Consider the following 144,179-nt stretch of genomic DNA (forward strand, 5'->3'; position numbering starts at 1 on the left):
TGCCCCCTTGTAAAACGCACACCCAACCCATCTGTGACTTTACAAGGGATTTTCATCTTTTCACAGGGTGGATTTGCAAACTGTGATGGACTGCATCAGGAGTGTAGGTGCAAAGGTAGGCTGGTTAGAAGAGGCCTTCCTTGGTCCTCCAACACAGCAGCCCAGCTTCCAACGTCACTTAAAGACCCTTAAATATCAACTTTCACTGCTCCCACCAACTGCCCATGCCACCTCATACCACCTCACATTCCCCCATGCCACCACATTCCCCATGCCAACTCAGTGCCCCATGTATCTTCCACAGCCACTCACCCAGTATGCATTCTGTTCCATTCTCAGGAGCCATGCAATAGCAATGAGAATTGTTTTAAATCATTATAAACCATTAAGAGCACAATCTAACCAAAAATAAACAGAGTCCATTCTAGGCTTAGAGGGTCATCCCTGGTGCTAACAACCCCACTACCCAATGGCACTCTGTTCTGTTTTGGGCCCCAGCGAAGAATGCCCTCCGAGGCCGCACTTAGCATCATTTTCTGCACTGAGGAGGCGCCCCGATCTTTTGACCCCCTGACATGATGCCCTGAACCCCCCACAATGCTCCAACTCACCTGTAAGGGGGTCCTCAAGCCCCCCCCCCCCCCCACTACCACACCCCACCTCACACGGGCAGTGCACCCCCGGGTCCGATCCCCGGCATAGATAAAACACCAGCTTGGCACCTGACCTGCCAGTCTGGCACCCTGGCTGTGCCCCTGCCATCCTGACAGTGTCACCTGGTCACCCTGGCACTGCCAAGCTGGCACCAGGGTGGCATTGTCAGGATGCCCAAGTGGTACTGCCAGGGTGCCAGGCTGGAAGTGCCAAGGTGCCCAGATGGCATCAGGAGTGCCAGGGTGCCACACTACCCAGAAACATCCACCCGGGGACCTGCAATCGCCTGGGAGGCTCCCCCTCCAGTGTTGTTTCACCTGTCCTGTTTGTGGGGACCAGTGCTGAACAGTGCCTGGCTGGGGTCTCCTTGGCGAAGCCGGTAGATCCCGGGATTCGGTTCCATCTGGCATCGGCAGGGTTAAGTGAGTTTTTATACTCACTTAACTCTCCAAGTCTGGGTGCGGGATCCAAATTGCAACATCTTGCGAGATCTCGTTCGATCTCATGAGGTGTAACGACAATCGGGAATCCCGGGAGAGGCCTCTCCTGGGGTCTACCAGCCGCAGCATGTCCAGATTCCGGCTGGACGCAGCCGGTAAATCACGTTCTAAGCCTCTGACAATCTGAAAAACTCTGAATTCAAACATGCTATCATTGATACTGGACCAAAATACCCAAGGAAAAATACAAGTTGTAATCCTTTAAATGTCTATTAGATTTGTAAACAAAAAGGAAAACCATCATAGACATATTCTGTTATTATAACCTTGTAAAAGTTTCAGTAACTATTGGTTCCCAGTAAGACAACCTGCTGAGTTAAGGCTTTTGAACCCCAGGCAAACATTCAGAAAGGAACAAATGTTATAACAATGCTTCCAGCTCCACTACAGAACATATATCAATTTCCAGACAAAGAGCTTGTCAATCAATGGAGGGGAAGCAGGTTTTAGAAGCAGGTTTTTAAAAAAAAAAACAGATATTCCAGCTCAGTTAAATTAAAGCACAAACAAATGACAGCAGAGGACACTTTTAAAAACTTTTTTTGATACATTATTTGATTTGATTTATTATTGTCACAGGTATTAGTATACGGTGAAATATTGTATCTTGCATGCTATTGTCATGTGAGAGTACCTTTAAGAACTAGGTGTTTATCAAACAGTTGTACGAGGATGTATCTTTAAGAAATGGGTGTTTATCAAATGGCTGCAGTGATGTCAGAGTGTAGGTGGAGCTGGGCTGGCTGTCTTTCACTTTTGTTTTTGAGCAGGCAGCTACATAGTGTTTTAGTTTCACTTTCAGAGCTGGATAGCTGCAGGCAAAGCAAGCAGCTGTATAAGGAAGTCTCTCTGCAATCCAAAGCCTGTCTCCAGATCATTTGAGGATTTTAAAGTAATACCTGTTTCTGTAGAGAATTTAAACCTGCTGTCTTTCTGTAAAATGGGTCTTCTGTCTTATGGATGTTGTTAAGAAAGTTATGAAGTTATGAAGGGTTACTTTAATTTTGTATCTGTGGGGATTATTGGTGTTGATAGTTATTAAAATGTTTACTGTGGGTTTATAAAGTGTTAACTAGATTCATAAATAAACATAGTTTTGCTTTAAAAGTACTTTAGATCTCTGTTGCATCAGGGAGCGGGCATCAGGCAATGGCCTGAGGCTGTTGACACGTGGCGCAGCGTACTCTACAAGTACGCCGCGTTAAAGGGGGCAGAGCATCGCGAAAGCAGCACCGCCCCCAATTCGGTTGGGAAGTGTGATTCTCCAGCCGTTTGCCGAACGTGATTTCGGTATTGGCAACAGAGAATCCAGCCCTCTGTCACTCAAATGCAGAATCTCGCCCACTGTTTTAAAACTGACTTTATTTAACAATTGCTTGTCAATGTTTATCATTCAATTCCTGTTGCTATCTTTTAGATTTTAAAAACATTCTCATTAGATACAATAGTGAAATAAACAGTTTGTGCAGGCAATCTCCACATTGCTTCTTACCCCAATAACATAACCAATGGGATTATTGTCTGGAGTGCACTGATCACATCTGTGATGGTGCAATTCTAAGGAAAATAATCCCTCTTTTTAATAGTAGCATTGATTTGATCAGTTTCCCAGAGAGACCAACATTGAAAATATAAAATATAAAATATCCTTATCATTCTAAAAAGGGGAGGACTTGGCAACAGCTCATTAATGGGAGACAGGATGCCTCTTCTCATATCCCACTCCTTTTTTCATACCTTATTATTTCCTTCTAAACTTTTCGGAATCCTTACATTTTAAGTTTCTTGGTAGTACAGAAGTTTAATGCTGTTGAAAAGAGCGGCGTGTTCTTGAAGCTTTCTATCAGGACAATGACAAATTTCAAATCATTACAATTTATACGACAGGAGATGCTGGTTAGTTATCAAGTTGACTCTGATTGGCTTACGGTGTTGCCATATAGAAAGCAACTGGGGAACTGTAGGCTCCACCAGCACCTGGGTCATTTTTTAAAATGTGCAAATCTTGAATATATTCCTTTAGTTTGCAGAGAACGGGTCCTTGTGTATGAATGTGTAAGAAGGCAACTTGTATGTTAAAGAAGAAAAATGGTATGTTGGCCTTCATAGCAAGAAGATTCATGTACAGGAGCAGGGATTTCTTGCTGCAATTATACAGGGCCTTGGTGAGGCCAAACCTGAAATATTGTGTGCAGTTTTGGTCTTCTTATCTGTGGATGGATGTTCTTGCTATAGAGGGAGTGCAGAGGTTTACCACACTAATTCTTGGGATAGCAGGACTGATGTATGAGAAGAGATTGAGTCAGTTCGGATTGTATTCCCTGGAGTTCATAAGGATGAGGGGGAATCTCATTGAAACCTATAAAACTGTAACAGGACTAGACAGGATAAATGCAAGAAGTATGTTCCCGATGGTGGGGCTATCCAGAACCAGGGGTAAAAATCTCAGGATAGGGGGTAGACCATTTAGGACTGATATGAGGAGAAATTTCTTCACCCCAGAAGGTCGGCTTGTGGAATTTGCTGACACAGAAAGCAGTCAAGGCCAAAACACTATGTGTTATAAGCGGTTAGATATAGCACTTGGGGCAAAAGGGGGTCAAAGGATATGGGGCGAAGGCAAGATCAGGCTATTAAGTTCGATGATCAGCTCTGATCATAACGAATGGCGGAGCAGACTTGAAGAGCCAAATGGCCTCCTCCTGCCCCTATTTTGTATGTTTCTATGTATGCCACTTCTAGCAAGTGTAAATTAGCCACATTGCCATTGCGAGCTCTACTGATTATCTTAAATTCATTGTTAGTGTAACATTTAATACACTCGGGGTTGTACGGTAAGTGATCCCCAATCGTGGAATTACATCTAGCAGTAGACATGTTGCTTTGGTTTTGCAAGCACAGGCAAGTTGAGTATAGTCTGTACTCTGCTTATTATGAACAACCAAAGGAACATGGGCTGGATTTACTGTTGTGTGTCCTGCTTGCTCCTGCTGCCCACGAGGACGGAGAATTTGGCACTCAGCCAAATCTCCATTCACTGCAGCGGGAACAGAATCTTGCTGGTGTGAAGGAACAGAGGCCTGGATTCTCCGAGCACACCCCCCCCCCCCCCCCCCCCCCCCACCGCCACAATCGTGCTTGGCCCTCGGGTGGAGAATGGGGCGCCAGACCCGCAATCGGGTCCAACGGCGGGACGCAATTCTCTGCCGACCGGAGAATTGCCGCCAGCCGTGCGCACGCAGTCGACGTGGCGCCGGTTGGGGGGGCCGTTGAAAGAGGCCCCCGCAGCGATTCTCTGCGGTCGGCCGGCCGAGTTCCCTCCGGCATGGTTTCTGTATGATTTCACTGGGCGGCTGCGGTGGCCATCCTGATTGGGGGGGGGGGGGGGGGGGGCAGGGGGATCAGACTCTGGGGGGGGGGGGGGGGGGGCGCTTCCACGATGACCAGGCCCGCGATTGGGGGCTACCGGGGGGGCCTATCTTCTTCCTTGCCGCTGTGTGGCTCCGCCATATTGCAAGGGGATCGCCGTGAAAACGGCCACCGCGCACATGAACTGCGGGGCCCTGTATCGGCAGCAGGCGCTGCGCGCGCACACACCAGGACCCTGCTAGCCCCCTTAACATCGGAGAATCACTCCGGACTTTTTCAAAAAAGTCTGGAGTGATTCGCGCCCGTTTTCCGGCGGGCGTGGGGATACAGCCCCATTTTCGGAGAATCTCGGCCAGAGAATCAAAGTCACTGTTTGATTTGATCAACCAATCGGAACATGCGGCCTTCGTACCTGGCATGCACCAGCACTGAAATTTATGCACAATGTTTCTCAATGGTGTTGCCACATGAATGGTATTTCCAACTAAGCGGATTCTGCTCTCAATCGAAAAAGACGTTCTGCACACCACCTGCACCCTGCACGTTGCCCTCCAAGAAATACACAATTCTGACTTGGAATTAAATTGTTGTTCCTTTACTGTTGCTGGATCAAACACCCTTCCTAACAGAACTGTGGGTGTACCTACAACAGAGAATTGCAACTTTTCAAGAAGGCAGTTCACCTTCATATTTTCAAGGGCATTTAGCAATGGGCAACACATTGTGCCCTTAACAGCGATGGTCACATCCCACGAAAGACCAAAAAAACCTACATTCCCCTTACCAAAGTAAAATATAGATGAAACTGAGCAGAACAAAATATTATTTTTCAACAATCTAATCTAATCTTAAAAGAAAGCCTTGGTATAGACTTAGTTCTTCATGCTAATCAGTACCTTAATTTCCTAAATTGTGCATAAGAGGATGAAACTATTGAATACATTTCATGAAAAAGAATGGAGCTGTCTGGTTTTAGTATTGGTGTGATGGTAAGTTATACTATTTACTATTTGTCTGCACTTTATGATTGCATATATGCAAGGTAATAAAACCATTCTATCCTCAGCATGCCATAGATGGAGGTGATCGTCGCATGTTTCTCAATCACATCCTGGTGCTACAGTTTGGGCTTCTAATTAAAGACAATCTTGGAATGAACATTTTGTGTGAGCAATCTCCATGTGACATTTTATCCCAATAATATTTCATGCGTAGTCACAGAACTATTTGTTAAACAACATCACAAATGGAAAATAACTCCTGGGCGCGATCTGCCAGTCATGTCATGCCCCCGTTTGCCCCGGTAGATGGTAGGAGAGGCCTCTTCCGAGATCTACCTGGCTCGCCACACCTTGCAAGATCTAATGGAATCACGCGAGATGACGTGATCTGGATCTTGCCCATTCTGGGCAGGATCAGTATTTGTCAATTCTGCAGATTAGAGTGAGTAGCTCACTCTAATAATCAGCTCTCCTCATCTACCCGAGACATTGGGATCTAACCTCTTTGCCTCGGAAACCTTAGGCGAATGTCGTTTAGTACTGGTCCCCACAAACTGGGACCAGGCGAACAGCACTTGGGAAGTTTCTCAGGGGATTGGAGGCCTCCAGGTAGCTGACCAACGGGCAGCATGGCACCCTGGCACTGTTGGTTTTCTATTTTCAGAAATTCCTCCAAGTCCTGCCTCAAATTCCCACGATTGGGAAAATTCCACCCCTTGCTTTTTCAAATAGTACTATGGAGCCACTTAGCCATGATCAGAGCAATCAAAGGGACTTTATAATTCCCATCCAAAAGCACTTATTTTTATAGAAAATACAGTTATTTTAAAATCTGTCAAAGGAGGTTTCCTCTCAGTGCAGTCTGGTTAGCTTTTTAAGAGTGTGTCTCAGCATTTGTCTATCTGGCTGATAGAAGATAGGATCACTTATAATAAGAGCACATTCAAGATTTAAAGAAAAAAACATGCTCTGGTATCTGTGGTGAATCAGACTAACTGGGTCCAGGACTCCAGAGAAGTATTTTGCACTCTTTCATGAAACGTGAGCGTCGCTGGCAAGGCCAGCATTTGTTGTTTATCCCTAATTGCCCTTGAGCAGTTGGTGCCTTCTTGAACATCTGCAGTCTATGTGGTGTTGGTCCACCCACAGTGCAATTAGGAAGGGGGTTCCAGTGACAACAAAGGAATGGTGATATAGTTCCAAGTCAGAACGCTGAGTGATTTGGAAGGGAATTTACAGATGGTGGTGTTCCTCTCCAGCTGGCTACCCTTGTCCTTTGAGGTGGTAGAGGTTGGGAGGTACTGTGGAAGGAGGCTTTTATTGTTTGTAGATGGTGCAGACAATGTGTTGTGGTGGAGAGAGTGAATGTTTAAGGTGGTGGATGGGGTACAGAACTTTTAGCGGCACACTGGAGCATTGGCCTCAAATCCCCAATTAATTGAGGACCAATCTCCAGGATACTGCAACCATCGGGTCGTTAAAACACGATTTTTAAAATTCGAACATTTTTCTTCACCCGATATAAAAATGTAGGAAAGAATAGGGATTTCCAGGTTACATTTGGTGACCCACTCCTGACCGGTGCCAGTTACACTGAACCGGGGAGGGGGCGGGGTCTCAGAGACAGAGAGTTACTGATTGGTCAAATGGGGAGGAAATGAGGGAAACGGAAGCGATTGTTTAACCTGTGCGCTGTGAAGATGGCGACTCTGATTGAGGATGTTCTGGCCGAAGCCGAGCGCTCCGGGCCCGGAGGCCTGCGCTCTATCCACGTGGAAAAGCCACTGGAGCTGCAGTTCGATCTGGGCAACCTAACAGGCGCTGGACAGCAACCCCCTAAAGCCCGGCTCTTTCCGGCAGGATCCCGAGGAGTTCCTGCGCTCAGTGGCCCGGGACAACACGCAGCTGCTGGTCAACGCCATCTGGCAGCTGCCGAGTGAGCGGCAGAACGAGGCCATCGTGGCCAAACTCCCCCAGCCCACCACACGCATCCCCCGAGAGAAAGCACTGCCCAAACCCCGGCCGCCCACCCGCTGGGAAGAATTCGCCAAACTCAAGGGGATCCAGAAGAAAAAGAAGAGCAACTTGGCCTGGGACAAGGAGAAGAAAGAATGGCGGCGCCGCTGGGGCTACAAGAGGGCCAACGATGAGACCAAAGATTGGGTAATTGAAGTGCCCGAGACTGCAGATCCCAACGAGGATCAATTTGCCAAACGGGTAAAAGCCAAAAAAGAAAGGGTGGCGAAGAATGAGCTGAGCAGGCTGCACAATATCGCCCGAGCTCAGAAGAGTAAAGTGCCCGGCGTGGGACTCGCCCCCACCGGTCAGCCAAGCAAAGTCGACTTAAGCAAAGCTATCCATGTGGCTAAGGCAGCCACGGCTTCAGTTGGCAAATTTCAGGATAAGTTGCCCAAAGAAAAGGAACAGAGGAATGCTGGCAAGAAGAGGAAGTTCCAGCCCCTGATTGGAGATTTTTCAGCTGAGAGGCAGAAACAACTGGAGCTTTTAAAAATAATGTCCAACAAGAAGCCAAAACTGGACCTCACCAGAGCTGTAAATAGGCAACTTCGTGAAGATGAACAGGAGGAGGCAGCGAAGCGAAAGAAAATGCATCCAAAAGGCAGGAAAGGAGGAAAAGGTCACAATCAAAATCGAAGGAAAGGCCAGGGTCGGAAACCGACCACGAAACAACGAGGAAACAGAAAATGAGCTACATAAAACTATTATTTAAATATTGTACTCTTGACTTCAAATAACTTTTTATAGTTTTGAGAGTGAAATATCTAGTCTTTTGAAATATGGCATTTTCATGAACTTAAACTATTTTGTATTTCCTGTGGTATGTGTATCTGTATAATTATACAAGTGAAAGATTATACTTGTGCAAAAGACTTTTGTACCCACAACCAATCTTTTGTGTGGCTCAAGACTTGATGCTGTAATCCTACATTCAGTTGGCTACTACCAAATGGACTATATTGAAATGATTTACCTTGTGGGACACTGTTACAGTAACAAATAACTCCACAGGATTGTTTTAAATCAGGAGCTTGTAAAATAAGAGAGCAAGATCACTCTCCATAGCAACTCTGTTTTCATAAGGCGTAGCCGTTTATCCTCAGGGTAGCTATGTATGTTGTATAAAAATGGTGGTAATTTTTTTAAATATTCACAGCTCTGAAGATAAACGGTTTGAGTGTACAGCAGTGCATCTACAGTCCACAACCAGAGTGAGGTTAGTTAGAGCTGAGCCGCAGCTGACAACTCGCCCCAAGTATTTTGAGTTTACTTCCCTGGAAATCCTAAGATACTGATCAGCAATGCTATCTCGGACAAATAGAAAGGATGAACTTGTATTTCTATAATGTGTCATTATATCTTCAGGACATCACAGCAAATATATTATTGAATCAAGAAATTGACTTCACCGCCAGCAATGCCTGTAATTAGTCTGCTGTGCAATCATTAATAACTGACCATAATTCAACTCATCTCCCACTTTTTTAACATCTTCTACTCTGTTCTTTGGATTTTCACCCATATTTCTTCATCTTATTGACCAAGCCACAACCATACCTCATTTGGAGTTTGCGGTTTTATTTTATGTACATTGTCTATGTAGCTGAATGTGAAACAAACAGTTGTGATGTCCTAAAAATATTTTAAAATAGCTTCTGTTCAGTTTTCAATTCAATTATTCATGAATTTTGTATCTTTGTAAGTCACCAAAGGATACTTGTATAAAATACAGTAAAACATTCTAACTTGAAACAGGTTTTATTTTATTTTATTTATAAGTTACATCAGTGGGAAATTAAAAGCTGTGTTTGGGTAATGTGAAGTGATGAAGTACCAGCATGCTGTTTCAAAAGTAACAGTGTCTGGAGGGATATAGAGTCGTCTACCCAGGAACAATAGAAAACGTAAAGTTTTTCTCTTCTCCCCCCCCCCCCGCCCAAAAGATACTTTACAGAGAAAATAAAGAGCGTTGGGAGAGGGACAGGTTGAAAAGTTGCGTTTGAGATGTTAACGGCAATGAAGTCAATGGTTAACGCTGCTGCCTCACAGCTCCAGGGACCCGGGTTCAATTCCGACCTCGGGTGACTGTTTGGAATTTGGCCGTTCCCCCTGTGTCTGGGTGCTCCAGTTTCCTCCCAAAGTCCAAAAATGTGCAGGTTAGGAGGATTGACCATGCAAAATTGCCCCCTAGGGTCCAAAAGGTTAGCTGGTGTTCACGGGCGTAGGATGGAGGCATGGGCTTAAGTTCAGTACTCTTTCCAAGGGCTGGTGCAGACTCTGGCCATATGGCCTCCTTCTGCACATGTAGATTCTATGAACTAGAGGCAGGAGATTAGAGTCATAGTCTGGGACAGCACGGTAGCACAGTGGGAAGCACTGTTGCTTAACAGCTCCAGGGTCCACGGTTTGATTCCAGGCTTGGGTCACTGTCTTGCGTGGAGTCTGCATGTTCTCCCCATGTCTGAGTGATTTTTCTCCGGGTGCTCCCGTTTCCTCCCACAAGTCCCGAAAGACGTGCGGTTAGGTAATTTGGACATTCTGAATTCTCCCTCTGTGTACCCGGACAAGCGGAATGTGGCGGCTAGGTGCTTTTCACAGTAACTCCATTTTAGTGTTCATATAAGCCTACTTGTGACAAAAGATTTTTTTAAAGACACAGGAAGAGGCCATTTGATCCATCAAGTGCTCTGTAGAGCAGTTGAGGTAGCCACCCCCATTCAACCCGAGTGGCATCTGAGATCAGATTAGAAAGTGAATTGCAAATAGTAGGACTGAGACAGCTAGTTGTGGATGATTTGAAGATGTGGACAATGGTCCAGGGTTTGGAGTCACTTGTGACGGTATTTGTTGACTTTGAGGAAAGCAACCCACAAAGCTCAGGTGAACTCTGGCATGGATTTTCCCTTAATTTGAATCTGACATCAGGTCAAAGCTACCACGAGGTGTCCAGCCGCATTGCCGTTATCAAGCACACCATGCACCCACTCAGATTGACGAATTCTCACAAAGCAACAAACCAAGAAGTTAAAAGCAGTGATTATCCTTCATTTTGTAACATCTTGCGAGAGTGCTACCCACTGTGCTACCGTGCTAGAGAACATTGATATTACTTTTGAACCAGATGTTAGTTAACTGGGAGCAAAAGGAATCACTCTATACTCTACTTGTGCTCTGTCTAGTAGTACCATTGTCATGATTATTTCCCTCACTTCAGTTTATAATTCTGTATCCAATAACACATGGTGCACCCCAATTTCTACCTATAATTAATTTTATAATTCACTGATATTCAGCCTGAAACTAATAAGATTCCCACTGTACTGGGTGCATTTAGGCAGGATTGATATCATTTTTCACAGGCCATGACTGTCTCCCTATCTTCTGCACTTGGGGTGGCACAGTGGCTATAACTGCTTCCTCACAGCCCCCAGGGACCTGGGTTCCACCTCCTCTAACCTAAGGGGTTGAGTGAATATCAGGAAAGCTCTTCCTTTCTTTTTCTTGTTTTATCTAGAGGGGATGGCAGGGAAGGCAGTGTAATGTTCCTCCTGCAGAATGTTTGAGATGAGGGACGCCGTCAGTGTCCCTGCTGATTTCATCTGTGGGCAGTGCACCCATCTCCCGCTCCTCAGAAACCGAGTTAGGGAACTGGAGTTGGAAGAACTTCGGATCATTCTTGAGGCAGAGGTGGTCATAGATAGAAGCTTCAGGGATGTAGTTACTACGAAGAATGAAGATAGATGGGTGACTGTGAGAGGGGCTGGGAGGAAGCAGTCAGTACAGGGATCCCCTGTGGTTGTTTCCCTTAGTAACAAGTATACCGCTTAGGATACTGGGGGGGGGGGGGGGACTTACCAGGGGTAAGCCATGGGGTACAGGTCTGGCACAGAGTCTGTCCCTGTTGCTCAGAAGGGAAGGGGGGAGAGGAGTAGAGCTTTAGTCATTGGAGACTCCATAGTTTGGGGGATAGGAGATTCTGTGGGAACGAGAGAGACTCGCGGTTGGTGTGTTGCCTCCCAGGTGCCAGGGTCCGTGATGTCTCGGATTGTGTTTTCGGGATCCTTAAGGGGGAAGGGGAGCAGCCGCAAGTCGTGGTCCACATAGGCACCAACGACATAGGTAAGAAAAGAGATAGGGATGTAAGGCAGGAATTCAGGGAGCTAGGGTGGAAACTTAGAGCTAGAATAAACAGAGTTATTATCTCTGGGTTGTTACCCGTGCCAGGTGCTAGCGAGACGAGGAATAGGGAGAGAGACCAGTTGAACACATGGCTACAGGGATGGTGCAGGAGGGAGGGTTTCAGATACCTGGATAATTGGGGCTCATTCTGGGGTAGGTGGGACCTCTGCAAACGGGATGGTCTACACCTGGACTAGAGGGGTACCAATATCCTGGGGGGGGAAATTTGCTAATGCTCTTCGGGAGGGTTTAAACTTATTCAGCAGGGGGTTGGGAACCTGAACTGTAGCTCCAGTATATAGGAGGTTGAGAGTAGTGAGGTCATAAGTAAGGTTTCAAGGTTGCAGGAGTGTACCGGCGGGCAGGAAGGTGGTTTAAAGTGTGTCTACTTCAATGCCAGGAGCATCCGGAATAAGGTGGGTGAACTTGCAGCATGGGTTGGTACCTGGGACTTCGATGTTATGGCCATTTCGGAGACATGGATAGAGCAGGGACAGGAATGGTTGTTGCAGGTTCCGGGGTTTAGATATTTCAGTAAGCTCAGGGAAGGTGGTAAAAGAGGGGGACAGGTGCCATTGTTAGTCAAGGGCAGTATTACGGTGGCAGAAAGGACGGTTGATGAGGACTCGTCTACTGAGGTAGTATGGGCTGAGGTTAGAAACAGGAAAGGAGAGGTCACCCTGTTGGGAGTTTTCTATAGGCCTCTGAAAATTTCCAGAGATGTAGAGGAAAGGATTGCAAAGATGATTCTGGATAGGAGCGAAAGTAACAGGGCAGCACGGTAGCATAGTGGTTAGCATAAATGCTTCACAGCTCCAGGGTCCCAGGTTCAGTTCCCGGCTGGGTCACTGTCTGTGCGGAGTCTGCACGTCCTCCCCGTGTGTGCGTGGGTTTCCTCCGGGTGCTCCGGTTTCCTCCCACAGTCCAAAGATGTGCGGGTTAGGTGGATTGGCCATGCTAAATTGCCCGTAGTGTCCTAAAAAGTAAGGTTAAGGGGGAGTTGTTGGGTTACGGGTATAGGGTGGATATGTGGGTCTGAGTAGGGTGATCATTGCTCGGCACAACATCGAGGGCCGAAGGGCCTGTTCTGTGCTGTACTGTTCTATGTTCTAATTGTTATGGGGAACTTTAACTTTCCAAATATCGACTGGAAACGCTATAGATCGAGTACTTTAGATGGGTCCGTTTTTGTCCAATGTTGCAGGAAGTTTTCCTGACACAGTATGTTGATAGGCCAACAAGAGGCGTGGCCACATTGGATTTGGTACTGGGTAATGAACCAGGACAGGTGCTAGATTTGGAGGTAGGTGAGCACTTTGGTGATAGTGACCACAATTCAGTTACGTTTACTATAGGTATATACCGCAGGGGAAGAGTTATAGCTGGGGGAAAGGCAATTATGATGCGATGAGGAAAGACTTAGGATGCATAGGTTGGGGAAGGAAACTGCAGGGGATGGGCACAATTGAAATGTGGAGCTTGTTCAAGGAACAGCTACTGCGTGTCCTTGATAAGTATGTACCTGTCAGGCAGGGAGGAAGTGGACAAGCGATGGAACCGTGGTTTACTAAAGTAGTTGAATCACTTGTCAAGAGGAAGCAGGAGGCTTATGTAAAGATGAGACGTGAAGGTTCAGTTAGGGCGCTCGAGAGTTTCAAATTAAACTAGGAAGGACCTAAAGAGAGAGATAAGAAGAGCCAGGAGGGGACATGAGAAGTCTTTGGCAGGTAGGATCAAGGATAACCCTAAAGCTTTCCATAGGTATGTGAGGAATAAAAGAATGATTAGGGTAAGAGTAGGGCCAGTCAAGGACAGTAGTGGGAAGTTGTGCATGGAGTCTGAGGAGATAGGAAAGGTGCTAAATGAATATTTTTCGTCAGTATTCACGCAGGAAAAAGACAATGTTGTCGAGAATATTGAGTTACAGGCTACTAGACTAGAAGGGCTTGAGGTTCATAAGGAGGAGGTGTTAGCAATTCTGGAAAGTGTGAAAATAGATAAGTTTGCTGGGCCGGATGGGATTTATCCTAGGATTCTCTGGGAAGCTAGGGAGGAGATTGCTGAGCCTTTGGCTTTGATCTTTATGTTGTCATTGTCTGCAGGAATAGTGCCAGAAGACTGGAGGATAGCAAATGTTGTCCCCTTGTTCAAGAAGGGGAGTAGAGATAACTCCGGTAACTATAGACCAGTGAGCCGTACTTCTGTTGTGGGCAAAGTCTTGGAAAGGTTTATAAGAGATAGGATGTATAATCATCTGGCAAGGAATAATTTGATTACGGATAGTCAGCACGGTTTTGTGAAGGGTAGGTCATGCGTCACAAACCTTATTAAGTTCTTTGAGAAGGTGACCAAACAGGTGGACAAGGGTTGTATTTCAAATACACTTAATATAGGTAAAAAGCTGTTTAAAGCATAAATATTAATTCCCAGTTTTAAAATGAAAGAAACATACAATTTCCAAACTCAGTCATGAGTTTGCAAAACACAGAAGTCTGATAAAAACATTACATTTTTTCCAAGGACAAGGGTTGAATCCATGGCAACGAGGAACGAATTGCATGATTCTCACGCCATTTCAGATTAGAGTAAATCACATCCCACGATTATAATAGCTGAAACATTTTAGACTGTGTTGCCTTGTTTTTAATAAATGGACAGTTTATTAAAACATATATAAAATATATATATATATTTGATTCCAACATTAAAAGACAGTTTGAATTATATTTTTGGAATTATGCCTCGCATACTATGATGAGATAACATAAGGTCTCCATTGTTGCAGACAAGCAACAATTGGAAGTAATGTTACATCGTGAAGATGGACGGCTTGTTATCAAATCAAATTTGTTTGAGTCTAACCCAAACCAATTAGGATTATATTGGGGTGTGATCGGATCGCTTAAGACAGATATGAAATAGTATATCCATGGATGATTTGGCCACCATTTTAGACAGAAAGAAAGGAAAGGAAAGAAGAGAGGCAGAAAGGAAGAAGAAAGAAGGAGAGAAAGATAGAAAGGAACAGCAGAGAGGTGGAGAGAGAGAGAGAGAGAAAGACAGAGAGCCAGAGCGAGAGACAGAAAGAGCCATAAAGTAAAGGAAGAATTAGAAAAGAGTTCTGTATTCATATTTCATTTTCATACATTGACTTCAGACTTTGACTTTTAAAGTTGTGTTCAGGCTACTGTCTCAGAAGATAATTCTTGTGATTCTTTGAAGAAAATCAAATTGTCTACAAACTACCTTTTAAATGATTTTCAAGTTGTAACCAATGAACTCCAAATAAAACAATTCTTATTTGCACCTGACAAGTTTTTAACTTGATTTTCTACTGAGTTTCAGCAATGCTCAAGAACAACCGGTAACCCTGAATTGAATTGAATAAAAACTTCAAACTCCAAGATCCTTCAAGGGTAAAGCAGTTGAAATGAAAATCGCTTATTGTCATATGTAGGCTTCAAATGAAGTTACTGTGAAAAGCCCCTAGTTGCCACATTCCAGCGCCTGTTCGGGGAGACTGGTACAGGAATTGAACTGTGCTGCTGGCCTGCCTTGGTCTGCTTTCAAAGCCAGCAATTTAGCCTTGTGCTAAACCAACCCCTTGTGCTAAACCAGCCCCTGATGTGGTGTATATGGATTTCAGTAAAGCATTTGATAAGGTTCCCCACGGCAGGCTTTTGCAGAAAACATGGAGGCATGGGATTCAAGGTGATTTAGCAGTTTGGATCAGAAATTGGCTCACTGTAAGAAGACAGAGGGTGGCGGTTCATGGGAAATGTTCAGCCTGGAGTTCAGTTACTAGTGGTGTACCACAAGGATCTGTTTTGGGGCCACTGCTGTTTTTCATTTTTATAAATGACCTGGAGGAGGGCGCAGAAGGATGGGTGAGTAAATTTGCAGATGACAGTAAAATCGGTGGAGTTGTGGACAGTGCGGAAGGATGTTGCAGGTTACAGAGGGACATAGATAAGCTGCAGAGCTGGGCTGAGAGGTGGCAAATGGAGTTTAATGCAGAAAAGTGTGAGGTGATTCATTTTGAAAGGAGTAACAGGAAGACAGAGTACTGGGCTAATGGTAAGATTCTTGGTAGTGTGGATGAGCAGAGATCTCGGTATCCATGTTGTCATGTGAGAGTACCTTTAAGAAATGGATGTTTAAGCAATGTACCTTTGAGAAATGGAGCAGCTCATATTACTGAAGTGATGTCAGAGGGGGGAGCTGAGCTGAGATTACTTCTGCTTTTTCTGCTTTTAGTTTCAATTTGAGAAAGCAGCTGAAAAGTGCCTGGCTGGTTTGCTGTGAGCTGTTTTGAAAGGAGAAAGCCAGTTTTGAAGAAAAGAGCTTGGGTGTGTCTGTGTTTGCAGTAAGCTGGATCTGCGGTGATCTCTGCCATGAAAGACTGTCTCTGAATCATTTGGGTGATTTAAACACATAATAGTAATGTCTTTAACCTGATGTGTTTCTGTTTAAAGGTGTTAAGTCTTTTGGAGGTTTGAAGGAACATTTTGAGGGATTATTTAGTGTTCTATTATTTTTGGGGTTATCTTTGAAGGGGTGTTAAGGGATCCAATGTTTATTTAAGAAGGTTAAGTTGAATTCATGGAATAAACATTGTTTTGTGTTTAAAAACCCACGTGTCCATAATTGTAGTACCACACCTGGAGAACAAGCCGTGTGCTTCAAACGCAACAATACGTTAAAGGGAGTGGCTGATTGAACTCCAAGATACATTTTGGGATTCTGAAAACGCCGCTCCCATAACAACGTACATAGACCACTGAAAGTTGCCACCCAGTGTTAGCTTTTATTGGTAGAGGGATTGAGTTTCGCAGCCATGAGGTCATGTTGCAGCTGCACAAAACTCTGGTGTGGCCGCAATTTGAGTATTGCGTGCAGTTCTGGGAAGGATGTGGAAGCATTGGAAAGGGTGCAGAGGAGATTTACCAGGATGTTGCCTGGTATGTAGGGAAGATCTTATGAGGAAAGGTTGAGGGACTTAAGGCTGTTTTCGTTAGAGAGAAGAAGGTTAAGAGGTGACTTAATTGAGGCATACAAAATGATCAGAGGATTAGATAGGGTGGACACTGAGAGTCTTTTTCCTCGGATGGTGATGGCTAGCACGAGAGGACATAGCTTTAAATTGAGGGGAGATAGATATAGGACAGATGTCAGAGGTAGGTTCTTTACTCAGAGAGTAGTAAAGGCGTGGAATGCCCTGCCTGCAACAGTAGTGGACTCGCCAACATTAAGGGCATTTAAATGGTCATTGGATAAACATATGGATGATGATGGAATAGGGTAGATGGGCTTTAGATTGGTTTCACAGATCGGCGCAACATCGAAGACCGAAGGGCCTGTACTGCGCTGTAATGTTCTCTGTTCTATGGAATCCCTACAGTGCAGAGGGAGGCCATTCATCCCATCGAGTCCGCACCAACCCTCAAAGAGCACCCCACCTGAGCCCAGTCCCCTGCCGATTCCAACACCAGACTACGGTCCAGTGCTGGCGGCGATATTGATGTTTGCACCCCATGCGGTGGATCCATGCAGAACCACCATTTGCATGGATTTTAATATCATTACCGGCTTGACAACTTCATGTTCCACCCTTCTGTGATGCTCCGCCCCTTTTTGGTGGAAGTCCCACGGGTGCAAGTTAGTGCAAGTATTAACAAGCAGAGCCTGGGTGCCATCGATGCGGACGGGGAGCGGGAGGCTTAATAAACTCTGGGGGAAAAAATATTCCAGCTTGCTGAGGTGGCTGACCCAGGGCGTGGGCAGTAATGGGGAACAACTTGGTGCCAAGTCTGTGGACTCAGGATGTCTCCCTCGGGATCGGGGTGGTGTGCCTAAGACCGGCATTGCTGCAGTAAGTGTTTTAAATGCTCCCCTTTGGTGTGGTTTACAGGCTCCTGGCTGCTCACACTGCTGAATGTTCACTATGTCTTGTGAATGCCCCTCTGGACAACCTCATAGCCAGCTTTTTCATCAAGGGGCTGGGCGTGGCCAAGCTCTATCAGAGCCCACCAGCCATTGGCCCTCCTCAGAAGTACTGCCCCACTGCAGAGGCAGCAGGGGATCAGCAGGGCTCTCCCCAACCAGAGGACACCTGCCCCATGGCCTTTGGAACCCTCCTTTGTTCTCTGCCCCACTCGGGTCTCCTGGTGAGGCTGGCAGCACTGACTGCCCCTGCCATCACCTTCCAGGTGCTGTTCAGGAGGGCAGGCTTGATCCTGCAGCCCAGCCTGGGGAAGAGGTGGCATGGAGCAATGGGTCCATCTCGAACTCCCCAGGGGGGTGCCATGGCAGGTCTTCTCTGAGCCAGAACATAAACACGGCTCTAGCTGTCAAGTTCTTTGGTGCTAACTCAGGTCCCAGCAATTACAACGTCCGCTGGGCCGCGAATTCCTCTCAACTCGCACCGGCAGAGTGCTGGTCCCTTTGTACATCTTGAGTCACTGACCAAACAGCACTCCCAAGGGAAGCACGAATTGCACACTGTTTGGTCCTGATGGGAACACAGCCTCCCAAAAGGAGAATTCCAGCCCTGCTCCTTTGACTTGCCATTCGTTTATTCTTACACCTCAGCAAGAGAGGCCTTTTATGTTTTTGAATGTTAATGGTACTGTATAAATGCCTGTGGTTGCCTGTCCAACCATGACCAACCTTGCCTTGCAGAATCAATCAAGAGTTGTGAAAGAAAAAAATCGCAAATCATGTAGCCTGTCAGTGACGGAACACGGAAACTGGCTGGATAGTGAATTGGTAACTCTGCCCTGCATACTGTATTTGTGCCAAGATCGGGTATCAGATTACTGAGTCTGCCACAGGCCTTTGCCTCAAGATCCAATTGTGCAGTGTCTTAGTTGTCATATTGGAACTAATTTAACCCAAGGAATGCTACTTACCTCACCCCAAAGAAGACAGCCAAAGAAGATGATGCTAGAAATATTCAGCAGGTCAGCAGCATCTGTGAATAGAGAAACATTTATGTTTCAGGAAAATTACCTTTCATTGAACTGGAAAAAGAGGCTTCCAGTGACCGGGATGTATTGGGCGGATGCTCAGAAGGGGAATGTCGATGGGTGGGGGGGGGGTTGAAGGATGGCTATAGATTGCGCATGGTGACAACGAAAACAAGGGCACCTCAAACATCCATCTTGGAGGACCCCCACGCAAAGGGAAGCCCCAGAGCGCAGGAGCACTACGCACGGCAAACACAATGACGGTGGCCATCTTGGTTGGCCCCTGGACAAAGGGAAAACCCAGAGCACAGGGGCACTGGGCATGGTAAAAACATCTTGGATGGTCCCCAGACAAAGGGAAACCCTGAGTGCAGGGCTGCGTCCATGAGGTGTAGGTGGATACGTTACCAGCAACCAGAATGGGGATGTCTCAACCTCCACGTTCTGGGAGGCACTGAAGGCGGTGGCAAGAGGGGAAATTATTGCATACAAAGATAGGACAGAAAGGGCAGCCAGGCCGCAGCTGGTCAACTCGTACTGGAAGTGGATCGCTGGTACTACTCCACCCCAACCGTTGAACAACTGGTGATGATAGAGTAGCAACCCTGGTGGAACTCACGGAGAGGTTCCAGTTCCCAAGAGATACATTCAGGTCTAAAACCTCCTCCGTAAGGAAACAATGACGAACGCCCAGATACCAGGACACTCGTTAGTAGAAGAACTATTTGACGTGGGTGATCTAGGCAAGGGAAACTGTGCAGACCTGTACAGGAGATTGTTGAAGGAGGTAGGCTTCCCCATGGATGAGACAAGGAAAAAATGGGAGGAGGAGCTAGGCATAGAGCTAGGGGGAGGATTCTGGATCAAAGCTCTGCACTGAGCGAACTTCACCTCCATGTGCGCAGGGCTGAACATAACTCAGTTGAAGGTGGTGCACAGAGCACACCTAACCAGAACCGGAATGAGTGGGTGATTTGGATGATAAATGTGAACGGTGCCAGGGAGGCCTGGCCAACCATGACCACATGCTCTGAGCTTGCCCCACACTTCTCGGAAACTGAACGACCTTTTTTGAGGCAATGTCCAGGGTTGCAGGAGTGAGGGTGGAGCCATGCCCAAAAGTGGCGGTCTTCGGGATTTTAGACCAGCCAGAACTCTTCATGGAGGAGGGCCGACACCCTAGCCTCCTTGATCGCCTGCCGGAGAATCTTGTTCGGTTGGCGATCAGCAGCACCACCCAAAGTTGCAGACTGGTTGTCCGACCTGGCGGAATTTCTCAGGCTGGGCAAAATAAAATTTGCCATCCGGGGAAACCATTCACCAATTTGTTCTAAAATCTGTTGGTAGACTAGCAACCAGGAGGGTGAGGGGTGGGGGGAGACACAAATGAGCTCTGAGACAAAGAGGAAAAGGAAAGAGGAGGAGAGAGGGAAAGGAGAATGGAGGGTGAAGGCATTCAAAGGGAACGAGAGGGACAAGGGACAAAGCTGCAGGGGATTTGTCCGAGGGGAAGCTGAAGCCCAAACCAAACTGTAAATAGACACTTGTAAATACATGCTCTGGCCATACTGGGGATTGTAACATATATACGCCAACTAAGGGGTGTCACGGCCACATTGGGAGGGAAGACAATTGCTTGTGAAAATGTGTGCTGATTTTTATGTGTCTTTCTTATTTTTCATTTGTTGTTGCATGTTTTTTTTGGTAATATGTAACCTATGAACTATAAGATGTGAAAACCCAATAAAAACATTTTTTTTTTAATGGAAAAATAGATCAAGCAGATTTTAAGTAAAGATAGAGGTAGGGGAAGTGTGTGGGGCAGAGAGAGTGCGTGGGGTGGCCGGAAGGGGTGGGGGGGGGGGGGGGGGGGAGGGGGGGGGGGGGGGGGCATGGAAAGAAATATTTGCATTCATAGTGCTTTTTATGACCACAAAAAGTGTCAAAGTATTTGCCAGCCAATAAAGTACTGGTGAAAAGTTGTCAAGCTGCAGCGTTAACTCAGTTTCTCTCTCCACAGATTCTGAGTGAAGTACAACTAAGTTGTTGTTTCATTTGAAAATGAAATGAAATGAAATGAAAATCGCTTATTGTCACGAGTAGGCTTCAATGAAGTTACTGTGAAAAGCCCCTAGTCGCCACATTCCGGCGCCTGTCCGGGGAGGCTGGTACGGGAAATTTGAAAGTAGCGTTTGGGTCCTGGATAAGTGGGCACGAAGGAGGTAAGAGAGCAGGCGTTGCATCTCCTACACGTGCAGAGGATAGGGGAGGGGATGTTGGGGGTGATTATGGAGGGGAGAAGATATGTTTGCTGATGCCATCACTCTGGAGGTTGTAGAAACAAAGGAGGATGATCAGTTGAATTTGGAAGCTAGTGGGAAGGAAGATAAGAACAAGGGGAATCCTAACATTCTGGGTAAGGAGTGATAGAAACACAGAAAATAGGATAGGCATGTTTGAGGACCCTGCTGACCATAGAGGAGAGGAATCCTCGGTTGCGGAAACAGGAAGACAAATGCGAAACACTAATATGGCAGGTAGGCAGTATTGTTCGATCAGAACAGCAACAGATACATAGAAATTGAGGAAATGGAATAGAGTCCTTACAGGAAGGACGTGTAGCCAAGATAATTGTGGAAGTGACCTTACAGTGGGTATTAATCGCTAGCCTATTTCAAGAAATGAAGAAAGAAAAGGATTTGGAAGGGAGGTGAGGAATCCAAGATGGACCATGTTAAGGCGAGTGAAAGGCAGAATTTGGAAGTAAATTTGTTGAAATGTTTCAGTTCATGGCCAAGAGCAGGATGCGATGGCAAGACTGTCATAAATGTACCAGCAAAAGAGGTAAGGAAAGGAATCTAAGAATTACTGGAACAAAATATGTTCCGCGCACCAAATGAAAAAAGCAGACATAGTTAGGAACGATACCGAACACTTGGGGGTCGGTCACCAGCCAAATAAAAGCAGGTTTGTGACCACATAGTTGAGCAGATAAGGCCTGAGCAGACAAAGAACAAGTGCTAACTTGGGAATTTGGTGCAGAGGGGGCTGGAGGTGTGCTGTCTTTTATATCTTTTTTTAACCTCTAGTAGTTGGTGAGTGTTCACAGGAATTAATTCAGTGAGCAGATAGGTGATTGATTGGTAAGTTTTAAGATTTTATCCCTCTAAACAAGCCAGTCCTGGGGAGATTGCATTAAATTTATACTTTAGCTAGTTAAACAACTTAATATAACTACAGATAATGGTTGAGTGATTTTTAAACTTGAAACTTAATAGTCAATAAAACACAATCAAGATGACAAGGACCATATGACCCAGACTCTTGGGAGGAAATTTCCACAGATTAATGATCCTTTGAGAGAGATAAGCAAATCCTCATTTCAGTCTTATGTGAGAGACTCCTGATTTTTAAACTGTGTTTCCTAGATTCAATGTGGGAAACATCATAACAAGGGTTGTTATGACCCCAGTTGGTGTTGTAACTGGATGGGAAGATCCCAGAATGGAACCCGATCTCAAAACACCGTGGGGCGATTCTCCGCACTCACGACGGTGCGGAGAATAGCGGGGGTCGTAAATTTTTACAGCCACGCTAGTCTGACGCCCTCCTGCTATTCTTCCCCCCCCCCCCCCCCCCCCCCCCCCCCACGCCCGCCTCCCGACATGAATTGCTGCCCGCCGTTTTTTTTACGGCGAGCAGCGATTCTCAGCTGGCCGATTGGGCCAAAGTCCAAGCCCTTTACGACCGTTTTTAGGAATGTCAAACACACCTGGTCTGACCGTTCGGAAAAACGGCCGTAAAGTTGGGATCTTGGGAACCATTGCACCGATTGGCACGGCAGTACCACGGCCGCCAATGGGCCCGCGATCGGTGGGCACCGATCACGGGCAGCGGGTACTTACCCCGCGCACTCTTTGTCCTTCCGCCGCCCCGCTGTATCCATTCGCGGGGCGGCTGAGGGGAATCCCGGCCCGCGCATGCGCGGGTTTCACGCAAATGCGCGATGACGTCATCCGCGCATGCGCGGGTTGGAGTCTTCCAATCCGCGCATGCGCGGCTGACGTCATGTGACACGTCAGCCGTCGCAAACTCTGGCAAGCGAGCTTAACGAAATTCGTTAAGCCCGCGATGCCGGAGTTCACGGCCGCGGCATGCTAGCCCCGACCGGGGACCAGAATCGGTTCCCGGTCGGGGGGGGCGGAGGCTGGCGTCAAACCCGCCCGTTTTTGACGCCAGCCTCACGATTTCTCCAGGTTTCGGAGAATCACACCCCGTAACTTTACATTTTTTTAGAAAACACGGAGGAACAGAATCAAAGGACTGCTAATTTTTAACCATTAAAAAATGTATTAAACATGAAAAGTTTGATTGACAAAGATACATGGATTACAAAGTATACCTTAAGCTACAAAGGTCTCTGTAACACAAAGTCCCTTTAAACACACAGACTGGCTGTTGCAAAACACATACTCATACACTGCTCTGAACCCAAGTGAATGTCCAGGAATTTTTTCTCCAAATCCCTCCCTCCAGATGATTGCCACGTGAGAGCTTCCAAACTCAACGCCCACAAAAACATGCTTTAAAATCTTCTTTCACAACAATGCTTTCAATCAGCGGTTTGCAGTCATAATACAGTCCAGGTTTTCCAAATTACTCTTTCAAACACAGCTTCCACGCCACTTTTAACAAAGCATCTAGGTTTTGCAACTCCTCTTCAGGATTTTATTTGTCTTGATTGTTATACAATACTTTAACTATCAATTCCCAGACTTTATTAAAATGGTAACACTTGATTTACCTCTGAAGTCTGCTTTCCCACATTGAATCTGGTTACTGCAGCTGTCTCTTTTACTCACAACACTTTGCTTTTCCCTTGAATTCTCCTGAACATTACCTTGCTCTCTGTTCTCTTAACTTCAGTCTTCCTAAGAAATTCGTTCTGTCCCAATTGCCTAGTTATCTGCATATATCTGGTTTGTTGGGGAGACTGCCTCTTTTCAGCTCACTTGTCGTATTCAGCTTGTCTTTTCCTGACGGAATTGAGAGATGTCTACTCCCCAGTGTGCTATCTCCAACTGCAAACAAATTCATCTAAAACTAAATTACTAAAACTAAAAAACTAAAACGTAATTAGCCCCCTACTCTACTCCCTGTACACACACGACTGCGTGGCAAAACTTGGTTCCAACTCCATCTACAAGTTTGCTGACGATACGACCATAGTGGGCCGGATCTCGAATAACGACGAGTCCGAATACAGGAGGAATACAGGAGAATACAGGATAGAGAACCTAGTGGAGTGGTGTAACGACAACAATCTCTCCCTCAATGCCAGCAAAACTAAAGAGCTGGTCATCGACTTCAGGAAGCAAAGTACTGTACACACCCCTGTCAGCATCAATGGAGCCGAGGTGGAGATGGTTAGCAGTTTCAAATTCCTAGGGGTGCACATCACCAAAAATCTATCCTGGTCCACTCACGTCGACGCTATCACCAAGAAAGCACAATAACGCCTATACTTCCTCAGGAAACTAAGGAAATTCGGCATGTCCACATTAACCCTTACCAACTTTTACAGATGCACTATAGAAAGCATCCTCTCGGGCTGCATCACAGCCTGGTATGGCAACTGCTCAGCCCAAGACCGCAAGGAACTTCAGAGAGTCGTGAATACCGCCCAGTCCATCACACAAACCTGCCTCCCATCCATTGATTCCATCTACACCTCCCTCTGCCGGGGGAAAGCGGGCAGCTTAATCAAGGATCCCTCCCACCCGGCTTACTCACTTTTCCAACTTCTTCCATCGGGCAGGAGATTCAGAAGTCTGAGAACACGCACGAAGAGACTCAAAAACAGTTTCTTCCCGACTGTCACCAGACTCCTAAATGACCCTCTTATTGACTGACCTCATTAACACTACACCCTGTATGCTTCAACCGATGCCAATGCTTATGTAGCTACATTGTATATCTTGTGTTGTATTATATTATATTATGTATATTGTGTTATATTATGTATTCTCATGTATTTTCTTGAATTTTGTTTAATTCCCTTTTCTTCCATTTCCTGAATGATCTGTTGAGCTGCTTGCAGAAAAATACTTTTCACTGTACCTCGGTACACGTGACAATAAACAAATCCAATCCAAAAAAACCTTTCTACCTTAAAAGGGCCTCCTTTTAATGACCATATGCTTCTGCAAACGTATTTACTTTTCATGGCGTAACCCTCTATAAGTACAATAGAAGCACAGTTGGAATTGAAACCAACCCCGATACGTACAAACACCTTTGAGCTGCATGAGTCTAACTAAAGGTTTATCCTTCCTTTCACAGAAACATTAAATTAAACCCACATGGATTAGGGTGGCACGGTAGCACAGTGGTTAGCACTATTGCTTCACAGCGCCAGGGACCTGGGTTTGATTCCTGGCTTGGGTCACTCTTTGTGCGGAGTCTGCACGTTCTCCCCGTGTGTGCGTTGTTTTCCTCAGGGTGCTCCGGTTTCCTCCCACAATACAAAGATGTGCAGGTTAGGTAGATTGGCCACTCTAAATTGCCCTTAATGTCCAAAATAGTTAGGAGGGGTCAGAGGGATATGGTTGAGGTGTGGGCTTAAGGAGGGTGCTCTTTCCAAGGGCCAGTCCAGACTCGATGGGGCGAATGGCCTCCTGCACTGTAAATTCTATGATTCTATGAAACTACACCTTATTGCTAATGTTTACCAATACATAAACTACCTTTATTTTCTAACAGGGGAAACCATCCTCTCCAAATCCAGCCTGTCAAGTATGTTTCAAAACATCACCTCTCATTTGATTAAACTCAAGTGTTTAGATACAACCTGTTCAACCTTTTCTCATAAGCTGACTCCAGGAATCAGTTGTGAGGAGCTCCTCTGAACTGCTACTAATGTAATTATATTCTTTCTTAAATAAGGAGATTAAAAGTATGTATGATAATCCAGATGCAATCTTATTAAGTCCCTGTAGAGCTGTAGCAATATTTAATGTTAAGACTTGATTTCCCTAGCAATAACTACCAAAATTCCATTTGCCTTCTAATCACTTGCTGTGCCTGCATACTAACCTATTTTGTGATTCATTTGCCAAGGGACCAAACCATAGAGTTCTGCAATTTCTCCCATTTAAATAATATGCTGTTTTTTTTTATTCTTCTTGCCAAAGTAGACAAGTTCACATTTTCCAACATTGGCCAAATTTTTCCTCACTCAATTAACCTTTTATCTATATCCCTTTGCAGATTCCTTATGTCCTCCTAACAACTTACTTTCCTACCTATGTTTGTATAATCAGCAAATTTAGCCACCATATACTTGGTCCCTTTTCAATCAGGCCATTGATATAGATAGTAAATAATTGAGGTCACATCACTGTTGCCTGAGGCACTCTACTAGTTATTGCTTGCCAACCCAAAAATTACTCATTTATTTATTCTCTTCTTCCTATTAGACAACCAATCCTTTATCCATGTCAATATGTTACCCCTACACCACGAGCTCTTATTTTGTCTAGTAACCTTTGACGTGACACCTTTTCAAATGACTTTTGGAAATCATGTCTATAGTTTGCCCTTTATTCACCTTGCCTGTTAACACTTCAAAGAACTCTAATAAATTAGTCAAACATGATTTCTCTTTCACAAACCTATGTTGACTCTGCCTGATTGTGTTATGGCTTTTTAAATGTCCTTAATAGATTTGAGCATTTTCCTGTGACACATGTTCGGCTCACGGCATATAGTTTCCTATTCTCTGTCTCCCTCCTTTCTTGATTAGAAGTGTTGCATTTGCAATTTTCCGATCTTTTGGATCTTTTCAAAGTCAAGGGTATTTTGGAAGATCACAACCAATGCATCTAATATCTCTGCAGCTATTTTTGAGATCCAAGGATGCAGGCCATCGGGTGCAGGAGACATGTCAGCTTTTATTTCTAATGGAGGAGACTCAGCCCTTTCAATTGGCCAACAGTTTTGAGGTTCTTGCAGCTCGTATGGACGAGGGCAGGGACTGTGGGGGCGGATGAGCATACTGACCACGGCACTGGAGTGCAGGGAGCTAATAAAGTGGGGGTGTAGAACGGATTGTAGGTGTAGTGGGGGACAGTATAATTAGCAGAATAGATACTGTTCTCGATAGCCAAAAGTGTGAGTCCTGAAGGCTGTGTTGCCTCTGAGCTTCAGAGGAACTTGGAGAGACTGGGAAAGATTCCAATATTTGTGGTCCACATGGATGCCAATGACATAGGCAGGACTAGGAAAGAGGTTCTGATGAGGGAGTATGAGCATCTAGGGGCTAAATTGAAAAGCAGAACTACCAAAGGTAACAATCTCTGGATTTCAAAATGTATGCAGAATGGAAAAGGAGCCCCGATAATAAAGGATAGCATAAGGCCACTGGGAAAGGATTTTGGCTCAGAAAACCAGGAAGTATAATCAGTATGGTGGAAATTATGAATAGCACGTGCCAGAAAACATGGGTGGAAGGAGTTTATAGGCCCGCTAACAGTAATTTCACTATTTGACACAGCATTAAACAAGTTTTAAATTTATTTGTGGGATATGGGCATCACTGGCTAGGCCAACATTTCTTGCCCATCCCTAATTAGCATTGAGAAGGTGATGATAAACTGCCTTCTTGAACCGCTGCAGTCCATGTGGAGTAGTTACACCCACAGTACTGTTAAGGTGGGACTTCCAGAATTGTAACCCAGTTACTGTGAGGGATCAGTGATATATTTCCAAATCAGAAGGTGCATGGCTTGGAGGGGAATCTGCAGGTGGTGGTATTCCCATGCATTTGCTGCCCTTCTCCTTCTAGATGATAGTAGTTGTGGGTCTGGAAAGTGCTGTCTAAGCAGCTGTGGTGAATTTCTGCAGTGCATCTTGGCAGATGGTACATGGTGGCACAGTGGTTAGCACTGCTGCCTCACAGTGTCAGGGACTTGGGTTCAAATCCAGCCTTGGGTGACTGTCTGTGTGGAGTTCGCACTTCCTCCTTGTGCCTGCGTGGGTTTCGCTCGGTGCTCTGGTTTCCTCCCACAGTCCAAAGAGGTGCATGTTAAATGGATTGGCAGGCTAAGTGGATTGGCCTTGCTAAATTACCCTTTAGTGCCCAAAGGTTAGGTGGGATTATGGGCTTACAGGGATAGGGTGGGGAGTGAGCCTAGGTAGGATGTTCTTTCAGACTGTTGGTGCAGACACGATGGGCCAAAAGTCTTCCTTCTGCACTGCAGGGATTCTAGGGCAGCTACTTTCACTCACCTCAGGAGTTTAGCTCTTTTGTCCATGTTTGAACCAAGGCCATGAGGTCAGGAGCTAAGTGGCTCTGGCAGAACCAAAACTGAGCATCAGTGAGCATGTGATTGCGAAGCAAGTGCCACCTGATAGTGCTGTTGATGGCCCCTTCCATCACATTACAGATGGTTGAAAATATACTGAATGGCAGTAATTGGCCGGGTTAGGTTTGTCCTGCGATTTGTGTACAGGACATACCTGTGCAGTTTTCCATGTTGCCGGGTAGATGCCGGTATTGTAGCTGTACTGGAACAGCTTGGCTGGGGGCGCAGCAAGTTCTGGAGCACAAGTCTTCAGTACTACTGCCGGAATATTGTCAAGTCCCTTAACCTTTGTAGTATTCAGGCCATTCAGCTGTTTTTTGATAGCATGTGGAGTGAACCAAATTGATATCTGTGATGCTGGGAACCTCTAGAGGAGGCTGAGATGGATCATCCACTCAGCACTTCTGGCTGAAGATTGTTGTAAATGCTCCAGCCTTCTCTTTTTCACTGATGTGCTAGGCTCCTCCATGATTGAGTCTTTTCCTCCAGTGAGTTGTGTAATTGTCTACCACTGGATGTGACAAGTAATTACTGGAGCTTGTAACAAAGGCAATACAATAGTTGCATGTGACTTTAATTTTCATATGGACTGGACCAACCAAATTTTCAAAAGTGATCTGAAACATCAGTTTGTAGAATGCTTTCATAATAGTTGCCTAGAGCGATATGTTGTGGAAACAATGAGGGATAAACCTATCTTATTTTTTTTTTTTTTTTTTTAAATGATTTACTGTTTCAAAGTTTATTTTTAGTCCACACATTGAAACTATCGAAGCAAATTCAAACAGAGGTTTCAAAATTATCCAAAATTATCCAGGTTCTTTGTAACTCCAATTCAATAATGTGCAGTGCATACATAGGAGAGAGCATAGAACATAACAGCGCAGTACAAGCCCTTCGGCCCACGATGTTGCACCGTCCTGTGAAACCCTTCTAAAGTCCCTCTACACTATTCCCTTATCGTCCATATGCCTATCCAATGACCATTTGAATGCCCTTAGTTTTTTTTTAAAATAATTTTTATTGAAAGAGTTTTTCCATACAAACATTTACCCCTACTAATTTTTTTAATTATTTACAACACAATCCCTCTAGGCAAATATCCCTCCCTCGCCCGCCCTCTCGCGCGCACCAGTCCTCCCCCCCCCCCCCCCCCCCCCCCCAAGCAACAACTTAACAAACAAGGCAGCCTACAGTTTCAGACATGAGCAGCGAGCAGACTTGCCTGCGTTACAGTCGTGCATGTCCCCCCACGACCCTTGCTGCCCCCCCCCTCCCCCCCCTCCCCTCCCCCCCCTCCCCCCCCCCCCCCCGGGTTGCTGCTGCCACGACCCCGAACGTCTATCTCTGATCCAAAAAGTCAAGGAAAGGTTGCCACCGCCTGGAGAATGATAAACCTATCTTAGATCCAGCATTGTGCAAAGAGGCAGGGTTAATTAGTACTGTCATAGTAAAAGATCCATTGAGGAATAGTGATCATTTCATATTAAGTTTGAAAACAACATACTCCAATCACAAACAAACACATTTTTGAACAAATTTTTTTTTAAACAAAGCCAATAAAAAGAGAGTGAAGGGAGAGCTGCTGAGGTTAATTTTGTGAAATAGATAAGATATGTGTTGGGGAGGCGGTGGCGTAGTGGTTTTGCTACTGGACTAGTAATCCAGAGATTCAGGGTAATGCTCTGGGTCTTGGGTTCGAACACCACCATGGCAGATGGCGGAATTTGAATTCAGTAAAACATCTGGAATTAAAAGTCTAATGATGACCAATGAAACCACTGTTGATTGTCCTAAAAACCCATCAGGTTCTCTAATGCTCTTCAGGGAAGGAAATCTGCCATCCTTATATGCTCTGGGCTACATGTGACTCCAGGCACTGAGCTCAAGGGCCATTAAGAATGGGCAACAAATGCTGGTCCAGCCAGCGACACCCACATCCCAGGAACAAATAAAATGAATAAATATATAAATAAACAGCGGGAAAAAAATTAAAGAAACTGTTCAACAAAAATGAGTTAATTTGAAAGAGTAAACCTCAGTGAGAAAGATCCATCTGTGGCTTATTAAGGAATGTATTGCATTAAAAAAAGAGACTTATAATGTTGCAAAGGATAGTTGTAAGACTGAGCATTGGGAGTGTCTTAGAAACCAGAAAAGAGTCACCAAATCGCTGATAAGAGAAAAAGTAGAATATGAGAATAGAAAAGCAGGTTGTAAGAGCTTTTACAAGTATATATAAAGGAAGACAGTAGCTAAAGTTAACATTGATCCCTTAGAAGCAGAGACAGGAGAAAGTACCGTGTGGAATGAGGAAATGGCAAAGACATTGAACAAATATTTTGCACCTGTCTTCACTGTAGGAGACACAAATTACATTCCAGAAATAAAGGGTAACCTAAAAGTTGTAAGAGTGAGTAAATGAATGTAATGAATATCAGCAAAGGATAAGCACTGGAGAAACTCAAGAGATTCAAACTTGACAAATCCCCAGAACCAGCTGACTTATATTCGAGAGTTCTAAAAGAGATAGCTGCAGAGATGGTGGATGCACAGACTACAATTTTTCAAAATTCCTTAGATTCTGAAGCCGTCTCAGCAGATTGGAAGTTAGCAAATGTCACACTGCTGTTGAAGAAAGGAGGGAGAGAGAAAATAGAAATCTGCAGGCCAGTTAGCCTGACGTCAGTCATCAGGAAAGGTCTGGAATCTATTAAGAAAATCTTAACAGTGTGATTAGAAAATCATGGTATGATTAGAACAAGGCGGCATTGTTCAATGAAAGGGAAATCCTGTTTCACAAATTTATTAGATTTTTTTGTGGATGTAACTAGTAACATAGATAAAAGGGAACCAGTAGATGTAGTATACTTGGATTTCCAAAACATAAAGTGCTGCACAAAAGATTGATACACAGGATAAGGGCTCATGAATGGGAGCGATATATTCAGTAAGACTGACACAGATCAGAATCCAAAACTTCTGGTGAGACTGAAACAGGTTGAAACTATAAAAAAGTACACAGAACTATCAGAGCTCAGATGAAGATAATGATCCCAGAAATGCAGTACAAGCAGGCTGAAGAATCTAGATCAAAAAGCTGAGAATAGGCTGTTTCTGTATTTGAAGATAACATTGATGGGTCTGTGCCATCCAGACTGCCATAAGCAGAGTTAATGAGGTTCTGCAAACATGTACCAATTCTGAAAGTTGTGCCCATGAAACTCAGGTTGGTTGTGCCCTGCTGTCTGCTGAGGATCAGGTAAATCTTAGAAAAAGAGGACTGAAAATCTTTGTGAGGAAGACAGAGTTTTGAAGGATTGTGTGACTGAGAATGATGGCCTATATGCTGAAAGGGGGCAAGTTGTGAAATCTGTCTTAGTATCAACCATGTGTACTTATAGTTGAGAACCAACCACAATTCTCCCGTTAATGCATGTTTATCTTATGTTGAGTCTATGTTGTAGAGTCTAGGTAGTACCCAAGATAGTATTTTGTATTTGTTTTGTTTGATTCTTGTTTAGTAACAGTTATTTTGTTTAAAGCATGGAATCTTGGCTTTCAGATTTCTTTTTATTGATCTCGGCTGAGGTCATATATAGTTTAAAAGGAAAATTTTTGAAGGGCTGCAGGGAAAGAGCAAATAATTGGAAAACTCTCAAGCGCTGGCACAGGCCAGATGGGCAGAGTGGCCTTCTTCTGTGCGGGCAGGTTCTGTATTTTTGTTTTGTGCCGACAGCTGGCTATCAGTAAGTGCTGCTGAGATTTTTTAAATACTAGAGCAAAGCTGAGCATATGTTTAGTTAGTGCTGAGGGTGTTCTTCCCCCTATCCCATAGTTCTTCACTGTCGGCTGTCTCAAAGTCATGGCCGGTCGGGAGAGAATTGTTCACTTGTTGAAGCAGCTGCAACAGGCATCGTAAGTGGCCAAGACCAAAGCAATTACTTTGAATGGAACGAATCGATCTCTCCGGTAGTCTTATCGCCGCTGCTAATACTGCTGCGTTGTTGGCCGATCGGTGCCCTTTGTAAATCTGTGTTGCTGAGATCAGCAGACACAGTGCCTGTACTAACACTCAATCCAGAATGGCCGCACCATGTACAGCTGCTGCCGAGATGTCAGTCCTCAAGGACACCGGCTTTTCAATCTTGTTCTATAATTTCGCTCATTTGTACCTGTCGCCCCCGCGCCTGCAGCGTCAATGCAGCAATCCCTAATAGGGAAGCCACACAACTGGCTCCATGGAATTCCCGCAGTGCAGAAGGAGGCCATTCGGCCCATCAGGTCTGTACCGACCCTCTGGAAAAGCACTCTCCCAACCCCTAGCCCCCCCTAAATCCCGGTAACCCCAGCTAACTACACATCTTTGGACACTGAGGGGCACTGTGCCGCTCTCAACACTCAATTTGGGCCTTATATGCAAGAATTTACCAGTGCCGTGGACCCACAGCGTGTGTACTGCATATGTATTATTTAGATATAAAGATAGACAGTAGATTATTTTACCAGAAGATTAAACAACTGTTTTAAATCTTTAATTGGTAACTTCTTTCATTCGTACCATTGGTGAAAAGTCATGATCAGCTCTTTGGAGGGATGTTTTTTTTAATTTGATCATGGGATGTGAGCATTGCTGGGTATGCCAGCATGTATTACCTGTCCCTAATTGCCCATAAGAAAGTGATGGTCAGCTGCCTTCTTGAACTGCTGCAGTCCATGTGGTGTAGGTATATCCACAGTGCTGCTAGCAAGAAAGTTCCAGGATTTTGACCCAGTGATGGTGAAGGATAGGCGATATAGTTCCAACTCAGGATGGTGACTTGGAGGGGAACTGAGAGGTAGATGGTGGTCTCCCCATTCATCTACTGCACTTGTCCTTCTAGGTTGTTGAGGTCTCAGATTTGAAAGGTGCTGTCAAAGGAACCTTGGTGAGTTGCTGCAGTGCATCTTGTAGATGGTATGCATTGAATGCTGGTGGTTGAGGGTGCCAATCGAGCAGGTTGCCATGTCCTCGATGGTGTTGAACTTATTGAGTGTTGTTGGAACTACACCCAACCAGGCAAAAAATATCACACTCCTAACTTGTGCCTTATAGATGGTGGTCAGGCTTTGGGGAGTCAGGAAGTGAGTTACTAGCCACAGAATTCCCAGCCTATAAACTTTGCATGTACTACAGTATTTATATCACTGGTCCACTTCAGTTTTTGGTCAATGGTTGGTAGTGCGGAGAATTCCGCACCTTTGGGGAGACCCGACGCTGGAGTTGTTGGCACCACTCCCCTACGCCGGGACCCCCGCCCCGCTGGGTAGGGGAGAATCCCGCCCCAGGTTTTTTTTCATGCCAGCATGGACTCTCAGTATCTGAGGAGTCACTAATGATACTGAACACTGGGCAATCATCGGCGAATACCCCCCCCCCCTTCTGACCTTGTCATGTGCCAGAAATATCAAATGAGGCCAGATGAGTTGAAAAAAGGTGTAGTCCTACTTCTGGGAGTATACTATGGATCACCAAAATGTCAGAGGAAGAGACTAAAGCAAATATGTAGGCAAATTGCTGAGAAGTACAGAAATGATGGAGCAGTAATGGTAGGTTGTTTCAACAACCTTAATATGAGCTGAGATAAAATCATTGTCAAAGACCTAGAGGATGCAAAAGTTTTAAAATGGATTCAGGAAAAACATTTCCAATACAGACAATCCCAACAAGAAAGAAGGGACAGTTCTGGATTTAGTTTTAGGAAATGAAGCTGGGCAAATGGAAGAGAATTTTGTGGCTGTGAGCATAAACAACGATAGCCTAAGAGGGAACAATCAAGCTAATTTTGCCAAGCTGAGATGTGGGGCTGGATTCTCCGATTCTCAGGCTATGTCCTGAGGCCAGTGTGGGAACGGTGGCCTTTTACAACTGAAAATTCTGTGCAAAATGGCCACCGATCCTCCGTTTGGTGGGGGGGGCTAGCAGGAAGGCAGCGTAGAGCACACGGTTCGAGCTGGCGATACGGCCCAGAGAAATGATAGGTCCATGGCCACGCATGCGCACGGCGGCGGCCTGCAGCGGCCGCACCGTACAACATGGCGGTGGCCGCGCGTGGTCCCAGCCTGCAAAATAGTGCCCTCACTTTGGTCGGCCCGCAAGCCCGGACCGCCCCCAACAGTGCCCCCAGCCCCTACCAAAGTCCCCCCTTCCCGCGGATCGGCCTTCCCCCGACTGACGGGGCTGGACTAAGTCTGCAGTCGCCATGCCGAGTTCCCGACCGGTAAGACTATGAGAGGCCCACGACATCGGGAATTCGGCCAGTTGGGGGCGGAGCATTGGGGGTGGGTCTCAGGCAACGTCCTGAGCCGTCGTTACGGCGTGCGGTGCACTCCTAGAGTAAGCAGCTTTGGAGGAGGCAGAGCATCGCAAAATCGGCACCGCCCCAAATTTCATTGGAAATGAGTATTCTCCAACCGATTTCAACATCAGCAACCGGAGAATCCAAGGTTTAGCAAGCATGTACTAGAAACAGCTACTTGAAGGTAAATTCGTGTCAGAGGATTGGGAGGGAGGAAATGGCGGAGGCTGCAACATTTTTACCAATGTCCCCCAGCTTCAGAAATGGTGCTGGATCACTTTTAACATTGTTTAAAAAAGGGAGGAAGGGATAAACAGAATAATTCAGAGTCAATCAGCCTAACTTTGATGGTAAGCAAATTACTGGAAAACTATCTGAGGATCAGGTGGAAAGCTATGGATTAGCCAAGGACACTTAGTATAGATTTCTTAAGGGAAGGTTAATCTCACTCACATGGTTGTAGTTTTTGTGGAGGTAACTAGGAAGGTCAATGAGGGTTATTGACCTCTCTGCTAAGGAAACTAGATTCTTCCACCCTACCCTATCAAGGCCTCACATAATTTTATACGGAATCACTACAGTACCGAAGGAAGCCATGCAGCGCATTGTCTTTGCCCCGGCTCTTCAAATGAGCACTGTGACTTTGTGCCATTCTCCTGCCTTTTTCCCATAGCCTAGTACATCGTTTCTACTGAAATAAATCATCTAATGCTCTCTTGAATGTCTTGATTGAACATCACGCATCCTTGTGATCTGGAGGCGAGTGTGGTACTGTTGTGCCACAAGCATATCCAAAGAGAACGTCAGAAGCGAGTCAAAACTGCAATCATCTGATCCGTAATCAGACACATTATCCATTTCACCACTGATGCCTTAATCAAGTCTCCCCTCAGCCTCCTCTTCTAAGAAAACAACTCCAGCCTATACAATCCCACAATTGGCAAAATTCTTCAATCCTGGCAATATGCTTGTCAATCAATTCTTGCAGCCCCAACAGCGCCAGAAGAGAATAGTGTGTGTTGCTGGGACTGGAAGGAGGCCCACAAAAATTGCCATGGATGATGGATAAGATGAATCTCGGCTTTGTCAAACTGTATAGAATGTTTCTGCAGTATAGTAACTAGCACTAACTGGCCAGACTGTATCCTATGAGAGTGTGAGTGTGTGGGGATAAGAACTGATGTTCCTGTGAAGTAAGGCAGGGCTTCTAACCAGCCCACCTAGGCACTCGCAATTCTTCAATGTTGTCTTGGGACTCGGAAAAGCCAAACTCTGCCCGTCATGTCTCCAGAATATGGAAATATGAAGGGAATGGGCAGAAGGGGACAGGCATGGGTTTCCAAAGTCGAAAAATGAGACCGCTTTCATTTCATGAGCCCCACATGAAAATCCAGCCTAAAATCATTGGTCCTCACACAGTATATCAAATGTTTAACAGTATTTGACATATGCAAATGCCAAATGTTGGTAGAAGGATAATTATTAACTGCAGCAATTTTTGTGATTGATTATTTGTGCTAAGTAGAGAAAAGTAATATGATTTAAATATCTTTTGTTGTTTGCAGATGTCGTTGTCCTGCTCACTCTCACACTTACTCACAAGGTAATACTCTATTCTGAGAACATTATTAATTGTTAACCATAGAATATAACTTGATAGGAAATAATCTAGTTAAAATATATTTCAGCAATCAAGTAGAAAAGTAAAGAGCAGGCAGGTGCTGAAGGATCCACTCATGAATTCAAGAAAATAACATTGTGTAAATGGCTGTGCGCTGTGAATGACAGGATCATATTTAGCAAAGTAAATAGTTATATGTATCTGGTTAAATTGAAAGAGGAATTTGTTGTTTTAACTCCTGCAAAGTTTGGGAAATGTAAGCCTTTTTGCTATCCCATGTTTTTCTGTGTGGTAGAATGTGAAACTGGCTGATAGGCCACAACGGTGTGAACATCATAATTTCCAAACAGAAAATTAGATTTAGACATCAGATTTTGTAAGCTTTGAAGGAAACAGTTTTTTTCCTACATTTTTTAACGCATTAATGCTGGTTTAGCACAGTGGGCTAAGACAGCAGGCTTGTAATGCAGAACAAGACCAGCAACGCGGGTTCAATTCCCGTTCCGGCCTCCCCAAACAGGCACCGGAATGTGGTGACTAGGGGCTTTTCACAGTAACTTCATTGAAGCCTACTTGTGACCATAAGCGATTATTATTATTATTATTATCCCTGCTGTTCAAAATTAGGAATTTGATTTTTTTTTTAGGTAGTAAAGCTTAATTTATGTTTAAGTGCCTACACCTTTGAAATCGGATTCAAGAGCTGGTCTGTATCTAATTTGAAAATTTTGCCATGTATTTAGCAGGCATATGATATCACAGGGATTTAAAATTGGTTAATCTCTCCAAAATAGCTGATTGTTGTTGAACATCAGTGAGAAACATCAACTTTGTTGTACCTTTATCTGCACATCTGACCAGTTAGTGCTAATTACGATACAGAAGAAACATTCAATAGAGTCTGACCAGTTAGTGCTAGTTACTATACAGTAGGAACATTCTATACAGTCTGACCAGTTAGTGCCATTTACTGTGCTGTAGAAACATTATATACAGTCTGACCTGTTAGTGCTAGTTACTGTGCTGTAGAAACATTCTATACAGTCTGACCAGTTAGTGCTAGTTACTGTGCTGTAGAAACATTCTATGCTGTCTGACCTGTTAGTGCTACAGTCACCGTAAATTGGTTGAAATGTAGAAGTTCCCATTTTTCTACAGTGCGGTGATTGGAAGCTATGAATGCATTTCAGTATTGATGTTTATGTGTTCCAGCTCCAGGAAATGTTACAAGCAGGACAACAGACTATGCTTTTGAGGTACAAATATTTCACTTAATAAGTCGTGGCCTTTTATAACTTAATAATTTCATCAAAATAATGTGGGAAAATTCTAAACATTATTCACAGTTGTTTTCCCTCTGCAAAGCTGACAATCTCTGTGTATGTTGGTTCTGTTTCAGATGGCCTGTTCAAATATTCGATACGGAGAAGGGGTGACAGATGAAGTTGGTATGGTAAGAGGTTGACCTCTGAAATAGCATACATTGAAAGCACAAAAACTGGACATTCAGCCTAACCAGTCCATGTTGGTGTTTATGCTCCACTCTCGTCTCCTTCCACCTTTCCTCATCAAAATCTCTTTGTTGCTTTAAATAATTAACTGACTAGTTTCCCCTTAAACACATTGGTACTACTCGCTTCAACCACTCCCTGTGGTAGCATGTTCCACATTCTTGCCAATCTTTGGTAAAAACGTTTCTTTTGAATTCCCTATTGGATTTCTTGGTGATGATCTTATAATGCTGACCTCTGGATATGCTTTTCTGTGGAAGAGTAACATCCTCACTACATCCACTCTTTTAAACCTTTCATAGTTTTAAATGCACAATGGTTAACACTGCTACCTCACAGCTCCAGGGACCCGGGTTCAATTCTGGCCTCAGGTGACTGTTTCTGTTTGTGTGGAGTTTGCACTTTCTCCCCGGGTCTGTGTGGGTTCCTCTGGATGCTCCGATTTCCTCCCACAGTTCAAAGATGTGCAGGTTAGGTGGATTGGCCATGCCAAATTACACGTAATTTCTAAAAAGGTATGCAGGGTTATTGGTTTATGGGGGTAGGGTGGAGCACTGCTCCTTCCTCAGGTGAATGAAGAAGGTATGTTCCAGAACCATATACTGTATATAGACAAATTCAAAGATGCAAGACAATGCTTAGAATGCGAGCATTTGCAGGTAATTACGTCTTTACCGATCCAGGTTAAAGAGGTGTGAATTGTCTCAAGCGAGGACAGTTGGTAGGATTTCGTAAGCCCAGGCCAGATGGTGGGGGATGAATGTAATACGACTTGAATCCCAGGTCCCGGTTGAGGCCGTACTCGTGTGCGGAACTTGGCTATAAGTCTCTGCTCGGCGATTCTGCGTTGTCGCGTGTCCTGAAGGCCACCTTGGAGAACGCTTACGCGGAGATCAGAGGCTGAATGCCCTTGACTGTTGAAGTGTTCCCCAACTGGAAGGGATCATTCCTGCCTGGTGATTGTCGCACGATGTCCGTTCATTCGTTGTCGCAGTGTCTGCATGGTCTCGCCAATGTACCACGCTTCGGGACATCCTTTCCTGCAGCATATGAGGTAGACAACGTTGGCTGAGGTATGTACCGCGTACCTGGTGCGTGGTGTTCTCACGTGTAATTCTTTCAACACCAGGTTAAAGTCCAACAGGTTTGTTTCAAACACTAGCTTTCGGAGCATCTTGCAACACCAGGTTAAAGTCCAACAGGTTTGTTTCAAACACTAGCTTTCGGAGCACCAATTTTAAAAGCACCAATCACATTGTTCTCCTCATCATTCAATGTCTTATCTACCTCTCTTACCTCCCTGGTAAATGCTGAAGCAAAATAATTATTTCATATTTCTACCATGTCCCCATAATTATATGTGGTATTAATCTGTCTATCCTTTACTGATCCTATTCGCATCACAGCCTTCATTTTGTTGCTTTACCTGTAAAATAATTTTGTTATTTTGTTTGATTGTCTTTGATAACTTAATTTAATAGTTCCTCTTTCCCCTCCTGATTGTTTTTTTGATTTTAACTACCCTAATCTCTTAGTATTCTGTCTTGTCTTGCACTCCTGTGCTGTCTGTACTTAATGTATGCTTCTTTCCAAGCCCTGAATTCCCTTATGTCTTTTTTCATCCATAACATCTCACTAATGTTCTGTTTGTTTTTTCCTTTAGTGGAATATACTTTTCCTGCACTCCAGTTTGCACCTTTTAAATGTTTCCAATTCCTACATCTTTGTTTGCCAATATTGTCACCCATTTTATTTTCCCAAGTTCTATTCTCAGCCCCTAAAAATCAGCTTTTCTCCAGTTCATTAACTTTGTTTTTGTCATTCTCTGTCATAATATTAAATCATATTATAGTATGGTCGTATTGCCCAAATGTTCCTCTACTTTGACTTCACCTATTTGCTCTGGTTTATTCACCATTGCTGGATCAAATAGTGAATTTTCCCTTGTTGAGCTTTTTATATATTGAGTCAGAAAGGAGCCCTGTACACATTGTAGAAACTCCATTGCCTCTTCTGACCAATTAATATCAGGGTAATTGAAATCCCACATGGTTATTATTCCATGTTTTTATATCCAATTCCCTAATTTGTCTCTGTCCATATGGTTTATATTTTGCAAGTTTACTTTAATTTCATGCAAAAAAAATTTCACAAAAAGGCAGAGCACATTCCGAGGACAATTTAGTGATTTGTTGTATTAACGAGCCAACAGACAAGCTTTGCAAGAGACATATTAGTACTCTTGGTTCTTTGTTGAATTAATCATCAATCTCATCAGTGCTATCGAATACAGGTGGCAAAAATAATTACACGTGTTTTATTGTGGAAGGAAGAAAATAAAGTCAGAGAGAGATTCATGCCATCCCACTAGTGTTCTTCTGTGGACGTTGACCTCTGCATCGCCCTCCCTGGAGATTTTGCCTCCTTGATAGGGGCAGTGGTTGACATCTTCGATGTTCTGTCACCTGATGGTGATGGGAGCGTCTTGTTGCCTTCCAGTCTTCATTATCTTGGAACACCATCACAACAGAGCTCACGGGCCTGTTCCAACACGATCTTGATGGCAGAGGACATTCCAGCTGACTTGAAGTGAGAAGTAAACATCTAGCTGCCAAAGAAAAGGAACGTCAGTGACTGCAACAACTGGAAGGGCATAACACTGCTGTGCAAGATCCTCAGCATGATGCTCCTCAACAGATTGAAAGCAGGAATAGATGGTATCCTGCATGAAGAACAGGCAGGTTTCCGGGGTGACAGATCATACTTAGAATCAATCTTTACGCTTAGGAACATTTAGGGCCCAATTCAGTGGGCTCATCATGCTCGACTTGGTGTCGGGTTGAGGTGATGGGAGCTCGGCAGTGCAGGAAATGAGCTAAGTGTGATCTTGATGGGGAGTTCCTCACTGATGCCAAAAAATGGCAAAGTGCCTTTGGATAGCAACAAGAAAGCTAAACATGCCTGAAACCAAAAATAGAAATGTTTTGGTTCAATCGCACTCACAGAGCAGAGCCTAGAGTATCAGAAACCACTTGCTGTCAACTTCATTGATTTCAGGACTTCTGGTGGTGACATATAGAAGGAGGCCACATGTAAGGTAGGTCACACACCAAGAACACAAGTTTTGATTCCTTTCACCTGGTTCCTGGGGGGAATTAGTGGACAAATACGTCCCATTTGAGAGCTGATGCACGATCAATCACTACTGAAGCGAGATTGTAGTCCAATTGAAGGCTTTAATGAACAAGTAGTTACCCCAGCAGCTCCGGTACAGAATGACTGCTGTGGGTGAAACACAGACTCTTATGCTCCGCCTGGTGGGCAGAACCAGCAGGCAGGTTCTACCACTCATACTACAGTATAAGGTACATCCCACCTAGGTATTGCGATACCCCTAATATAGCCTACCATATTTGAATGTTCAACTTTGCAGGTTACACTGGAAGTCCAGTCCCAGGAGTGCCCAGGCAGCGCAGAGATGGGGGAGGACGTAGAGTCGGAAGTTATTGAACTCCACACCTTGGACCGTGAGGTTGGCTATGCAGTACCCCCAGATCTCCACAGAATGGGACCCAGCAGCCAGGGAGATCTTTTGTTTAATTGGGTGTACAGCGAGGGAGCCGTGTCTTACCGTATTGGGATGGATAAAGCTCTCCGTGCTCCCAGAGTCGATCAAGCAGGATGTCTTGTGCCCGTTGATGAGTACCAATGTCGTAGCGGTTGAAAGCTTTCGGGGCTGAGACTGGTCCAGTGTCACTGAGGCAAGTTGTGGCAGAAGCTGAGAGATCTCGTCGGGCAATACACAGCCACCCGAGTCGGGGTCCTGAGACGTCATCCAAGATGGCTGCCCCCATGAATCTCACATGGCCGGCTGGGAGATCTCTGATGCGCTATCAATTGCACTTAAAGACTCGAATTGGTACAAGAGAGGCTTTATTACCGTGAGATGTTTATCCTTCGACTGCAGCTGGTTGAATGGCAGCTCAGGAGAACTCATACATATTTATACGGCTCCCTGTGGGCGGAGCTAGCCGGCAGGGGCTACCGACGAACCTGTAATACAGGTACTGCTGTACATCCCCTAATATGTCTTAAGATAGAAGAAGAGGACGAGGAAGGGCTGGAGGAGCCATTGGGGGTAGAGGAGTTCCAGACAGTGATTGGATGCATGCAGACGAGTAAGGCACCTTACCATTTGGGTTATCTGGGGTCCAGGTAGCTCGGATTGGGCTCGGCTTTGGAAGTCTGAATTTTACGAGTTTGGTGAGCCTGATATATTATTATTGGCTGGCGAATGAGGAAAAGGGTGATGTAGGGAAGCGGAGGCGGTATGGGTGTGGATGGAGTTGGGTTAATTTGGGGTTAAGGGCTTTAGTGAATGCCTTGCTGCCATTTTCTCCGGGGAAATATTCAGCAAACCCAGTGGTGGTCCCACCTAAGGAATATCCCCCTTTATCCTCTTGGCTCTTGACACCAGTGAAGAACCCATCAGTAGAGTACAGGAGTGGAACAATGAGAGCCACATGACCTGTGACCTTGATAAGGTTCCCCACGGTAGGCTATTGCAGAAAATAAGGACGTATGGGATTGAAGGTGATTTAGCGGTTTGGATCAGTAATTGGCTAGCTGAAAGAAGACAGAGGGTGGTGGTTGATGGCAAATGTTCATCCTGGAGTTCAGTTACTAGCGGTGTACCGCAAGGATCTGTTTTGGGGCCACTGCTATTTGTCATTTTTATAAATGACCCGGAAGAGGGTGTAGAAGGATGGGTTAGTAAATTTTCAGATGACACGAAGGTCGGTGGAGTTGTGGATAGTGCTGAAGGATGTTATAGGATACAGAGGGACATAGATAAGCTGCAGAGCTGGGCTGAGAGGTGGCAGATGGAGTTTAATGCGGAAAAGTGTGAGATGGTTCACTTTGGAAGGAGTAACAGGAATGCAGAGTACTGGGCTAATGGCAAGATTCTTGGTAGTGTAGGTGAACAGAGAGATCTCGGCATCCAGGTACATAAATCCCTGAAAGTTGCCACCCAGGTTAATAGGGCTGTTAAGAAGGCATATGGTGTGCTAGCCTTTATAAGCAGGGGGATTGAGTTTCGGAACCACAAGGTCATGCTGCAGCTGTACATAACTCTGGTGCGGCCGCACCTGGAGTACTGCGTGCAGTTCTGGTCACCACATTATAGGAAGGATGTGGAAGCTTTGGAAAGGGTTCAGAGGAGATTTACTAGGATGTTGCCTGGTATGGAGGGAAGATCTTACGAGGAAAGGCTCAGGGAATTGAGGTTGTTTTCGTTAGAGAGGAGAAGGCTGAGAGGTGACTTAATAGAGACATATAAGATAGTCAGAGGGTTAGATAGGGTGGACAGTGAGAGTCTTTTTCCTCGGATGGTGATGACCAGCACGAGGGGACATAGCTTTAAATTGAGGGGTGATAGATATAGGACAGATATCAGAGGCAGTTTCTTTACTCAGAGAGTAGTAGGGGTGTGGAACGCCCTGCCTGCAACAGTAGTAGACTCGCCAACTTTAAGGGCATTTAAGTGGTCACTGGATAGACATATGGATGAAAATGGAATAGTGTAGGTCAGATAGGCTTCAGATGGTTTCACAGGTCGGCGCAACATCGAGGGCCGAAGGGCCCGTACTGCGCTGTAATGTTCTATCTATGTTCTAGAGCAAACTTTAGAATGTTGATGATGCACTTCAAATGCCTTGATAGGCCTGGAGGCGTCCTTTAATACTCGGCAGTAAGGGTGTCCAGAATAATAGTGGTGTGTTGCATCCTTCCCAACATTATGAAGCTGAGAATATTCCAGATGAGGACGGCTCGCCTTTCGATGTAGAGAATATAGAGAATGAAAATGGAGTATCTATCACCAAGACCTCTTGCTTGCATTGGTGTCAGGGTTGCCCTAATATCACAAAGGCTGACCTTGTATGAAACATAATAAATGAAATCTTGCAGCTTGTTTCCACCACCAGGCTAAGCCTCTTTTACACCTCTAGCATTCTCCTTCTCAACAGTAGTCCTCTGGATTTAGCATCAGTGTCCTGCTGGGCAGAAGGCACTCCACAGTTGCCCCTGTTGCCAGTGTTTGCTACTGCTCACTTGTAAAGTGTAAATCACTAGGTGAAAACCTAATGAAGTGTCGAAGTGAATCCATTGAAGTGTGACTATCTGCACTGGCGAAAGGCTGTGCACTCTGCAATGGTGCACCCTGAGAAGAAATAGAATTATCTGAGAATTCATCTACATGGAGATCCTGCATCAAGCATGAAGGTTCTGGAAGACAAAAGGAAGGACTATAATTTATTCATAGCAGATTCACAATCTTGAAGATCATACTACATAGTTCAGTCATTGATGAAATAAAGTCAGCATGTGTATCCGAGACATTTGTAATTCTGTGATGATCGATGATTGATTTGATTTATTGTCACATGTATCGAAGTACAGTAAAAAGTAATTTTCTGCGGCCAAGGGAACGTACACAGTACGTACATAGTAGACAAAAAGAATAATCAACAGAGAACATTGACAAATGGTACATCGATAAACAATGATTGGTTACAGTGCGGAGCAAAGGGCCAAACAAAGCAAATACATGAGCAAGAGCAGCATAGGGCGTCATGGATAGTTTTCTTACAGAGAACAGATCAGTCCAACGGGGAGTTGTTGAGGAGTCTTGTAGCTGTGGGGAAGAAGCTGTTCTTATATCTGGATGTGCAGGTCTTCAGATTTCTGTACCTTCTGCCTGATGGAAGAGTCTGGAAGAAGGTAATGCCTGGGTGGGAGGGGTTTCTGATAATGATGTCTGCCTTCCTGAGGCAGCGGGAGGTGTATACAGAATCAATGTGGGAGTGGCAAGCTTGTGTGATGCGTTGGGCTGAATTCACCACATTCTGTAGTTTCTTGCGATCTTGGGCCGAGCAGTTGCCGTACCAGGTTGTGATGCAGCCGGATAGGATGCTCTCTATCGCACATCTGTAGAAGTTTGAGAGAGTCGATGCCAAATTTCTTTAGCTTCTGTAGGAAGTAGAGACGTTGTTGGGCTTTCTTGACTGTTGCATCAACGTGAGTGGACAAGGACAGACTGTTGGTGATGGTGAACCCCAGAAACTTAAAGCTATCGACCAACTCTACTTCGTAGCCATTGATGCAGACGGGAGTGTGTGTCATGCTACGCTTCCTGAAGTCGATGATCAGTTCCTTGTTCTTTCCGACATTTAGAGATAGGTTGTTTTTGGTATACCATGCAACCAATGATTTATCTCCCTCCTGTCGTCTGTCTGATTTGCCGTTGTTTGAGATACGGCCCACCATAGACATATCATCCGCAAACTTATAGTTTGTGTTGGAGTTAAATCTTGCCAACGTCATGTGTGTATAGGGAGTACAGTAGAGGACTGAACATACATCCTTGTGGGGCCCCTCTGTTGAGGACCATTGTGGAGGAGGTGCTGTTGCCTACCCTGACAGATTGCGGTCTGTTGGTGAGGAAGTCAAAGGTCCAGCTGCACAGGGAGGGGTCAAGTCCAAGATTGCAGAGTTTGGTTATTAGTCTTGTCGGGATAATGGTGATGAAGGCGAAGCTTTAGTCTATGAACAGCAGCCTTACATAGGTGTCCTTGTTGTCGAGGTGTTTGAGTGTTGATTGTGGAGCCAGAGTGATAGCATCTGCTGTGGACCGGTTGAGGTGATAGGCGAACTGCAATGGATCGAGACTATCTGGGGGCTGGCATTGATCCGTCCCATGGCTAGCCGCTCGAAGCATTTCATGATAACAGACTTCAGGGCCACCGGTCGGTAGTCACTGAGGCAAGCTATCTTGTTCTTCTTTGGCACGGGTATTATGGTGGCCTTTTTAAGGAGATGGGAACATCAGAGCGGAGGAGTGAGGTGTTAAGAGATTTCCGCGAATACACATCCAGCTGGACTGCGCAGGATCTGAATGCTCGCCCAGGGACTCCGTCGGGGCCCGTCGCTTTCCGCGGATTCACTTTCAAGAAGGAAGCTCTTACCTCTGAGGCTGTAATAGTGGGTATGGGTGTGTCCAGGGCTGCTGGGGCGGGTGGCACTGATGCATTGGCTGACTGCTCAAAGTGTGCATAGAACCTGTTCAGAGCATCAAGTAGGGATGCCCCAGCCCCTGATATTCCGCCTGGCCTTGCTTTGTAGCCTGTGATCTTGTGTAGGCCCTGCCATAGTCGTCGTGGGTTAGTGTTGTTGGCCTGGGACTCTAGTTTGAGGCGCTATTGTCTTTTTGCATCCCTGATGGCTTTCCGTACGTTGCATCTGGGCCTGTCACCAGTTATCTGCAAGCTTCCTGTGGCTTTATCTCTGGCTGAAAGAGATACAATTCTGCCACTTACCCCTCTACATCTGTTAGCTGGACTATTTGTGGCAGCCAACCTCCAGACATTTCTCTTGCATTTTGAACTCTCTTCTGCAAGGTGAAAAAAAAATTTGTGAGTGAGTGAAGGTCACCCAATGGATTGAGGTGAATGGCAGTGCTGGATGGGTGAAAGTGAGGTGATGAAGTGGAGTCAAGGTGATGGTTGGATGCTGATGAAATTTTAAGTTGTGTGAAGAGTGATGTGATGGAGAATACTTGTGGTAAACCATTGTTGCACCTATATGAGGTGATGTAAGATAGAACCTGTACTACAGGTTTGCCGGTAGCCCCTGCCTGCTGGCTCCGCCTAGTAGGAGGAGTATAAATATGTGTGTCCTCTATTCAGCAGCCATTTCGCCAGCTGCTGTGGGAGGCCACACATCTTACTGCAATAAAGCCACAGTTGTATCCAACCTTAGTCTTTGTACAATTGATCGTGCATCAATTTATTGCAGTAAGATTTTCTAAAAGATGGACCTGCGAATCAAACCACATCGCCTGCAGCTGGATCCGCAATCAAGCGACGCCAAAAAGGACTTTAATCACTGGCTAGCTTGCTTCGAGGCCTGTATCAACTCAGCGACCACCCCTCCGACGGAGGCTCAGAAGATACAGCTCCTGTACTCAAGGTTGAGCTCCAACGTGTTTCCACTGATCCAGGACACCCCGAACTACGCAGACGCCATGGCGCTCCTCAAAGAAAACTACGCACAGAAAACGAACACACTCTTTGCCAGGCACGTACTTGCCACTCGCTCTCAACTCCCTGGTGAGTCCATAGAAGACTTCTGGCGGGCCCTAATCCCGCTCGTCCGGGACTGTGACTGTCAGGCCGTTACGGCCACCGAACATTCCAACCTTCTTATGCGGGACGCGTTCGTAACGGGGATTGGGTCGGACCTCATACGCCAAAGACTGCTACAAGGGGCCACGCTCGACCTAGCTGAGACTTAAAAGCTAGAACTCTCCATGACGGTCGCCTCACGTAATGCCCAGGCCTACCCCTCCGGCCTTGCGGCCACTCCTCCTATCCCTCGTGGACCCCACAGACGGCCACCCCAGCCGGGGCTTTACCCAGCCAGTACACCTGCGCCATATGCCAACCCGCGCACCCTGTGGGTCCCTGATGTTACTTCTGCAGCCAGCAGAAGCACTCCCGCTAACGCTCCCCGGCCCACACTGCCATTTGCAAGGCTTGCAGCAAAAAGGGGCACTTCACCGCAGTGCGCCAGGCCCGGGCAGTCACCGCTATTGCCCCCTCCCACCTGACCTACACACAATAGGCGCTGCCATCTTCGTCCCAGACCATGCGCGACCTGTGAGCACCACCATCTTCACCTCCCCGGACCACACGGAGCCAGTGGGCGCCACCATCTTCACCTCCCGGGATCACGCGTGACCAGTGGGCGCCGCCATCTTCCCCTCCTCAGTCCATGTGCGGCCCTTGGGCGCCGCCATCTTGTCCCCCGCAGAATCTTCAGGCGCCGCCATCTTGTCTTCCCCACGGGGCATGGACGCCGACAGCATTCCACGACCTGGGCCCCCCACGCTCTCCATCGTCTGACGCCAGCAACGACCGACCGCAGCTCGCCTCAGTGACGATCGACCAGTCTTGTCCGCACAACCTGGCCACCGCTTCGACCAGTGTGAGAATCAATGATCACGTGACCTCTTGCCTGCTGGACTCCGGGAGCACCGAAAACTTAATCCACCCGGATATAGTAAGGCGCTGCTCCCTCGTGGTACACCCCGCCAGTCAAAGAATCTCCCTGGCCTCCGGATCCCATTCCGCCGCGATCCGGGGGTTCTGCACGGTCATTCTCACGGTCCAGTGCGTAGAATTCAGCGGCTTCCGCCTCTACATCCTTTCTAATCTCTGTGCTGCACTACTACTAGGCCTGGACTTCCAGTGCAATCTCCAGAGCCTTACCCTCAAATTCGGCAGGCCCCTACCACCCCTCACTGTGTGCGGCCACGCGACCCTAAAGGTCGACCCACCCTCCATCTTTGCCAATCTAATTTCCGATTGCAAACCCGTTGCCCACAGGAGCAGACGGTACAGCACCCAGGACAAGACCTTCATCAGGTCCGAGGTTCAGCAGTTGCTTCAGGAAGGCATCACCGAGGCCAGCAACAGCCCCTTGGAGAGCCCAAGTGGTAGTCGTTAAAACTGGGGAGAAACACAGAATGGTCGTGGACTACAGCCAGACCATCAATCGGTACATGCAGCTCGACGAGTAGCCCCTCCCACGCATATCTGATATAGTCAATCAGATTGCGCAGTACCGGGTCTTCTCAACGATAGACCTCAAATCCGCCTACCACCAGCTCCCCATTCGTAAATCGGACCATCCATACACTGCTTTCGAGGCGGACGGTCGTCTCTATCACTTCCTCAGGGTTCCCTTCGGCGTCACTAACAGGGTCTCGGTCTTCTAAAGGGAGATGGACCGAATGGTCGACCGGTACGGTTTGCGGGCCACCTTCCCATACCTAGACAACGTCACCATCTGCGGCCACGATCAGCAGGACCACGACGCCAACCGTGCCAAATCTAGCCCAGCACAACCCGCTTAGCCATCCTCGGCTATGTGGTCCAGAACGGAGTTCTGGTGCCCGATCCCGACTGCATGCGCCCCCTCATGGAGCTTCCCCCCCCCAACTACCCCAAGGCCCTCAAACGCTACCTGGGGTTCGTCTCCTACTACGCCCAGTGGGTCCCAAACTATGTGGACAAGGCCCGCCCACTCATTCAGTCCATCCACTTTCCCCTTACGGCCGAGGCACAACAGGCCTTCGCCCGTATAGAGCTCATATAGCCAAGGGTAGACGAGACACTGCCCTTCCAAGTAGAAAGCGACGCATCAGACGTCGCACTTGCCGCCACCCTCAATCAGGCAGGCAGACCCGTGGCATTCTTTTTCCGCACCCTTCATGCCTCAGAAATTTGGCACTCGTCCGTCGAAAAAGAGGCCCAAGCTATTGTTGAAGCTGTGCGGCATTGGGGGCATTACCTGGCCGGCAGGAGATTCACTCTCCTCACTGACCAACGGTCGGTAGCCTTCATGTTTAACAGCAGCGGGGCAAGATCAAAAACAATAAAATCTTGCGGTGGAGAATCGAGCTCTCCACCTATAATTACGAGATTTTGTATCACTCCGGCAAACTCAACGAGCCCCCAGACGCCCTATCCCAAGGTACATGTGCCAGCGCACAAGTAGACCCACTCCGGGCCATACACAACAGCCTTTGTCACCCGGGGGTCACACGATGGTACCACCTTGTCAAGGCTTGCAATCTGCCCTACTCCATCGAGGAAGTACGGACAGTAACCAGGGATTGCCAGGTCTGTGTGGAGTGCAAGCCGCTCTTCTACCGGCTGGACCGTGCACGCCTGGTGAAGGCCTCCCGCCCCTTTGAACGCCTCAGTGTGGATTTCAAAGGGCCCCTCCCCTCCACCGACCGCAACACATATATCCTCAGTGTGGTCGATGAGTACTCCAGGTTCCCCTTCGCCATCCCATGCCCCGATATGACGTCTGCCACCGTCATCAAGGCCCTCAACACCTTCTTCGCTCTGTTCGGTTTCCCCGTCTACATCCACAATGACAGGGGATCCTCATTCATGAGTGATGAGCTGCATCAGTTCTTGCTCAGCAGGGGTATCGCCTCCAGCAGGACGGCCAGCTATAATCCCCGGGGAAACGGGCAGGTAGCGAGGGAGAACGGGACGGTATGGAAGGCTGTCCAACTGGCCCTACCGTCCAGGAACCTCCCAGCCTCTCGCTGGCAGCAGGTCCTCCCTGATGCACTACACTCCATCCGGTCACTACTGTGCACCGCTACGAATAACACACCCCATGAACGTCTTTTTGCCTTCCCCAGGAAGCCCACATCCGGGGTGTCGCTCTCCACTTGGCTCACAGCTCCAGGATGGGTCCTGCTCCGTAGGTGTCTGACTCCACAAGGCGGACCCGTTGGTGGATAGGGTGCACTTGCTCCATGCCAACCCCCAGTATGCCTATGTGGCGTACCCCGACAACTGCCAAGATACTGTCTACCTGATGGACCTGGCTCCAGCAGGTTCCACCCATCCACACTTCTCCTGCCCGGCGCCACCCTCCCCTCCCCCTGCGCTCCCAACATTAACCCCACCAGGACCATCCCTCCTTCCCCTGCTCACGCCAGAGGATGAAGAGGATTTCGGCACACTCCCGGAGTCCTCCAACATCAGGCCAGCATCGACATCGCCACCACCGCTACTTCGCTCCCAGCGGAACGTCAAGGCACCAGACCGGTTGAATCTACAACTGGACGTTTTTTTTTCCTGATAAAACACTGTACATAAATTCACTACTGTATATAGTTCTCCACCACCCCCGCCGGACTCATTTTTAACAGGGAGTGAATCTGGTAAACCACTGTGTACACCTGTATTAGGTGATGTTAGGTAGGACCTGTACTACGGGTTCGCCGATAGCCCCTGCCTGCTGGCTCCACCCAGTAGGAGGAGTATAAATATGTGTGTCCTCCATTGATCTGTCATTTCGCCAGCTGCTGTGGGAGGCCACACATCTTACTGCAATAAAGCTACAGTTGTATCCAACCTTAGTCTTTGTACAATTGATTGTGCATCAATACATAACAGAACGGAGTGAAAGGATGAGGATCAATCAGCAATTTACTCACTTTTCCTGGCCTGATAAACTCATTTAAAACATTTTTTTTAGAGTGCCCAATTCATTTTTTTTTCAATTAAGGGGCAATTTAGCATGGCCAGTCCACCTACCCTGCACATCTTTGGGATGTGGGGGCGAAACCCACGCAAACACGGGGAGAATAGCCAATAACCCGGAGGACTGGAGACTAGCCAATGTTGTTCCTTTATTTAAGAAGGGTAGCAAGGATAATCCAGGGAAATACAGGCCGGTGGGCCTTACGTCAGTGGTAGTGAAATTACTGGAGAGAATTCTTCGAGACAGGATCTACTCCCATTTGGAAGCAAGTGATCGTATTAGCGAGAGGCAGCACGGTTTTGTGAAGGGGGGTCGTGTCTCACTAACTTGATAGAGTTTTTCGAGGAGGTCACAAAGATGATTGATGCAGGTAGAGCAGTGGATGTTGTCTATTTGGAGTTCAGTAAGGCCTTTGAAAAGGTCCCTCATGGCAGACTGGTACAAAAGGTGAAGTCACACGGGATCAGAGGTGAGCTGGCAAGGTGGATACAGAACTGGCTAGGTCAGAGAAGGCAGAGAGTAGCAATGGAAGGGTGCTTTTCTGATTGGAGGGCTGTGACTAGTGGTGTTCCACAGGGATCAGTGCTGGGACCTTTGCTGTTTGTAGTATATATAAATGATTTGGAGGAAAATGTAACTGGTCTGATTAGTAAGTTTGCGGACGACACAAAGGTTGATGGAATTGCGGATAGCGATGAGGACTGTCAGAGTATACAGCGGGATTTAGATCGTTTGGAAACTTGGGCGGCAAAATGGCAGATGAAGTTTAATCCGGACAAATGTGAGGTAATGCATTTTGGAAGGTCTAATCCAGGTAGGGAATATACAGTGAATGGTAGATCCCTCAAGAGTATTGACAGTCAGAGAGATCTAGGTGTACAGGTCCACAGGTCACTGAAAGGGGCAACACAGGTGGAGAAGGTAGTCAAGAAGGCATAAGGCATGTTTGCCTTCATTGGCCGGGCATTGAGTGTAAAAATTGGCAAGTCATGTTGTAGCTGTATAGAATCTTAGTTAGGCCACACTTGGAGTATAGTGTTCAATTCTGGTCGCCACACTACCAGAAAGTAGGGGCTGGTTCAGCACAGTGGGCTAAACAGCTGGCTTGTAATGCAGAACAAGGCCAGCAGCGCGGGTTCAATTCCCGTACCGGCCTCCCTGAACAGGCGTCGGAATGTGGCAACTAGGGACTTTTCACAGTAACTTCATTGATGCCTACTTGTGACAATAAGCGATTGTTGTTATTATTATTATTATTATCAGGATGTGGAGGCTTTAGAGAGGGTGCAGAAGAGATTCACCAGGATGTTGCCTGGTATGGAGGGCATTAGCTATGAGGAGAGGTTGAATAAACTTGGCTTGTTCTCACTGGAACGAAGGAGGTTGAGGGGTGACGTGATAGAGGTCTGCAAAATTATGAGGGCCGTAGACAGAGTGGATAGTCAGAGACTTTTTCCCCAGGGTAGAGGGGTCAATTACTAGGGGGCATAGGTTTAAGGTGCGAGGGGCAAGGTTTAGAGGAGATGTACGAGGTAAGTTTTTTACACAGAGGGTAGTGGGTGCCTGGAACTCGCTGCCGGAGGTGGTGGTGGAAGCAGGGACGATAGTGACGTTTAAGGGGCATCTTGACAAATACATGAATATGATGGGAATAGAGGGATACGGACCCCGGAAGTGTAGAAGATTTTAGTTTAGACAGGCAGCATGGTCGGCGCAGGCTTGGAGGGCCGAAGGGCCTGTCCCTGTGCTGTACTTTTCTTTGTTCTTTGAGAATGTGCAAACTCCACATGGACAGTGACCCAGAGCCGGGATCGAACTTGGGACCTCGGCACCATGAGGCAGCAAGGCTAACCCACTGCGTCACCGTGCTGTCCTCTAATCAGATCATTAAACTTTCCTGTACTGCATCCAAGACCTGGAGACAACTCGCCCACTGCTCACCTCCTCAGTTTGCTCCAGCCTCACCTATTTTGCTGAAAGTCATCAGTTTCTTCCATTTCGGAAATGAGTATGTCTGTCCTGCACTCAGGAGTAATTGTATTGATGTATCGTTATATCTGATTGATACTTGATGTCCGCCTTCCATCCTGAACACACACCAGTTTCCAAACACTGAGGCTGTATCGTGTGGGTGTACATCACAACCATTATGCAGCTTAGAGACACAAAATGCGGAAGTGAAAGTTAATAATAATCACTTATTGTCACAAGGAGGCTTCAATGAAGTTACTATGAAAAGCCCCTAGTCGCCACATTCCGGCGCCTGTTCGGGGAGGCTGGAACGGGAATTGAACCCACGCTGCTGGTCTTGCTCTGCATTACAAGCCAGCTGTCTTTGGCCACTGTGCTTAAATTTTCATTGCAGACCTGTTGTGTTGACTTCCAGGTTTTACCCATGTTATTCCACATCTTCCTCACCTCTGAAGCCATCTTTATTTTAATATCGAGGACAACATGTTAAGTACAGAAGGAAGTCCTTATTCATTCAATAACATTAACATTGATTTGTCAGTCAGCTATTCATTAAGCATACTGGCATGATCACCCTGAGCAATATATAACAAATAAAATAAGTCAAATCATGTGACCACCAGATGATAGAAGATGAACTTGGAGCCTTGGCCTTTTTTACTACTTGCAATTCCTATTCTATCAATGGAAGAAATACAGTTGTTGAAATTGGTTGTTTGCTGTTTGCATGTTTTTTAAATAAAAACTTACATCTTTTGACATTTCTATAGGATCTTCAGAACATTGGGGCCAGAAATGTTTGTGTCATGACTGACAAAAATGTAGCCAAGCTCCCTCCTGTCAAAGCTGTCCTGAATTCATTGGTTAAGAATGGAGTGAACTTTAAAGTGTTTGACAAGGTCAGAGTGGAACCAACAGATGGAAGGTGAGCAACAACTCATTGGGAGAGCATTTTTAAAGAGCAAAACCTTAGTAATATTGGTGGCACCCCTAATATTGCGATTACACTCATAGGAATCTGTCAATGTTTTAAAAATACTTAAAATGAATACTTTTTTAAAAAGAGTGGCTTTCATTTGACACTTTTAGGACATGCTATCATGTCACATTTAGCCAGACTCCATAGTATAAACGTTCCTCTATGCAATGGCTGATATGATGGTTTGGATTCTCCTCCAGACAATGGCAAATAACAGCAATTTGGGCAGCAAGGCGGATGCTTCACCACTTTGATGAGGATTTAGCTCATCGCACCCATTCCTTGATCACGTCTGGCTTCTACCTCCTGCCTGCTGTTTTAAATCAGGCCCATGTCCTCAACAGGTTTCCTCTGTGTCCACCCATGAAATTGCAGCTTCTTTGGCTCATTGTGAGCAGGCAACAGAAGAGCTCAAACAAAGTTCCTTGTAGCAACTTCCTTTCCTTTGAATCCACCCCAGTGACTTACTTATGCCAAGACGAACAAAATTGCCACTCCTGCCTCTTTATTTCTGTTACCAATGGGGCGGGCTCCACTTTAACTGATTGGCATGATGTGGAGATGCCAGCTTTGGACTGGGGTGGGCACAGTAAGAAGTCTTACAACACCAGGTTAAAGTCCAACAGGTTTGTTTGGAGTCACTAGCTTTCAGAGCGCAGCTCCTTCCTCAGGTGAATCATTCTGACTGACTTGTCTGAGTAGCCTGTGTATTCAATGTAATTCTATGTTATAGTACAGTAGTCCCCCGTTATAACGCGGGTGTTCGGGTCCAAGACAGCCACCCGCGTTGTAACCGAGCCGCGGATATCCAAGATGGCGGAAATCGAAATGAATGAACGAGAGGAAACATCGCTGACTATGCTGAACATTGCTGAATGGAAGGGCGTTTTAAATAAAAAACAGCAAAGTTCGTTCAAGTCTTAAATCAAGTTTTAAATGTATTAAAATATATACAATAATATACACTATACATACAATAATATACTTAAAATTGTACTTACACGCATATTTTTAAAATCATTTAAAAAAGTCTGTGAGTTTGCTCTGGCACATCCCCTTCCTCATCTTGACTTGTGCTTGTCTCTGGAATTTCTTCAGGTGCAGGATGTATATCGGGTCGAAGTCTTGTTGCTCTGTGTATGCTATGAGCCACTTCAGGTGCGTGATGGCATCCGAGTGGCTCTTTGCCACTGTGGGCTGGGGTTCTTCTTCTTCTTCTGCCTCCTCTTGGGTGACCTGGTCGATGATCTCCTCCTCTGTGAATGTTTCTGCAGGTGCCATGTCATCCTCTGCTGCTGCCCACCTGTCCACCCAATCCTGGAGTGTTAGGTTCTCATCCAGTTGGTCCTCTAGCCTCTCCTCAGCTGCCCTGATCTCTGCTTCAGTAAAGCATACGAAATCCTCTTCATCCGGGTAATGTTGGGGTCGTGGGAGTGCTGCTCCTAGGGCCTTGTTCCAGCAGTTGGCGATGGTCTTCTCTGTCACAGCTCCCCAGGCCTTCCCTGCCAGATAACAGGCATCCTTGATGGTGATGGCTTTCAGGTAATCTGGGACAGTGAGAGGAGAGTCTATCATTTCCAGGATCAGTTCCTTTTTGTACACAGACTTGAAGGTCTGAATGATGCCAGCATCACATGGCTGGATCTTGCTGGTGGTGTTCTTTGGGAGATAGAGCACTTGGATCTGCCCATCCCTGGTCTTGAGACCATCTCCCTGAGGGTGGGCTGAGCAGTTGTCCAGTAGGAGTGTGGCCTTCTGCGGTAAGTTGCGGGCTCTAAGGTGGTCCCTGACACTGGGTACGAAGAACTTGAAGAACCACTCCTCAAATAAGAAAGCTGTCATCCAGGCTTTGCCAGAGTTCCGGTAGGTAATGGGTAGGTTCTCCATGTTGATGTGGTGAAAGCATCTAGGAGACTTGAATTTGCCCACAATCAATGGCTTCAGCTTGTGTGTTCCCGTGGCATTGCTGGCAAACAGGATGGTGAGCCAGTTCTTGGCTTGCTTGTACCCCAGAGTCTTGTGGGCATCATCCTTGACAGCTAGGGTCTTGTCAGGCAGCATCTTCCAGTAAAGCCCTGACTCATCTGCATTGTAGAGTTGCTCTGGGGTCAGCTCCTCTTGCACCATGTAGTTCTTGAGGATGTCGGGAAAGGCTGCTGCGGCTCCTGAGTCGGCGGATCTCTGTTCACCACTGATGGTAACTGCACCTATCCCATGTCTTTTCTGGAACCGATGGAGCCAACCCTTGCTGGCTACGAAATTGCTGTCCTCTGGGTGGAGCTGGTGATGGAACTTCTCAGCCTGAGTCCTGATGATAGGTCCAGATAGGGGGGTGCCACCAGACTGTTCCTGGACAAACCAGGTGAACACAGCCTTCTCTAAGTTACTGTCACTAACGTTCCTTGCCTTTTTCCTGCTAAGCCCTTCACTCTGAGAAACTGTCCCAACATATGCTCTTAAATTGGGCTCATCTTTCACCCACCCACGGAGGGTTGACTCTGGTACACCAGTCTCTCTGGATAATTTTGCCTTTGTTTCCCCGTTTCGAAGCCGGTCTATCAAATGTATCTTTTGACTCACTGAGTAAGACTTGCGCTTAAACATTTTGAACGACACGACAGCAACTGAACTCGAACTCGAAGATACCTGCACTGGAAAAGGTATCCCTTTTATGGCTGTGTAACTGGGCTAATCGGTCGCGGCTACTCATCGCGGCTAATCGTTCTACAGTACAAGACAGTGATCATCGCTGCTAATCGGTCTAATCATCGCGGGTAATAATCGCTGCTAATCGGTCTAATCATCGCGGGTAATCATCGCTGCTAATCGGTCTAATCATCGCGGCTCAAAAAGGTGCTGTTTCAAAAAGAGTTTAAAATGAGTCAAGTAAGTTGGGGTCCATAAACCCCCCCCCGCCGTATATCGCGAACCGCGGTATTGCGGGGCGCGTTATAACGGGGGACTACTGTATTCCTGTCCTGTCCCTAAGATCCAATGCAGGCTCCCTCTAATTCTAGATTAATAATAAGACTGAACCCAGGCCAATAGATTGGGATGGAGCAGAATCAGAGGGCCATACACAGGATAGGACCAGTCAACAGGTCTGTGCAGCTAGCCAGGAAATAGGTACTTGGGGTGGAGTAGAATAATAAAAATATTGCCTGGAACATGATGATGCTGAAAATAGTGATTCATACCGCGATTCAATTCCTTGTGTACTGGCAGTCTCCTGGTAATACACCAAAATGCCTTTTCTTCATTGATAAGTCTTGATAGTTGTTGAAGATGCGCTGCCAGTCATGACGTGCATACATTACTTTATGTTTGCAGTCTCTGTATAGTAACTGGAATAGAAACTCCTGCTGATTCTACTGAATATATTTTTTTTAATATAAATTTAGAATACCCAATTATTTTTTCTCCAATTAAGGGGCAATTTAGCATGGCCAATCCACCTAACCTGCACATCTTTGGGTTGTCGGGGTGAAACCCACGCAGACATGGGGAGAATGTGCAAACTCCACACGGGCAGTGACCCAGGGCCAGGATTCGAACCCGGGTCCTCAGCACTGCAGTCCCAGTGCTAACCACTGCGCCACCTGCCGCCCTCTACTGAATTTATTTGACGCAAAACATAAAAGGAAAATTTAGCAGATGCTGCAAGTCTGAAATAAAAACAGAAAATGCTGGCATGCTCAGCAGGTCGGACAGCACCAATGGATAGAGAGAAACATTTCAGGTCTGTGACCTTTAATCAGAACTGTCAGAAGTTAAAAATGGTTTTAGGCAAGTGAAAGGGTGGGGAGGTTGGGAGAAGAACAAAGCGGAAGATCCATATTAGATTGGCAACAGATGATGCAGAAGCTCATGGTTCAAGGCCAATGAGAGTGGTAATAGGACAAAAGATGTTACTAGAAGAATAACAGACTAACTGTTGTGTATATGTAGAATTATGCAAGTAAGAGCAGTGTGAAAAAAGAAACAAACCAGCAAAGAAACATAAAACAAAATGGGAGCAGGGAGGCATTGAATTTCATTGGAACACTGTAGCAGGCAAAGGACAGAAAAGTCAAAGTGGGAGAAAGGTGGAGAATTGAAATGAGAATTGAAGTTTGAGATGATACTTGCAGAATGAATGGAGCTGTTCCACAAAACGGTTATCCAGTCTGTAGAGGAGACCACTTTGTAGATAGCAAATACAGTATTCTACATTGAAAGAAGTGCAAGTAGATCACTATTTCACGTGGAAGGTGTATTTGGAGTCTTGGACAGTGAGAGGGGACAGTGTAAAAAGGCAGAGGTTGCATCTCGTACACTTGCATGAATAGGTGTGGTAGGTAAAGGAGGAGGTGTTTGGGGGCTGAAGAGTGGACGAGAGTGTTGTTGATGTAACAGTTTCTTTGATATGCTGAAAGGGGAGGAGAGGGAAATAAATGTTTGACGGAGGCATTATGCTGGATGTGACGGAAGCGGACCGGTGGGGTGGAAAGTGAAGACAAGGGAACCCCACCATGCTTTGGGGAGGGAAGGGAAGGGGTGAGAGGAAAAAGAACAAACTCAACTGAGATTGACCACAATAGGGCGAATTCTTGGTTCAGGTAAAAGGAAGACATGTTGGAAGTGCTGGTATGGATAGTTAATCATTAGAGTAGAGATGACAGAGATGGTATAAGGGAACAGAGACTTTACAGGAAGGGGTGTGTAAGGAAGTGTAGTCAAGATAGCTGTGGGAGTCAGTGAGATTATATTAAATATCTGTTTATAGCCTATGCCCAAAACAAGAGACAGAGAAGTCAAGGAAGGGAAAAATCAGAGATGGATCGTGTGAAGATGAGAGAGGATATAAATTGGAATCAAAGTTGATGAACGTTTTCCAGTTCAGGTCAAGAGTAGGAAATGACACCGATGCAATCATCAAAGTATCAGAAAAAGGAGATGAGGGACAGGGCCTAAGTAGGACTGAAGGTAGCAATGTTCCACAAACTGGCAGGCATGGGACCCATGTGAGTACCCATAATAACACCTTTTATTTGAATAATGCGAGTCGCGTTGAAGGATAAATTATTCATGTGAAAACAGGTTTAGCCAGGTGGAGGAGGTTGGAAGTTGGGCCTCCATTCAAGGAAGAAGCATAGAGCTCTCAGTCCATCCAAGTGGATGTGTAGAGAGACTGCACATCCAAGGTGACGAGCTGGGGCCAGGAACTGTTAAAATTATGTAGGGCATTGGAAGAGTCATGGACGCAGGTGGGAAGGAACTGAATAGGGAAAGAAAGTCGAGTCAAAATAGGAAGAAATTAGATCAGTGGAGCAGGAACAGACTGAGATGATGGGTATACCAGGGCAATCCTCTTTGGTGGATTTTAAAAGAATGTAGGAGTGGGTTGTTCAAGGTTTGGGTGTATGAGGTTAGAGGCTGTGGAGGGAAGATCTCCAGAGGAGATGGAGTGAATGAATATATACCAGGCTGATTGTTGTGTTTTGTTGAGGTCATCTGTTTCAGCACAAATTAAACCTGGAACCTTTCTGATCTCGGAGGCTCATTCCAATCAACATTTGCCCATAGCTCACCTTTTTTAAACAATTAAAGAAGATGTCTCATGGGTTTAATCTTTCAAAATGTATTACTCTGACATACTGTTTTGCTTTGAGTTGGTCATTCTGTACTCTTTGAAATGTTACTAGCTTCAATGAAGCAATTACATTTGCTCGGCAAGAACAGTTTGATGCATATGTAGCTGTTGGAGGTGGATCTGTGATGGACACGTGCAAAGTGGCTAACCTCTACGCCTGCAGTCCTGATGCTGAATTCTTGGACTACGTCAATGCACCAATAGGGAAAGGAAAACCTGTTATTGTTAGTCTCTGTCCTTTGATAGCAGGTGGGTACATGCAAATATTTTTTTAATGGAGTTGGTGCGAATTGTAGCTTCCTGTATGAATTAACAATTGTGACCACAGTCTGCAAATGGCTTTTGTGTTTGGAAAGGAATCAGTGTAAGAAATGTTGATTGGCAGAAAATTCCCAGCAATACTGTACTGCATGCAAATATTGAAAAAGAATGATATTGATTTAAACATTTGAGAACATTTAAACCATCATAGAAGTTCATTGGTAAATGCAGATATTTGATTCTGTTGTAAATTTACCTACCTATACTGTTGATAAAACAAATATTAGAGTGTGTAATCTATTTTCATTATGTATTTGATATGTTCTTAAATGCCAATTTCCCCTCCCTTCAAATCTTAGTCAAGCTGCAAATCTAGGACCATTCAGATAGTGGACTGCTGGCTGTAGGAAGGAGATTTTGAACAGTTTTCAGAAAGATAATGCACTGAACCATTCTATACTATGCTACCCTCCACAAAGAACAACTGGTCGGATATGGGAGTTCACCTTAAACAATTTAAAATAATTATCTTGAAGAAATTAGTTACTTAAGCTTAGCAAGTGGTTTGTTTTTCTCACAACTGGAGGTTGAATTTGAAATTATTTAATCTGGAAGTGCGTAAATTTAGTTCCTGTTTCAAGTTTTTAACTTCCAACTGGAATCAAACCCATCTGCTCTGTGGGTTAGAATTATCCCCTTTGTGTGAATAGTTAAAGAAAAAAGAAGATTTGCATAAAAGTACGACCTTTTATGACCCCAGGATGTTTCAAAGTGCTTGACTGCCAATTAAGTACTTTTGAAGTGTAGCCTCTCTTTTGTTGAAAAAGCTGCACCAATTTGTCCAATGTCAATTCCCACAAAAGTGATAAAAACCAAACAATCCGTTTTTTGTGATGTTAGTTGAGGGAGAAATATTGACCTGAAAACTGGAAGGAGTGGATTGAGGGAGAAGAGGTATGAAGAGACAAACTTACATTTTTACTATGTAACCTCAGGGATCAGTGCTGGGCCCACAATCGTTCACAATTTACATAGATGATTTGGAGTTGGGGACCAAGTGCAATGTGTCCAAGTTTGCAGACGACACTAAGATGAGTTGTAAAGCAAAAAGTGCAGAGGATACTGGAAGTCTGCAGAGGGATTTGGATAGTTTAAGTGAATGGGCTTGATGGAATACAATGTTGACAAATGTGCAATAATTCCAACTTCCACCTCTAGTTGTGGGAAAAACAAATCACTTGCTAACTAATTTCTAGTACTCAAGCTAATTATCACTTGCATAATATGCACATCTGAGGATCCACCAAAAGCAAGGAATTTCTCTCCTTGAATGGCAGAACCAGCAAGCTATCTTTGCCCATACTCTGGCTGCAGGCCACTTGTGCCCCATGTCCCAACATGTGCAGATCATCTGAATTACGCCATAGCATTATCTAAGTTGGTGTGTGCCAGTATGAAATTGCATGATGGCATCGCTTCATCATTGATTTCTTCTTTCTCTTCCACCACCACCCAGATTTTAAGTTTTTTAATTAAAAAATTTTTTAAAATAAATTTAGAGTATTCAATTATTTTTTTCCAATTAAGGGGCAATTTAGTGTGGCCAATCAACTTAACCTGCACATCATTGGGTTGTGGAGGTGAAACCCACGCAGACATGGGGAGAATGTGCAAAGCTTTTTTTAACCAGAACACTAACTTGTTTAAAAATTGGGGGAATTTAGTAAAAGCTGATTATCAAAGCTTCTAGTTGTAAGTAACTTATATTTTGGCTTGAATGATTCTGACTTACCAAATGAAGAGTTTTATCTGTTGTAGCAGAAGATTGAGTCAGAAGATTATGCATTCAGGTTCCATTCCAGGTAGCTGAACACATGACGTTGACATGCTAGTGCTATACTGAGGGAGTGCTGCAATGTTGGAAGCGCTGTCTTTTGAATGAGATGTTAAACCGAGGTTCTGTCTACTCCCTCAAGAGGATGGTACAAATTTGAAGAAGAGCTGGGGTGGTGGGTGGGTGGGAGAGGTTCTTCCCGGTTTTCTGCTCAATATTTGTTCCTCAACTAACATCACAAACAACTGATTGTTTGGTTATTATCACTTTTGTGGGAATTGACATTAGACAAATTGGTGCAGCTTTTCCACCAAGAAGAGAGGCTACACTTCAAAAGTACTTAATTGGTAGTCAAGCACTTTGAGATATCCTAAGGTCATGAAAGATTATGCAAATCTTTTTTTTTTTCTTTAATAATTGACATTAAGGGGATGATTCTAACTCTCACATCAGCTGGGTTTGATTCCAGTCGGACCCACTTCCAGCTTTAACAGAGGTGGAACAAAATCAATCCACTTGCAGGAGACGGGTTGACTGTTCAAACCTTTTCAGGATGCTGAGTGCCTTTTTTTGAATAGCAATTTTGTTTTTAACCCTGATCAGTAAGCTGTTTTACAACATTTCCTGTGGGCTGGGAAGAGCAGGATTGTTATCTCTAGCCTAACAAACGTACCTGTAATAAAAACAGAACATGTTGAAAAACCTCAGCAGGTCAGGCAGCATCTGTGGTGAGAGAAACTGAGTTAATGTTTCAGTCCATATGACTTCTTCAGAGCTCAAGAGAGGGAGAAAAGGATGGATTTTATATTATTATAGAGGGGGCGGAACAGGTGGAACAAAGAAGAAGTTCAGGGATAGGTGTGAACTCGGAGATTGGACAAAGATGTTTTGGGGACAAGAAAAAAGAAGCGTGGGGGTGCTGATAGTGGCATAAAGGTAAGATAGCAGCATGTGTTAAATAACAGAACAAAGGTCAACCCTCTGTGAAAAACAAACCTCAGAACAAGTGACCGATGGTCCAATGGGTGCGGGGGTTGTGACAGGGCTGGTTTCATTGGGACAAAAAACTATTTAGGATTTTTTTAAAAGGTCACAATGGAAGCGAGAGTTCACAGTCCAAAGTTGTTGAACTCAGGGTTGCTGCATAAGATAATGATGCATAGTGTTAAGGGTAAAGTAGTAGCATTGATAGAGGATTGGTTAATTCATAGAAAGCAAAGAGTGGGGATTAATGTGTGTTTCTCTGGTTGGCAATTAATAGCTAGTGGTGTCCCTCAGGGATCAGTGTTGGGCCTACAATTGTTCACAATTTACATAGATGATTTGGAGTTGGGGACCAAGTGCAATGTGTCCAAGTTTGCAAACGACACTAAAATGAGTGGTAAAACAAAAAGTGCAGAGAATACCGGAAGTCTGCAGAGGGATTTGGATAGTTTAAGTAAATGAGCTAGATGGAATACAATGTTGACAAATGTGAGGTTATCCATTTTGGTAGGAATAACAGCAAAAGGGATTATTATTTAAATGATAACATATTAAAACATGCTGCTGTGCAGAGGGACCAGGTGTCCTAGTGCATGAGTCACAAAAAGTTGGTCTACAGGTGCAACAAGTGATTAAGAAGGTGAATGGAGTTTTATCCTTCATTGCTAGAGGGATGGAGTTTAACTTCTTATGTTCAGCGTTGAGTCCAGAGGAAAATTAGGTGCTGTTCCTCCGGTTTGCAGTGCGCTTCACTGGATCATTGCAGCAGGCCAAAGCCAGATATGTGGGCATGAGAGTAAACTGTAAAGCTCACATCCTCCCCAACATGATTTGTCTGCTCCCACCTCCCTATGATCAGAAATCGCTCACCGCCATTGGCTACCCTCCAACACCCTTGCCCCTCAACTGCAATCAGGCCCGCTACTACCATCTGCTCACTCCCATTGACCAAGTTCTGCCCACCGACCACTATCTTTTCCCGCACCCCACCACCCCAAAATCAGACCCTGCTCTGGACACCAACTTCCCCACCTGGACTTGTCCCAACCCTTCACTTGACCTACAACTGTGATCGCTCCCTGCTTGCTCCTCCGCAGTGCCTGTGACTGCAGGCTTTCCCACCTGGCATAAACATTTTAACAAACTTATTTATATTTAAATAATTACGTTTTTAAAAATATATCCTGTATTTATAAACTACCAAGTTTCCCATCTATAACTTGTCTCTCCCACCACCCCTCATCTGCCCCCTGTGCACATAACACGTCTTGGTGGTAATCATAGAAATCAGAGAACCACTACAGTGCAGAAGGAGGCCATTCAGCCTATCGACTCTGCACTAACCCTCTCAAAGAGCACCCTACCCAGGCCCACTCCCCCACTCTATCCCCGTAACTGCACCTCACCTTTGCACACTAAGGGGCAATTTAGTATGGCTGATCCATCTAACCTGCACATCTTTGGACTGTGGGAGGAAACTGGAGCACGAGGAGGAAACCCACGCACACACAGGGAGAATGTATAAACTCCATACAGACAGTCACCCAAGGTCAGAATCTAACCCAGGTCCCTGACGTTGTGAGGCAGTAGTGCTAACCACTGGGTATCGGGGCCTAAATTGTACTCATTGTTGATTGGACAAAATAATGTTTTATATATCATGTTTCTGTGGTCATTACAGATTTAAAAGGGAAAAAGAAAGATTTGCATTTCCATAGTGCGTTTAATGGCCTCAAGACCTCCCAAAGCTCTTTCCAAACAATGAATTATTGGAATGTCGGAATTTAATGTTGAAATTGAATGTTAAAATTGTATGGAAAACCAAAAATACAATTCTTAACTAATCACATTTTGTCATTTTCCCAGTCCCCACTACAGCTGGCACTGGAAGTGAGACCACAGGTGTGGCAATATTTGACTATGAAGCTATGAAAGTTAAAACAGGTACAAGTGATTGACCATGACAATGCAAATTGTGATGAGGTTCATGTTAATATAGTAAGCGTACTTTTAAATGATTACGACCCAGCTGGGATCTATAGAACCTGTATTTTGGACAGTAGGAGTATCCTCAGATGCCCTAAGTACCGTATGCACACACTATCGATGTGAGTCACACCAGACTCAATTGGTAAGGCTGTTAACATGTAATAACCTTTATTAGAGTCACAAGTAGACTTACATTAACACCAAAATGAAATTTCTGTGAAAATCCGCTAGTCGCCACATTCCGGCGCCTGTTCGGGTACACAAAGGGAGAATTCAGAATGTCCAATTCACCTAACAGCACGTCATTCGGGACATGTGGGAGGAAACTGGAGCAGCTGGAGGGAACACATGCAGACACGGGGAGAACGTGCAGACTCCGCAAAGACAGTGACCCAAGCCAGGAATCGAACCTGGGTCCCTGGCACTGTGAGGCAGCAGTGCTAACCACTGTGCCACCAGGCCGCCCCTATTGAGCAGCGAGTGTCACCTGGAATACTGATTTATCACCGTTGCTGCCCTTTTGGAGCTCAATGCTCCAACTAATGCCCCCTCTTAATTATTCAACGCGATTGAATATACATTCAACAGCTAGGGAAGGACCCTCCCACCAGTAACATATGATACCCCTTGCAAGTTAGTTGTTGACTGATTTCTGTTGTTGTTGCAGTATTGTACAAGTGTTTGGTGCTTTCTCAGAGTTCTTTAAAGTTGCTAAGGTGTAAAGGGAGTGATGTGGCAGGTGCTGAAGACTTTATTAAGGCAAACCAGGTGCTCCCAGATATGCATGCGGTAGTTTGTAACCCCCCCTGTAATATAGCTTGACTGGGACAATTAACAGGAGCAGCACAAATCAAGACAAGCTGCTAACAGAGGGAAGAGGAGGAGGGAGAATGGCTCTGAGCAGGAAAGTAATGTCATAGTCATAGTCATAGAATATACAGTGCAGAAGGAGGCCATTCCGCCCATCAAGTCTGCACCAACCCACTTAAACCCTCACCGGAGCACACGGAGGAAACCCACCCAGACACGGGGAGAACGTGCAAACTCTGCACAGACAGTGACCCAGCTGGGAATCAAATCTGGGACCCAGGCTCTGTGAAGCCACTGTGCTATCCACTTGTGCTACCGTGCTGCCCTAAGATGTCTTCCCAAGATGGCCAGGGAGCAAATCTCTAACCTGAATGTCAGCGAGGAGCAATGTATGAAATATTTTCATTTTGCTCACGATGTTCTCACTGAAATCTGCCACCTGCTGCAGCTATAACTGCGACCTCAGAGTAAGGCAAGGACCACATTGCAAATGGCAAAGAAGGTGACCACAGTAATGAACTTTGATTCCATGAGGCTCCTTTCAGCTTGGAGCTATTTCTGATATCTTGTAGTTTTTTTGCCGGTTTTGTAAAAGAAGTGACTGAGGCTCGCAATGGACACAATCTTACTCGCCCAAAGGAGGAGGCTTGGGAGGGAGGGAGTGTAGAAATTTGAAATGCCGTACATCAGGTTGGCTCCCTGACATGTTGTCTCCTCCAGGAGATATTTCCAGAAGTGGGCTTGGTATGGCAGGCAACCAATCAAGATATGTAAAGGAGCATCTATCACTTAATTGTGTGCAGCAGTATGATCTTACAGAAGGAGCCCCCACACTGCCGGGTGTCTGACAGGGCATCGGAGGAGGAGGAAGATCAGAGAGATCTCAGAGGCAGGTGGCCTAGATTGCCCTCCCCACTGATGAACATGAAAGCTCTGGGCCTTCATTTTTAATAAACCTTGAGAAGCATTTCGATAGGGCCTCAATTGTGAAGCGCTCTCAAGCTGATCTCCCTCTGCATCAGCAGTGAAATGAAATGAAATGAAATGAAAATCGCTTATTGTCACAAGTAGGCTTCAAATGAAGTTACTGTGAAAAGCCCCTAGTCGCCACATTCCGGTGCCTGTCCAGGGAGGCTGGTATGGGAATTGAACTGCGCTGCTGGCCTGCCTTGGTCTGCTTTCAAAGCCAGCTCTTTAGCCCTGTGCTAAACCAGCCCCTCTCAGAGAGTGCCCACCTCTCGCAAGGGGGCTGCCAGCTGGCCAGTCTCGCTGGTCTTCTCACTGGGCCTCTCATGGCCCTGACCCGCCACCACCCTTAATAGGATGACAAGTGTGGAGGCGGCATGTTGGTTGACCACCTGCTGTTTGATCATGCCACAGACCATTCCTCTGCTTTAGGCAGGGTCAGGGTCCCACAAATGGTCCTAATGCTTGAAAATGAGGCTAAGATTCTACCCAGTAAGTGCGAGCTGCATTTTATTCTTGCTTGCCGGAGAGCAGCAGGCGTGGCAAGCATGTCATTTTGGGAGGATTGCAGGCATTCCAAGGTACAGAGTGCCTTTTAGTGCACCTTTTGCAATTGTCGTTTATCAGCTGTTGGATGTACTACACGCAAAATGGAGTCCACTCACTCAACGACAGCTGGTGTGTGACGATTGGCAGTCAATCAAGTAGGTCAATGGTAGATATCATAGTGCTTTCATTCTTCATTACTCAGCTGTGCTACCTGCATTTGAGCCACTGCAGTGCATGAGGAAGGTGGCTACTAGGTGACAACATCTATTCACTAATGGCATGATTTATCTCCCTGGTGCTCAACCCATGCACAGGCACACAGAATGTACACAATGGAAGCCATGCTGTTATAGGAAAAGTGACAGAACAGACCAGTGGAGTGTGAGAACACAATCTTTGCTGCCAGGCCCACTCTGGAAGAGCCCTTCAGTAGTCTGCAGAGCAGGGTCAAGATGTGGTGCTCTGCTGCATGTTGCACAAAGCTGCTACCAACTGTACGGTGACCAACAGATGAGCAAGGGGAAGAAGGAGGGAGGAAGCAACCTAGACAACCCTTTTCTGTCCGGCCGTCAACTGACTGGGAAATCAGCAAATGCAATCCCCATTCCCCAACAGTCCCAGTTTCCTGCTCCCACTGACCATCACAAAACCGCCTGGCCACAACGCAAATATATGAGCAGCACGGTAGCACAGTGGCTAGCACTGTTGTTTCACAACGCAAGGGTTCCAGGTTTGATTCCTGGCCTGGTCACTGCCTGTGTGGAGTCTGCGTGTTCTCCCCGTGTCAACATGGGTTTCCTCCGGATGCTCTGGTCTCCTCCCACAAGTCCCGAAAAACATGCTGTTAGGTAATTTGGATATTTTGAATTTTCTACCTCCGTGTACCCGAACAGGTGCTGGAATGTGGCGACGATAGGCTTTTCACAGTGACTTCATTGCAGTGTTAATGTAAGCCTACTTGTGACAATAAAGATGATTATATTATAAATAAAAAACACAAAATACCCATTCTAATGTAAATTATATACATGAAATCATACTGCATCTTAGATAAGTGTAAAGTATTCACCCTTGTGTATTCCCTGACTGCCTGTCTTCCACGTACCTTTGCTGGGCCTGGTGTTCCTATTCCGTGTAACCCCAGTGGCCACAACATGGCTGATGAAATGCCGCTGACTGTCAGTGAGGGAAACTGTAGATTACCTTGGAGGATGACCTCAAGCAGCTCGGGGCCTAGAACGCCTGACTGTGGACAGTACTATCTTAGAATGGAAATCTGGCCTATTTGACTAACAAAGTGGCAGTGGTGAAAGCGGTGAATTCTGTCTTTCTGAGAGAAGACAACAAGCTGTGCTACATGGAACCACTGCTGCTCACCCAGAGCAGTATCTCTGCAGCCCTAGTACTGTGTTGGAGATAAGATTGCTGGGCTGCTGTGACACCCTACAAGCCCCTTTGAACACTGTAACCCACAACCTTGATGGCAGCAGTCTGAGCTTGCATGGCAGAATGGTGACCTTGCATAACGTTAGTCTGAGCTTCCACTGCAGCACCCAGACATCGAGTGTATTCTGCTTCTGCTGTGAAGGCTGAAACATTGGGCATCAGATGCTGCAACCTGGTTTGATGCTAAGTGTGCTGATGAAGTTAGCCCCACTGTCCAAGTTGAAAAGGTGGGCTCTGAGCTCTATGCAAAATTGAAGCAGGTCTCCTCCATGCTCCTTGATAGCAACCACAGACTTTCTGATAAACCTACCAATTAACCAAATATTTAATTGTAGACACCCAGTAACCTTCTGTAGGCTGTGGCATCAACGTCTTCATCTGAGTCTGCTGCAGCAGAACTTGTTGGCGATCTCACCCTCTGGCAAGCTTTCTTTACCCGATATTCTGACTGCAGGCCACTTGTGCCCCATGTCCCAACATGTGCAGATCCTGCCTGCAGGCTGTATCATCTGAATTACACAGTGTCATTGTCTAAGTTGGTGTGTGCTAGTATGAAATTGCATGGTGACATCTCTTCATCATTGATTTCTTCTTTTTCTTCCATCACCACCCTGATTTTTATTTTTATTTTTTTTATTTTTTATAAATTTAGAGTATCCAATTCTTTTTTTTCCAATTAAGGGGCAATTTAGTGTGGCCAATCCACCTACCCTGCACATCTTTTTGGGTTGTGGGGGTGAGACACACGCAGACACAGGGAGAATGTGCAAACTCCACACGGACAGTGACCCAGGGACAGGATCAAGCCCGGGTCCTCAGCGCCATGCTGGCCACTGTGCCACCGTGTCGCCTCCATCACCACCCAGATGACAGTTCTTTGGTGACTAGAAGAAGAAAAGCACGAGGGTACCATTGTGTGAGGCATGGAGGTGAACAAATGATGCATGCTTACACAATCTGCAATTTATAAATGAGAAGAGATTATTGGGTCAGGGGTTATGGGGAGAAGGCAGGAGAATGGGGATGAGAAATATATCAGCAGACGAGATGGCCTGAATGACCTAATTCTGCTCCTATGTCTTATGGTTTGTGGTGTTATTTTTTTTAAAGAAATTTAGAGTACCCAATTAATTTTTTCTAATTAAGGGGCAATTTAGCGTGGCCAATCCACCGAGCCTGCACATCTTTTTTTGGGTGTGGGGGCGAAACCCACACAAGCACGGGGAGAATGTGCAAACTCCACACGGACAGTGACTCAGAGCCGGGATCGAACCTGGGACCTTGGCACCGTGAGGCAGCAGAGCTAACTCACTGTGCCACCGTGCTGCCCGTTTTGTGGTCTTATAAATGAGGGCGAAGTGGGATGTGAGGAGGACTAGGTAGGAGGCACTATCACTTTCTCGGATTTGTATCTTGCAATGGCCACAGCCTCAACATTAATTGCTCCAATGATGTCAAGTATGGTATCTTCCATGGGCATGCAACCATGCCTGTGCCCTGCCAGCTAGCTGCTGTTGCTGCCTATTACAACCATCTTATCCTGAAAGTAGGAGTGAGCGCGATGCAATGTGTTTGGGTGATAATGCTGTCATAGTTGAATACCTGGCAATGTATGCAAACTGTGGGATCAAGGTGTGAGACTTTGAGTAGTGCAGTTTAGCTTTAATTCATGCTAGTCTGTCACAATTTGGGGCCCACTACTGCGACATGCAACCATTCAACAGTGCGGTTGACATTGGCTGCAGACTACAGCCATGATATTTTTTTTTTTATATAAATGTTTTTATTCAGTTTTCATATTTTATATTGAACAAATTACAAATTGTTAGGAGAGAAAAAGAACAAAAAAAAACAAACAAACACGCAAAAATTAACATACATATTTACAGGTAAGCATCTTCGTAGTGGTAACTGCGCCCGCCCCCCCCCCCTCCCCCCCCCTCAACATGTTTATTTAGTTTGGTTTTGGGCCTTAGCTAGCCATCGAACCCCCGTACCGAACCTGTAGCCCCCCCCCCCCTCCCGCTACCTTCCCCCGACTATTCTTCCTCTTGTACATTGGCCACAAATAGGTCCCGGAACAGTTGCATGAATGGCTCCCACGTTCTGTGGAAGCCGTCGTCCGACCCTCGGATGGCAAATTTGATTTTCTCCATTTGGAGAGATTCCGAGAGGTCGGACAGCCAGTCCGCAGCTCTGGGCGGTGCTGCTGACCGCCAGCCAAACAGGATTCTACGGCGGGCGATCAGGGAGGCAAAGGCAAGGGCGTCCGCCCTCCTCCCCAGGAATAGATCTGGCTGTTCTGAAACCCCGAAGACCGCCACTATCGGGCATGGCTCCACCCTCACTCCCACCACTTTGGACATAACCTCGAAGAAGGCTGTCCAGTACTCCACGAGTCTGGGGCAAGACCAGAACATGTGGGCGTGGTTGGCCGGGCCTCTTTGGCACCGTTCACATCTGTCTTCCACCTCCGGGAAGAACCTACTCATACGGGTTCTTGTTAAGTGGGCTCTATGAAACACTTTTAGTTGCGTCAGGCTGAGCCTTGCGCACGTGGAGGTGGAGTTGACCCTATGCAGTGCTTCGCTCCAGAGTCCCCACCCTATCTCCATCCCCAGGTCGTCCTCCCATTTCCTCCTTGTTGCGTCCAGTACGGTGTCGTCCCTATCTACCAGTCGGTCATACATGTCACTACAGTTCCCTTTCTCTAGGATACTTGCGTCCAGTAGGTCTTCCAGTAGTGTCTGTCGTGGCGGTTGTGGGTACGTCCTTGTCTCCTTTCGTAGGAAGTTTTTGAGCTGCAGGTACCGTAGCTCGTTCCCCCCAGCTAGCTGAAATTTCTCTGTCAGTTCGTCCAGTGTTGCGATCCTGTCGTCCGTGTATAGGTCCCTGACTGTCAGTGTCCCCCCGTCCTGCCTCCACCTTTTGAAGGTGGCGTCAGTCAGTGCTGGTGTGAACCTATGGTTGTTGCAGATGGGAGCCCTGTTCGACATTTTGGTCAGGCCAAGTTGCTGCCGCAGTTGGTTCCAGGATTGGAGGGTGGCTGTCACCACTGGGCTGCTGGAGTGTTTTTTGGGTGGGGATGGGAGTGCTGCCGTGGCGAGGGCCCGGAGGGAGGTTCCCATGCAGGAGGCCTCCTCCGCACGCACCCACTCAGCCTCTGGCTCCTGGATCCATCCCCTTACTCGCTCGGCTGTTGCTGCCCAGTGGTAGAATTGTAGATTCGGGAGGGCTAGCCCTCCCCTGGTTTTTGTTTTTTGTAAGACCTTCTTTGGGATCCTTGCATTTTTACCCCCCCATACGAACGCCATGATGAGTTTGTCCAGCGCTTTGAAAAAGGCCTTGGGGATGTAGATCGGAATGGATCTAAACAGGAAGAGGAACCTGGGCAGTACGTTCATTTTGATCGTCTGAACTCTCCCCGCGAGGGAGAGCGGGAGTGTGTTCAGCCATGATATTGGGCAGACAGCACAAAGGTGGCATGCTGACTGCTCAACATTGAATCAGCACAGTGTGATTGTGCATTATGAACCACATGTCCATTTTTGTGACTGTCCAATTTACCGTCCTCAAAGTCTCCTTTGGTTTAGGAACTTCAGAAACAGGACAAGGTCATTCAGCCCTTGAGCCTGCTGTGCCAATCCATAGGTTCAAAACTGAACTTTAATATCAACTACGCTTTCCTCCATATGTCTCAGTGCCCAAAAATCTAGCAATCTTTTCCCTGGATATGGTCATCGACTGAGCATCCACATCCCTATGGGTTAGAGAATTCCAAAGATTCACAACCCTCTGAGTGAGGAAAGCTCTCCTAACTCAGTCTTAAATTGCGAACTCCATATCTGGACTATGACCCATCCAAATCTAGACTCTCCAACTAGGGGTATCAGCCTCGCACAGGGCTTGACAGGATAGATGCCACTAATTTCTTAATTTCATTTCAATCTCCTAAATATGAAAGAATGTAGTATATCATAGGACACCCTTTCATCCCAGGAATCAATCTGGTCAAACTTTGTTGTGCCCCCTATAAAGTAAAATATATCTTTCTATAGGTAAGGAGACCAAAGCTGTACACCGTGTTGCAGGTGCGCACTTCTCAAAACTTTATATAATTTCAGCAAGACTTCTTTACTTTTATACTCCAACCTCCTGATAATGAAGGCGAACATGACATTTGTTCTCATAATTGTTTTCTGCACCTACATGTTAACTATCTGGGATCCATGTACAAAAGCACCGAAATCCCTCTGAATTTCATAATTTTCTAGTCTTGATCACCTTTTAAAAAATAGTCACATTTCAATTCTTCTGACTAAAGGGTATAATTTTACACTTATCCTTATTCTACTCCATATTCAACTTCTTGTCCACTCACTTAACCAGTCTAATTTTCATTGCAGCCTGATTGTGTCGTTCTCACTGCTTCCCTTCATAGCTTTGTATTGTCAGTAAACATGTTGGGCGGGATTTACCGACCAACCCGCCACCTGTTTTTCAGTGGTGGAGGTGGCCCGCCAGCTAGATTTACCGACCCTGCTGATGGCAACAGGATTTCCCGATGACTGCACCCCTCGTCACCGCCAATTCTGTACCGACCCTTCGAATAGGCACTCTACCCATGTCCACCCCGCCCTATCCCAGTAACCCAACTCGCACATCCCTGGGCACTAAGGGGCAATTTAGCATGGCCAATCCACCTAAACAGCACATCTTTGGACTGTGGGAGGAAAACGGAACACCCGGAGGAAACCCACGCAGCCAAGCCCACATCTTGTGCAATAATCTCTGCTCTGACATCTTAACGGATGTATACTGTTATCCAAATATGCCACGTCCACTGATTTTCCTGTTACCTACACTGCTGGACAAAAAGGCCAGAAATTAGGCCAAGACCTAGTGATGCTGGATATCATCCTCACACCAGAGTTTTCTTTCTGTCGCCTATTGGGGGCTTCGGTAAAGTTGCATCCTGTCCCTCCATCAGACTTTGACTTTTCTCGATGGCAGGTCCCCTAAAAACAATCCTAGTTGTAAAGGTGTGTAACAAAGGCAGGGTCATGCGATAACCTATCCCTCTGCCCAGAAAATACAGCAGTGATCATGGCAGACATTCCTAATGGATGCTGGTGACATAAATTCTGGGCCCGTGGACTTTCGGAGTTAGAGGGTGCAATCTACCCAAATAGGAACAGAGTCCCATAGCGCACGATTAGCTGGGTGCTCCCCAGCATTCAGAGCGCCAAGAAATGCCATGCTATTGAACGGCCATTTGGATAGATCGGAGGCTTCAGCAGGGAACGTCCAGCCGAGGTCGCACTTATTCCCGTTTTCTGCACCGAGGAACACCTCAGTGCAGGGAGAGATTCAGTGGTCTCCTGATCTCTCGACTTCCGACGTGATGCCCGAAATCTCTCAAGCCCCAACTCGCCTAAAAGAGAGTCGTCAGTACCCCTGTACCCCCATGTAAGCCACCCCCCAGGCTCAATCCCCGTCACGTGGAAAATGCCAAGTTGGCACCCTAGCAATGCAAGGCTGGCAGTGCCAGGTGGCACTATCAGGGTGCCAGTCTGGCAGTGCCAGGTTGGCAGTGTCAGGGAGCTCGGGTGTGGCAGCAGCAGTGCCAGGGTGACACCCAGTCCAAAGGGCAAGCACCTGGGGGCCTCCGAACCCCTGGGAGACCTCCACGAGTGATGTTCTGTCTGGTCCCCATTTGTGGAGACCAGCACTGAATGGCGCTCATCTGAGATCTGCAAGATGAGAGGATTAGATCCAATGCCTTGGTTAGATCTCAGGAATGCATCTTGGATAGATTTCGCAAGGCATGACGAGCCAGATAGATCCCGGAAGAGGGATTTCCTGGCATCTGCCGGCTGAATCGTGCTGCTTTTCGGGTGCAACACAGCCGGTGGATCTCTCCCGTTATGTTTAGAGTTTTATCATGGTTCTGTCGGGCAGCATGGTGGCGCAGTGGGTTAGCCCTGCTGCCTCACGGCGCCGAGGTTCCAGGTTCGATCCCGGCTCTGGGTCACTGTCCGTGTGGAGTTTGCACATTTTCCCCGTGTTTGCGTAGGTTTCGCCCCCACAATCCAAAGATGTGCAGGGTAGGTGGATTGAACACGCTAAATTGCCCTTTAATTGAAAAAAAATGAATTGGGTACACTAAATTTTTTTTTTAAATCGTGGTTCTGTCAACAATTACTGTATTTCTTTCTGGTTCATTTTACTAAATCTCAAAATAAATAAGAGCTGAAATAATTTAAAATTTTTCACAAGGAACCAATTTTTTTTGACAGTAAAGCTAGATAGTTTTGTTTCGGTACTGTCTGCTGACTGTTCCATTTTAGGCATTGCCAGCAGGGTTCTGAAACCAGTCCTTGGAATAGTGGACCCTTTACACACACTGCACATGCCTGAACGTGTGGCAGCTTACAGTGGATTTGATGTACTTTGGTAAGTAGTTTCATCAGGTTAAAAATTGATGCATCATGGCCAAGAGTTTCCTAAAAGCTGCCACCTCTCCGCCCGCACAGCTTTGCTACTAATGTGCTGGGAAACCTGTTTTCCGTCTGACCCATGGCAGATTTACAACAGTAGCAGCTCTGAGGAAATCGTCAGCCAATGTTGCTAAAGTTTATAGGAGTATAATTCCTTGTAGAAATTCCTAAGTTTGCTGAAGGAGTAGAATTCCTTGTAGAAATTTAACTATCTGTTATTATTTAACATGGTTTGATGCTTTCCATATTTTGATTAACTCTGGGTTTTTTCCCCATAGTTTGACAGATTAATTTGAAAATGCACATCTTTGTTATCTACGTTGGAATTTTTCACATGGTAATTTGTGGCATGGATTTCTTTCACGTGAAAAAGTTTCCTTCTGTCACAGTCGGTCTGAGAGTAACTAATATGCTGTTGACTGATCCCAGGCCATTCTGAAAGCTGACACTAGATTGAAGTTATATTTACCCACTTCTTTGAACTTCCCTGCCCGTGGAAACCAGATATAAATTACAGAGTCACAGAAAATACAGTGCGGAAGAGGGCCTTCAGCCCAACGGACCTGCACCGTTACACATGAAAAACACCTGACCTACCAACCTAAACCCATTTGCCAACACTTGGCCCATAGCCTTGAATGTTATGATGTACCAAATGCTCATCCAGATACTTTTTAACAGATGTTAGGCAAACCGCCTCTACTACCCTCCCAGGCAGATGGTCCCAGACCATCACCACCCTCTGGATAAAAATGTTTTTCCTCACATTCCCCCTGAACCTCCTGTCCCCTCGTAACGGATCCTTCGACTAAGGGGAACAGCTGTCCCCATTATATCGACTTAATCAAAGTAAAGATACTGATCTGATAAAATCTCAGACCATGGGAATTACTATAAAGTGCTTATAGAAGTATTTTATCTTGTACTTGTTTATCATAAATTACATGAGGGAAATTTGTTGTTTTGAAGTTTTATTTTCACTTGTATTATGATCCCAGATCAGATCTCAACAGTAGCCAGGATACTGGACAGAAACCCCAGTATTTTAGTTTATTTGTAGGACTGTGTGGAAAGAATGATTCACTCCAGGAAGGATTGCATGAAGAAATAGGGATCTGGTATTTTTAAAACACAACTTTATTCAGAATACAATATTAAACTCTTTAACTTCACATCCGAAAAGAACAGCTTACAGTAATAATATAATAATCTTTATTGTCACAAGTAGACTTGCATTAACACTGCAATGAAGTTACTGTGAAAAGCCCCTAGTCGCCACATTCCAGCGCCTGTTCTATTTCCCATTAAACAACAAGAAAATAAACATACAGCTCTCAATCCATCTTAAAATCAGCATGGCATAGAGTAATACTTGATTTACAGAACAGATGTGGCTCCTGTTGGAACCCCTTCAGATTCTGGCTCAATATCTTTTAAAAAATGGTTCACCCGGTGTGTTTCAGCTTCAACCCTGTCCTCAGACAAGATTACTCTGCTTTAGACCTTATTATTCTTTTCTAACTATCCTACTGTGAGAGAATTATGGACTCATCCATTTCAGACTTCAACTGCTCTCCAAAGCTCTACCAAAATGTCTTTCTACATCCCTTGGCTCCACCCAGCAATGACATCATCTCCCAAAGCTGAAAAACTCTGCAGGCTGAAAGCATATTAACTCTCCAGAGACTTGGCTTCCGGTGTGCACCATGGAGTAAGTGGTCACACACAAGGCAGTTCCTGCCCAAGGTTACAGAAAAGAGCTCTTTTTTAATCAATACGGGGTGGAATTTTGATGAAAAGGCGTAGGTGAATGTTGGAGGAGTACTTTCCCCCAGGAATGGTATGTTTCTTGTATGTTTCTTGGTTACCAGACCCACAGAAACAGTGAAAGATTTGGCTGAACCTGCAGCAAAGACAAAAGCCTCTTCCAGCATGCAGGCGGGGGAAGGGCGAGCTTAAAGGCCTCAAGCTGACTTATGAAAGCTGAATTCTAGCAGCAGAGGGAACAACTGTGAAAAGATCTCACTGAGGCCATTGAAGAAGCGGTGACGGCTGACTTCCGGTGACGGCGGGCGGGAGGCAGCTGCGCGTTGGAGGGTTCCCGTTCGGGAACGGCATTGTCGGGGATTGACGCCCGGTCCTAGGGGCAGCGAAGGCGGTGAAGGCCAGGAGAAAGTACAGGGAAGGGATATGTCGAGGTCCAGTAAGAAAACGGCTGTGAAAACAGCTGAAAGTTCGTCGGGGAGTAGAAAGGTCACCGCGGGGTCACCAAGGAAAATGGAGGCTGGAGCATCAGGGGAGGCCGCATTGCTTACGGCTGAAGAAATAACTACGGTGATGGCTGCGGAATTCAAAAGGCAGTTTACAAAATACATGGAGACAATGAGGAAGGAGATGAGGGAGGTTTTGAGTGTGCTGGTGGAGGAGGCGATTTCCCCGGTGACGACAGCGTTGGCGAGCGCAGTGGCGGAGGTGCGGGAGCAAGGGGAGGTGCTGAAGGAAGTGGAGGAGACATTATTGCAGCATAGTGATCAACTTACATCAATGGGGAAGGAGATGCGGAAGGTGATGGAGATTAACAAGGATCTGCGAGGAAAAATAGAAGACCTGGAAAACAGATCCAGGCGACAGAATTTGAGGATTGTGGGGCTGCACGAAGGAGTTGAAGGGCTGAGACCGACTGAGTATTTTGCCGCGATGCTGGCGAAACTATTGGGGGAGGGGAAGGATCCCTCCCGATATGAACTGGATCGGGCTCATCTGTCGTGGAGACTGTACCAAAGGCGAGTGAGCCGCCAAGGGTAGTGACTCTGTGCTTCCGTAGGTACAGTGTGAAGGAGAAGGTCCTGTGCTGGCCCAAGCAGAAGCGGGTGGTGCAGTGGGCTGGAGCTGGTATACGTGTATACCAGGACTTTATGGTGGAGCTGGCGAGGAGGCGGGCTGCTTTCAACTGGGTGAAGAGGGCACTGTACATTAGCACGGTGCAGTGCGGCATTGTATATCCAGCGAAGCTGAGGGTGACTTACAAGCTCAAGGACTTTTATTTTGGAACGGCGGAGGCAGCGGAGGAGTTTGCGAAGGCAGAAGGACTGTGGCAGAACTGAGAAATTGAGAAATGGCCATGTGCCGACGTAACCTCATGACTATATTTTCTTTTTTTTTGTTTGTTTGTTTCACTGCGTGCGGGTGTATGGGCTAAAGGAGCCGGTGTTGTATATATTTGGACAAGGGAAGTGATGGGACTTTCACTTGAAGTGAGGGCTCTTTGGGTTGGGTATGCGGGGTTTGTGCGCTAAAAGGGGATTTTTGGGCTTTCCTAGGGTCAGGCAAGGGGGAAAGGGACCCGGGCAGTGGCCTCCGCGCTGGCCGGTCTAAGCTACCCAGTGAACGGGAGTGAGGTGGGGGAGGGGCTGTGGCCATCGGAGCCTAGCAGAACAGGGTCCGAGTGGTCTAGCCGGGGTGGAAAGTTGGGGGGGGAAGGAACCGAGGTTGGGGGAGGTGTTTCACAAGAGGCAGTGGACGGGAGGAGTTGGGGAGGAGTGGGGGGGGGGGGGGGGGGTCTACAACTCTTGGGTATCATGTATGGCACTCTTTCAGAGGTTGGACGGCATTGAGTGTGTGGGGGGGGGGGGGGGGGGGGGGGGTTGGGGGGTGGACTCTATGGTGACCATGGGTGGTCCCAGACTCCTTTGTTCTTTTTCTCCTTTGTTTTTTGTTTCCACCGTGCGAGGGTTTGTTTTATTGGATGCATATATTGACAGGTGGGCCGTTGTTTGAGGTGGTGGGAGGATGGGATCGTTGTTATTGTTGTGGGGATTGGTTTTGTATTTGTTACCGTTTACTGTCTGTGGGTGGGGTGTAAATTTTGGAAGGAAAATGTGAAAATGGAGAATAAAAACATTTATAAAAAAAAACTCTCCAGAGACTTTCCCCAGTCTAACCCCAGCCTAGACTGAAAACCACATTTCTCTGGACAATTTAATCTTCTGGCTTCTAAAAGCTCCCAGGCCCTGCAAAACAAAATGCTTTTTAGAAATATGATCACTGCAGTCAAGCACGCTATAACCCAGGTTTGTAACCCTTAAATGCCCCAGTATTTTGAAGCCAATATTCTTAAACACCTCCATTTGTCACACCTGCCCTCTAAAGAACTACACTGGTTGTTTCAGTCATTTACTCATATAATTTTCTTCCATGTCATTGAAATTATCAATTGATCTTTCAAACTAACTTTATAATTTTCTTTGTTTTCTGCAACATTCATTATGATTGGTTCTGCATTATTGTTGCTTAATATATCGGTTTGCAGAACACTACAATTTACACGAGAAAGAAAATGAGGCATTCCTATCTTGGACATTGTAATTCATCGTGGAAAATGTGCATGTACGGGCATCTGGTGAGACCAGGACTGGCCTGTTATATCCCAACCCCAGACTCTGGACTCAAATACTTGTACTAAAAAGATCAGCAGTGTCTTTAGAATGTCTTCATGAGATAAAATTAACAAACATATATAAAGTTTGATCGACCTGTCATCAGATAATTCAGATCATGTTTGACATGGAATTGTGTCACAGTGGTTCAATAAGACGTTTTTGCTTTTTCTTAACTAGATATAATTCCATGTTACCAAAAATAAATATATTTTTATATTTATATAAATAGAATAATAAGGGCTCTTTCCAGTGATCTATTTTCAGAGAGCTTTGTGGCAACTAAACACAGCTGCAATGTTAATAATTTAGGCACTGAAGCGTCTCTCAGGTTTTTAAGTTGGTGCTTTGAGATACAATGACTGTTTGGTCCACATTTAATGTAAAATACCAATTTGGTAAAAGAAGCTGAAGGGTACAGTAAAAACAGCTCTTCACACCTTACCTCTCCCCAACCCCCCCCCCCCCCCCCCCCCCCCCGGTGATTAAGGCTCTGGTGACCAATTAAATTGCATCTCATGCTTAAAAAAGAGATTGCACATCATTTTTGATGGAAAATACTGCAATAAATCACCTCTCCCAACAGCCATCAACTGAACTGGAGTAAAGGTGTGGATTGCAAGTGCTGCTTAAAGTCTTTGCTGTTTACTTGCCACTGGAGAGAAATGACTGTATTGCATTGGAAAGGGACTTTTGATGGACTTTGGGAGACTTTCTGGAATGCTTTAAGCCTACACCAATAATAGCAATATTTATTCCGGTAATTTCCAGAGAGTGAGATCTTTGTTACTCTACCTCATCGGAGACCTTACAGAAGTTATGAGAAAGCAAGCTGGAACTACTGGAGGTAGTTGCCTTGAGAAAGGGTGTGGGAGGCCAGAATTCTGAGTTTCCCTTAGGAGGAAGGGTCTGAGCAGGAGAGCAGGTTGAAAGAGCACTAGATTTGCGCCTCGCAACAAAGAGTAGAGGCGAGCCAAATTTGTCCCCTCTTTTGTAGCTTTTAGTGTACAGTAGTGAGATTAGCAAGGCCGTCACAGGAGCATCTGTGGAACAAGGCTGCTGAGAATAAGCTAGATGTGGGACTTGGAAGGAGTAAAGTGTAAGAAATGTTGCCCAAAAAGAAATCTGGAATCTCACCATGGTTTTCACCAGCCAATCACATTGCTGAAAGGCGCATGAACCACAAAACCAATCAAATTGCTTGAAAGAGCAATCAACTGACTCAAAGAAAATCTGAACTCAATGTTTTTAATAATTGTGGAAATCCTTTAAAAAGTAAACGTTAAATTCCTTCACTGTATTCTTCGCAGTTAAAAATGTTTAAAGTTCACAATGTTTTCTCTTCTTGTCTGCAGCCATGCACTGGAGTCCTATACAGCTCTTCCTTATAACTTACGATCACCATGCCCCACAAACCCAATATATCGTCCAGCTTATCAAGGGAGCAACCCTATCAGTGATGTATGGTCCAAGCACGCATTAAGAATTGTGGCCAAGTATATGAAACGGTAATGCAAAGCTAAGGATCTCGATTATTTTTTTTTTTTTATAAATTTAGAGAGGATCTCGATTATTAAAGCTGTAGCCCTTCATAATTTTGTATTGCTTCTTGTACAGGGAGGAGCACTGCTCACAAAAGAATTACTTTTGTCAAATTTGCATTTTTAAGAAAGAAAATATTTTCCAGAAGATTTGTAATTTGTAATGTTGTTTTGTCATGGTGCAGCTTTACAATGAATACCTGTTTGCTGCCTATCACAATGATATACAGCAGAGGTCAGCATTGTAGTTCCAGACACCATCTTCAGCTATGTGAAGCTCTGTTAGAAAAAATGTCACCAGGAACACAATGAATCTTATTATTCAGAGTTACTTATCTCCAACATTATGTAGGGGAAATGAAGTGGTGCATCTTCAGATGTAATCAGTATGTAACATGGCCGAATAACCTAAAGTTTACAGGTTGCTGTTTGGTTTGACTTGCAGAGCTAACTTGTGTTCTTCTCTTGAGATTTTCCTCTGGTTTGTTTTATGCTGTACATGGTTATAATTTTGAAAATGATATTTTTAAACTTAAAAAGAAAATTGAATATTTGTTACACTCTTGGTAAATGCTATAGGATTGAATTTAGGAACAATTCTTTTATTTATAGGACACAATTTTAGCCCAGATCTGTGAATTGACCCCACACATTGGGCGTAATTTAATGCCCCATCCCCTGGTAGCTCCCTCACCCAACCCCAAAGGTGAGGTCTGAGGAGGGAGGGATCATTTGATCAGTGTAGGAAAACAAAGGTGGGTTTAAGGGATTTATATTTATATTGGCAAACATTCTCTGTAAGGCATAGGGGGAGATTTTCCGGCTACGTTGTTCCCAGCGCAAATCCCATTGTGTCAGGAATATGCTGGGAGAGGCCTGAAACGGGATTTGTGACAGGCACCAAACAGTTTGCGATGTTCCTGGGCCCTCCCAGAAGACATGTTTGTTCTTGAGTTCTTCATAGAAAATGAAGGGGCAGCTCCCACAGCTGTTCTTTCCTGGAGAACAAAGAAGCAGATTCGTTTTAAAAAATGCAGTTAGAGAAACAGCTACCACCCTGATTTAATGGATCTCTGCAGAGCTATAACAATAAACAATCTATTCATCGCTTTGAAGTTACAGTGAGTTATCAATCACAATGCTTTAACAGGCAATAGAGTGTGAATTTCATTGTAAACAATTATTCAGCCTCCTAACCATACACACTACCTTCAATACTTCAAAGGGCAATGAAATTGACTGTGTGAAAACCACTTCAACGGTTTCCACCACTTTAAAGGCATAACTTCACTTTTGTCTCACAGATAGTTAAACTTGGCATACTGACAGTCTTTGTAAAGGCTTTAGGAATGCAGATGAAACATTAGGGACGTGCAATTATTAGATAATGAGTGACTGTCTAAATGGTATAGACAGGTATAGGGTATAGATGAGTACATTTGCCCTTTATTATGAGGAAACTTTAAATATTACATACTGACTAACTGTTTAATGGGTTTAAAGACTGCGAGGGAGATTGGAAGAGTGAAGGATGGTAGGGGTGGAGTGGTCCTGGATCCGGTGGGGGTGAACGGGGTATTTGAGGAGGAGTTTTATAGGAGGCTTTATAAATCGGAGCCCCCGAGTTTGGGGGGGGGGGTGCGTCAATTCCTGGATGAGTTGGAGCTCCCTCAGGTGGAGGAGGGACTGGTAGAGGGGTTGGGAGCACACATTGGACTGGTGGAGGTGATGGAGGGCATGGGGGAGATGCAGGCAGGGTAGACCCAGGGCCCCGATGGTTTTCCGGTGGAATTTTATAAAAGGTTTTTGGGTGACCTGGGACCCTTGCTGGTAAGGGCATTTAATGAGGCGAGGTAGAAAGGGGAGCCCCCCCCCCCCCCCCCACCACGTTTTTGCAGGCCTCAATAACTTTAATTTTGAAGAGGGATAAGAATCCAGAGAGGTGTAGGTCCTACTGCCCGATATCACTGCTGAATGTGGACATCAAGTCATTGGCTAAGATCTTGGCCTCGCGGATTGAGGATTGTGTGCCGGGGGTGATAGGAGAAGACCAGAAGGGGTTTGTTAAGGGGAGGTATCTGTCGACTAAGGTTTGGCGTTTGTTGAATGTTATAATGATGCCGTTGGATGGGTAGAATGTGGAGGCGGCGGTCATTATGGACGCAGAGAAGGCCTTTAATCAGGTAGAATGGGAATATCTGTGGGAGGTATGGGATGGTTTGGATTCGGGCAGGGGTTTGTGGGCTGGTTCCAATTGTTGTATCAGGCGCCAGCAGCCGGTGCAAGGACGAATCAGGTGAACTCGGGTATTTTAGGCTGTATCGTGGGACGAGGCAGGGATGCCCACTCTCCCCATTGCTCTTTGCCTTCGTGATAGAGCCACTGGCAATGGTCTTTTGGAGAAAATAGAAACTCTCCAATCCTCACAGGATAAAGGGACCCTTCTTATCCTTTGACTCAGTCTGCAATAGAGGCTGCGTGAAGGATAAATTCTGCAACTGAGCTTAATCCGTGCACGGAAGTGGTCGAAAGTTCTATCCAATTATTGAGATAAAATTAAGACAAATTCAAGCTTTGGAGAAAGGCTCAGACATTAAAGTAAAAAATATCTATTAAAAGATAGAAAAGACAATTTAACAGATGTATTTGATCACATTATTACTGAGGAATGGTATGGTGAAAAAGATGGAAGCATTTTGAGTGAATTAATTGGTTCATCAAAGAGTGACAGCAGAATGTTGGACTGTCTATAGAGGACTTTCCCAATATGAATGATTACACATGAATTTTCCATTATGGTATTTTAACATACAACATTTCTTTATATAAAAGCAGGAAATAAGGTTTATGGACAGGAAGTGTACATTATATATAAGTGCCTAGAATTTCTATTGAGTGTCTTCCAAACACCCATACAGAAACCTATATAGTTATAAACTGTTATAACTGAGTTATACTCTCTCTCTAACCCCAAATCATCTGAAAGACTATACTTGGGGTAGAATTTTGAGAATGGTGAGCAATTGGTGCTTGTGATCATGAGAGTGTGGCTCTCTAAGTCCCACTGCCATTTAACACTCACTTGAGAATTGATTAGCAGTGGCGGTCGGGTCTTCTGTCCACCCTTGGAAGGAAGTCCCACCCATTAGAGCTGTCAGCCAATCAGTTTGTCCCAGGACCTTTGAAAAGGTAAGATATGGGAGGAGGGTGTCCCAGATCTCCAACATTCTGGGGGAGGGCACCCCAACTCTGACTGTAAATGTCACTTTCCCACCATACCCATACCCACACCCATTCCTGACAGCCTATAAATTGAGGCTGGGTGGGATAAGGCCCTTAAGTCGCCACTAAGGACCTTGATAGGTGAATGGCAAGATTTCCCGCTGAGGCCCTGCCTGCCCAAGTATGACATTGCTTTGGGTTTGGGCCGGCAGGTCCCCAGGGGGAATCCTGTCCATTCAATTTCATGTCCCCCCCCCCCCCCCCGCCCGCCTCAGAACCCGCCTTCAGGGGAGCTTAAAGTTCTGTCCTTGGCCTTAACTTCCCTAGCGCAACGCCGCAGGAGATTGTTCAGATATTCTACTTTGAATGCTATACCGCATGGAAAATATTAATTTCTTCTTCAACTACTAGTTCTATCAGACATCCTGATGACTTTGAGGCTAGATTCAACATGCACCTTGCAAGTGTTTTTGCAGGAATTGGCTTTGGAAATGCTGGCGTTCATCTCTGGTAAGCAATGCGATACACTTGTGTTATGCAGCCTCAACCTAGATAGAGAGCATGCATATATTTGTTCAAGATGGAAAGAGTCTCAATATTTTAAAGTTTTTTAGTCTGATGTGCCTGTTACTCTCCTTGCTGTGAATTAAATAACAAGCCTTTGAAGTCCTCAAGCTGTGCAGCAACTGTGCCGAAAGGGAGTTCCCAATCTAATGGTACAGCAGTGTACCTGCGTTACACAATTCTGTCAGAAATAAATATTTACTGGGGCCATCAAGATTCACTATAAGGGATATTTTAAAAATCTTACAATTAATATATACCACTATTTGCAGAGAGATCTTCTTTATGCTTTATTATCCTTTGCATTTATTGTTGGAGTACAGTTCCACACAGGTGCTAGCCCCACTCTGATACCTTGTCCAGGTGGCCATTTTCAGATGTGAATCAGGACAGTAGGTAACAACAGACTGTTCAACCTTGAGAAAATCAAGGTTAAATCTGATCTTATCTTTATACATTCACACAATCATGATACTCCAACCGCTGTTTTAGCTGAGATCAGTTAAATTAAGAGTTTACCTTAGCGCCACAAAAGATTTTGTACCCTTTCCCAATAGATTACTGCAGCCTCAAAGGTGTAACTTTTAAACATCTAAATATAATTTCTGATGCCAAGAAAATAAGCTACTTTTTTTAAAAATTCCAATTAAGGGGGCAATTAAGTGTGGCCAATCCACCTACCTTGCTCATCTTTGGGTTGTGGAGATGAGACCCACACAGGCATGAGGAGAATGTGCAAAATCCACGGGGCTGGGATCGAACCGGGGTGCTTGGTGCCGTGAGGCAATTGCGCTAACCACTGCACCACAGTGCTGCCCACGAAAATAGAATCATAGAATTTACAGTGCAGAAGGAGGCCATTCAGCCCATCGAGTCTGCACCGGCTCTTGGAAAGAGCACCCTTGGAAATAGGAAATGTCCTTCCTTATTCACTTGATCAAAATTCTTCATACTCTTCAAAACTTAAATTAAATCTCTCCTTAGCTTTCACTGATTTAGTGTAAATAATCTCTTAATCTTCGTCTCTCTTCATCACTCTAGTTTTCCATTCCTGGCTTAATCCTGATGAGCTCAAGCTGTATATTATGCATATTTTTAATATTCTTTCTATAATTCAAACTCTGATCCCTAAAGTGTGAATGTAAGCAAGAAGCTTTCTTACCAAAATCCTATTGTTTGAGGCCATCTAACTGTTTTGTATGACTTCAGAGTCACATCCCTCGCTGCTCTGTGAAACTGACCACTTTAAAGCAAACTTCAATCATAATTATATTTTTTCCATAAGGAGTGGTCATAATATCTAGAAACATGGAATCCTTGCACACATTTCAACCCTTACATGTCTCAGTTAATCCATTTTACCATTTGGTGTATAATCTCGCTCTTTGCTATTCCTCCCAATTTGAGTCATTTACCTGCAGGAAATTGCCTGTTCACCTGTCCATTTCGCTAATGTGTCTCTGGCATGCTGAAGTATTTTGTGAAATGAACACAATTTGAGATTATGCTCCCTCTGCCCAAGTCTAATTAAATGGACAAAGTCTAATTAAAAGGCACGATTCTCCGGCCTCGACTGGCTCTCACTCGAGCGAACGAGGCTGGTGAATAGTGGGAGAAGACAAAAATGGAAACCGCGCCAGGCGGCAAACAGTTTGTGATGCAACTGGCCGCTCCCCTAGGCAAAATCTGGATCTCGCCATAGCGTGGCGAGAAACCAATTATCAGCACTTAAACCCTATTTCCATACAATTAACGAGAGCCACCCCTTGTCCAATGGCCTCCAGTCATTCAGTGGCCTCCCCAGCAAGTGGTCACGCTGACGCCGATCAGTATTCGTTTTGAAAAAAATGAACCTGACAGAAGGGCTTCTGTGGGAAGCCGAGGAGGTAAGTAGCCACCTTTGCTCACAGTCAAAGAGCCCGCGGGTATTGGGCTTGCTGCCCCAGTGCTCGGCAGGGAGTGGGGAACCCTCAGCTGTGGGTGGGGTCTCTTCACAGGGGTGAACCACCATGGGAGGATGGGGGGAGGCGCTGGGGGGGCAACCGCTCATGACACCTCCATGCCAACCCCTGGATTGTGTGTACCCATTCCGGGGGAATCCTTATCCCTGTCTGTCTGCCCCATTGACCACCCATAACCCCCACCGACTGCTGTGGCCTCTGGCCATGTGGCTGAAGGCTATCGCTAATAGGGAATTGGCAATCGTGGTTAAGTGAGCACTCCACTAATCCCAAGTGGATTCACAAGGGTGGGCGGACCATGTAACCTGTGGGAGTCATTGCCAAGCATCCCAATCAGACCATGATGCCTGGACACTGTGCTTGAACACTGCGAGAGGCAACACCACACAAACAGCAGCCAACATCCAAACACCTAGGGAATGGGGCGCAGCTCTGGGGACATGATCATGGCCGGAGGGTGGGTGGGTGCCACGGGAAACTGGTGATGTTATGAGCGATGTCTGGGGTACAGGGTCTGGGTCTGATGAGGGGGGGGGGGGGGGGGGGCGCTGCGGCTTGGTGTGCCTGGACAGGGCATTATGGGTGGAGGGGAGGGATCAATGGGGGATTGGAAGGTCCCGTAGTGGGAGCAACCGCTGTTTGCCAGTCTAACATCCTCTCCCAATGCCTTACAGATATTGAATGCTATGGCAGGGATTTTGCCCTCAGAATGTGCTGCTGGTAGTCCGGGCAGCCAGACGCCGGAGACAGCGGCAGCAGCAGCATCTGCAGGTGCTCGAGGCGACCATGTTCCGGACCCTGCCCCACACCCTGAGGACCCAGCTTCCCACCAGGCCTAGAGGGGGAGTCCTGCGATGGCCCAGGGGGTACATGTGCCGCTGGCCATTTGAACAGATAACGGACACTGCGTGTTGTAGGAGGCTCCGCCTCAACAAGGAGACGGTGCGGCATCTGTGCCATGTCCTTGTGGACTTGGCACCATGTGGAGGAGGAGGAGGACACCCACTCTCTGTGGCCATCAAAGTCACTGCAGCCCTGAACCTTTATGTCTTTGGGTCATTCCAGATCTTGAGCGGGGACCTGTGTGGTATCTCACCAGGCCACAGCCCATCGGTACATCCAACAGGTCATGGATGTCCTGTATGCCCAGGCAGAAGACTACATCGTTTTTGACAAGGAGCAGGCTGCTGGTTTCTCCGGCATCGCTGGGATGCCCCAGGTCCAGGGGGTAATAGATGCCATGCATGTTGCCCTGTTCGGGGGACCATCTGGGGTGTCCTACATTAACAGAAAAGGGTTACATTCCCTGAACATACATCTTGTGTGCGACCACCAGGTGAAGATCATGCACATGCGTGCACACTTCCCATGAAGTGTCCACGACTGCTACACTCTGGGCAATCAGTCATCCCTGGCCTCTTTGAAGAGCACCACAGGATCGGGGGCTGGCTCTTGGAGTATAAGGGATATCCACTGAGGACCTGGCTAATGACGCCAGTATGGAGGCCGGAGACTGAAGCGGAGACCCGATACAACTAGGCCCATGTGGTATCCGGACTGTCATTGAGAGGTGCATCGGACTCCTCAAGATGCGGTTCCAATGCCTCGACCACTCCGGTGGTGTCCTGCAGTACACCCCCCGGAGGGTCGCCCGCTTTGTGGTGGTCTGCTGTGCCCTCCACAACCTTGCACAGCAGCGCGGCGACGAGCTGGAGGTTGGTGATGAGAAACATGCGTCCACCTCCGAGGAAGATGAGGTGGCGTCAGACCAGCAGGGACTGGAGGACAAGCCCAGGTTTGAACCTGAGGAGCAGCTAGAGGCTGCAGGACAGGCAGCAGGGGCCAGGGTCTGGCAAGTCCGAGGGCCAGGGAGGCCCTCATACTGGCCTGATTCACTCAGGGCGTGGCCTGGTCCATCACACCCCACTCCCATTCCCCACCCTCCCAGGGTATGTGTAATATCACTCCAGGGCCCTGGGACTGTGTTGGCATCGTCAGCAGGTCACTGCCGAGGGCAAGGGGGGGTTGATAACCTGCAGAGAGCTAAGTGCCCACAATCTATGCCATAGTCTGACTCCTGCCTGCCTGCGGAATGCTCACTCACACCCGTAACTTGCAAGAGGGGTGCCCAGAGGGATGCCTGGGGAGGTGGGTCAGGAGTTCGGATATCAGCCCGCATTGCAGAAGATAGTGACAGAGGAATCATACTGGTTGTGCTCAAGGGTGTTTATTGTGTTTTACAATTCCCTACTTCCCTGATGGTGCTCCCCCCCCACCCCCACCCCCCCACGCCATCTCACCTCCAACCTACCCCCCCCCAACCCGTTCCTTCTCCCCAGGTGCCCTCAGCGATCTACGATGTGCTTTGCCATCCTAGCTCTACCACTACGTCTAGGTGTCTCCCCAGGAAGCACAGCTGATGTGGAGGCAGCCAGCTGCCTACCACGTGCTGTGGCCTTCGATGCCACGGGTGGGCAACCTCTGGGGGACCTCGGGCCGGTGGGCCCCAGCGTACTTGTCAACGGCACATGCACAGACGTGCTGCCCTTTCCCATGTGCTGACCCCGAGATGCGGCCTCATCAGAGGGGTGGAACTCAGGGAAGCTGGTGGCCACCGTTGCCACTCCATTGAACGGGTCTGTGTTGGCGCTCGGTGCCCATTGGGCACTGGGGCTCACCTTGGGACAGAGAGGCAGCTGGTTCGAGCCCGGCTGCCCCTGCATCATCTCACTCTGCCAGCCCTGGTGGCTCCCCATGGTCTGCATCATCGTGTCGACGCCCTCACTGATGTTCCTCAGTGACTGGGCCATGCTGTGCAGCGCCTCAGCAAAGCTCATCTGTGACTGGGACATGCTCCACAGTGCTCGACCATTCCCATCTGAGAGCGGGACATGTCCCGCAGAACCTCATCAAGTTCAGCCTGTTACTGGGTCAGATCCCCCAGCGAGGCGGACGTTCTGTCGAGACCCTCAACCAAGGCCATCACCGATTGCGCGATGCCTTGAACACCTTCATTCATGCTGCCGATGTTGTGCACCAAGCTCTCCACTGCAGTCACCACCCTAGCAGTGTTGGTCTCGGTGCAACGCATTGCTGGTGATATTTCCTGCACCCGTAGCCTCTGGGAATCCTCCATGCGGCTATGGCCGCACCCTAATGTCTCCATCAGCTCCTGGATGACCTCTTCCATAGGCGCAGCATCAGGCTGGGATCCAGCTGGGTCCTGGGATCCAGCAGACCTCCGACTGCTGTCTCACCTGGGGATTCCTGCCTCCACCTGATGTACATCAGCAGCTGTGTGGTGTTCACCAGATTGTGCCCTAGAAGTTGACCACTAACATTTCCCACGGAGGTGCGTGTATCTGCGCTGGTGGAGGGTGGAGATGACAGCTGTGTTGCGACTATTATGGTGGCATCCTCGGAGATCTCCTCCAAAGGTGTTTTCATGGGAGTCAGGAGAGGATGTCATCTGGGATGGGCTGACATAATCGGCCGGAGGACCTGTGGGAGAATGGTCATGTGGTCAGTGGGCGGGTTGGTCAGCTAGCAAGACGATAACAACTCATGTTTGACAGGTCCTTTGGCTGAGGCCTGGCAGTTCCTCACCTCTGTGGCGTCGGCCAGCCTCCGCGTTGGCGACCACTCTGTCCTCCTTCAGGGCCCGCTCCTCAAAGGTGGTAAGGATTCTTATGTCCGGCACACCACCACCAGTCTGGGCCCTCTCCTGGCGATTGTGGGAGAGCTTTTCCTGAGGAGACACAGAGAGGGCATCATTAGCCACTCGCGTGGTTCACCGTGGTTGGTGTGGGGGTTGGGAGGGGGTGTGGTTGATGATTATGGAGGCGTTGGTGTCTACTCACTCGTAATACCCGGTGTAGTTTGTTGATCTTTTTCCTGCACTGGAGGCCAGTCCACCTGGTCACACTCCCAGCACTCCCAGCCGCCGCCTTCAATGAGGCAGCACTGGCTACCCTATGGCTGACCCTCGGGGACCAGGACATCATTCCTGGCCTCAGCACCGCCCAGATTTGCATCTCCGAATCTTGTGGCCAGTCTCCTGGGCACCATTGTTGCGAACTGACTGAAGTTGGCTGCTTAACTGCTGCTCGACCTTGTTCGCGGGGGGGGGGGGGGGTGAGCTAATTGGCTGTCGAACCTTCATTTGCAGAGAGAGGCCCCTGGGGCTTCGTTAAGTGGACCATTTAAAGTTTAATAGCGTTGCCGGCCTTGATAGCCCATGTGCCGGGACATTCTTGGTAGTTCCCGCTCGCTACCACACTTAGAAAATTTTCCAGAGAATCACGCCCAAATGCACTAATTCTAATTAAATGCACAGAGATCAAATGTTAAAGGAACTCCCTCCCTAGCAGCACAGTGGGTGTACCTAAACCTCAAAGACTGCAGCGGTGCAAGAAGGCAACTCGCCACCATCTTCTGAAGGGAAACTCGGGATGGGTAATAAATGCTGGTCTAACCAGCGACACCCACATCCCGTAAATCAATTTTTTGAAAACCCACCCGATCAAACCACCCCTGCCTCCGAACCTGCCCCGAGGAAGTGTAGTGATCTCTGTAGGTGCATGCACACAAAAGGTTCATGGGTAAATAGCAGCACCACATGATCACTAGAGGGCTGGACCAACAGGGGTATGAAAAGCAGACACACGGGGTCTCTCTCTCACGTGGGTGTACTGTGAACAGGGTAACCTCAGAAACACATAGATAGTTAGTGGAGTTACGTTTAGTTATTATTGTTAAATCTTGTTAACCAATTCCTAGTTTCCATGTTAAGGTAAAGAACTCATGCATTTATAGTTGTAGTTACTCAATAAATCTTTGTTGTTACTGGACGAGTTTGAGTCTTCTTCAACAAGATTCAGAGGACCTCACCATTAACCAAGAATTGAGTGACACGTGTTATCGACCACGAAAGGTAACACAACAGGAAGGACATTGAATTCTACCCAATTGACCTAATGCCTCCTGAAAATCCTATAAATACATCTATCTACTGAACTCCTTTGTCTATCACTTCTTAAAAAAATATTAAATATGTCAAATGCAATGTGCCTTTTTAAAAATCCATACTGGCTCGCAAATACCTGAAGGTGACTGGTTTGGCCGGAGACAGAGTGGTCACCAACGCAGAGGCTGGTGGATGCCGCAGAGGTGAGGAACCACCAGGCCTCAGCCAAAGGACCTGTCAAACGTGACTTGTTATCGTCTTCTAAAAGAACTAATTTGAATCTGCAATTATGGATTCTGTTAGTTTTGCCATGAGGCTTGACAAATTCTGCTGAATTTTCACAATTCTTGAGATACACAAGAGCAAATACAGAAAGTCAAACTGTGTGTTTTGTGTACTTTTCTTAGCCATGGAATGTCTTATCCAATAGCAGGAATGGTGAAAAACTTTAGAGCAAAGGATTACAATGTGGATCACCCTTTGGTGGTATGTATTAATTTTGGATTGTGCATGCAATACAAGGGTGCAGGAAATATGGTAGAGGTGTATTACAAAACAGTAACTTATTTTTGGATTCAAGTAATGCGACAGATGACAATGCAGATTGAACCCTGAATCTGGATTAACAAGAAATGTGTTCTTCTGTATGTACATAAAGTGCTTCAGCCCCACTGTTCTAAACTATTTCCTAACTACTATTGATAACTTTGATCAGTGGTGTTCGGGCTGGTCGGAAAATAGAGAGTGATGGGAAAGGGAAGTGTGTACTTTGAGAGCAAAATGACTGCAAGAGGCATAATTAAGCAGTAGTGTGTCGGATTAAGTGAACCTTTTTTAGGGGTGGGAGAATTCGACATTTTTAAAGGATAGGAATAATGTCTGGACGGTGTGTATATCAACAAGCAAGTGAAGAAGAAAATGGATGATCCTTTAGAAGGATCAGGTGGTAGACTTTGTAGAGGAAATCAGTCTCCTGCGGTTTGAAGAAGGGAGATGTGCAGAAACTCCAGAGTGTATAAGATTCAGATTCTTATGGATAAGATTGGGATTGGGTTGAAAGAGGAGGCAGAGATAGCCAAACATTTAGGCCTGCATTTATAGGTTGAGAGAGTAGAGCCAGGACAATTCCCAGCTCCACAAATCTGACCTGGGAGAAAGTGCCCCAGGTGATGGGAATTTCAGGGAGTGGGTGAAAATGGGGATCATGGGATCCGGCCCCAGAACAAGTGCCAAGGCTGCCGGCCAGGGAGACGAAGGTGGGTAGAAGGCCTGCCTCAGTGTACCAGCATAACGGGGAAATGTTTTAAACAAAGAGTAAACAGCCCTCACCCCAAATACACTCCCCACCCATGCAATCTCATGCCACCCAATCTTCCATTGGCCCACAGCCTCCAGGTCAACCTATGCCATTCTGCCAGTTGCCATGACCCCTCCATTCCAACTATCCCTGTCTACCCAACCTCCATGGCTTTTCAGACCATCTATAACCCCCCCCCCCCCCCTACATCCATGCCCCTTTACCCACTTCCTGGTATTTTATAGCCCTTATAGTAATAATATTTATTGTCACAAGTAGGCTTACATTAACGGTGCAATGAAGTTACTGTGAAAAGCCCCTAGTCGCCACACCCCAGCTCCTGTTTGGGTACACTGAGGGAGGAATTCAGAATGTCCAAATTACCTAACAGCACATCTTTCAGGACTGTGGGAGGAAACCGGAGCACCCGGAAGAAACCCACGTACACAGGGGGAGAACGTGCAGACTACGTACGGACAGTGACCCAAGCCGGCAATCCTTGCCAACCCATGCCCACCAACCTTTTGCCTTACAGCATCCATGCCAACTTACCCAGTACCCTCCATGGGCAAATCTCAGGACCCATGTTGAGATTAAATAAAATGAAACTCTTAAGTGTGTATTGCAGACTTTATTTTTTAAAAACACAGCTGGATTTTCTGCCCACGCCTGCTGCCAGACCTCCACTGAAGGACACGGACCATGTGAAGGTCCATTGACTTCGGGGGGAATTTCCGGTCACCAGGCGTGCGCAGACAAAGAATCCCACCCACTGTCATTCATAAAAATACATTCACTACACTTACAGTCCTTCCATTTACAGGGAAGTTATTGGGGGTTTAAAGGGGGGAGGGGGTAGAGGAAGGGTTGGGGGCGTTGAAGACGGAGGGGGTAGATGCTCTCTTGGAATGGGGGCGGGGAGCTGTCCACTCACTCTTGCTGCCTGGTGTAGGTCATTGACCTCCTTCCTGCATTGGAGGCCAGTCCTCCTGGTCACACTCCCCGAGCTCACTGTCGCTACCAACTCGTCCCAAGTGTCTATGGCTGCCCACATTCCAGGGGACTACCCTGCACTGACCCTGACCACCCAGGGTTCTCCAGTGTCCCGGGAGCCCCCCCCCCCCCCCCCCCCCCCCGGTGCCATCCCGCTTGGTCCACGTTCTTGTGGACTAACATTGATTGGTGCCTGGCTGCAGCCTCCCTGCGGTGGCCAGTGAATCAAGGGAGGCCGGTGCATCCTGGGTAGATAGGCCTTAAGTAGGTTTAAGACCTGCTTCAACACGTGCCATTTGGTCCCTTTCGGGCAGAGTTCCGATTCCAACTCCTCGCGGGACTTGGATGAATCTCACAAGGCACGAAGGCTGCCGGGAAACCCAAGGGAGGGCTTCTCTCGCTCTAGCACAACGCGGCCAGAGAACTGCACCCTCATTTTTTTGAACCTTGGGGAGTTTCTCACCGGTCTAGCCTCACTTAGAAATCTTTCAGCAGTGGGGAGCTGAGTGCGCCGGGGAGACAGGCTACTGAGCGATCGGGTCGCTGTTTTTAAAGGATGCCCCTATCTGGCAATGAGCTTGAAGGTCCTGCACAAAACCCACCCATGGACAATGTCATTTCCCGCACACGTGCATTGGAACCATCCAGTGCCAAAGGAGGCCATTTGACCCATCGAGTCTGCACCGACCCTCTGAAAGAGCAGTCTATCTCGGCCCACTCCCCACCGTATCCCCATAACCACAACTAACCTGGACATCCTGACACTAAAGGGCAATTTATTTTAATCATGGCCAATCTACCTAACCTGCACATCTTTGGATTGTTGGAGGAAACCGGAGCACCCGGAGGAAACCTACGCAGACACAGGGAGAACACTGACAGCTTTGCCACCCACCCACCCCCCCCCCCCCCCCCCCCCCCTCCCAGTGAGGACACCCTGCTATGGGGTTGCTGAGGACCCCCCGCCTTTTCAGGCCTCCCACATTTGGGTCCCCTCTCTTTTCAGGACCCCCACTCTTCAACGCCCAACCTTTATAAGACCATTTCATAACTATCCTTCACCCCCCCCCCCTTCCACACCCTCATACTCTCCTCATCCCCCCTTTCATGGGCATGGCCCCATTCAGGCCCTGTCCCTTGGCACTGGCACTCTGGCAGTGCTCCTGCCAGCATTGTAGTGCTACCCAGTCACCTCTGGCAGTGCCAAGGTGCCAACTGGCAGCACCAAAGTGCCAGTGGGAGTGCCAAGGTGCCAACCTGCCCTGACCCCGACCACCCAGGGGTTTTCAATGGCCTCTCCAAAGGACTCTGCAAAGACCTCCTACCAGTTGTAATCTGCACAAGTCTTGTATCCCCACTCCTGGCTATTTTAGATTGGCAGCTGCCTCCGTGTAAGTGCGTGCACAAATCCCAATCTGCCCCCATTCCTGTCCCTGCAAAAATGGTGAATGCCGTTTTCTGGAGCGGGATTTCTGAATTTTGGCATCCTTATTTTCGCAATGACAGAGATGTTCTCCGCTGTTGCGAAAATCCAGCACCCAATTGCAGTTTTAGAAGCCGACATTTTGACTGTCACACATTTGAATGTTGCTCCTGTAGTATATTGATTAGTATTTTATTTTAAACTTAGATTTTCAATTTTATGCCCATTTTTAAAAATATGTACTTAATGCTTGAAGACAATGATCAGTTGCATATTTCTGCTACAGAAGTTGAAAGAGCTTTTGGTCAGCAGAGGGCGCTATTATCTCATCCTTCTGTACAACACTGTGTCACCGCATCAGAACTGGGCAATGTCTCATCCAAAATGGAGTGCTCATGAATCAATGTATAAAATACTTATTTTTGTCCAACTCACTCCGAAATCAGTTTTCCAAACTTTGCTCCAGCCCAGCTTTCTAAATATAACTTGTTCACTCTGAACTACCATTTCTCAAAACACTTTACAGCATTTCAAAAAGAGCTTTGAATTGACCTTGCCTGCGGATGACCTGGAGTAGTAGAAAGGTTTGCCTGAACACAAGGAGGTGTGGTAGTACTTAACATGATTGGGTCAAATATGATGTTAAGTGAATATCTCAGTTGTCCTCCCTTGGACTTAACAGATTGATGGGACTTCAGGGTAATGGCAGGGTCAAAAGGTGATGAGCCATTTAACAAGAATAAAGGCAGAGACTAGGAGCTACAGATATGGTGGTGGAGGGAGAGCACAGTTGGAGTAAGTGATGAGGTTAAAGAAGCCAAAGTTGGATGGTAAGGCAGGCAAGAACGTGGGCAATATTGCCTTATTAGCAATTGAGTCCTTAAGGTGGTAATGCTGCGATTGCAGGGTATCTGTTGATATGGATGAGAGAATTCATGTGAAGAGTGAGACAAAGTGAACACAAGAGGGTGAAGAAGTTGGAGGAGAGGACTGGATATGGGCTGAAATCAGGAGGAATGAGGCGCAGTTAAAGGAGGAGATTTTGGTGAACATATCAATATGGAGATTTGGAAGGAGGTTTATTTTATTTATTTTCTTTCTCTCGAAGAGGTTTGCCACCTGACATAAGAGGTAATCTTCTCTTTTTACAGCCCCATGGCCTTTCTGTGGTTTTGACCTCACCTGCAGTCTTCACTTTCACAGGCTCAATGTGTCCTGAACGGCATTTGGAAGCGGCTGAGATACTCGGTAGGAGATTGAATTCTCACAGACACTTGAAACAGTATTCGAACTGAGAATCTGAAAGTGAAATTCTTTAATCTTCTTAATAAATTCCTTTTTCGGGAATGCCCTTACATGTTTACGGAAATCAAAAAAATAAAGTTGCCAACTGATCTATCATTAAACCAGATATTAGGCATCATTTGATTATTTTGTAATTATGATTGTTCATTGACTGATTTCAATGACTAACATGGGGGGGGGGGGGGGGGGGGGGGGGGGGTGTGCACACCCGCCATCAGCTCCGGGTACCTTTGTCCCAGAGGCTCAGCATCAGGCTGGAACCCAGCCTGTCCAGGGATCCAGCAGCCCTCCGACTGCTGTCTCCTCAAGGGGTTCTTGCCTCCATTGATGTACATCATCAGTGGTGTGGTGCTCACCAGATTGCGCCCCAGACTCCTGCCCACTAACATGCCCACCGAGGTGTGTGTATCTATGCTGGTGGGGAGTGGGGATGACAGCTGTGTCGTGACTATAACAGGTGCATCCTCTCCTTAAAGGTGTTCTCCTCAGAACCAGGAGAGGGGGCCGCCTGGGATGCGCCTGCACTGTTGTTGATAGGACTTGCGGGAGAATGGACATATGGTCAGTGGGAGGGATGGGTCATTCAGTGAGTCAATCTCTAATCCTGTTTGACAGATCTCCTGGGTGGAGCCCGGTGATTCCTCACCTCTGCAGCGTCCGCCAGCCTCCGCATGGCTGACCGATCTGTCTTCAGTCACACTGATCACTTCCAGGGCCCGTTCCTCAAAGGAAGTGAGGGTTCTTCAAGTGAGGATTCTTTAAGTCCGGCACCCTTCCGCCAGTCTGGGCCCTCTCCCGACGATTATGGAGGAGCTTTTCCTGAGGAGACACAGAGAAGGCATCATTAGCCACATGCGTGGTTCACAGTTGTGGGAGGGGGGGAATGTGAGGGAGGGGTTGCGGGGGGATGAGGGTGGAGAGTTGGAGGAACGGATGGGGGTCGCATGGGGAGTTGGGTGTATTCTCACTTGGTGGGGCGGACAGGGTGGTCCTAACAGGGTTGGTGTCTACTCACCCATGCTGCCCAGTGTAGATCGTTGACCTTTTTCTGGCACTGAACGCCAGTCCTCCTGGTCACATTCCCTGAGCTGAAAGCTGCCGCCACCTCATCCCAGGCGCACTGGCTGCCTTGTGGTTGATTCTACGGAATCGTCTGGGGAACAGGATATACCTCCTGGACTCTGTAGGAGCCTTCCCAGGTCAGTATCTCCGGATCTATGGGCCGGCCTCTTGGGCGCCATTGTTGCGAGTTGGCTGAGGTTTGCTGAGCAAGTGCAGCTCAACCTCGTTAGCGGGGGGCTGGCGAGCGCAGTGCCGGCGAATCAGCTGGCAAGCCGTCATTTGTGACAAGAACCCGTGAGGCCTCATTAAGTGCACCAATTAACATTGAATTGCGTTGCCGGCCTCACTGGGCTGAGTGCTGGTAAGCTTGCGGCAATTCCTGTTCACCACCACACTTAGAATGTTTTCCGGAGAACTGCGCCCTTTGTTTTTGAATTATAAACTCACCAGTGAAATAGACTAAATTAATATTAAAATATAATTAGTTATATTTCTTTTGAAGACTTGTACAACCTGCAATTAGTAAATTTGATCCAACGTGATGAGGAATGCATCAAATGGTGTCGTGCTTCACATGCATTGCAATTTAACAACAGGTGAAATTTCTTGTCAGGTGAAAACTTTAATTTATTTGATTTCCACAAAGATTCTTTGTAAGGCCATAATCAAAACAGAGCTTGGAAAGAAAACAAGACCATTGTGGAAGAGATTATTTCATTCATTTTACCTGTAATCATTCTATATGTACTGGAATCAAATGTAGAGGAGAGTAATATGAAACTGTAATTGTGACTGAATTCCTATCTGATACTACAGACTGGGCTCTGTGTCTTTCAGGGACTGATGTACAGACTGCGAAACGTGAAGATGCAGGATTGGTTCTGGCTGATACTCTTCGCAATTTCCTGTTTGGGCTGAATGTTGAAGACGGCCTGACTGCAGTTGGTTACAGTAAAGAAGATATTCCAGCTCTAGTCAAAGGAACTCTGCCACAGGTGTGTACTGGACTGATTCCTGGGATGAGGGGTTATCCTACAAGGAAAGGTTGAACAGGTTGGGTCTGTATCCACTGGGGTTTAGTCAAATTAGAGGCGATTTTATTAAAACATATCAGATGCTGAGGGCACTTGATAGGATGGATGGTGAAACTATGTTTCCCCTTGTGGGAGAGACTAGAACTAGAGGACACAATTTAAAAATAAAGGGTCTTTGATTTAAGGTGGAGATTAGGTGATTTTTTCCATCTCAGAGGTTGTGAGGAGAAGCAGTGGAGGCAGGGTCATTGAATATTTTTAAACTGCGTTAGATAAGATTCTTGACTGACAAGCGAGCCAAAGGGTTTAGGAAGAAAAGTGGAGTTGAGGCCGCAATCAGATCAGCCATGATCTTACTGGATGGTGGCATAGAATGGTCTGCTCTGAATTCGCATTTTAGTTTGTACGTAAGTTTAACGCACTGCTCCAGTGAGGAAAGTTTACTTTTGAAATGAACAACATTATTATTCATTGGCGTTACAAAACAAAATGAGCTAAACAAAAACCAAGACGTAAATAAATTGAAAAGTGGAATTTTTCCACGGTAAATTAATGTTCATGTTAGTGTTGTGGTAATACTTTTTTTTTGTGCTGCAACATTCATAGGAGACTCCTCGTTATTTGAGTATCTCCAAGCTGTAAATGACTTAATCATTTAGTGTCGGTCTTTTTATGACTGACGGGTCTGATGCAGGAATAGCAAGGACACCCAAAACATGGCAGTTTGTGTTGTTGTTGATGGTGCTTGGGGGTCCTCTGCAACCAAGCCATCTCTGGCCTTCCTGGGTCTGCTATCGGTACCACCTCTACACTCTGGAGTGCTTCCACCAAAAACATCCAAGGCTACAATATTAAATGGTAGACTACTGGACTGAAAATGTATTTATGTGCATGGGAGAAGTTGGACTGAATTCTCCGGTTCTGTGGCTATCCCGGCTGCAGAATGGCCGGGTGCATGGCCGCGCATGCACACGGCGGCAGCCTTTGGCGGCCGTGCCATACAACATGGTGCCAGCTGCACGCGGACCCAGCATATCAAAAACTGCCCCCCTGTAGTCAGCCTCACCACCCCCAGACCATCCCCCACCAGTCCCCCAAGCCCCACCGCAGTGCCCCCTGCCCACGGGAATGGTTCCTCCCTGATTGTGGCGGCGCAGAACTCAGTTCGCAGCCACCACGCAAGGTCCCCGAATGTTGTGAGCACACGTGTCCGACGCCATCGGGGACTCGGCCCATCAAGAGTGGAGCATCGGGGAGTACCTCAGGTGACATCTCAAGGCTGTCCATATGGCATGCAGTGTACTCTCCGAGACCGCTGTTTTTGAGGGGGCGGCGCCTCACAAAAACGGCGCTGCCCCCGATTCCGACGTAAACAGGGATTCTCCGGCCGATCGCCGAACTTGATTTCGGAGAATCCCGCGTCGGTGATCGGAGAATCCCGCCCATTGTATTTTGTCACTGTGGGGCAGGGTGTATGAAAGACGGGTGGGCCACAAGGTAAGAGAATGGTAATGCTAGAAGAGACTGTAGTCACGGAAATAAACAGGCTTTTTTGCATTCATAACCACAACTCCCAAATGGTATGTTGTCGTGTACCCCCCCCCCCCCCCCCCCCCTCCCACCGCGACACGCACCTTCTCCAAATACTACAATCCCGACGGGGAAGATGCCAGGATGGAAGTCTGGCACAAAAGAACGTAACTACTTATTTTTATAAAATGTGGAGGAACAGAGTCACAGAACCACTAATTAGTTTTAACAACAAGGAAAAAAAAACAGTTATTAAACATGAAACATTGGATTATGGTACAATACTCCTATATGGCATCAAACTTTTGATTTACCTCTGAAGTCTGCTTTAAATCTGGTTACTGCAATTGTCTCTTTAATTCAAAATAATTTGTTTACCCTTCCTTGAATTCTTTGGAACAATACCTTGGTCTCTGTTCTCTTAACTTCGGTCGCGTTGAGACATCCTTTCTGTCTCAGTTCTCTGGTTATCTGGGCAGTAACTGTTTTTTTGGGAAGCCTGCCTCTTTGCAGGCTTTCAATATTTTTCTCCTGACAGAGTTGAGAGATGTGCATTCCCTGGTGTCTTTTTTCAATGGCCCACAAATTCAGCTGAACTAAAACATGAAAAGCTTTTCTAACATACAAGGCCCCCAAGTTGCTAAGCAACCACTGCTGGTGTATTTACTCTTCACGCCATAGTCCTTTCTAACCGCCATAGAAGCATAGTTGGAACTGAACCAACCCCTACACAGGTAAACACCTTTGTCCAGCATGAATCTAACTATAGGTTTTACCCTTTCAGGCACAGAAACATTAAATTGAACACACTGAAATCTATACCTGATTTCTAATATTTACCAATACAAATATAAATCCCTGAAAACTACCTTTGTTTTCCCAACACAGTGCCATAGTGAAGGGCATAGAGGAAATAAGTTGAAAGTACCCAACTTTGCTGGTCTCTTTTGGAATCAGTGATATAGACAGAATAATGAGGCTGTGTGCAGGAGGTTTGAAGGGTTAAGTATTAGTTTGAGGAACAGGAACATATTGGGAGTAATTCCCGGATTTCTCCCAATGCTGTGGATAAGTGAAGGAAAGGAACATTGTGACAGTTATTGTGTGGCTGCAGGACGGGTCCAAGAGGGAAATGTTTACATTATTGCAGTATTGTGACATTCAAGTCCTGATAAAATCAGCCTTCATCTGAACTGAAGTAATGTTCATGTGGGAAGGGTAAGTTGAGCAATGAGGAAGGATTTAAACTAATATGGTGGGGGATGATTTGAGACTCGAAAGGGAGATCATTATTAATAAAACCCGTGAATACTGTAGTGATCTGCATATCTGTGTGTATGTAAAGGGTTAATATCCAGAAGTAACAGCTAGATACCTACTAGATGGCAGCACTAGAGATGGGTATAAAAGATAAAGTCAAGGAGAGTTCCCGCCTCTTTGTGTTTGGAGTGGCTAGTGACCAGAGGTAAAGAGAGATAGCTTAGTGTGTAGTGCTGTTAATCATAGTTAATATATATATAGTCTTATTAATTTAATCAATAGTTTAGTTGTTGAAGAGAGAACAACTCATAGTTAAATTGTTCTCATTACCCAATAAACAGTATTTGCTTTATTTGAAAACTTCGAGTGTGAATGAACATCGAGTGTATGACCATCTTGGCAGAAAGCAAATGAGAAATAAGATATTACACAATGTAATATAGCAAATACTAGCAAGATCCTTAGCTGAAATACATAGCAGAGTCACTAATCTCAATTGGCAATGGGCAAGTTTTACTATCTAGATCCCCAAACTTTTTTGTCTGCATTCTGAGCTTTTGTGAACCAGATCTCGTATGCTGATAAACCTGTATTTCTTTGCATTTAATTCGCTAGAGTCATTCCAAGGAGTCCACTAGTCTTGTGGTCTCTGATCCAACAGGCAGGTATTCCAAACCTGAAAGGATGGAACTTAACAGGGTTGAAGAGGAACACCAAAGAGCACACAGTCATCCTAAGACCAGCATGAAAGCCTATTAATCCTGGCCAGTTACAACATAGATAATAGCCTAGATTTTCACCAAGTCAGGATTACTCAGAATCCCTATAAAAATTGTGTGGGTTCCAATACTGGGATTCCTGAGCCCGTTCCCAGTCTTTGCAATTTTCAGGAGTGTTTTTTAAGAGTGCAAGCTGGTTCAGACCAAATGGTGACACCAGGCACTCACGACATGGCTGACTCGATTGTGGAGGTAGGAATGTCCTATGCCACAATTTTCATGGAATCATGCCATCTTTATAAAGAGTCATGGTTCATGGCCCCTCAGAGGTGTCTTGAACCATAATCTGCATGATGGAACCCTCTGAAAGGTAAGTTCAAAGGGTCCTCCTTATGGCCCCCATGGCAGGCTGTGCCCGCACACCCACCATAGCCCTTCATGGCCCCTATGCCATGCTGCATCCCAAACCCAACTCCCATGGCCCCTCATTCCCCCTGTGTCGGATTGTGCACCCCTCACCATCCCATGGCTGCTCATGCCTCCATGTCAGACCATTCTTCCCACCCATCTCCCTATGGCCCTCATGTCAATCTATGCCCCCCACCCATCCCCATGGCCCTCATGCCCACGATCCACTTCCATACCCCTTGACCCACTATACTCTGTTTTGTGTATCGTGGTCAGACTGATGTCCAAATGGACTGCCAAGATAAAATTCTAAGGAGTTAGTTGTCTATCTATGCACACAGCATGTCCTGAGGTGTGCCAGTACAATAAACAGATATTGAATAAGCTCCCTGGGAGTAAAGGAAAAAAGTTAAGCTGAAGTCAACATAATAACTAACCCTAACAATAAAATCTGAGATAACCACACTCAGTCTGCTAGCATTGTGGACCTTTCAGACCTCTGCTTGCCAATCAGTCTCCTGGAGACTTGCTTGAATTAATTTAGACTAAGCACACCATCTTGCATCTTTAGGTTTATCTTTCAGAGGACAGGACGATATCACTGTGTTCCTGACATCACGAAACTTAAAGGAGAGTTTGTTCCTCATGGGATTTATTTTCTCTCAGCAACATGGCCCATTGACCTATTTCCAGAGGTTTGTAGAGCATGTGTACCAAAAAAAGAATTGATGTTAATGATTCAGAAACAATAAACTTTTGTTTTGTTTCAGGAGAGAGTAACAAAACTGGCACCACGGCCTCAGACTGAGGAAGACCTGGCAGCTTTGTTTGAGTCCTCGATGAAGCTATATTAATGTTGTTGCACCAGATAAAGAGCTCAAAACTATATTAAGTATGAGGGAACCTCACTGAATTCAAAGAAACGTAGGCAAACAGGTACTTGGTAACCGACTTCTCAAAGTACGTTTTAAATATATTACTATAAATGCTTTCAAGTTGTAAACGGTAACCAGTAATTACATTAAAATTGTGGAACACTATTTTCTGACAGCCACTAATTGTCTTACCAATTCACTTTCATGTATTGATTACTTAATACTATAGCTAGACCAATAGAAAGAAAAATCAGCTATGGTATATAACTATGGCGGCCAGAATTCCTGCCCTGCTGAAGATTAAAAATTTCAAATCATATTTTGTCTATGCTGAGCATCAGATTTTACTTAGGATGTCAAAACCTTTGTGAGGGTGCAAAGAATGCGGGATTCCAGTTACGCAGAGAAGGTTAAAGGAAGATTTAATAAAGGTGCTCAAAATTGTGACGGGTTTTAATAGAGTAATTAATGACACTATGATGTAGATCGGTAACCAGAGATCACTAATTTAAGATAATTAGCAAAAGACCAGAGAGGAGATGAGAATTTTTTTCCACAGAATTATGATATGGAGTGCATTTTCTGAGAGAGTGATTGAAGCAGATTCAGGAATAACTTTCAATGGGGAATTGAATAAATATTTGAAAAGTACAAAACTATATTAAGTATGAGGGATTGCACTTGGCCAATAGCCTTGAATGTTATGACGTGCCAAGTGCTCATCCAGGTACTTTTTAAAGGATGTGAGGCAACCCGCTTCAACCACCCTCCTAGGCAGTGCATTCCAGACCATCACCACCCTCTGGATAAAAGCGTTTTTCCTCAAATCCGTCCTAAACTTCCTGCCACTTACGTTGAACTTGTGATCCCTTGTGACTGACCCTTCAACTAAAGGGAACAGCTGCTCCCTATCCACCCTGTCCATGCCCCTCATAATCTTGTACACTTCGATCAGGTCGCCCCTCAGTCTTCTCTGCTCCAATGAAAACAACTTAAGCCTATCCAACCTCTCTTCATAACTTAAATGTTCCATCCCTGGCAACATCCTGGTGAATCTTCTCTGCACCCTCTCCAGTGCAATAATGTGGTGATTAGAATTGTGCACAGTCCTCCAGCTGTGATCTCACCAAAGTTCTATACGACTCCAACATGACCTCCCTATTTTTGCAATCTATTCCTCAATTGATATCCTTGATATCCTTCTATTCCTTTCTATCTCATATACCAATCTAACTTTTTCTTAAATGCAACTTTGCTTTTTGTTTCAACTACTCCACATGATAGTGAGTTTTACTGGTTGTTGAGTAAAAAGGTTTCTCTTGAATTCCTTATTGGATTTATTCAAGACCATTTTATATTTATGGCCCCTCGCTTTAGATCTACCCAGAAGTGGGAGCATATCCTCTGGCCGGAATTCTCCGCCATTGGGATTCCCTGTTCCCGCCGGCAGCGCATCCCCGTCCCATGCGTTTCCCTGTGGCATGGGGTGGCTTCAATGGGAAATCCCATTGACAAGTATTAGGAGCAGAGAATTCCACTGCCAGAATGGCGGTGAGAATGGTGTGCTGCCAAGAAACAAGTGGCTAGGGGACCGGAGAATCCAGCCCTCTATGTCTACCCTATAATACATCATCATAATTTGTAACACCTTTAATAGATCACCTATAATTTCTAAAGTAAATGATCCAACCCATTCAGGCTGTCCTGAAAGTTCAACTCTCTCAATTTGCTATCATTATTCTCAACCTTTTTTGCATTTTCTCCTTCTAATGATTTGAGTATTTGAACTATGATCGTTTATTAGCAGATTGCAATGAATAATAACCATTTAAATGATAAACCCAAGTCTAAACAGGACATGAGTGCTATTTTCATGTCTGGGAGGGTTTATAACACTTCTCCAACACATGATATAGGTGGTTTTTATACTACATTCGAGTCTCCTCCCATTCCATCAACCTGTCTTTTAGTTTGTCTTTCTGTTCTTTTTTATCTCATGTACTCATTGAGTTTCCTTTTCAAAGTATCTAAACCATTTCCTGTGGTAATGAATTCCACATTCTAACCACTCTCTTGGTAAATAAATTTCTCCTTATTTCACCATTGGATTCATAGCAACAATCCTCTCATTATGCTCCCAAGTTTGGATTTGCACACAATTGGAAACATGCTGGCAACACCTACCCTGCCCAACCAATTCATAATTACAAATGTAATTTTAAATATCACCTCAAAATGGACTTTTCTAAAGAGAAAATTCCTGTTCAATCATTCTGAATAGCTGTAATCTCTCAGTTGTAAATCCTTTTAAATCCTTGTAAATCTGTTTTGCTTTTTCCTGCTGTGTCTATGTGCTGTTTATGGTGTGGAGACCGGAGCTGTGCATAGTATTTAACGTGCACCCTGACTATGCTCTTAAATAAACTTAATTAATATTCACTATTTTTTAAATTCTGTACCCTTAGAAATAAATCCTAATGCACTGTTAGCATTCTTAATTGTTTTGTTGAGCCGTGATAATGCTTTATGATTTAGAACATAGAACAGTCAGCACAGAACAGGCCCTTCGGCCCTCGATGTTGTGCCGAGCAATGATCACCCTACTCAAACCCACGTATCCACCCTATACCCGTAACCCAATAACCCCCACCCCCCCCTTAACCTTACTTTTTAGGACACTACGGGCAATTTAGCATGGCCAATCCACCTAACCAGCACATCTTTGGACTTGTTCACTAGCTCCCTTTGCTCTTCTACCTCATCCGGATTTTTATTTCCTGCGAGTTTTTTTATTTTCCTACAAAGTGCATCACCTCACATTCATCTATATTAAAGTTCATTTGTTGCTTAATTGCCCAGCCTGCAAGTTTCCTAATGTCTTGAACGATGTTGCATTCCTCCTTAGTGTTAATTGTATGCCATCACTTTGGTATTGAGTTACTTATTCCCAAGTCCAAATCATTAATATAAATTATGAATAACCATGGTGGATTACTGATCTTTGTGAAATACCACTTTCTATCTTACTCCAATTTGAATAAACCTTTCCTTTATTCCTGCTCTCTACTTTCTAATTTTTAGCTAATCTTCCGCTGGATCTATGCAGCTTTTTTTTGGTAAAGTTATTTTATTCCAAACATATTCAACGTAATAACACAACCTTAACATCCAACAGAGTATACAGTTTGTACGTTTCCCCCATGTATTTCCCACCCTTCCCCCGCAACAAACAGCTGCTCAAATATAGTCATAAATGGCCACAACCGTACCTCAAAGCCGTCTTCTGTGCCCCCCATCCCCCCCAGGGCAAATTTCACTTTCTGCCACCTGAGAAACTCGTACAAGTCTCTCAACTGTGCCATGACCCCCGGTAACCAACCTCCAATTCAAAAGTATCTGTTGCCGGGCGATTAGAGCATCGGCCCCCTTCCCCTACAGCATCCCCGGCAACTCTGACACCCCAAAGATCGCCGCCATTGGGTCCGGCTTCATCTCAAACCCTACAATCCTCGATAGTTTCTTAAACACCACTTCCAAAAGTTCTACAACTCCACACACCGCAGAATATATGGGCATGGTTTGCCAGCCCCCTCCCACACCTCTTGCATCATCCACTACCTCTGGGAAAACCCACTCATCCAGGTCTGAGTCATGTGGACTCTGTGCACCACCTTAAAATGAAGGAGGATGAGTTCACTTGATGCATTACTTCGCACCATAGTCCCCATCCAATCTCCCTCCCCAACTCCTCCTCCCACTTGATCCTTTTCACTAAGGTCATGCTCTTTCCTCCTAACCACCCAGGTTGTCCCCAATCCTACCAACCCCCCCCCCCCCCCCCCCCCCCCCCCCCGCCTTTCATCCAGGAGCGTCATTTTCTCCAAAAGCGTATATTCCGGTACCTGAGGGAATGAAGGCAGTGTCTGAACTCACTTCCACGTGGTAACTCAAATTTCTCCCACAGTTCCTCTAGCCCAGCAAACTTGCCCTCCACAAACATGTCCCTAACCCGCACTGCCCTTTCTCCCGCCATCTCCTGTATATTCCATCCATCCCCCGGCGCAAACTTATGATTCCCACACAGTGGAGTCATCACCGACATGTGCCCTAGTTTAAAATGCCTCCTCAGTTGGTTCCAGATTTTTATGGATGATTCCACCATAGGGCTACTTATGTACTTCCTCGGGGCGAACGGCAGAAGGGCCGTTCTAATCAGCTGGTTGTCCTCTGACTCGACGTGCTGTAGCCTTTGTCATCAGCCTCCCATGGTCATATTTTATCAAAGGCTCTTTCAGCCCTCTACCATATCCTTTCTTACTTCTCTAGTTTGTCAATACCACCACCCTCTCTTGTTCTTTGTCCCACATGCAGTTACTCTTCACAACATCTGCACTGTTTTGAAATCAAAACTCTGTATAGTCTTTTACTGGAACTCACTGTGCACAATTTCAAAAGCAGTCGAACTCATTACCTCCCTCACTCATTCTTACCCCCTGCAATATTTTTAATTAATAACTAAAACTTGACATCACACACTGTACTTCATTCTTGTTTTACATTTTATTCAAACTTGTTGTCCCCGTGCAATGTGCTTTGACTCCGTTATCTCAGTTTTTCAATGACAAAATTTAAATCTCAAATTCGGTGCAATCCATTTAATTTCCAGATGCCAGTGTTAATTTACCAGGCCAGAAAGAGTTGGTTTAGCAATGTAGTAAGATACTGGCCTTTCAACTGTGTGATCCAAACTGATTACATAGATAGATAGATAATTACAAAGATTATACAGTGCAGAAGGAGGCCATTCGGCCCATCGAGTCTGCACCGGCTCTTGGAAAGAGCACCCTACCCAAGGTCAACTCCTCCACCCTATCCCCATAACTCAGTAACCCCACCCAACACTAAGGGCAATTTTGGACACTAAGGGCAATTTATCATGGCCAATCCACCTAACCCGCACATCTTTGGACTGTGGGAGGAAACCGGAGCACCCAGAGGAAACCCACGCACACACAGGGAGGATGTGCAGACTCCGCACAGACAGTGACCCAAGCCGGAATTGAACCTGGGACCCTGGAGCTGTGAAGCGATTGGGCTATCCACAATGCTACCGTGCTGCATTTAAAATGTGCGCAAAACTAATTTGCACTAAATTAGAAATCTCATGGAGGTCACAGAATAGCTGCTGTGGGAAATGGAAAAATACCTCACTGGTAAACCTGAAGGTTTATGGTGCTGATTTTGAAGCAGAGTAGTGGAATCTTTACTGTGCATCTAGCTGGACAGTTCTTGGGCTTGGCCCATTCAGTATGAACTTTGTGCACAAAATAGAAATTGTGCACTTCAGTGAGTGCAAAAGTTACTCAGAAATCCCCAAGAGCAAGAATGGAATGACTGTGACCCTGAGCACTCGTACTTTCTATTCAATGGATTTCCACCAGTTGTTAATGTGAAAAAGTGCAATTAAAGGAAAGTATACAGATGTGTGTGACAAGGAAAATAGATGTTTTTAAAGATTTTTAGTGGAGAGCTTGAGAAAACTGAAAACCATTCTACGGGACAAGATCTCTGACATTGTGGACTAATGAATGATTGAAACCTGTATTGTATTGCCTTGTCTTGGTGTTTCTGTAGTAAAGAAAACAGGTGAAGTCTTTTAACAGTAACCGACAAGCTGTAAAAGAAGCTCACAGATGGAAATTTTGGGGTAAGACTTTAGTTATCACGATGCGTGGCGTTGAGACATGTTTGACTGCAGATTCATTATCATTGCATTAGAGAGGGCTTCAGCGCATTTCTGTAATAAACAGAAGCTTTTGTTCCAAAAGTGATCTCATGTCTGGAATAAATTACTGTATCTTGGTCTTATCATCTGTAAGGAAATGTCCTAACATGATTACACTGCCAAACAATATTGCATAATTTTACTTTCATAAAGTTTCCATTGTGTAAAATATCAAATGCCATAATTCCTGCTGTTTTTCATTCCATTGTGATTTTAAAATTGAAAATACCAGAAATAAATTCAGTTTGATATGAATTCATGGATCAAGATTGTATATAGTGCTCAACTGCTGGTCAATAAAAACACGAATGTCTGTAAAACATATTTGTAATCTGATTCCTGAAAAGTGTAATGTTCAAGGAGTAATCGCTGGAGGATAGCGGTGAAGATGTAATTGTATCACTGTATCGCAGAAAACACACTGATGACTTGAAAATGGATTTAGGTTTCTATCTCCATTGGTTCACTATAGCATTATTATTGAAATTGTTATGTCTGTGTGTATCTGATATTGCAGAGCTCATTCAACCAATCAGTGTACAGAGCAAGAGCAGATCGAGAGATATAGCCCAATCCCAGAATCATCTTTAATGTGTCTTTTCTGATTTTCTGACTGATTGATTCAGTCACAACAATCACCAACTACATTGGATCATTGAACAGTTCTGTGGCATGTTAATCCATAAGAGCTCCTCATTTCCTTACTACATGTTCCTAAATAATAAATGTTATAACCGAGTAGACACATTAAAATTTCAATACTTAAGACAAATAAATAAATTTTATCATCCCATTTTTCAGTTGTTCCAACACCAATTCCTGTCTGACTGACACATGCTCTCACCAATCCTCACACATTACAACAGTGACTACACTTCAAAGACTACTTAATTAACTGTTAAAAGGTGCTATGCAAATGCAGGTCTTCCTTTCTTAAACATACTTGATTTCAAGTACCTATTTCACAATACTCCCTCACCCGTCAGCTATGGCCTTAGGTAATAAATCTGCAGCAAATTTTCCCATGTCCCATTTGTCCCAGCCTTTTGTCTGGCTTTTACTCCCCATCCTCTTTCTCGCTCCCTCTCTCTCTCTGTCTCAGTCCAATGCGAGAATCAGACTTTCCCATTTACTTCCCTTTTCTCCACTGAGATATTCCCCTATGCAGATCCTGGCTCTCAGGTTGGGGTCCATTTACTTAATACCCTAAAAGTTAATGGGTGAGAAAGATTTGACCAAGCTTATACTCCAAGCCTACTAGATCTCACCTTTAATAGGGAACAGTCCGCCAAACTGAGAACTAAACAATACACTAATCGCTACAGGCATTTCCTCCAGTGCAACAAGTCCGTATTCCCCAGTTTATTTTTAAATATCCATAGTCCTTCAATTTTTTATTTTTTTTTTATTTTTTTATAATTTTAGATTACCCAATTATTTTTTCCAATTAAGGGGCAATTTAGCGTGGCCAATCCACCTACTCTGCACATTTTTGGGTTGTGGGGGCGAAACCCACGCAGACACAGGGAGAATGTGCAAACTCCACACGGACAGTGACCCAGATCCATAGTCCTTCATGAGTTCCTAATAAAAAGAATATACTGAGCAGGAGTACATGGGGCCCATAAATACTTAACCAACTTAGTAACTTGATTCTTAATTATATTTTAAAAGAATTTAATAAGTAACTCCAAACTCATCATACACTGAGTTCCTTTCATGAATAAGCATAAGGAAAATTCTACATTTTCTGAGTAAAAACTGGCAAAAATATCAAGGTGGCTACCAAACCAGCACTGAAGATCCTAAACAAATCTCCAAATTGACAGCCAATTTGGATATCCCTTTCCTACATCTAGTCTGTCAGACACATTAAACTGTGATGTGTTTGAGGATTACATTTGTCAGGATGACATTTCAAGTGGAACACATTTCTGCCCAGTTACAGAAGCTCTTATTTCAATTTTATTCCACACAAGGGAGCTATTCATCTCCAGCATTGTGCTTCAAGTGTGCGTTTGACTATTCGTGCAGAATGACAATTCAACATAACAAATTTCTTGCATAAGTTGAATAAACTGTATGGGCATTACAACACACACACTCAATGTGATCTTATAGTTACCATGATTGAGAGTATAGTGAAGGCTCTGTCAAATTCATGAGCTATCCACAGCACAGTTCTACCACTGGCTAAAATTCAACTAATGTCCCAAATTGTCATTTCCCCACTGATTTAATTTTGCTGTCGCTTTGAGGGGGGGGGGGGTCATTGTGAAGGGCAGAGGGCTGTTTTCCCACAGGTCCCTCCTTTGCTGCCAGGTTGGGCAATGCCCATGAAACATAGAAACTATGACCTTAGGTAATAAATGCAAGTGAATCTGCAGCAAATTTGCCTCTGTCCCATTTGTCCCAGCCTTTTGTCTGACTATTATTCCCCATCCTCCTTTTTTCTCTCTCTCTCAGTCCAATGTGTCCAAGGACATTCAGCCCTTTAAGCTTGCTCTGCCATTCAAAATGATCATGGCTGATCTACTACTAATAATAATAATCTTTATTAGTGTCACAAGTAGGCTTACATTAACACTGCAATGAATTTACTGCGAAAAGCCCCTAGTCGCCACACTCCGGCACTTGTTCGGGTTCACTGAGGGAGAATTCAGAATTTCCAAATCATCTAACAATCATGTCTTTCGGGACTTGCGGGAGGAAACCGGAGCACCCGGAAGAAATCCACACAGACACGGGGAGAACGTACAGACTCCACACAGACAGCGACCCAAGCCAGGAATTGAACCTGGGTCATTGGTGCTGTGAAGCAACAGTGCTAACCACCGTTTATTTCAATGCCATATTCCCGCTTTCTCCCCATGCCCCTTGCTGCCAATAAAATCTTTTTTTTTAATTATCTCTTTCTTGAATGCATTCAGTGACTTGGGCTCCACAGCCTTCTGTGGTAGAGAATTCCACAGGTTAACTATCCTTTGAGTGAAGAAGTCTTTCCTTATCACTGTCCTAAATGGTCTACCCCATATCATGAGACTGTGTCCCCTGGTTCTAGATTCCTCAACCAGGGAAAACATTTCCCTGCATCTAGTCTGTCCAGCCTTGTTAAAATTTTATACCTTTCAGTCAGATCTCCTCTCATCCTTCTCAAGTTTAGCGAATACAGGACCAGTCGAACGAATCTCTCTTCATAGGACAGTCACGCCAACCCCAGAATTAGCCTAGTGAACCTCCGCAAGTAAATCCCAGGTTCGATTCTCTGCTTGGATCACTGTCTGTGCGGAGTCTGCACGTTCTCCCCGTGTCTGCGTGGGTTTCCGGCGGGTGCTCCGGTTTCCTCCCACAAGTCCTGAAAGATGTGCAGGTTAGGTGGATTGGCCATGATAAATTGCCCTTAGTGGCCAAAAAGGTTAGGAGGGGTTACGGGGATAGGAAGTGAGGGCTTAAGTGGGTCGGTGCAGACTCGATGGGCTAAATGGCCTCCTTCTGCACTGTATATTCTATGTTTTATGTAAGTATATCCTTTCTTTGGTAGAGAGTCCAAAATTGCACGCAATACTCCAAGATGAATACCTTTAGGTGCCCACTACACACCATCAATTAGCCTCAGGGGGAAGCCTTATTGAGGGAGTCAGGAATATGAAGGGGTCTCCACCTTGCACTCTTCAGCCTCCTTATACGGTCCACCTCTGGGTGAGATTAAATTCTGTCTCACAATAGGGAGGTGATGTGTGGTGGCATGAGAATATATTTATTTTTATACAAGTGTGATTTTGCATGCAGCAAACCCATTGACTCCATAGAATCCTTACAGTGTAGAACCATTGAGTCTGCACCAACCCTCCAAGAGAGCATTCTACCTAAGCCCTCTCCCCCACCCTATTCCTGTCAACCCATGCATTGATCAAGGCCAATTCACCTAACCTGCACAGCTTTGGACCGCGGGAGGAAATCAGAGCACCCAGAGGAAACCCACGCAGACACTGGGAGAACGTGCAAACTCCACACAACCACGCAAGGTCGAAATCGAACCCAGGTCCCTGGCATTTTGAGGCAGCAGTGCTAACCACTGTGCCACCGTGTCACCAGAAACTGAACTGCAAAATACTTGAAAACATGCTTTTTTAAACACCTTATTACCTTTGTTAGCATATTTCAAAGTATTGATGAAAGTTGAATTCTTACCTTATTTAGTTCATAACATTGATTCCCAATGAACCTTTGGTCTCCTGCGTATTCACCGGCTGGGAACTGGCCACAGATGTGCAGTTCGATTATTTTTACATTCTTCAGACAGCGGACTTGCACCACAGAAGGTAAAAGAGAAAACAGCATGAAGAGGCAGGTCAGATCACCTGCAATAGAGCGCCATTGTAGAATGTCCCAGGCAACAGGACACAGGAGAGGGACAGAGAGAAAGTCCCAAACCAGGGACGGGGACAGGGAGAGGTCCAAAAAGGAAGTCCCAGGTAAGGCATTAAAGCCAGGGGACAGACATAACTCGTTAAGGTAAAAGAAAGGGGCAGAGTAATAATCTCTGGACTAAAGAAGTAGCTGCAAGGTGCAGATGTTAAACAAAGTGGGCAGAAGCCCTGTAGATCCAAGAAGCCAGCCGAAGGTTGGTGACTCGATGCTGCGGACTACTTGAAGAAAGATAACCCTTTGGAGCAGTGGTTTTCTGCTTGGTGTGGCTGAAGATCTGAAATTGTGCTTGGTAGGTTAAGTTTGAGTGTACTCGGAGATCCAGAGGAAAAGAATCTCAGAAGGTGAGATTGAAACACTGTGAGGTGAGTCATTATTGAAAATATCCAATGGAGTGACTTTTGAAGAGAATTCCAAGGTGAGATTTTCAGATCTGGAGATTTGAACCCAGTGAAGTTCCAGTGAAGTTGATTGGCTCACAATGTGGCAAACACCTGGGTGGGTTGTTGGGAAACCCATGGTCACATACGTAACCAATTGTATAGAATGGTATGCCTGACTACAGTTTGCCTATTAATTCACATGTATCACATACTTACCCTGAATGTTAACATATAAGATAGATGTGTGAATTGCGCTTTCACGTATCTGATCGTCAGTCCAGAAGTAAAACACTCGAACACGTCAGTAACGAATATTCGTTTATTTACGGCCGGGACAAATCTCTAAGCAGTCGGGTAACCACCTTCGAGAAGTGCCAACATCCCAGAATAAGGACTGTATTTTTATACATTTTACAGCTTAGGGGTGGTCCCCTTAAATTCCTAGATACACCTATGATTTGGCAAGGATCCAGAACATGTACATATATGGAATTATTCTTCGAGGTCGGGAGGTTATTTTTGACATAATCATTAGCACAAGTCACTATTAATATTAATACAAAGGTTTTTGTATCCCATGGCCATCTGGCTTATCTCATTCCAAGGCCCTTCCTTTTACATTTCAATGTTTATTTGTTTCAACTGGTCAAACGAGCTTAAGTGCGTTATCTCTGCAATAAAGTAAGCTTCCCATTCATTCCATTCTTTGACTTTTTGACCTCTCTGCTTTCACAGATGCGGGTCAGAACATTAAATAGTACCAAAGCCACACTCCCTTTATTCCATCCCATAACCTTCTGACATCTCTGCTTTCACAGATGCCGGTCAGAACACACTCCCTTTATTTCATCCCTTGACCTGTTGACATCTCTTTCACAGAGCTTTTCAGAACTGTTATATTAACCCTATCAGCGAAGTTCCAAATGAAATCCACTTCTACAGATGTTGTAAACACTTTTATCTTTATGAACTTGTATAGTAAATTTTAGTCCCAAACCTGTGGAATTTTATGGCTTTATTAACTTGGTATGCACCTTGAATCTGCAGGCGCGATTCTCAAGCCTTGTTACACTCTCGCTCAAGCAAAACGAGGCTGGTGAATAGCGGGAGAGGCCAAAAATGAGATCTGTGCCAAGCACCAGTTTGCGATGCAACCGGCCCGCTCCAGTAGCCAAAATTGGGATGTTGCCGTAGCGTGGTGAGAAAACAATTATCATCACTTAAGCCCCATTTCCATACAATTAACGAGAGCCACCCTATATCCAACGACCTCCCATCATTCAGCGGCCTCCCCAGCAAGGGTCACGCTGGTGCCGATTAGTACTCCTTTTGAAAAACGTGATCCTGGCAGAAGGGCTGCTGTAGAGAGCTAAGGAGGTGAGTAGCCATCTTTGCTCACAGGCAATGAGTCCAGGGGCATTGGGCTCGCCACTCTAGTGCTCGGTGGGAGATGGGCACCCTCCACAGGGGTGGTCCGCCATTGTGGGGCTGGGGGGATGGGCAAAGGGCCCGGGAGTCAGCCTGTATTGCAAAATAAAGTGACAGAGGCATCATAATGGTTTTGCGAAAAGGTATTTAATGTGCTGTTCAATCCGCACTCCCGATGGTGATCCCCCCCCCCCCCCCCCCCCCCCCCAAGTGCTCTGTGGTCCTCGACATGCTAGCTCTACCACTACGCCTTGGTGTTTCCCCAGGACGCACCCCAGAGGTGGAGGCAGCCAGCTGCTTACCATGTCCCATAGCCTTCAATGCCCCTGGCGGGCGTTCTCTGTGAGACGAGAGGTGGCAGACTTATGCTGGCCGGAAACTGGAGGTGGCAGACCATCCTTGACCGTGCAAAAAAGCTCATTCATCTTTTTGTGGCACTGCTGCCCTGTCCTCTTCTGCAGTGAGCTGGCACTGACTAGGGCTGCCGCTACCTCCCAAGACGGGGTGGCCACCTTGCTGGATTGGCATCTGCACAACCCTGGATATAGGGCATCCTTCCTCTGCTGCATACCATCTAGGAGTCTGGTCCGGACTCCCTGTGAGAAACTTGGTGCTGCCTTCCTGGTAGCCATCCCCTTGAATGGATCTGAAGCAAGTACTAAGAATGTGTTTATGTGGAGCTCCCCACTGATTGCTGAGATTACGTTGCCCCGGGGCAAGTGCATCAGCAAGAGGCCACCACAAGAGCGGGATGATTCATGTGGCAAAAAAAATTGTTAAAGAGGCTCAATGTTCTGAGATTTTCCCCCAATGGCACTGGCGGGACTTGCACCTGAACCAACATTTTGCCAAATTTTGGTAAGATTCCGCCTCATACCGCTGGCAGAATTCTCCATTCCTGAGACTAAGTGTTGACGCTGGGGCAGGATTCGTGGACTTCCACGCCAGCAAAGCTGGTGCCACACCTGGACCGATTCCGCGATCGTTGAGGGGCTAGCACCCACGCTACGTGTAACACAATCGATTCCCATGAGAAATAGTGTGGGATTAGCTGGATTCGCGATTGACACGCAGGAGGCTGACAAGCTGCAGCTGCGTATACACTCACTCCCCACACACACCATCCCAGCCAACAGGATGGCAGTGAGGAGAGCAGCACCCTGGCTTGAGACTCTGCTGGATGCCATGGAGGAGAGGCAGGCTACAGAGTACACCATGCGTCTTGCTATTAAACCCAGGTCCTCAGTGCTGTGAAGTAGCAATGCTAACCACTGCTCCACCGTGCTACCCCTAAAATAAACAAAGTTATCAGTGTCTCATTAAGTTTAGTATCTTCAAAGACTCCCATGACCCCAAGAAGCAATTAAATCAAAAGCAATTGGCGCTTGTGACAGAGGTTAATTGCCTAAAATGGGTTATTTAAATTAAAGGTACAAAGTATTTGGCGCACAACCCTGCAATCTGTTTCATCTTCATTAGATGAAGATTCCCTTTGTCTCCTGCTGTATGTAGGTGTTACATAGTTGATAAGAGGACGCACCTTTACAAATACCAAGTATATCCAGAACAAGTACATTGGCTGAAAAATTCTTCAGGATGATCAGTGGAAACTCTTTGGGGTGGTCATGAAAGATACTGTATAAAGGAGTCTTTATATTTATAACTGCTCCAAGATACCTTGCTACCAACCTGCACCCATGCTTCTGGAATAGGATTTTACAAGACGTGCAGTGGCATACAACTCAGTTTCAGAAAGTTTTAAACCAGTTTCCATCCATGTCATACCCCTAAGCTTTTGTTAACAGTTTTGGACAAAGAACTGCAATGTATGTTTGTACTGCATGTCAAGCTATTTACTGATCTGTTACTGTTTTAAGTCAATAGAGATGGGCACTTTAGTGGTTGGCATTGTTGCATCACAGCACCAGGGTCCCAGGTTTGATTCCCGGCTTGGGGTACTGTCTGTGCGTAGTCTGCAAGTTCTCCCAGTGTTTGTGTGGGATTCCTCCTCCGGGTGCTCCGGTTTCCTCCAAGTCCCAAAAGACGTGCTTGTTAGGTGACTTGGACATTCTGAATTCTCCCTCAGTGCACCAGAACAGGTGCCGGTGTGTGGCAACTAGGGGATTTTCACAGTAACTTCATTGCAGTGTTAATGTAAGCCTACTTGTGACACTAATAAAGATTATTACCTCACTAAAGCTGCGAGTACCTCATGTGGTGGCATGCTACCCTATCTAGTTTGTAAAAAACTGGCTCATTTCAGACTAGGAAGAAAAACACAAGTTCAGTCCCTCAATAAGTTGATTTCAACTGAGACAGCAGTTTAGATCCCATGAACCGTTCTCTTATTTCCAATATCATTTATGATGCAATCAGCCATTTTGTAAAAGATGTTTTATTTTTTATACATATATACGGAATGAAACAAAATGTGTAAACAAAGTTCAAACAGATCCATCGATGGGGCAATACGAGTTCCAGTTCCCCTCATTATTTCTGCTGCATGACTACAAAAGAAGAGAAAAGATTGAAAGATAAACTGATAACAATCATGACCACTGTCCTGCACATTAACATACTTTAAATCCTCTTACGAAAAGACAGTTAAACAAGACTGGAAACATATTTCCTTGTCCCTTTCAAATGAAGAAGAATTTCCCCTTCCCCCAAAACACAAACATAACAATAACCCCCACCACCTCAAAACATGTAGAACTTGATATGTAATCCCATTCCACCAAACACACCAATATATAGAGGAGTCTCAATTCATGATATTTGGCACCAGATTGGCAACCAATAGGTCATGTTTTTCATCTCATCAATGGCAAGATTGAGAATCAATTCTTAAAACCTGGCATTTCGTGGGCTAGCAACAAAAGATCCAATTGGAACACTGATATCCTTCAGAGAAAGGGAGCAACCAGGCTTACGGTGACTCGTTTCATCTTTCACATTTCAAATGAGAAGGTAAACAAATACCTGGGGCTGGATGCTCCGATTTTGCGGCCAAGTGCTGAAACTGGCGTGGGCACTGTGCCGTTTTTTACTGCCAAAATTGAAGCTGAACCCTCACTGATCCTGGGGCCAAAACAGTCAGATCCGTGGCCACGTATGGCGCTGGCCTGCAGCAGTCACGCTGTAAAACATGGCGCCGGCCATGCACAGACCCGACCTGCCATGCACAGACCCGACCTGCCAAATACTTCCCCCTCCCGGCCACCCCCCACCAATCCCCCCAGCAGCACGGCTACCGACCAACTGTGGTGGCACTGGACACAGTCCGCAGTCACGATGCCGGGTTCCCGACCTCCGAGACCTCACGTCCCCCGTGGGGTGGGGAACTCGGCCTGTCGAGGGCAGAGCATCAGGGTTGGGCCTTCCAATGATGCGGCAACGCCGTTCCAATAGTGTGCGCCACGCAACACGATGACGGCATTTCGGAGGGGGGCGGGAATAGAAAACAGGCGTCAAATTGGCACCACCCCAATTTGGCCATCGGAAGGGATTCTCCGCCAGATCACCGATTACGATATCGGCATCGGGCAACAGAGAATCCTGCTCCTGGTCTTCCCCCTCAGATGGACACAAGATCCTTTGGCAAAATTTGAAAAATTGCACTGGAGTTCGCCCAGTGAGCTAACCAATCTTTATCTTGTAGCTAACATCATAACTCAACAGATTATCTGATCTTTATGACCTTGTTATTTGTGGGACATTGCTGTGTGAAAATTGACTGTCATATTTACATTACAAGAGTGACCACAGTTTAAGAAAGTACTAATCGGACACAATGCTTTAGGGCATCCTGAAGTCATAAGAGGCACTATATAAATGTCACATGTTCTCTTCTTCACATGGTTGATTTTTAATGCCGTACCAAATGGACAGCACTGTTTTGGTAGCATAGTCCACATTCCAAAAAAATATCAAAAGTCACAAACTGAGAGCCCCACCATAAAGACTCGCTCTTTCACACCAAGTCACCCCTGCCCATTTAAATGCACCTCTCCCCGGCACTAAACAGTATTCCAGCCTCAACTAGACACTTTTAATTAAACTATCACTGAAGGACGGGCAAGCAAGAGTCAAAACACATAAGATGTAGAAGTAGACCACTTGGCCTATCGAAACTGCTCCTCCATTCAATGAGATAACGGTTGATCTGATAATCTTCAACTCCGCTTTCCAACCTTATCCCCTTTAACTCTTGATTCCCTTGCTGATTAAAAATCTGTCTTTCTCAACCTTGAACATACTCAACAACTCAGCTTCTACAAAGGATTCCAGATGTACTACCCTCACGAGGACATTCCTCCTCATCTCTGTCTTAGATGGACAGCCCCTTACTCTTGAGATTATGACTTCTGGTCCTAGATTCTCCCACAAGAGAAACAACCTCAACATATCTCCTGACAATTCCCCTGAGAATCCTATAAGTCTCCATCGGGTCGTATTGCATTCTTCTAAACTCTAATGAGTACTGGCCCAAACTACTCAACCTCTCCTCATAAGAAAATCCTTCCATACCCAGGATCAACTTCATGATCAGAAGCACATCTGTGCTGCAATGCTCCAAACACTCTTAGCATCAAAAATAATCAGCATGTAGCACAATCTGATTAGCAGATACAGAGGAGGATAGACTGCTAATCACCCACTGAGCCATAGATACTGCAGACCACACATTATGACTAAGGGGGGCATTATTAGCCGACACAGAAACTGGATCTTTTTTATTAACTAAAATAATTTTGCTGCATTTGTCACGAAGATGGGACTATGCTCAGTACTCAGCCACTGGAAGATAAGTGAACATGGCCCAGTGTAAGTCATTTCTGGAAGAAGAATCCAGAAAGGAAACACCACAGGCTGAATTTGCATTGTTATGAAACAGCTTCCTGGATAGCATCTCCCACTTCCGGGTATTGGAGCGTGGTAATAATTCGACCGATTTGATTATTGTATTCCAACGCACTCCTGGCCAGCCTCTCTCATTCTACCTTCCATACACTTGGAGTTCATCCTCTGCTACCCATGTTCTTATTTACATCAAGTCCCCCCATATCCATCAGCCCTATTCTCACTAAACTACAGTCAAGCAACATCTTGATTTTAAAATTCTCATCCTGGTTTTCAAATCATTCCTCATCGCTCTCAATCTCTTCAATCTCCTCCAATCCCACAACCTTTTGAGATAGCTGCACAATCTTATTCTGACCTCTTAAACATCCCTGATATTTTAATCTATCACAGCCACCTCCCGTGGTCCCCAGCATCACAGATGCCAGTCTTCAGTCAATTCCATTGACTCCATGGGATATCAAGAAATAACTGAAGGTACTGGATACTGAAATGGCTATGGGCCCTGACAACATCCTGGCAATTGTATTGTTTGTGTAGGGTACAGCTACAACACGCATCTACCTGACAATCTGGAAAATAGACCTGTTATGCCCAGTCCACATAAAGCTGGACAGATCTGTGCTCCTCTCATCCTTAGCAAAATTATATTGACATTGCTATCAAGCGGCACTACAGAGCAAAAACCTGCTCACTGATGCCCAAACATGCACAAAAGAGTCAAACTCAGGTGAAGTGAGAGTGACTGCCCTAGACATCAAGGCAGCATTTGACAAAGTGTGGTATAAAGGATCCTTTGCAAAATTGAAGTCAACGGGAATCAGGAAAACTCTCACTGGTTGGAGTCATACCTAATACAAAGGGAGATGGTTGTGGTTGTTGGTCAATCATCTCAATTCCAGGACATCACTGCAGGAGTTTTTTAGGGCAGTGTCCCATGCCCAACCAACTTCAGCTGCTTCATCAATAACCTTGCCTCATCATAAGAATCTAACCAGCACCCCTTGACATTTGATATCATCAGCATCAGTGAATCTCCCATCTTCAACATCCTGGGGGTCACCACTGATCAGAAACTGAACTGGACCCGCTATATAAATACTGTGGTTACAAGAGCAGATGTGGGGTTGGGAAGACTGCTTGATCAGCATCCCATCCACCAACTTAAACATTCACTCCTCCCACCACCAATGTACTGCAGCAAATCATGGGGTGATGATGGCATAGTGGGAATGTAACTGGACTAGTAATCCAGATGTCCAGGCTAACGTCCTCTCAAGACATGGATTCAAATCTCATCATGGCAAATGTTGGAATTCAAATTATATTAATTAATCTGGAATTGAAAGCTAGTCTCAGTAATAATGACTATGAAATCATAAAAAAACATTTGGTTAATGTCCTTTAGGGAAGGAAACCTGCCATCCTTACTTAGCCTACGTGACTAAAGATCCACAGCAATGTGGTTGACTCTCAACTGTTCTCTGGCCTAGCAAGCCACTCAGTTCATGGGCAAATAGGGATGGGCACCAAAAATTGGCCTTGCCAGCAATGTTCACATCCCAGGAATTATCTTTTTTTAAACCCACGACCTCTAGTAATTAGAAGGTCAAGGGCAATAGATACAAGGGAACATCGGCAAGTCACACTGGGCACGATCCAACGGCCACGGTGCGCTAGAAAAGCAGCTCGCTACAGCGCAGCGTGGCCAATAAAAGCCGGGAGACCACGCTCCTGGGATCTCCCCGGCTCACAACGCCTTGAGATCTAAACGTGATCTTGCGAGACGTTGCAATGTAAATCCGGCTCACTTTTTGACAAATCTGAATATTAGAGCGAGACAGTAAGTTTCACTCTAACGAACATTGCTGGCAAGGCTAATTTTTGGTGCCCATCCGAATGTTTTGGAATTCATCCCCTTTGCCTTGGAGACCTTGGGCGAACGCCATTCAGCAGTGGTCCCACAAATGGGGAGCAGATGGAATGGCACTCGTGGGGGTCTTCCAGGGGATCGGAGGCCCCCAGTTGAATGCCCTTTGTGCAGGGCGATACCTTGGCACTGTTGTGCCACCTGGGCACCCTGGCAATGCCAACCTGGTGTCATTGCCAGCTGGTTTGGGCACTGCCTAGGTGCCAAGCTGGCATTTTATGCACACGGGCAATCACGCAGAGGGTGGGAGGTGCCCTTGTGGGTGTTTGGAGGCGGCGGGGGGGGGGGGGGGGGGGGGGGGGATGCCGGGGACCATCCCATTGTGCGTTTGTGCTGGGCGGGGGGGGTGTCAAGTATCGCTTTGGGGGCCTTGGAAATCGGGACATCATTTTAAAATGGCACCCCAGTCTCTCGCTACACTGGGGAGTTCCAGTGAGCGGAGCTCCCCAGTGTACAAAATGGGGCTATGTGCGGCCTCGGCCGTGTGTTCCCCATGGTGGCCTCTTATACAACGCAAGTCGCGTTGAATAGCCATGTGTTTCTCAGCATGGAAGGCTGTGAAATATACAGCTGTACACGCTCGCTACAGGACTTTGTTCCCATTTGGGTAAGTTGTGCTCTTTGTAATATTTGTGAACAGTACAAGCATTGAGCTTCCTCTACACTGCCCCAATATCAACAAGGTCAAAACAAAATTAAATTACCATTTTGTTTCTAATTCATACATGTAGAAAACTAAGACGTTTTGTACCATTATCAGGGCAGGGACGAGACCAGTTCAAAAACACAGCATTTTTCAGCATAGGAGGCCGTTTGGTCCGTGTCTCAGAGCTCATTCTTTGAAAGAGTGATTCAGTTGTCCCACTAACTTTCTTCCCAATCTCACACTTGAGAAAAAAAAAAGAGAAATAAAAAAAACACCTTTCTCTCTTCTCTACAGACTGCACCAGGGAGGTGAAAGGATAGTTAATTTGCCCTCTCATTACTGAGTTAGGACAACCTAATCTGAGCATAATTTTATTTCCAATACATTAGATGATTTCATCTGATGACCAATAGAAAAAAAAATGTCCTCAACCGACAGAAAATACTCACCAATGTGTACACTCAACCTATGAAGTTTATCACCACCAGATGAAGAATGGTGCTGGCAAAGAGAAAGTCTGCAAATGCTCTTTCAGGTGAGATGCCAATGAAGTCTCCTTTGTTCTGAGGGTTGATCTGTATCCGCAAGCAAACTGTGGTCACAGAGGGAAATCAAGAGTAAATAATTAATGACAACTACTGCAGTCTCTACCATGTACAAATGCATCATTCAGGTTATGATCGAGTAACCATTGCACTCCTGTACAATTTAAATTAACTCACCAATTGACACAACCTATTACACCCAAGGCAATCAACACATAAAATGAGTAAATGCATTAGCAAGTGATAGCCCAAGACAACAATTAAATCAAGTCATTCTACGTTACCTTCAGCTGCAGACAACCAGGGTACAATAAGTTACATATTAATCTGTACACAAGAAACAAGACAAATGCAACCCAGCCAATTACCACCCTATCAGTCTACTCTGCATTGTCAGCAAAAGTGATGGAAGGAGTCATCAACAGTGCTATAATACAGCACCTACTCAGCAATAACCTGCTCACGGGCGCTCAGTTTTGGTCCACCAGGGTCACTCAGTTCCTGACCTGATTATTGCTTTGGTTCAAACATATGGGGGGGGGAAGGTGAATGCCAGAGGTGAGGCGAGTGTCTGCCCTTGACATCAAGGCAGCAGTTGACCGAGTATGGCATCAAGGAGTCCTAGCTAAACTGGAGTCATTGGGAATCAGGGGAAAGCTTTCCGCTGATTGGAGTCATACCTGGCACAAAGGAAGTGGTGGTTGGGGGTCAATCATCTCAGCTCCAGGACACCACTGCAGGAGTTCCTCAGGGTAGTGCCCTCGACCCATCCATCTTCAGCTGCTTCATCAATGACCTCACTTCCATCACAGTCTGAAGTGTGGATGTTTGCGGTTGAATGCACAATGTTCAGCATCATTCGCGACTCCTCCTATATGAAGCAGTCCATCGCCAAATGCAGCAAGACCTGGACAATATCCAGGCCTAGGCTGGATAGTGGCAAGTTACTTTCACATCACACAAATGGCAGGCAATGACCATCTCCTACAAGAGAGGATCTAAACATCACCCCTTGACATTCAATGGCATTGCCATCACTGAATCTCCCACAATCAACATCCTGGGCGTTACCATTGATCAGAAACTGAACTGGACTAGTCATATTAATACTGTGGCTACCAGGGCAGGACAAAGGCTAGGAATCCTACGGCGAGTAACTCACCTCCTGCCCCCTCAAAGCCTGTCCACCATCTACAAGGCACAAGTCAGGAATGTAATGTAATATTCTCCACTTGCCTGTATGAGTGCAGCTCCAACAGTACTCAAGAAGTTCATCCAGGACAAAGCAGCCCACTTGATTGCTCCTCCTGCCACAAACGTTTAAACCCTCCCCCACCAATGAACAGTGGCAGCCATGTGTACCACCTACAAGATGCACTGCAGTAACTCACCAAGGTTCCTCAGACAGCTCATTCCAATCCCACAACCACTACCATCTAGAAAGACAACAGCAGCAGCCACCTGGAAACCCCACCACCTAGAGATTCCCCTCCAAGTCACTCACCCCCTGACTTGGAAATATATCGCTGTTCTTCACTGCCACCGGGGCAAAATCTTGGAACTCCTGGTGGGTGCACCTACACCACAAGGACTGCAGCTCAAGGAGGCAACTCACCACCACCTTCTGAAGGGCAACTAGGGATGGGCAATAAATGCTGGCCTAACCTGCGACACACATATCCCGTAAATTAATTTTAAAAATTAAATATCAAATTCAGAACAAACCATCACCTGCTCACTCCCACCCCACTCCACTCCACCACCACCCACAACAAAAAACGACAGGTTTTCAAATCACTGACACCCAACATTCACTCCAACAACAGGCAACAAGGTGATGCAGCTGCCTCACACCAGGGACCCAGGTTCACTTCCAGCCTCGGGGTAATAGTCTGTATGCAGTTTGTACATTCTCCCAGTGTCTTTGTGGATTTCCTCCCGCGGCCCAAAGAGCAGATTAGGTGGATTGGCCATGCTGATGTGCCCCTTGGTGACTCAGGATGTGCTGATTGGGGGGGGGGGGGGGGGGGTGTTATGAGATAGGGTGAGAGAGTGGACCATGGGTAAGTTGCTCTTTCAGAGGTTCGTGCAAACTCGGTGGGCCGAATGGCCTTCTTTTGCACTGTAAACTCTGGTTCTATTCTAACAGTTCCCAGTGGCAATGGCCACCCTCACCCCGGCATTGATTTGGTCCAGATTCCCCTTGGGCTCTGCAATGGGATACCTCCTTCCACAGGCCAAGAGAGAACTCGCCTTCTATTCTAGACCTGCAATAACCCGGGCCCCGGCCTCACCTGCCAGCACGAAGGCCCCCACACAGGCGATGAATCCGGACAGGAAGGAGTTGAAGGGGAAGGTACCGACCAGCGCGCAGTAGAGAAACTGAGCTATTCCGCTCAGCGCCATGTACAGTAGGTACGAGTCCAGCAGCTTCAGCCGGAGCGGAGTCCCCGTCGCGTATTCCTGAGAAAAGCGACTGAGCACCGACAACACCGAACCGCGCATCATTCCAGAGAAGCCGAGCCGGGGGAACACAATCACCTGGACACTTAGCCCCACATCAGCAAACTCGCCAGGTCCCCGCGCCAAGCCTTCCGGGCAGAGCCGCAGCTGGTGTAGCCGCGACAAACAGGGCCGGGTTCCCAACGTTCCCCTCAGGAACACCTTATTCATGTTTTTCTCTGTTTATTTAAATCGTCCTAATCCTGAACCCACCCCCACCCTAAAGAAACAAAAACGTAATAAGAACATTTTGCACCTATTATATTCTTTTAGGTATTTTAAATGAGCACTTTCAAAATCAATATAAATCAATATTCGAGGATAATGAACTTGAGTAACACCATCCAGAAAACAATAACTTGCATTTATAAAGCATTTTAACCTAGTAAAGCATTCAAGGCATTTCACAGCAGTGTAATCAAACATAATTTATCATCGGACCATACTAAGAGTTATTAGGGCAAGACTAAAAGCTGGGTCAAAGAACACTGAGAGAAATCCAGAGTTTAGGGCCTTGACAGCTGAAGTCCCAGCTTCCAGTGGTGGAGCAATTAAAATCAGGGTTGCACAGGAGACCAGTCTGGAAGAGTGCCGATACCTCGGAGGACTTACTAAACAGCAGGGCAAGGTTTATCATAGAGGGATTTGAAAACAAGGATGAGAATTTTAAAATCGAAGCTGGTGAGTCTAGATCAGTAGGCACACAGGGGTGACAGCACATGAACAGAACTTGGTGCAAGTTACAAAACACCCAGAGTTTTTGGTGACCTCAACTATATATAGGGCCTAGTTTAGCACAGTGGGCTAAATAGCCGACTTGCAATGCAGAACAATGCCAGCAGCACGGGTTCAATTCCCGTACTGGCCTCCCCGAACAGGCACCGGGATGTGGCGACTAGGGGCTTTTCACAGTAACTTCATTGAAGCCTACCTGTGACAATAAGTGATTATTATATTATTATTATGGATGATGCCAGGTGAGAGACTGGCCAGGAGTCAAAAATAGAAAAGATTTGCATTCCCTTTCCAAGATCACTGGACGTCGACAAAATGCTTTACGGCCAAGTATTTTTGAAGTGTAGCCACCGTTGTAAAATTTGTGTGGTAGTCGGTATTAGGGGTATTACGGTACCTAGGTTGGAGGTACCTGATGCTGTAAGATCATTGGTGTTGGAGGTACCTGAAACTGTAAAATCATTGGTGAAGCCTGCCTGCTGGTTCCGCCCAGTAAGACGGAGTATAAGAGTCTGTGCCTCCCTAGCTGCTGCATTCTGTACCTGCGCTGCTGGGGGAAACATCTAGTTCAATAAAGCCTTCAATTGTCCTACAATCTCGCTTCGGGAGTTATTGATCGTGCATCAATTTATTGAACTAGATTTGAAGAATTGAGCTCCGCATCAAGCCGGAGTGTCTGCAACTTAGCCCCCACGCGGCAAACTCAGCGGCGACCTTTAAACACTGGCTGGCGTGTTTCAACGGATACGTCAGGACGGCCACAACTACACCCACGGAGGACCAGAAACTGCACGTTCTCCACTCAAGGGTGAGCCCAGAAATCTACATGCTCATCGAAGACGCGGACGGTTTCGAGGCTGCGACGACCGTGTTGAAAGGACACGACATCCGCCCAGTAAATCAGGTTTACGCCCGACATCTTCTAGCTACCAGACGACAAATTTCGGGGGAATCGCAAGACGAATTCTACCGCGCACTGCTGGTACTAGGTAGGAACTGTGACTGTCCGCAAGTTTCAGCCAACGGCCACACCGAACTTTTAATCCAGGACGCCTTTGTTACAGGTATACAGCCCTCTCAGATCCGCCAACGGCTGCTGGAAAAAGAGACACTAAGTATCAAGGAGGCACGGGCCCTCGCAAACTCCTTAGACGTAGCCTCCCGCAACGCCCGAGTGTATGTCCCTGACCGCGCGGCAGCTCCATGGGCAGCATGGACACCACCGGCAGCTGATTCCAATGCATCCCCCAACCCCCCACAAGCGTGTGCTGCGCGGCTGCCAGGCAACCCCGGGGGGCCCCGATGTTATTTTTGCGGGCAAGCCAAACACCCCAGCAACGCTGCCCGGCCCGCTCCGCAACTTGCAAGGGCTGTGGAAAAAAGGGGCATTTCGTGTAGGTATGCCAGGACCGGGCGGTCACCGCTGTCTCCGGGGGCGAACCGGGGCCGCCGCCATTACTCTCATCGGAGGCCATGTGAGGCCTGTGGGTGCCGCCATCTTCGATTCCGCAAGCCACGTGAGGACCCCGGGCGCCGCCATCTTGTTCCCCAGGGACCACGTGCGATTCATGGGCGCCGCCATCTTGCCCACCCCCGGCCATGTGCGACCCATGGGTGCCACCATCTTGGCTGGAGTCTCAAGACCCCGATTCGGATGACCGCACACCGACCGAGGAATCCCACCAGCTTCTGCCATGCCTCGCCTCGGTGACTCTGGACCAGTCTCGGCCCTAAACTCTTTCGACCACTACGACAACGGTACTCATCAACGGACACGAGACATCCTGCTTGATCGACTCCGGGAGCACAGAGAGCTTTATACACCCCAGCACGGTCAGGCGCTGCTCCCTCCCTATACACCCAGTTAACCAGAGAATCTCCCTGGCCTCCGGGTCTCACTCTGTAGAGATCAAGGGGTATTGCATAGCTAACCTCACAGTCCAGGAAAGAGAGTTTAAGAATTTCCGACTTTACGTCCTCCCTCACTTCTGCGCTGCCACACACCTGGGATTGGACTTCCAATGTAACCGCCAGAGCTTAACCTTTAAATTCGGCAGCCCTATACCCCCCCCCCCCCCTCACTGACTGCAGTCTCGCGACCCTCAAGGTCGAACCACCCTCCCTTTTTGAAAACCTCACCCCTGATTGCAAACCCGTTGTGGTGAATGTAATATATATATGTATATATGATAATTCACACTGTCTTTGTAAGCGCAGTAGCACTATCCTACTACTAGGGGGAGTAGCTCTGGGAGTACACAGGAACTTGTACTGGGCTCCACCCTTGGCTCCGCCCACGGCTCCTCCCCCTAGTGCAGCTGTATAATTACCCTTGTCCAGAGTCAGCCTGAGTTCACTAAGAGTTCACCAACGGGTAACAGGCTGGCCCTGAAGTAAGTCGATTAAAGCCTAGATTCATATCGGAAACACGTGTCTGGTGAATTGATGGTTCCATCAATTTAATCGACTTAAGAACAGTAAAGATCGATTATGGAATTGGCCCTCAAGCCTGGACGCCTGGAACTTGACCCGCAGGATGCAGAGGCTAAAGGAATCTTCTCCCACTGGATCCGGTGCTTCAAGGCCTACCTGGCAGAAGCGAGCACAGCCGAAACGACAGAGGATCAGAAGCTAAGTCTACTGCACGCGACGGTGAGCCACAGAATCTCTACGCAACTAAACTCGGCCAGTTCATATACTGCGGCGCTAGCAGTTCTCGAAAAAATTTATGTAAGGCCTATTAATGAAGTTTACGCTCACCATGTGTTCACGACTCGCCGCCAGCGGCCTACAGAATCACTCGCCGAATTTCTAAGGGAACTCAATAATTTGTCCAATGACTGTAATTACCAAGCGGTCACCGTGGCTGAACACAGGGAACTGGCGGTACGCGATGTTTTTGTAGCGGGCCTCAGGTCTAACTATGTGCGCCAACGACTGCTGGAAAAGGGGGCCCAGGACTTAGAAACGACTGTGGAAGCTGCTACCACGATGGAGGTCTCCTTCCACAGCCTTAACACGTTCCCCGCGGACCCCGTGACCCAATCATGGGCCCCCGACCAGCGACTCCCCCAGGCCTGTGCTACGCGGCCGCCCAGCCACCATGCTGCCCCAGCCAGCCACTATGCTGCTCCAGCCAGCCACTACGCTGCTCCAGCCTGCCATTTCTGCGGCCAGAACCAGCACCCATGGCAGCACTGCCCCGCCCGCAACGCGACCTGCAGCAGCTGTGGGCGAAAAGGCCATTACGCAAGAGTGTGCCTCGCTAAAAGGGCCCCAGCTTCCAACTCCCCAGTAACTCGAAGTAATCGCTCCCCTCACTCGCGGGGCCCGAAACGCTGCGGCCTATGCCCCGACTCCGCCCCCTCCTGCCACGTGCGATCCATGGGGGCCGCCATCTTGGACGCCATCTTCCTCGCCGCCCGCCACGTGCGATCCACGGGCCCGATCGGCATCTCCGCGCTCGGACAACTCTGCGGAACAATTCGAATTCGACTATGAACTCAGAGGGCAGTCATCACGGGGCCACTCCAGCACAGCTGATCGAGCCGCCGACTACCCGCAACTCAGCTCGGTCACCCTGGACCAATCACGACCAAAGAATCTATGAAAACCAATGGCGGAGGTTCATATCAACGGGTACAAAACGCCATGCCTCTTTGACTCCGGGAGCACGGAGAGCTTCATACATCCAGACCTGGTAAGACGCTGTTCGCTCCCCATTTTCCCCGTGCAGCAAACTATCTCGCTCGCTTCAGGCTCCCATTCGGTCGAGATCCAGGGGCGCACCGTCGCGACACTCACAATCCGAGGCGCTAGCTACTCGAAATTCAAACTCTACGTTTTGCCCGAACTCTGCGCGCCACTCTTATTAGGCCTAGACTTCCAATGCAACCTCAAGAGCCTCACCCTCAGCTTCGGAGGGCCCCTGCCCCCACTCACGATCTGCAGCCTCGCTACGCTGCGAATTCCCCCCCCTCCTCTCTTCGCCAATCTCACAAAGGACTGTAAACCCGTAGCCACTCGTAGCAGGTGGTACAGCCTGCAGGATAGGGTATTTATCAGATCAGAGATCTGAAGGCTTCTCAGTGAGTGGGTTATAGAGACCATCAATAGTCCCTGGAGAGCTCAGGTGGTGGTCATTAAGACCGGGGGGAAATTCCGTATGGTGGTCGACTACAGTCAGACCATAAATAAATTTACGCTCCTTGACGCGTATCCCCTCCCCAGGATTGCAGATATGGTAAACCAGATCGCCCAGTACCGGCTCTTTTCCACGGTGGATCTGAAGCCTGCATACCACCAGCTCCCAATCCGCCCGGAGGACCGCCACTACACGGCATTCGAGGCCAATGGCTGCCTTTTCCATTTCCTCCGGGTCCCTTTCGGCGTCACTAATGGGGTCTCGGTGTTCCAACGAGCAATGGACCGAACGGTGGACCAGTACGGGCTGCGGGCCACATTTCCGTACTTGGACAATGTCACCATCTGCGGCAATGACCAGCAGGACCACAACGCCAACCTCCACCGTTTTCTCCAGACGGCACAGAAACTGAATCTCACGTACAACAAGGAGAAATGCGTTTTCCACACAACCAGACTAGCCATCCTCGGCTATGTCATGGAAGACGAAGTCCTGGGCCCCGACCCGGACCGTGTGCTTAGAACTCCCTCTCCCTCATTGTCCCAAGGCCCTCAAACGGTGCATGGGATTTTTTTCCTACTACGCCCAGTGGTTCCCTCAATATGCGGACAAAGCCCGCCCACTCTTTAGGACCACATGATTTCCCCTGTCAGCCGAGGCACGCCAGGCCTTCGACGGCATCAAGGAGGACATCGCCAAAGCGGTCATGCGGGCGGTGGATGAATCCACCCCATTTCAGGTAGAGAGCGACGCCTCAGAGGTAGCTCTTGCAGCCAAGTTAAATCAGGCAGGGAGACTAGTTGCATTTTTCTCCCTTACCCTCTCCGCTTCAGAACTCCGACACTCTTCAGTCGAGAAAGAAGCACAAGCCATTGTGGAGGCTATCCGTCACTGGAGGCACTACCTCGCAGGTAGGAGGTTCACCCTCATCACCGACCAAAGATCGGTTGCCTTCATGTTCGACAACTCGCAAAGGGGCAAAATTTAAAATGACAAAATTCTGAGGTGGAGGATCGAACTCTCCACCTACAATTACGATATCAAATATCGACCCAGGAAGCTCAACGAGCCTCCGGATCTTAACGCACACCAGCGAGCTGACCCAGTCAGTCGGCTGTGTGACTCGTGAGATGATGCCTTGAGTTTGGAGACGTTGAAGTTCAGCTTTTAGCTTGTCCCGCAATGGAGCCGGCACCCTGCGTGGGGCATGAACGACCGGTATGGCATTCTCTTTAAGCAGGATTTTGTGGTAGCGCTGGTTCCTTCTGTTCAGAGAAGCCACTCCTGTACCATGTTATGCTTCTTGAAAGAATGCTCGAAGTCGTCTTTAAATTAAAGGATGGTTTATTGTGCTCCACAATAAATTACAGAATTGCACTTGAGAATATGCTGCTCTTCAATGTTCTGCAACTAGGCCCAAAAGACTTGCAGCCCTGAGTTCACTTCCACGTCCTGCCTCCTTAACCCTCCGGTTCAACTGGGCGAGGGCGGGCCTTCGGCGTTCCTCTTATATGTCCCCGCGCTGCCCCCTGGTGGTACTTCCATTTCCCATCAGCCCCTTCTGTACACACTCAGGCGAGGATCACTACACGGGGGGACATGCGCCAGCGCACAGATCGACCGATTAAAAGTCATGCACAATGACCTCTGCCACTCGGGGGTCACCCGGCTCGCCCACTACATCAGAGCCCAAAACCTGCCTTTCTCCAACGAGGAGGTAAAAGCGGTCACCAGGGACTGCCCGATCTGTGCGAAGTGCAAACCACACTTCTATAGACCAGACAGGGCCCACCTGGTCAAGGCTTCTAGGCCCTTTGATTTCAAAGGGCCACTCCCCTCAACTAACAAGAACGTTTACTTTTTAAACGTCGTAGATGAGTTCTCCTGCTTCCCATTCGCTATCCCGTGCCCCGACATGACCTCCCACACAGTCATTAGGGCCCTGCATAGCATCTTCACCCTGTTTGGTTTCCCCAGCTACGTACACAGGGACCGAGGTTCGTCCTTCATGAGCGACGAGCTGCGTCAGTACCTGCTCGACAAGGGCATTGCCTCGAGCAGGACTAACAGCTACAACCCCAGGGGGAACGGGCAGGTGGAAAGGGAAAATGCGACGGTCTGGAAGACTGGCCTACTGACCCTCCGGTCTAGAAAGCTCCAAGTCTCCCAGTGGCAGGAAGTCCTCCCAGATGCGCTCAACGCTATTAGGTCCCTTTTGTGCACAGCGGCCAATCAGACCCCTCACGAGAGGCTCTTCATTTTTACCAGGGGCACTACCACGGTGGTCTCACTTCCGGCATGGCTGAGGACGCCGGGCCCCGTACATCTGAGGAAACACGTCAGGGCGCACAAAACCGACCCCCTTGTTGAAAAGTTGCGCCTGCTCCACTCCAACCCCCAGTACGCATTTGTTGAGTTCCCTGACGGCCATCAGGACACAGTATCCCTCCGGGATCTGGCACCCGCCGGATCTAGCGCCCCCTCTACCCCCACAAAAGGACCTTTCACCCTACACCCCATGCTGCCGCCCCCTTACGCTCCCGAGCCCACGAACTCGCTCCACCAGTTCCGTGCCCCCGCGCCGGCCAGCCCCCAGCGCCCCCAGTCCCCGGTCAAATCAGGAGAGTATGAAGCTCGGATACAACCCTCCCTGGAGTCCGCCATCGTACCCCAGCACACAACACCCATCCAGCCACCGCAAGAGGCTGCAACCCCGGTGCTCCGCAGATCACAACGGACAATTCGACCACTGGACAGACTGACGTTGTAGACCACCACCCTCACCGGATTTGATTTTTTTTGCATTTTATTACATGGTGAATGTAATATATATATGTATATATGATAATTCACACTGTCTTTGTAAGCGCAGTAGCGCTATCCTACCACTAGGGGGAGTAGGTCTGGGAGTACGCAGGAACTTGTACTGGGCTCCACCCTTGGCTCCGCCCACGACTCCTCCCCTAGTGCAGCTGTATAAATACCCTTGTCCAGAGTCAGCCTGAGTTCACTAAGAGTTCACCAACGGGTAACAGGCTGGCTCTGAAGTAAGTCGATTAAAGCCTAGATTCATATCGGAAACACGTGTCTGGTGAATTGATGGTTCCATCACCCGCCGCCACCAAGAGCAGATGGTACAGTGCCCTGGACCGGGCCTTCATTAGGTCGGAAGTCCAGCGGTTACTGAAGGAAGGTATTTTCTAATCTGGCAACAGCCCCTGGAGAGCTCAAGTAGTGGTTGTAAAGACCAGGGAGAAGCACAGGATGGTCATCGATTATAATCAGACCTTCAACAGGTATAAGCAGCTCGACGCGTACCCTCTCCCCCGCATATCTGATTTGTTCAATCAGATTGCACAATACAAGGTCTTTTCCACGGTGGACCTTAAATCCGCCTACCACCAGATCCCCATTCGCTCGGACGACCGCAAATACACTGCATTCGAAACAGATGGGCGACTCTACCACTTCCTGAGGGTTCCTTTCGGTGTCACAAATGGGGTCTCGGTCTTCCAACGGGAGATGGACTGAATGGTTGACCGGTACAGTTTGCGGGCCACGTTTCTGTACCTCGACAATGTCACCATCTGCGGCCATGACCAGCAGGACCACCACACCAACCTCCGCAAATTTCTCCATACCGCCAGTCTCCTTAACCTGACCTATAACAAGGAGAAATGCGTATTCAGCACCGATCGTCTAGCCATCCTCAGCTACGTAGTGCACGATGGAATCATAAGCCCCGACCCCGATCCCACACTGCTCCAAGGCCCTGAAACGTTGCCTGGCGTTTTTTCATATTACGCACAGTGGGTCACCAATTACACGGACAAGGCCCGCCCACTAATCCAATCCACGGTTTTCCCCCTGTCGACAGAGGCCCGCCAGGCCTTCAGTCGCATAAAGGCAGACATCGCAAAGGCCACGATGCACGCAATCGATGAATCCCTTCCCTTCCAAGTTGAGAGCGACGCATCCAACGTAGCTCTGGCGGCCACACTCAACCAAGTGGGCAGGCCCGTGGCCTTCTTCTCACGCACCCTCCATGCCTCCGAAATCCGCCATTCCTCAGTTGAAAAGGAGGCCCAGGCCACAGTAGAAGCTGTGCAGCATTGGAGGCATTACCTGGCCGGCAGGAGATTCATGCTCCTCACTGACCAACGGTCGACAGCTTTTATGTTCGATAATACAGAGCGGGGCAAGATAAAGAATGATAAGATCTTTCGGTGGAGGATCAAGCTCTCCACCTACAACTACGAGATCTTGTATCGTCCCGGGAAGCTAAATGAGCCTCCTGATGCCCTATCCCGCGGCACATGTGCCAACGCACAAGTGGGCCGACTCCGGACCCTCCTCGATGACCTCTGCCACCCGGGGGTCACTCGTTTCTTCCATTTTATCAAAACCCGCAACCTGCCCTACCCCATCGAGGAGGTCAGGACCGTCACCAGGAACTGCCAAATCTGCGCAGAATGCAAGCTGCCACTTGTACCGGCCAGAGAGAGCGCACCTGGTGAAGGCTTCCCGCCCCTTTGAACGCCTCAGCATGGACTTCAAAGGGCCCCTTCTCTCCACCGACCGCAGCACTTACTTCCCGAACGTGATTGACGAGTACTCCCGGTTCCCATTTGCCATCCCCTGTCCCGACATGACTGCTGCCACTATCATTAAAGCCCTCCACAGCATCTTTACCCTGTTCGGTTTCCCCGCCTACGTCCACAGTGATAGGTGGTCCTCCTTCATGAGCGACGAACTGCGTCAATTCCTGCTCAACAAGAGCATTGCCTCAAGCAGGACGACCAGTTATAACCCCGGGGAAACGGGCAGGTGGAGAGGGAGAACGGTCCAGGAATCCCCCAGTCTCCCACTGGCAGGAGGTCCTCCCCGATGCATTCCACTCCATTCGATCATTACTGTGTACCACGACCAATGAAACACCTCATGAACGTCTCCTTGTCTTCCCTAGGAATTCCTCCTCCGGGACCTCGCTCCCAACCTGGCTGGCAGCTCCTGGACCCATTCTGCTCCGCAAACACGTGGGGGCGCACAAGTCGGACCCGCTGGTCGAGAGGGTACACTTCCTTCATGCTAACCCTCAGTATGCCTATGTGGCGTACCCCGACGGCCGGTAGGATACGGTCTCCCTCCGGGACCTGGCGCCCGCTGGATCCCCACCCACACCCGCCCTCACCAACCCCACCCACCCTCCCACCGGCGCACCCCATGGCTGCCCCCTTCCCAGGGGGATCGGTCCTTCCACTGGCCCCACCCAGGGGTGATGAAGCTGAATAAGCCATGCTCCCGGAGTCACGGATGCCCGAGCCAGCGCCTGCATCACCGCCGAAATTGCGACGATCACAGAGGACGACCAGGGCCCCCGATCGACTAATAGCTTCATTATGAAATGTACCTGTAAATAAATACCTGTGGGGGGAAGGGAGGATTGTGGACTGAGCCAGCCAGACGCTAACATCCTGTAAATAGAGAAACCTAAGAAGGAACCTGTGTGACTGTGCAATAAATAAAAACGAACAGCAATGTATATAATTTTGAAAATGGCAATAAAAAGATTTTTAAAATATGAGTGGGTTCTTTCAGGGTGTAGCAGTCGAGTGTGAGAGGTGTGGGCGGGAGCCAGTGAATCACACTCACATGTTTTGGGGTTGTGAAAAATAGGGAAGATTCTGGGCAGGAGTGTTTGCAGATTTAGCCAGCATAGTGGAGGAGGAGGTGGACCCAAACCCTTTGGTGGTGATAGTTGGGCTTTCAGAGAAGCTGGAGCTCATGGAGAGGAGGAAGGCAGATGCTGTGGCCTTCGCCTCTCAGATTGCATGGCGGCGAATTTTGCTGGAGCGGCGGTCAGCATCGCCACTGGGGTAGCAGCATGGTTGGGTGACCTGTACGACTTCCTGTGGTTAGAGAAGATAAAGTATGAGTTAAGGGGCTCAGCAGGGGAGTTTGAGAAAAGGTGGGGGATGTTTGTGACTGCGTTTGAGGAGCTGCCCGTCGCAGGTGGGTGGGGGGGGGGGGGGGGGGGGGGGGGGAGGGTGAAAAAGGGGGAAAATCTGTACAGACCATATAATTGATTGTTGGGAAGTATGTTTCCCGGGGCGTTTATTTGCTGTAACCTGCTTTGATACATGTTTGTAATAAAATACGTTTGTAATAAAATACATTTTTTTTAAATCAAAAGAAATTCCAACCAACAACTGCAACAGTAGCCCCCCCGCCCCCTTAATGAATATACTTCTCTTGTGGATTTTACATTGCCAGACCTGGCCAAGACACATATTTAGTGGTTTATGTACAGTGTGGTTCAGGCATAAAATTGTCAGCAAGTCGGTTTCTTGTAGGTATCCTCCCTTCTTCCTGTCCCCCGCGTTTGTCCATTCCCCCCCACTTCATTCCCTTCTTTGTTTTTTAAAAATTTAGAGTACCAAATAATTTTTTTCCCAATTAAGGGCCAATTTAGCGTGGCCAATCCACCTACCCTGCACATCTTTGGGTTGTGGAGGTGTAACCCACACAGACACGGGGAGAATGTGCAAACTCCACACGGGCGGTGACCCAGAGCCGGGATCGAACCTGTGCCCTCAGTGCCGTAGTCGGCTGTGCAAACCGTGCCACCGTGCCGCCCAATTCCTTTCCTTGTTCCATGCGCCCTCTTCCCACCCACCACCTTCCTCCCTACTTTATTGGTTGCTGGCTATGAACAGGTCTTGGAACAAGTTGGTGAATGGCTGTCACATCCTGTGGCAGCCCTTTGCTGACCCACTGATGGCGAACTTTATCTTTTCCAGCTTGAGACATTCCGCCAGGTCGGACAGCCATTCTGCTGCGTTGGGTGGTGCTGCCGATCGCCAGCTGAGTAGGAGTCATTGGCAGGCGATCAGGGAGGCCCATGGATCCCCATGGAGAGCTCTGGCTGTTCTGATACACTGAAGACCACCAATTTTGGGCACGGCTCCACCCTCACTCCCACAACCTTGGACATTGCTTCAAAGAAGGGCGTCCAGTACCCAACAAGTTTGAGCCGTGCCCAGAACATGTGAATGCCGTTGGCCAGGTCTCCTTGACATTTGTCCTCCCCCTGCGGGAAGAACCTGCTCATTTGTGTTCTCATTAGGTGCTCGCTGTGTGCCACGTTTAGTTGCATTAGGCTCAGCCCTATGTATGTGGAGGTGAAGTTTTCCCTGTGCAGTGCTTTGATCCAGAGTCCACCCCTTATCTCCCTGCCTACTTCCTCCCAATTTTTCTTTGTCTCGTTCCGGGGTGGGTGTCCATACATATTCGCACAGATCCCCTTCCCTAGGTTGCCTCGTTCAGTAGTCTTTCTAATGATGAATATCCTGGTATCTGGAGGTTACATTATTTCCATAGGAGGAGATTTTTGACCTGTATGTACCTCAGGTCGTTCCCTCTCGGGAGGGAGCTGAAACTTCTCCCTGAGTTCCCCAAGGTTGCTTCTCTCCCGCCCATGTACATGTCTCTACCTGTCAGTATCCCCTCGTCCTGAATCCACCTCTTGAAGGAGGTGTGCATTGTTGCAGGAATGAACCTGTGATTATTGCAGATAGGGGCCATGGTGGACATTTCGGTTGGTCCAAAGTGTTACCTCATTTGATTCCACGTTCGGAGTGTGGCTACTACCACTGGGCTTTTCGAGTATCTGGCCAGGGTAGGGAGTGTGTGGGAGGTGGGGGGGGGGGGGGGGGGGGGAGTGCGATTGTGGCTGGCGCTCAGAGGGATGTCCCTGGACAGGAGCGTTCCCTCCCCAATGCGCTCCCGGTTCCTTGACCTACCCATGTACTCTTTCTGTGGTGGCTGCCCAGTGGGAGAACTGAAGGTTCAGGAGGGCCAGGCCACCCACATTCCTCATCCTTTGCACAACCTCCTTTCTAATCCTCGGGTTCTTCCCCCCAAACAAACGCCATGTTTGACTTATCAACTGTCTTGAAAAAGGTCTTGGGAATGTAGATCGGGAGGGATTTGAACAGGAAGAGGAACCTGGGCAGTACATTCATCTTGATCATCTGCACCCCCACCTCACGAGGCTCGTCAGGTTCCACTTGTGGATCAGTGTCCAGTCATTGGCTACTTGGATCCCCACATTGCGGAACCTGGTCTGGGCCAGTTTGAAAAGCAGTCCCCCCAGCTCTGTTCCTCCCCCCTGCGGGTTCACAGGAAAGATTTCGCTCTTGCTCTTGTAACCTGAAGAGGCCACCAGTATAATGATAAGAGCCACTCTATTTTGAGTGTAGATGTTATGGTGCATAAGGTGGATAGGCTTTGGCAAGGTACAAGGTATGGCCATTCACTAATGAGTGGTAATGTGATCATGGACAGAAAATTTCTTCTTCATAGGTAAGCGGACATAGAGGGAAGACAGCAAGTAAATGTCGATCAGCCAACAGAGCCCGAGAATGGGAGATGAATAATGCTAGATAGGCAGCTACACATTATAGCTCTATGTTATAGATTAAGCAAAAACTATACATACTGTTAGAGGCAGAAGGTCTTAAACAGTGAGGTAAAATAGACCAGGGAAAGGGAATTAGGATGGCTAATGGATATCCTTGGATGGAGTTGTAGAGCTCAGGAGTTTGCCCAGGAGTTGCAAATGGGGAAAGCAAACCATACTTCAATGTTCATTTAATGGACATGTGACAATATCTGAAATAAAAGCTCAGCAATAGCTGCAGAAAATCTCACAAAGCAGAAGTGCAGCTGTTAACTTACAGTGCAACACCGGTAATAGAGTGTGAGTGGTGACATGTTTGTGTTGGCGATGTAACTAGCAACTCTATAACTAAAAGTAAATAATTCAAAATGTGAAGGATTTAAATAAATCTGAGTTATAGTCCATTTGCAATATGTTTTTCTCTCTTTGCTCATACTGTCTGACTTTTGACATTTAACATATGTGCTTGGCAGATCGAGCTCCACTTCCTGCAGCAATTTAAATCAGTAATGTGTGAAATCCCGACTGGATAGCTTGGATATTAATATCAGTCCGAATACAAAAAAAATCTAATTCTTGTGAGTCAGCATTGGTTACTTAAGAAGTTCTCAAATGCCAAACAAAACTATTCAAATGCAAGTATTTCTTAGAATAATGCTGGAATTCTTTGCTATTCTATTGGGAGTTATTTCTGTTCAAGTTGGAAAGTCTGGAATAGAAAAGTGTGAAAGAGACTTATCGGGCTGGACTTTACCACCCCGCTGGGGCAGGCTGGGATGGGAGTTTGGTGGGAGAGTGACGCATAAAACGGCAAGGGAAGGATGGGCATTGAAGTGTCCATCACCACCTACAGAAGGTGGAGGTCAGCCTTCCAACCCAGACGCCAAGTGAGTTCTGACACCCTCACTGCAGGCTTGATCGATACCTTCTAATTGGGCACTCGGTACCCCATGGAGTGCCCTCCCCCCCCATGATCTTCACTGCAACCGCAGCAAACTACCCTCCGTCTCCCACCCTCACCAACATCCCTGCTCCACACTCCATCATCCCCCCCATCTCATCAAAACCTGTATGACTGGCCCCAGTGACCCCCCAACTCCACTTCCTGCCTGGACAAGTGGCCTATTACCATGGTGTCCTTATTGTTAGACGTAGTTCCGACAGTGGTAACCATTCCCAGTGCTACTACTGAGCTGCAGGACCTCCAATTGTCTAACAATTTTTGGGGTTAGGCTCCTGACTTTTTTGAAGAGATAGGAACCCCAATGTCAACTAATTGGTTGCTGGACGGCTGAAAAATGTGGCTGGGGGTCTCACATATGACCAGCTCAATTTAAGTAAAGTATTTTCAGGTTACATGCTGATTTTGTTTTTTACTGGATGTTGCTGGGCTTGCAGAAGTGTTTGGTGCTTTGCCCTGTTGTTTAAAGTTTGCTGAAGCCTATAGGAAGTGATGTGACAGGTACTAAAGGGTTTGTTCAGAGATCAGCTCAGACCACTTGTTCCCTGCTATAGTTTCCACCTGCCTTAGTCTGCAGCAGAACAGTGAGAATGAGCAGAGGGGACACAGAAGAGCGCAAGGTACTCAAAGCAGTCATGATGCCCCCACTCTGTGGCAGTTCACTGTACTATCTGAATTTCAGCAACTATGATAAGCCAGGGTATGGTAACTGGGGAAGAAAGGCTATCTGCTGACAACCTGGTTCATCACAACTCCAGTGTGCAAATTAAACACATGTGAACAGCCTGTATATAACAACAGTCATACTTCCAAATGAGATCACTGTGAAGCTGAAAAAAAATTCAATTGTCTGGATCATTCTGGCAAAGGCCTACAATACAAAGCAGAGCACAGATCAGGACTTTCACTGGGAGAGACTGCAGTTAGCCTTGGAGGATGACCTAGAGCACCTCTAACCCTAAGAGGCTTGGGACTGGACCACTTCAGCCTGAGCAGCAGTCTAGGTTGGCTGGCTAATGGGCAACAGGGAGGACACTGATGGAGTGGTAGTGTTGGGTGGATGGAAGCTGTTATCCCGGAAAAAAGGATAGTGAGTTGATGCTCTATTCGGTCACTGCCATTCCTCCAGCTGGTAGCTCAACAATTCTAGCAACATGCAAGGACAAACTGCTGGATTGCTATGACACTGAGTAAGTTCCCTTTGAACATTGGTATCTATGCCTATGATGGCAGAAATTAGAGCTTGCATGACCTTAGTGCAGAGAGGGACTGGCTGAAAATGTGCAGTAAGCAGTGAGGGTCATGGTGCCAGTGAAAACTCAGCCCATCCCAGCCTCTTCAAAAGACACAGACTCTTGGCAACACCCGAGCCTGAACAGGCTGCATGTGATTATCGTTTCCACTTTTATGTTGAGTGTTATTAATGTAATATTAGTAAGCTTCCACTTCAACACCCAGACGTTGGTTGGTTTCTTCTTGTTCAGTAATGCAAGCTAAAATATCAGCCATAGAAGCTGTATCATTGAAGGGTCTGCAAGTATTCTCATGGACTTGGCTATCGCTTCCACACTGGAAAGGATGGGATCCAACTCTGTACATAGCCCAGTACCAAGATCGTTCTGGGCTCCAATATTGACATTGACCACAGGCTTTCGGCCAAATGCACTAATGCAGAAAATATTTCAGTGAGTGAACCCATCAACCTTCTTCTGAAATCCACCACATCAAAGTCCTCATCTGAGTCGTCTGCAGAAACCTTGGGCGATATTCTCCCCTACCCGGCGGGGCGGGGGGTCCAGGCGTACCGGAGTGGCGCCAACCACTCCGGCGTCGGGCCTCCCCAAAGGTGCGGAATTCTCCACACCTTTAGGGGCTAGGCCCGTGCCAGAGGGGTTGGCGCACCGCTGACCGGCGCGAGCGGCCTTTGGCTCCCCGCCGGCCACCGCAAACGGCCTTTCCGTCCCGCCAGCCGGCGCAAGCGGCTGACCGAAAGGCCTTTGCCGGCCGACATGAGGCCGCGCATGCGCCGGAGCGTCAGCGGCTGCTGACGTCATCCCGGCGCATGCGCGGTAGGGGGGGTCTCTCCCGCCTCCGCCATGGTGGAGGCCGTGGCGGTGGCGGAAGAAAAAGAGTGCCCCCACGGCACTGGCCCGCCCGCCGATCGGTGGCCCCAATCGCGGGCCAGGCCACAGTGGGGGCACCCCCCCCCCCCCGGGGCCGATCACACCGCGCCCCCCCCCCCCCAGGACCCCGGGGCCCACTCGCGCCGCCTGCTCCCACCGCCACCAGAGGTGGTTTAAACCACGTCGGCGGGAGAGGCCTGGCAGCGGCGGGACTTCGGCCCATCGCGGGCCGGAGAATCGCCGCGGGGGGCCCGCCGACCGGCGCGGTGTGATTCCCGCCCCCGCCGATTCCCGAATGGTGGAGAATTCCGGCCACGGCAGGGGCAGGATTTACGAAGGCCCCGGGCGATTCCCCGACCCTGCGGGGGGTCAGAAAATTCCACCCCTTGTTCTCTAGTGAGCTGGCACTGTATCATAGAATCATAGAAGTTACAGTGCAGAAGGAGTGATGCACCATCAATTGGACACGAGGCAAAGATGCGATCCAAACAAAAGGCTTTAATACACAAGATGTGTGCCCGGCAGCAGACGTACAGAAGAAATGGCTGACTGCCGGGGAACACGGGTTCTTATATTCCACCCTATAGGCGGAGCTACCTACCTCTCAGCCAATCGGCTGAGAGGCACATGACTTACCTGGGCCAATGGGCAGCAAGTCCTCTGCACCAATGGCAGCTCACCTCTGAAGGTACCATAATCCCTCTAGTCATACTATCACAAGGAGGCCATTTGGCCCTTCGAGTCTGCACCAGCCCTTGGAAAGGGCACCCGACCTAAACACACACTTCCACTCTATTGCCGTAACCCAGTAACCTCATCTAACCTTTTTTGGACACTAAGAGCAATTTAGCATGGTCAATCCACCTAACCTGTAGAAAGGCTAGTTCAGTTGTTCGCTTATGGGCCTCATAATCCCAGGGTAATGGTCTCAAACCCCCCCCCCCCCATTTCTTCCCCTAGTGCTAGCCTGTATCTTGTTCTTGTGTTTGCTTTCAGACAGCGCTGACCTATATCCTGCTAATAACACCTACTCAGACCAAGGATCTGATTCTTTACTGTAAAATTTTCTACTCTCTTTGCCTTTGTTCCATGACATTTGTCATTTAATCTACCCCCACCCACGAACCTATCCCTGATCTTCTCCTTAGTACCACCTGACCCTCTCCCATTTTTCAACAGCATAATGCCCATCACATTTCAACCTCTCTTCAGTTCCAAACTCATCCGGAATCAAAACATTAACTTTGGGCATGATCTGGCAGAGATCCGGGTGCAATTGGTGAATTGCACAAGAGCTCCCCTCCGGCCATAACATATCGGAGCAGAATCAGGTCATTTGGCCCATCAAGTGTGCTCCGCCATTCAATCATGGTTGATATGTTTCTCTTCCCCATTCTCCTGCCTTCTCCTCATAACATCTAATCTCCATTTTATTCAAGAATCTATCTATTTCTGTCTTAAAGACACTCAGTGACTTGGCCTCCACAGCCAATGAGTTCCACAGATTGACCACCCTTTTGCTGAAGAAATTCCTCCTCCTCTCTGTTTTAAAGGATTGGGCCTTCAGTTGGAGGCTGCTGTGCCCTCAGATTCTGGCCTCTCCTACTAGTGGAAACATCTTCTCCACGTCCACTCTGTCTAGGTCTCTCAATATTCGGTAAGTTTCAGTAACATTCCCTCTCACCCTTCTAAACTCCATTGAGTACAGACACCGAGTCCTCAACCACTCCTCATATGGCATATTGCGGGGATCATTCTTGTGAACCTCCTCTGGACCTCCTCCAAGGCCAGCACATCCTTCCTTAGACACGGGGCCCAAAACTGATCTGTATTCCAAATGGGGTCTGACCAGTGCCTTATACAGCCTCAGCAGCACATCCCTACTCTTGTATTCCAACACTCTCAAAATGAACGCAAACATTGGCCTTCTTAACTGCCAATTGAACCTGCATGTTAACCTTAAGAAAATCCTGAACCAAAACTCCTAAGTCCCTTTGTGCTTCAGATTTCCAATTTCCACATTTAGAAAATAGTCTGTGCCTCTATTCTTCCTACCAAAATGCATA

The 144,179-nt window shown here is 46.7% G+C and overlaps 3 protein-coding genes across 5 annotated transcripts; 2 read left to right on the top strand and 1 right to left on the bottom strand.

The window, feature by feature from the left end:
- The first annotated feature begins 7,203 nt into the window (after nt 1-7,203).
- rrs1 (ribosome biogenesis regulator 1 homolog) lies at nt 7,204-9,295 on the top strand. The gene is given in 2 exon segments (XM_038809501.1): nt 7,204-7,341; nt 7,343-9,295. Coding segments are annotated over 2 exon segments (1,008 nt in total). The 5' UTR covers nt 7,204-7,224; the 3' UTR covers nt 8,234-9,295.
- A 22,569-nt stretch (nt 9,296-31,864) lies between these two features.
- Nucleotides 31,865-107,000, top strand: adhfe1 (alcohol dehydrogenase iron containing 1). 3 transcript variants are annotated; one of them, XR_005462086.1, is made up of 14 exons: nt 31,865-31,973; nt 35,959-35,996; nt 37,227-37,270; nt 37,414-37,467; nt 53,404-53,558; nt 59,297-59,493; nt 64,190-64,267; nt 74,434-74,539; nt 80,375-80,527; nt 84,194-84,292; nt 91,681-91,759; nt 96,190-96,234; nt 98,191-98,348; nt 103,075-107,000. XR_005462086.1 is itself a non-coding variant. In XM_038809502.1 (14 exons), the coding sequence occupies exons 1-14, from the start codon at nt 31,921-31,923 to the stop codon at nt 103,156-103,158; spliced, it is 1,395 nt and encodes a 464-aa protein (XP_038665430.1). In that variant the 5' UTR covers nt 31,865-31,920; the 3' UTR covers nt 103,159-107,000. The 3 variants fall into 3 exon arrangements, 2 of the variants coding, with proteins under 2 accessions (XP_038665430.1, XP_038665431.1); XM_038809502.1 differs by having other exon boundaries at nt 96,138-96,234; XM_038809503.1 differs by lacking the exon at nt 84,194-84,292 and having other exon boundaries at nt 96,138-96,234.
- Nucleotides 107,001-117,580: 10,580 nt separating this feature from the next.
- dad1 (defender against cell death 1) lies at nt 117,581-125,722 on the bottom strand. Its single transcript, XM_038809504.1, has 3 exons — nt 125,482-125,722; nt 123,092-123,234; nt 117,581-117,710 (listed from the first exon to the last, which is right to left on the bottom strand). The coding sequence occupies exons 1-2, from the start codon at nt 125,693-125,695 to the stop codon at nt 123,104-123,106; spliced, it is 345 nt and encodes a 114-aa protein (XP_038665432.1). The 5' UTR covers nt 125,696-125,722; the 3' UTR covers nt 117,581-117,710; nt 123,092-123,103.
- Between the last annotated feature and the right edge of the window lie 18,457 nt (nt 125,723-144,179).

Source organism: Scyliorhinus canicula, chromosome 10 (assembly GCF_902713615.1).
Source record: "Scyliorhinus canicula chromosome 10, sScyCan1.1, whole genome shotgun sequence".
Classification (NCBI taxonomy): domain Eukaryota; kingdom Metazoa; phylum Chordata; class Chondrichthyes; order Carcharhiniformes; family Scyliorhinidae; genus Scyliorhinus; species Scyliorhinus canicula.

What these genes read in the sequence shown, in the direction of transcription:
- dad1 (XM_038809504.1), bottom strand. Translation starts at nt 125,695, where the DNA reads ATGATGCGCGGTTCGGTGTTGTCGGTGCTCAGTCGCTTTTCTCAGGAA. An exon ending in GGGGGCCTTCGTGCTGGCAG is followed by an intron (nt 123,235 to 125,481) that starts GTGAGGCCGGGG and finishes CTGTGACCACAG; the next exon opens with TTTGCTTGCGGATACAGATC.
- adhfe1 (XM_038809502.1), top strand. Translation starts at nt 31,921, where the DNA reads ATGGCCGGTCGGGAGAGAATTGTTCACTTGTTGAAGCAGCTGCAACAG. An exon ending in CAACAGACTATGCTTTTGAG is followed by an intron (nt 37,271 to 37,413) that starts GTACAAATATTT and finishes GTTCTGTTTCAG; the next exon opens with ATGGCCTGTTCAAATATTCG. An exon ending in GTGGCCAAGTATATGAAACG is followed by an intron (nt 80,528 to 84,193) that starts GTAATGCAAAGC and finishes TTCAACTACTAG; the next exon opens with TTCTATCAGACATCCTGATG.